The 134,617-nt window shown below is 46.0% G+C and overlaps 4 protein-coding genes and 4 pseudogenes across 4 annotated transcripts; 1 reads left to right on the plus strand and 7 right to left on the minus strand.

Annotated features, from left to right (window-relative positions):
• Positions 1–29,108: 29,108 nt before the first annotated feature.
• LOC136549195 (aspartic proteinase nepenthesin-1-like) lies at positions 29,109–30,663 on the minus strand (annotated as a pseudogene).
• Positions 30,664–42,152: 11,489 nt separating this feature from the next.
• Positions 42,153–53,160, minus strand: LOC136550504 (uncharacterized). Its single transcript, XM_066542103.1, has 9 exons — positions 52,570–53,160; positions 51,393–51,454; positions 51,014–51,068; positions 50,810–50,908; positions 50,377–50,463; positions 50,114–50,230; positions 49,550–49,642; positions 43,310–43,340; positions 42,153–42,560 (listed from the first exon to the last, which is right to left on the minus strand). The coding sequence occupies exons 1-9, from the start codon at positions 52,663–52,665 to the stop codon at positions 42,385–42,387; spliced, it is 816 nt and encodes a 271-aa protein (XP_066398200.1). The 5' UTR covers positions 52,666–53,160; the 3' UTR covers positions 42,153–42,384.
• On the plus strand, positions 52,664–59,108 carry LOC136549196 (uncharacterized). The gene is made up of 9 exons (XM_066540461.1): positions 52,664–52,959; positions 54,693–54,738; positions 54,820–54,873; positions 55,183–55,236; positions 55,358–55,388; positions 55,515–56,252; positions 56,376–56,903; positions 57,054–57,814; positions 58,266–59,108. The coding sequence occupies exons 1-9, from the start codon at positions 52,664–52,666 to the stop codon at positions 59,106–59,108; spliced, it is 3,351 nt and encodes a 1,116-aa protein (XP_066396558.1).
• An 8,973-nt stretch (positions 59,109–68,081) lies between these two features.
• On the minus strand, positions 68,082–68,901 carry LOC136552848 (uncharacterized; annotated as a pseudogene).
• Positions 68,902–77,436: 8,535 nt separating this feature from the next.
• Positions 77,437–89,128, minus strand: LOC136550505 (protein HUA2-LIKE 3-like; annotated as a pseudogene).
• Positions 89,129–89,695: 567 nt separating this feature from the next.
• On the minus strand, positions 89,696–93,493 carry LOC136549197 (rhomboid-like protein 19). The gene is made up of 7 exons (XM_066540462.1): positions 93,489–93,493; positions 92,292–92,352; positions 91,526–91,692; positions 91,321–91,432; positions 91,028–91,230; positions 90,676–90,810; positions 89,696–90,295 (listed from the first exon to the last, which is right to left on the minus strand). The coding sequence occupies exons 1-7, from the start codon at positions 93,491–93,493 to the stop codon at positions 90,196–90,198; spliced, it is 783 nt and encodes a 260-aa protein (XP_066396559.1). The 3' UTR covers positions 89,696–90,195.
• Positions 93,494–94,450: 957 nt separating this feature from the next.
• LOC136550506 (BTB/POZ and MATH domain-containing protein 1-like) lies at positions 94,451–99,559 on the minus strand. The gene is made up of 4 exons (XM_066542105.1): positions 98,832–99,559; positions 97,139–97,487; positions 95,934–96,210; positions 94,451–95,060 (listed from the first exon to the last, which is right to left on the minus strand). The coding sequence occupies exons 1-4, from the start codon at positions 99,308–99,310 to the stop codon at positions 94,885–94,887; spliced, it is 1,281 nt and encodes a 426-aa protein (XP_066398202.1). The 5' UTR covers positions 99,311–99,559; the 3' UTR covers positions 94,451–94,884.
• Positions 99,560–114,786: 15,227 nt separating this feature from the next.
• Positions 114,787–118,920, minus strand: LOC136552849 (uncharacterized; annotated as a pseudogene).
• Between the last annotated feature and the right edge of the window lie 15,697 nt (positions 118,921–134,617).

Consider the following 134,617-nt stretch of genomic DNA (forward strand, 5'->3'; position numbering starts at 1 on the left):
ATCGGGCGTGGCCAAGGGGTCGGGCGAGACGGAGCGCCAAACCAGGTGTCGGGCGTGGCTAAGGGGTAGGGCGAGATGGAGCGCCAACCTAGGTGTCGGGCGCGACCGAGGGGTCGAACGAGATGGAGCACCAACCCAAGTGTCGAGCACGGCCGAGGGGTCTATCTAGTTTCGTGCGTTACCCCGTCTGTGGTTTCCGCAACCGAAGGGGTTGAGCTAACGTCGTTTGTCTCGATAGCTCGAGTGACGCGCTCGGTGACCTTAATAATGGGTATGTCCGAGTGGAATCCGGGTCCATCATTCATAACAGGGTCGGCATAGCCCTCATGTGGCATTTCACTGCTTCTTAACCCGCCTCCTGGTAGATGCCCGATCCATTCCGGAGACTGACTTAGGTTTCCCGCTGGCCTCCCCTCGATGGAGATTATGTGGGCATGGCTCGAGGTTAGGATCGAACGAGAAGGTCGAGATTATCCTGTCCGCTTCTGAGCAGATCAGGCGAGGGCAGCTGGGGCTCATCTGCATTTTTCTCCCCTGGCTCTGTTTGACATGAGGTGGCCTCGAGCCCTTTGTGGGTCGGTCTTTGAACCTCGGTCGGTCGTCGCTCATATCGAATGAGGCGACTACCGCTTTGCGACGCAACACGAAGCGTTATGATGCAACAACTGCATATGCAATGCTTGGATGTATGGGATGAATGTATGAATACATGCATGAGAATGGATGAATGAATGAATGTGTACTAGAAAACAAAAAAAGGGTTTGGTAAGGTTACCTCGATGGCTCGAGTGACGGGTCTGGGGAGCTCCTATCGGATATGTCCGAATGGGATCCATGTCCGTTGTTCGTGATGGGGTTGGCATAACCTGCATGAGGCATCCCGCTGCTCCTTACCTGTCTCTCGGCAGCCACCCAAGTCATTCGATCGACTCAGGTGACCCATTGGTCTCTCCTCAATGGAGATTCTATTGGTGGGCCCTTCCAAATACCGCCTGGGAAGGCGGAGGATCATTTGCGTGTAGTTGCGCCTTATTTCTCATGCTCGGGTTGTGGTAGTGGTGGGTCCTACCTAGGCCACGTCCTGCTAACTGGGTGATGTTTCATCGGGCAAGGCATATCCCATCAGCCAGGGCCACGTCTCGCCGCACTCTTTCCCACATTAAATAGGGGGAAGGAAGATGATTTTCCTCCTGTTCTTTCACCTTCCTTCAATCACTGTCATTCCTCCTTCCTCCCTTTCGCCAAGTCTGTTCATGTGCCGCTGCGGTTTCTAGGAGAGAGGAGGGTAGAGCAAGGGAGAGAAGAGCTCACAGATCCGTTCATGAATCCAAGGCACGATGTCGAATTAGAGGCCTTCCAATGTGGATGAGGAGGTGCTGGCCACCTTCGTCGAGAAGGGGCTACTCCTGTCGAAGGAGGTGGTGCATTGGAGAGCTCCTATGCCGAGGGAAGTTGTTCCACAACCCTGGGCTGACGAGGTCATCTCCTTCCTCACCTTCCATGAGCGTGGGCTCAGGTATCCTACGCACTGGTTCTTGCGTGGGGTTCTCAATGAGTGGGGCATAGAGCTACAACACCTCAACCCGACTAGGGTACTACATATTGCCGACTTTGTCACTGTCTGCGAGGCCTTCCTTAGGATGGAGCCGCACGTGGACCTCTTCCAACAGATCTTCAGTGGGCGAGCCCTGTGCAAGGGAAAGCTACCCAGAATCACGCCTGTTGGGGGATTCACCTTGCAGAAGAAACCAAAGCCATCGGTCCCCTACCCTACGTACTCCCCCTGTGACTCCAATTGGGGGTGGCATAGTGATTGGTTCTACATCAAGAACCCAGCGGAAGCGCCATTCTCGATGTTCACTGGAAAAATGCCGAAGAGGAGAGAAAGCTGGTCGTGGGGTCCCACCGGTCGGCAAAACAAGTTGGAGGTTATTGAGACAGAGCTTCAGAGGCTTGTGCAGCATGGCCTCGATGGGTTGTGGGTCTTCCATACCTTCTTCCACCGTCATGTCACCCTATTGGTGGAAAGAACCAGGCCGATGTGGGAATACTCTGGCCTGATGGATCTCGACCGCGCTTCACCAGAGGAGCTACCAAAGGATGAAGTCTGGTGTTGTCTCGATCGGGTGCTACAGTTGAGGGATAAAGACTCCCTTGAAGGGACGCCTGGTCCCCTTCATGCCACGAAGCTGTCCAATTTGGTATGCCCCCCTTTTTGTGATCTTTTTCTTCTTGTTTTGATGTTTTGATTGATTTTGAGTTTCCCATTTTGAAGGGACTCACAGGCTATAAATCCTAGCCACATCTTCTGAGAGGGTCGGAAGGCGCGGCTCAGCAAGCTGCCCAAAGGGAGGCGACGCTTGCCAAGAGGAAGAAGAAAGCCGAAAAGGCCTGAGGAGGTTTGATAAGGAGAAGGAGATCAACTGGCGGGGCCAGGGGGGTGAGAGCCGGAGTGACGTGGAGGTGGATCTCGAGTTGGAGGAGCCCAAGGAGATGGGTGACGACACAAGTGCCTCAGAGGATGAGGAAGTTAGGGGCACTGTTGTGACCTCGGTGGAGCACCGTGAGCCCACGGCTGCGTCCGTCGGTGGTGGGTGCGATGTGGAGATGTGTGGCGACGTTCCTAAGTCAAGGAAGCACGCTGCGAATGAAGACAGCGCCCTCGAATGAGAGACAAAGCAGGCGCAGGCGCCGTGCCTTTTGGAGGCGTCGTCTGCTTCGTGCCCCCCTGCTCCGGGTGAGGCGGAGCACGCCGGTCGGTCAGGGGAACATGATCATTCCCCTACATCTTTGGGGTCAGCGTGTGTGCACGACCCCTAATAGGGGATGCCCCGCCAGTTGCTCCGGTGGTTTCACCATGATCTGGCGGTCACGTCCGTTCGTGGGCCGATCGGGGACCGGCCGGGTCGGCCCCTCCCTTGGCCGATGCGAGGGGGCGCGGGTCGTGACCCGCGAGTGGTCCTCGTCTAGTTGGCTCGTTGTCAACCGATTAGGGCTTCAAGGCTCTATCGCTTTTGTCTAGGTATGTATTCATGCTTCTTTTTGTTCTCATAGTTGAGTTTTTTTAGTGTGACTAACCTGCGCTTGTTTGACAGCGGCCAGGGGCTGGCGGTACTGGGAATCTCCTTGCCTCCTATGCGAGAAGAGTGGAGAGCTAGCCTATAGTGGGTCACGGTGAGCGGTAGGGGAAGCAGGTTGGTGGTGGTGTGACCTTCCCCACTGGGGATTGCGTCTTCCCGGTCTATCGCGAGAATGGTGGTAGCGGTGGTGGCTGTGATAGCGGTGATCCCTGTGGTGACGGTGGAGGTTGGGTCAGAGGTGACTCTCATGGTCCCTCGCCCAATAGTTGCGGAGGAGGGGAGGAAGGAAACTAGGCTCCCTGACTCGCCTAGCGGAGGAGCCCTTGGTTCACGCGCCTAGTCAGAGCTGGAGGGGTTGGGGGGAACGTCGGCTAGGCCAGAGGTAGTGCATCCGCCGGTGAGCCATGGAGTCCTGGCGGTGGACATCCCCTTCTCCAGCGAGGAAGATACCAGGGTGGAGCTGACGGCCATCCCATCGTCCTAGGAGCTAGTGATGATCTGGTCATCACATGATACTATGATGGCTGGAACTTCCAGCAGGTCAGGGGCGACCAGCAAGCTGGTGTGGCTTTGCCCCGCTGAGCTAGGAAAGGCCTGGTTCATCCTTCGTGACGAGGAGGAAGTGAAGCTCTAGCATCTTCTCAGGCAGAGAGGACTATCAATGGAGTCTGCTCTCGCCCTTACCAAGGCGAGTCTCAAGGAGGCCTTGGAGAGGGTTGAGCTAGTCCATCAGGCGGTGACAGTCGACCTGCCACACGTTGGAAAGGTAAATTCTTTATGTTTTTAGGGTTGTGCTTGACTCCTTGGCCTTTCAATAGTTGTCTCAGCATGCCTGCTTCTTGTCTCACATGATTTGGAGATGATGTCAATCCACAAGTCTTGATTTTTTTGGGAGGAGCACAGTCAGATGGAGCTGGAAGCGACGCATCACAATGGGTTGACAAGCTCAGGCACCAGCTGGAGTCTTCCCACCGTGAATCCCAAGACCGGGCGGCCAAGGCAATGGGAGCACGGGCGGTAGAGCTGCGAATGGGGCGACTGCTGCTAAGCGGGAACTTGATGCGGTGAAGGTCCACTTGGCGAAGATCGAGGCGGCATTTTAGGAGGCTATGGAGGTGGAGCGAAAGGCCCGGTCGAACACCAAACAAGAAGTGGTTGTGCTCTGGGGGTAGATGCTCAGGGTAGAGGAGTCGAACGCTCGACTGCTCGAGAGGGTGACCCAGTAAGAGGAAGGGCTCTCCATTCTCGAAAGCGCCCGCCTTGGTACGTATCTGTTCCACCCTCGGTTGATGCCTTGATTTTTTTCTTTCCTTTGCTTCTGAATTTGTTGTCTTTTACTAGAACTAGGTGGAAAGATCAGCTTTCTAGAACAAGAGCTGGAGACGGTCAAAGCGGCGGTCGGTCGAGGCACGGAGGCGCTAGCCCAGTTCCTTGAGGAGCGACGCGCTCTCGAGGGGGAGCTCGATCAGATTCGCAACATCACGTAGGTGGTTGTCTCCAAGGTGTTCGGGTTAGGACCGAACACCAGTATGCCCATCATCCAGCTGGTGGAGGTCCCAAATGAATTCGGGCACTCATCTTCGACGGCATGTTCTATGGAACGATGGGGGTGCTGACCTCAGTGGTGACCCATCACCCTAATATGGACTTCATAGCCATCTACAATGGATACGCCGATGGGTGGAGCATAGACAAAATCCATGCGCTGGGGGAGAGTTTGGTGCTACATGCACAGATGGTTGCCGAGCAGGTCACCGCACAGTGGGTGATGGAGGCTCACCGTTCGTCCATGGCTGAAGACGTGCGTCGAGAAGATGTCATCCAACCTATGGTGGGAGTGGAGATTAGGTCAAAGGCGAGCATCGTCCTTCCCCCAACAGAGCCGAATGTCTTCCCAACTGGAAGTGAGCTGCCTTCGTCCTTGTCGACCGTACCGACAACCGATGCCGCCGGGAGGCCATAATAGAGTTTAGAGTAGAAATAGTTAGTTTATGTAAGAGATGAGTTCATGGGGGAGCCCCCATGTGAACAGCTTTACATTTGTGAATATTCTAAGTTTGTTTTGTGAATGAAATCACTTGTGAGGGGAAGCTTGTCCCATCTGCCCTTGTTCTTTACCCTAGCGTAGCTTTCTTTTTTGTCCTTTCTTTTTCGCACCTGCCCGTTGACCCATAGGCTACAACCTTAAGAACTTAGGCATGGCCCATGAGGCTTAGCTACTCATAACCGTACGTCATGGCAGGGTGTGATCGGTCAGTAGGTTAAAATGCAAGTTACATAGGGTAATCAAAGGAATGGAATGCCCTTTCGTTTGGGCGATGCCCTTTCGTTTGGGCAAAAATTATTACTATATGATAGTAAAAGAGGAGGGTGGTATCACACCCCTGTGGAGCCCCCAAGCAACCTAGGCCGAGAGTGCTTGGGCTAGGGTGCTGTAGGAGCAAACGTTGAATGGAAACAGAATGATAAGACTGAGTTTTAAGGGAAGAAACAACATAACTGTTCGACGTTCCATGTGTTGGTGAGACTGTTACTGTTGTCATCCTTTAGCCAGTAGGTGCTCGGCTAGATCACCTCGGTCACCATGTAGGGTCCTTCCCATGGTGGAGAGAGTATATGTTTCTCTTTGGTTGACTGGGTCCTTCGGAGTACAAGGTCACCGACCTCGAGGATCCTCCCCCTAATTTTTCTTTCATCGTACCTACGAAAAGTTTGCTGGTAACGAGCAGAGTGGATGATAGCCACCTCACGAGCCTCCTCGAGTAGGTCGACCACATCCTGCTGAGCCTCCGTGGCTCAGTCTTGGTCGAAGGCCTTTACTCTTGAGGGGTCGTGATTAAGGTTAGAGGGCAATACTGCTCTAGATTCGTATGCGAGGAAGAAAGGGGTGAACTCTGTGGACCAGTTTGGTGTTGTTCTTAGGCTCCAGAGGATCACTGGAACCTCTACAACCCATTGCCCGGCATACTTCTTGAGTCGGTCGAAGATGCGGAGCTGAGTCCTTGGAGGACCATGCCGTTGGACCGCTCGACCTGACCATTGGTACGTGGGTGCCCGACCGAGGCCCAATCGATCCTGATGCCGTATCCATCACAGAAGTCTAGGAATTTTTTCTCGGTGAAGTTTGTTTCATGGTCGGTGATAATACAGTTTGGAACACCAAACCAATAGATGATGTCGAGGAAGAACTTGACCACCTCTTCCGAGCGGATATTGGTGATGGGCTTCACCTCTATCCACTTGGTGAATTTGTCCACCGCTATGAGCAGGTGAGTGAAGCCGCTCGGGGCCTTTTTGAGGGGTCTGACCATATCGAGGCCCTAGACCATGAATGGCCTAGTGATGGGGATGGTCTAAAGCTCTTGTGCTGGCAGATGAGTTTGCCGAGCATAGAACTAGCATCCTTCACACCTACGGACAACTTCCTCTGCATCTCACAAATCAGTGGGCCAGTAAAAACCTTGGCGAAAGGCTTTCCTGATCAGCGTCCTCGAGGCCACATGATGTCCATAGATTTCAGCATGGACCTCAAGGAGAAGCTATTTCCCTTGGTCGATCAGGATGCACTTCATGAGTACTCTCGATGGACTTCGCTTGTAAAGTTCATCACCGATGGCGACAAATGTCTTGACATGTCGAGTGATTCATCTCGCTTTAGTCCTTTCTGGTGGGAGAACCTTCTCAAGGAGGTAGGCAAGTAGTGGTGCTCTCCAGTTAGCCTGATCGAGTGCCACCACAGCGACGTCGATAGGCAACGTCGTCATGGAGGCGCCAAGGTTGTAGCCTCCGAGCACTTGGTCAGGGTCAGGGCATGTCAGGAAGTCAGAGCCCCCAAGTGCTACATTGGTGTTAGAGCATGTCTGCATTGGATCCTCCAGAATGCGGGCAGACGGCTCATGGAGATCGTTGTTGAAGACCCCATCTGGAGATAGAACCCACCTGGCAGCCAATTTCATGAGAAAATTGGCGACATCATTGTCCTTTCGGAGGACATGATGCAGTTCGATCCCTCGAAACTTGTCCTTAAGCTTGTGCACCTCCTGGCAGTATACTGCCATGAATGGTTCTTGTAGGAGGACTCCTTCATGACTTGGTCGATGACCAACTCTGAGTCACCATGGACGTATAGCCACGTAGCGCCGAGCTCGATGGTGATGCATAGTCCGTTGATGAGGGCCTCATATTCTGCGGCATTCTTGGAGGCCAAAAAATGGAGATAGATCGTGTAGTAGAGCCTGCTCCCATCCGGGGAGATCAGAACCACTCTAGCCCCCAAGCCGGGCACCATAATCGACCCATCAAAGTACATTGTCCAGTACTCATGGGTGATGTCTGGGGTCAGGAGCTGGACTTCCATCCACTCGATGATGAAGTCAGTGAGAGCCTAAGACTTTATAGCGGTGTGAGGGACATACCTAATGTCGTGACCCATGAGCTCGAGAGCCCACTTGGAGATTCGTCCCATGGCATTGTGGTTGTGGATGATGTCTCCCAGTGGGTATGAGGTGATGACCATGACCTCATGGTCGGTGAAGTAGTGCAGGAGCTTCCAAGTTGCCATCAGAATAGCATACAGAAGCTTCAAGGGGCATCCCGGCTCCTCCCTTTTGATGACGAGGGCGACACTCACAACGTGGTTGTTTGCCGCGATGTAGAGGAGGAGGGGTACTCCCCATTCAGGAGCGAAGAGGACTGGGGCCGACGTCAATGATGCTTTGAGGCTTTCCAAAGCCTGTTGTGCCTCCTTTGACTAGACGAATGCATCTATCCTCTTAAGAAGTTTATAGAGAGGCATCCCCCGTTCCCCTAGTCGGGAGATAAACTAGCTTAGGGCGGCCAAATAGCTGGTGAACCTCTGTACACCCTTAACGTTGCGTATAGGGCCCATGTTGGAGATGGCCATGATTTTTTTGGGGTTAGCTTCGATGTCGTGCTCAAACATGATGTATCCAAGGAGCTTCCCCTTTGGAACTCCAAAAACACATTTTTTGAGATTCAATTTGATATTGAACCTTTGGAGGTTTGTGAATGTTGCGGTCAAATTTGTGATCAGGTCGCTAGCTTGAGCTGTTTTGACCACTACATCATCTACATAGACGATGATTGTTGGTTTTGACCGCTCTACTTGGTTAGGCTGATCGGGTGGGTCGATTTGGTCAGCAAAGCATCACTGCATGCACCATTGATAGGTGGCGCTGGTGTTCTTTAGACTGAAGGCATGGTTACGTAGCAGTATGAACCGTACGGGGTGATGAATGAAGTCATGAGCTGGTCGGACTCTTTCATCGTGATCTGGTGGTAGCCTAAGTAGGCGTCCAGAAAGAAGGATTTCGCATCCTGAGGTGGAGTCGACTATCTGGTCTATGCGTGACAAAAGAAAATGGTCCTTTGGACACGCCTTGTTGAGGCTAGTATAATCAACACACATTCTCTATTTCTCGGTCTTCTTTTTCACAAGAATAGGATTAGCTAGCTAGTTGGAGTGGTATACCTCTTTGATGAACCCGTCTGCTAGGAGTTTGGCGATCTCCTCGCCTATGGCCCTGCACCTCTTGTCGTCAAAGCGACGTAAGCATTGCTTAGCGGGCTTCGAGCCCGGGACAAGGCGTAATGCATGCTCGGTGACCACCCTTGGTATGCTCGACATGTTAGAAGGTTTCCATGTGAAGACATCATGATTGGCACGTAGAAAGTTAGCGAGCTCACTTTCCAATTTAGCTGGGAGCTTGGTCTTGATCTGCACCGTCTTGGTCGGGTCGACGAGGTCGATCCCCACCTCCTTGGTTTCCTTGGTCAGGTGGAGGGCACTCAAGGAGATTAGCTCGTTGCAGTCTGGGACTACTAGAGTCAATGAATTCCCAAGCTTCGGGAGCTCGGTGGAGTTGATGATGGTCGTGGTGAGCTCGTAATGCTCGTGGTCACACGTGTAGGCGTGCGAAAAGGTGCTACCCATGGTGATGATGCCGTTTGGTCCTAACATCTTTGACTTGAGGTAGGTGTAGTTGGGGATGGCCATAAACTTGGCGTAGCATGGCTGCCCCAAGATGGTGTGGTAGGACCCTAGAAAGTCCACCACCACGAAAGTGAGGACCTCCGAGCAAAAGTTGGCTCGATCACCAAACATGACAGAAAGGTTGATCTACCCGAGTGGGTACGCCTACATCCCTAGGATCATGCCATGGAAGGGAGAGCTCATTGGGCGAAGCTCTGACCAGGGGATACGCATGGCGTCGAGGGTGTTGACATAGAGAATGTTGAGGCCGTTGCCTCTATCCATTAGCACCTTGGTGAGGCACTTCTTGCAGATGATGGGGTCGACGACTGAAAGGTCCTTGTGTGGTTTTGGTAATTGAGTGAAAACCCTAGGTGGACTAATTGTGTTTATGTAAGATACATAGGTGATTAGTCAACAAGTACATGTGTATGAGCAACATATGCCGTGAAGGTGAAAATGGTTTGGCGATGTTGCAAAGCTCACACATGTGATGATGAAGGAGCTTATTGCACATGAGACATGACATTGAGTCATGTGATCAAGGTGAAGAAGATCAAGACAAGACTTGGCTTGATGGACCGGTTGCAAGCGTGAAGGATAAGTCAGAGGCTTTGGAGCGATGGACCACACGGCGATGAAGCTTGAGCAAGGCTTGGCGCCGATGGACAAAGGCAACGGTGAAAAGCAAGTGAAGTCAAGATCGATGAACCAATATGATCATGTGATGATATGAAGTGGATCATATCATTGTTGATCGTGTTGGTGCATGTGTTGCATCGACATAGGAGGAGATGGAATGGAATGCGCAAGGCAAAGGTATAACCTAGGGCATTTTATTTCACCGGTCATAGGTGTGTAGAGAAGTTTATGACCAGGTTTAGGATAGATGGCCATACTATCAAGAGGGGCAAACTTGTTTGCATATCTGTCATCTAGTGCCACTCGAGTGATCTAACTTTGCATCGTCGCTAGGATTGAGTGGCGTGACAAGTTGAGTGGCTAATCCTTTGAAAAATGATTGTGAAAATGCTAACACATATACACATAGTGGTGTAGACTTGGTGGTGTTGGCACATTTATAAAGGAGATGAAGTTGGAGTTGATGTGGATCAACTCAGCGATGGAACGAAGGTGAGAAGGGTTCGAAACTCCACCAGCGGAGTGTCCGATGGTGCCACCGGCGTCCTGTACAGAAAAGATAGGGTCTCATAGAGTGCACCGGATGCTGGTCACACAGTGACCGAACGCTAGGGTCCTACGTCCGGTCAGTGGCAGCAGAGCATGCATAGGCATCAGTCTTCGACCGGACGCTGGCGCTGAAAGTGATTGGACACTGGCAGGGTGCGTTCGGTTAGGCAGACATACGGTGACATAGACAACGAAGAAAAGTTGGAGAAGGACCAGACGCTGATGTTGCGTCCGATCATGACCGATCGGACACGTCCGATCGCAACTGGAACCTTATTGGAAACGACCGGATGGCTTGGTGGTGGTCTCCGTCGAAGCCCGCAAGAAGCTTGTGCGGTGCTCCAGTGAAGAGCCTTGTGAGGGGCTTTGTGCTCGCCATGCGGGAGCCACGAAGAGTAACTCTAGTAAAGCGTGTCATTGAGCTACCATCACTTTTGGGGTAGGTTCTTGTGGTGCCCGATGTGTGGGCTTGGCGGGTGATGCCAATTAGCCACCGAACCACCAAGTGAGCGGTCGACACAATGGGGACTAGCGTGTTGGCAAGCACGTGAACCTCAGGAGAAAAATCACCGTGTCAACCTTGTTCTTCCTGTTGGTTTGCAATCCTCTTTCACAAGCTTGTATTTATATTTCATATACATTGTGCTTGTGTAGTTGCTCTTGTAATTAGTTAGCTTGTGTAGCTTACTAGTTACCTTCTTGCTTGTGTAGCATAGAACTAGCTCCCTTGCGTGGCTAATTTGGTTTGTGTAACCTTGTTAGTCACATTACTTAGTTTGTGTAGCTAAGTAATTGCGCTCTCTAATTTGGCATTGGTTGCCTTGTTATTGAGCATTGCTAGTGAGCTTAGGCAGCTTTGGGCTTTTACTTACTAGCTTGTGTAGGAGCTCCCTTGTTGCTTGAAGTACTAGTGGCATAGGTTTGTGTGACCTTGCTTCTAGAATTGGTTAGGTGAGCTCTAGCTAGCCCGGCACCTTTGTTGCTTAATTAGTATGTTTGGAAGGTGCTAGAGAACATAAATAAAGGGGTGTAGTCTTGGCTAGACCGATAGTTTTAATTCCGTACTTGTTTCGGTTAGCCGACGCGATTAATTTTAGAAAGGACTATTCACCCCCCTCTAGTCCGTCATCTCGACCTCACAATGACGAGCGGGTAGCGACCTAGCCGGATGATGTGGGAAGATGGTCTCTCTGATCAAAAGTGATCGGGGAGTCCGACCAGCTAAGGAAAGAGGGGACGGCTATCTCGGCAGCACATGCCTCTCTATAGCGTATCTTGTGCTGGCGCTTGGAGTGGATGGTATCGGATCCCCCAAAGATCATGAGGCATTCCTCAGGGTCAGGGAAGCCATCATCATCTTTGTGGTGATAGATGACAAAGGGGGAGAGAGACTGATTAAAGCTTTAGGATATTTGTCATTTTTTGGCTTTTCTTTGCACCTGAAGATATGTACTACAGGCTGTAGTTTGTGAGCTTCATTGATGTATATCTTGAGTTTGAAATAGATTGTATCATGTGAGAGATAAGACTCACTTATGCTTTATCTATGTATCTCTTGAGACATAATATTTATTTATATTATATTAGTGGCTTGTGGACTTGAGAAAATGTGTAATGAGTGCTATATGTGACTTACATGTGTTATATTTATTTTCATAAGGACTATGCATGCTAGAATGAAAATATTTGATGTGATGTCTTTATATTTATTCTTGTGTGATATATCTTGACATATGCATCATGGTTTTACTTTATCACACACACATGCACTCCACGGATGCAATGATTTAGGGAGAGTCTCCTATATATTTTAGTATGTGCAATTGACATTTGAGGTCATTTCATAAATTCTAATCACAAGCACATATTAAGGGGGAGCCTCTCATAAATCATTAAACCCAAAAGTTTAAATGTTTATATTCTTTTGTAAGCTTTAATCAAGTTGTCATCAATCATCAAAAAGGGGGAGATTGAAAGTGCATCTAGCCCTTTAGTGGGTTTTGGATGGCTGAATGACAACGTGATTAAAGGTCTAACCCATTTGCTAAGTGTGGACAGGTAATAGGATATCTCACAGGTATTTAATGAAAGCCAAAATGATGCGTTGTTGTATAAAATAATCTAGTTCAAGCACAAGACAACAATACAGATGGAATTCATGCTAAGGCTTATTTATTGTAGGATTTCTATGTACTATGTAAAAGCAAGCTCGTAAGAATTAATTAATGAGACATGAGGGTTTGCATATGGAATGGTCTCATATTTGAAGCTTGCTAAATTGAAATGAAAAAGATAACAATACAAATGAATGGTTGATTCAACACAAGATGTGACTTGATGGCTTGAGATATGAAGATAGCAAGGAAAGGCTTTAAGGTACTAAGCAAGGGTGAAGGGCAAGCGATGGCTTGGCGGCTGAAGAACCTAGCTAGGGTGAAGAAGGGAGTACTTGTATTTAGTTGAGGTACTAATCAAGCTACGATGGTCATATTGATGTGGAGGATCAAATTTATATTGGACAAAGTGTTTGAAGTGACTTGATGCATTTAGAGTTATTCATATTTGATGAATGGAATCAAGTCATGTGCTCAAGATGGCTATGCTCAAGTGACAAGATCAATATCAACATGTTGGCACCCTTACTTGATGAAGATTGAAAGAGATAGCATTAATTTAAAAGAGGTCAACTCAAGCGGTATAAATTCATTTTTCCTTTAATATTGAGTTTAATAGGTATGTCATACTATTAAGAGGGATGCATCATGTTGATAGATAATGTTTCATAAGTGCTCAAGCCAACCCATGTGAGTTTTGAGTATTTGAGAGACAAAAGAGCTAACTGATTTCTTGCTGGTCTGGCAATAACGGACGTGTTCGATATTTACCCAGCAATGGTAAAATTGTTGTTCTCGGGTTGGTTCATCGGGAGTTCTGACATAAGTTAGGAGTTTTGACGATCAGGAGTTCTGATGTCTCGTGCTTTAACTAGCTTGGAGAGTTCACTATGGTATTCATACCGGACGTGTCAGGTATGGATGATCAGTGGCCAACGACTAGTTTTCAAATGCCTTGAGAGTCAGGAGTTTCGACATAAGTCAGGAGTTCCGACATAAGTTGGGAGTTCCGACGGTTAGAAGTTCCGGCATGAGTAGGGAGTTCCGACAACTCACAAACTTCAACTCAGTTACTTAGTTTTCAAATATACTGAGGGTCGGGAGTTCTGACGTGAGTCGAGAGTTCTGACTGTCGGGAGTTCCGGCATTCATCATGAGTTCTGACGCCTCACATTGACACTGTAACTTAGTTACCGTTGGCGTAGTGTAAGTCATACCGGACGTGTTCGGTATGTCCGGTTTGGTAATGGCTATAAAACGGCTAGTTTTTCCATGGGGGTTATAAATACCCCCAAGCCTCTACCTTTGGAGGCTGCTGATTCTGCTAGTTTCTATCCACGTTTTTTTAGCCTTGCCAACTCTCCCAAACCCTCTCTTTGTGAGTGTGTGATCCAAATAGCAGAATCCATTTGTGGGTTAAGAGAGAATTTGAAAAAGAGAGCAAGCCACCACTTGAGCACTTGTGCATATTGTCTATTTCATGATTCGTATTTGTTACTCTTAGACTCTTTGGTCCTAGACGGTTAGGCGTCGCTAGAGAGCACCTGAGAGATTGTGATGTGCCTCGAAAAGTTTGTAACAGTTGATTCCGTGGCCTCGGAATCAACTAGTGGAAGGAGAAAAAGGAGTTGGAAAAGACTCCGGCTAGAGTGACCTTCGTGGTATCCTCTAGGGCTGACCTTCGCTGGGTCGCTCGCAACCCCCTCAACGGAGAGTAGGATTCGAACGAGTTCAAACTTTGGTAAAACAAATATCGTGTCTCAATTCATATTTCATTCAATATTTGTGTTGCTCTTGCTCTTGTACAGGTTATCTGTGTATATTATCATATCTAGTAGGTACCTACAATTTGATTTAAAGTTAGAAATCGAAAGAAGCAAGTTTAGGGCTGTTCCACTGAAACCGTGTATACCAGACATGTCCGGTATAGCTACCAGACACGTCCGGTATTGATCACTGTGACACGCTATTCTGCAGAACACATGCATACCGGACACGTCTGGTATACCTACCGGACACGTCCGGTATTTCCTGCCTATGCTGAATATATTCATTCTCTGTTCTAACTTTGTATTGCAGGGTTGTAACTTCTATATATATTCTTTATACTTTGTTTACTCTGTGGCAAACTTATGAGGGGTGGTACTACACTTAATTTGAAGTTTCCATTTTGGAAACTCTCTTTACTAATCATTTCCGCATTTAAAGGTGTTAATTTTTAGAAATGCCTATTCACCCTCCCTCTAGGCGGCATCCTAGGTCCTTTCAATTGGTATCAGTGCAAGGTTCTCACCTAAAGCTTTACCGCCGTGAGAAAAATATGTCGACACCTATCGAGTTGGAGTCGGTGCTTCTCCAAAATGATGGTTCAAACTTTCTACCTTGGTCAATTCATGTACTCAATGCTTTTAGGGATATTAGTCCTCTTGTTGAGCATATTGTGGATGCAAGCATAACTCTTCCTATAGTTGATTAGAGCAACTACAAAAATTTGTCAAAAGAGAAAGAGATATGTGTGCAACTCAATGCTCAAGCTATTAATGTCATTTTGAGTACATTAAGTGTAGAGGTTCAAGATGAGGCAATCTTCAATGGACAACCACCTTCAGAGAGTGCTCATCTCATTTGGACTAGACTTTTTTATTTATATGGAAAATCCAAATGTGATGATGCATTTGAGATTGAGTCAATGGAAAGTATGTCCATTGTGTCTTCATGCAGCAAGGAAGCCTCACAAGACCTCAAGAGCACCGAGCCAGAGCAAAAAGTGCAAGCAGTGCATGACTTGTTGTCTGCCTGCACATACCGGACGTGTCTGGTATGTCTACCAGATGTGTTCGGTATGGCCGAGGCAGCAGAATAACAAACAGCTGTTTGCAATGATGCTCAAGCCCAGTGGCGACCAAGTGATGAGTCAACCTCAGTATCTCATGATACTCATCACTTGTGTCTCATGGCCAAGAAAAGCAAGAAAAAGAGTAATAAGAAAGATCAAGAAAAGGAGAAAGCACAAGTAGATGATTAAGATGAGAGTGATGTTGAAGTTGAAGACAACTACAACCTTGATCATCTCAACCACAAAGACAAGTTCATCATCATGAAGATAGTTGAAAAGAATAATAAGCTTGAAGAAGAGATTGAGAAGTAAGAGCAATCACTTCAAAAGCAAGAATTGTTTCTCATCTCCAAGATGGAACAACTAAAGGCTCTAAGTGAAAGGTATGAAAAATTATCAATTGAACATGCTTTAGTTACTAACTCCTCTTCTAGTGTTTCACAACTAGAGAAGGAAAACTTTGAGCTCAAGGCAAGGCTAGATGAACTATCAAGCAAGTATAATGTGCTACAAGCAAACTATGTTCATCTAAAGTACTCTCATGATGAAGTAGTAGAATCAAGCATCATGCTTGAGGTAGCTCATGAGGTTGTGATCACATCGGTAAAATTTTCTCAACCTCTTACACATTCACTCACTAGTACACCATCTCAATTAAATATTTCTTGTATTAATGAGTGTGCTCATCAAGCAAGCCAATCTTCAATTGAGCTAAATCTTATAGAAAACATAGAGCTCAAAGAAGAGGTGAAAAGGTTAAAGAAAGATAAGATTCGGTTGAAGGGTAGGGAGAAAGCACAACCTTCTCAAGATAACCGTGATACCATGGTGAAGAAGCTTGAGAAGGGTTCAAACCTTGCTTCCTCCAAAGCCCAACAAAAGAATCACATTTTAAGTAAGGCCAACACAACCAAGAGCAAGAAACGTGGAAAAAGGTTATGCTATGGTTGTGGATTATATGGACATGAGTGGGCAATGTGTCCACATAAAAGTTGGTCTGACAAGTGTGAAGTGGCTGAACAAAAGGCCTCAAACAAGTTGGCCAACCAAAAGAAAAGTGATGAACAAAGCGCTTGTCTCATGAGCAAGAAATTGGGGCATCCTACCAAGAAATGTCCAATGTACAAAGAGGCAAGAAAGGGAGCCCAAGTTGCAACAAGAAGATGCTATGGATGCAATGAGATGGGCCACAAGGTTTATAGATGTCCATACAAGCAAAACAAGCAGAGAGCAAACAAAGGCCGCATATGATATGCTTGTAGAAGAAAGGGGCATCTAAGCTATGAATGCCCAAATGGTAACGCTCCTAAGCCGAACACATTTGTTTATAATGATAAGCTTAGGAAGACCACAAATGAAGTTAGCACTAGCAAGGTGATGTGTTCACCACAAACTAGTGCTAAAGCCATTTGGGTGCCTAAGCACTTGTTGACTAACCGAAAAGGACCCAACAAGAGTTGGGTACCAAAGTGTGCTTAGGTTAATGATGTAGGTACTTGGTGATGAGATGAAGGCTTTGGGGTGGTTGAGCAAGTAAATTAAAAATATTCACTCAATCTATCAATCAATTCTCATCATAATCTTCTATATGGTTGACCTAAATATAATTTAATGAATATATCATTTACTTTATCTTCACCATTGGTAACAATTACCTAAACCTTATAGGATAGCCACTTTATTTGTTTTGTGCTCAATGACTCACAAATAGGCATATTCGTGGAAAATTGAAAGTGGCTAATTAGTTTTACTTAACAATTATTATGATTGCAATATGATGCTTTTAATAGCTCTCTAGTAGAGCAATTCATTTGTTGAGATGTAGGTATACAATAAATAATAGAGCTAGACGAAGAATCACAAGCAGCGAATTAATTATTTCTGTCCTGCACCTATCGGACGTGTTCGGCATGGCCAGGGACAGAAAGAAAGTTTTTCTGTTCTGCGTATTCCGGACGTGTCCAGTATACCTACCGGATGTGTCCGATATTGCAGGAAACAGAGCACTGATGGAATTGCAACTGAGTCTTTGATCCATATATTTTCATATATCCTCAATTTACTTCGAAGCTTGTGGTTTACCAAATCTAAGTGAATTGTGAGCATCTCTTGAACTCAAATCTTGAATATGGTAAATTATTTGGTTGTGGTTCAAAATAGAAAATTGACTTTCAAATTCTTAATAGAATAAAGTGCTAATTGAAAGTCATTCAAATTACTTAAAGCACTTATTTAGGGGGAGCTCAGTTTCTATTTTGTACCTTGTGGACTAACAAATTTATCTAGCATTCTTTATAGCCCTTAGGATGAAAAATTGATTTCATATCTAGCATGATTATTTAGCAATCAAGGTCAACATAAAAATTATCATGCTATGTATCTTCTTAGTGGTATTCTTGTGGGCGCGAGGCAAATGTATGTTTTTACATACATGCATTGTAAGTGCATCTAAGGCCCTTTATATGTTAGAATGTGCATTTGTGTGACATAGGAGAGATGCTTTTCAAAACTCATTACTAGCATGTGTAGGTGGTGTAAATTTGAAAAATTATTTGAATCTTGGTCTTTGTGACCTAGCCTTGTCATGTGATAATTATAGCTCTCCTTAATTGTTTGATTGGCTAATTACACATGACATGGCTTTCTTAAGTCCACAATCTACTATGTCTCACAATCTCTCTCTCAAGTAATCAAAATCTATATATGCCAAATATTTGGAAAAGAGAAGTGATACTCATGGCATTTGGATAAGAAAAGTATTTACACCTTGTTTGGATGAAGGACATACATGTTTTTGGATCAAGAAATGAAAGAGAAGGGGATTGGAATTAAGTGAATGAAATTTGGAAAAAGATTAGCCAGCCCGCAAATACCAGATGTGTTCGGTATGAGTGGGGTTATAAAACAACCGGTACCCCTTCGGCCAAGATAGTTTCTCCTCCTTCCAGCCAACCCAGCCGCCTCTCCTCGACCTCCATTAGCAATTTCGAGTTTCCACCATGAAAAGAAAGAGAGGGAGATTGGATCGGAGGAGATTTGCATCAAGATCGAAGACTCCGGGACTTGGATTTCCAATCGTATCTTCATTCACTCTCTTAAGGTACCCTAATGTCGGACCTCATCCAATCTAAACAGTTAGGGCATGATTTTAGAATTACCTGTCTAGAAGCAATGCCCAAAGTTTGGATTGTATTGGTTGAAGATTGGGTGAAGGACCCCGGTTAGGGTTGCTGTCCGCTCATACTGGAACTGAACGTGTTCGGTATGGAACAGCAGAGAAGATTTTGCTCCCTTATTTCAATCTTCTCAGTGGTTGATTCTTAGAACTAAGTTTAGTTGTCTATTGTGTTTTGTGAACCTTGTTGACCTAGTTTGGTTGAGGTGATTACAAAGCATAGGATAATTACTCTTATTTCTATGTTTCAACTAAAATAAGCTATCGTTTGGGCATGTATATAAAATTCCTTGCAAATCTTTGGATACAGGACAGTAGCTATGAGCGGAAGACAGGAGCCTAGGTTCAAGCATAGGCATGATCCAGCACTAGAAAAACACAAGAAGGCAAGACATGAAATGCATCCTAGATATAGTCAGCAGGACCAAGGGACTCTCCAGGGCTACTAGGGGTGATCCACAGTACAAAGAGGAAGACAATAGTTCTTCCTCTAACATAGATACAGAGGAGTATAGAGTGGAGCCCAGTATTAGAAAGAGGAAGATCACTGACATAGATTCAGATGGTGGCAGCTCAAATGATGAGCAAGAGATTGAGGAGGAGCAGGCTGTACCTCCAGCTCAGCACCAGCCAGGTTAGGGTATGCACTATGGTTTACTTGAGCCACATCCACCTAGTGTACCCTCTTATGTCGCCAGAGTTGACTATCAAGGGAAAGGCATGACCAGAAGGGTCAGAGATGAAAGAAGAATTGATCCAAGGGGCTTGTCTAGGATTCAGTTTGATCATCGATTTCAGACAGCCTTTCATATGGACTTCTACACCAGTGTGATCCTAGCCAGGAACCTAGTGATTGCTAGGTCTTAGTGGATTGACTAGTAGTACGTCAGAGATTTGCATAAGGCCTCCATTGATCATGCTATTGCCATTTGTGAGCATACAGGGGTTTATGAGATTATGGAGTTCTAGCATGACTGGAACATAGAGGTGGTAGCTCAGTTCTACGCCACCCTATATGTTGAAAAGGATGAGAGGCATATGCACTGGATGCTTGAGGGTCAGTGGTATAGTGTTGATTATGATGCTTTTGCAGCTCTACTTGGCTTCTCAGATGATGATCTTTAGAAAGATAGGATCCACACAGAGCAAGTGTTGACTCCAGAGCAGCTTGCCTACATGTACCCACTAAGGGGTGAGAGAGGAGCAGTGGGGAAGGTTCTAGGTCTTCACCCTACTAACAGATACCTGGACAGGATGTTTAGGAAGACCATTGATTGCAAGGGTGGAGATAAGGGAAACATTACATATTACTCTAGGAACCTGCTCCATAGGATGTCACCTGATGCATGACCTTTTAGTGTCTTTGACTTCATATGGTGTGAGATCAGGAGTGTCGGCGAGAGGCCCCTCAAGGGCTGTGGTTTTGCTCCCTACATCATGCACATGATTGAGTAGGTCATAGGGCATACTTTTGAGTATGACAAGGTACATAAGGCCCTGAAGATTGTTGCAGACTTGCCTGAGGTTGGGGTACCTCCAGTAGGACTAGGAGGAGGAGCAGCAGCACCAGAGGCAGATGCACCTACAGGTGGTGTAGCAGCAGGATGAGCTTCCCCTCTACCACATGCTCCTTCATGTTCTTCTTCACATCACTATAGTCCCCCTTCTCCTATTCACAAGATGTTTAGTGCTATCTTTGGGATGTGCAAGGACATACAGACCTATCAGCAGAAGGAGAGAGAGGCTAGGAGGAAGGATACTTAGGCTTTGAAGCAGATTGCTTCTAGACTTAAGCTTGATCCTCCTAGGTCTCCACTATTAGATGAGGCAGCTAGTGAGCCTAAGACTGAGGAGCAGCAGCAGGGCAGGTATGACGTAGAGTTTGTTGAGTTCCTTCAGCGACAGCAGCAGCAGGCACCAGAGCACCCTGACACTTTACCACTACAGGCTCATGTGCCTACTCACTCTCAGCCATGTCCTAGTGCAACAGATGAGTATGTTTCAGACTAGTGGAGTGACCTCATGGGTAGTTTCTATGACCCGTCTGGTGTGGGTGGTTCTCATCCAGTCGGTGCTACACGCTCAGATGATGAGAATGTTGGTAGAGATGAAGATGATGATGAGTGGTGATAGCTGTCAGAGATAGCTTGCAGCCCCTTTGTCCTTAGTATGTCATTGTTGGACCTTTGTGGTGATAGATAACAAAGGGGGAGAGAGACTGATTAAAGCTTTAGGATATTTGTCTTTTTTTGGCTTTTCTTTGCACCTGAAGTTATGTACTGCAGGCTGTAGTTTGTGAGCTTCATTGATGTATATCTTGAGTTTGAAATAGATTGTATCGTGTGAGAGATAAGACTAACTTATGCTTTATCTATGTATCTCTTGAGACAAGATCATTATTTATATTATATTAGTGGCTTGTGGACTTGAGAAAATGTGTAATGAGTGCTATGTGTGACTTACATGTGTTATATTTATTTTCATAAGGACTATGCATGCTAAAATGAAAATATTTGATGTGATGTCTTTATATCTATTCTTGTGTGATATATCTTGACATATGCATCACGGTTTTACACTTTTTCTTTGTCACACACACATGCACTCCACGGATGCCATGATTTAGGGGGAGTCTCCTATATGTTTTAGTATGTGCAATTAACATTTGAGGTCATTTCATGAATTCTAATCACAAGCACATATTAAGGGGGAGCCTCTCATAAATCATTGAACCCAAAAGTTTAAATGTTTATATTCTTTTGTAAGCTTTAATCAAGTTGTCATTAATCACCAAAAAGGGGGAGATTGAAAGTACATCTAGCCCTTTAGTGGGTTTTGGATGGTTGAATGACAACGTGATTAAAGGTCTAACCCGTTTGCTAAGTGTGGACAGGTAATAGGATATCTCACGGGTACTTAATGAAAGCCAAAATGATATGTTGTTGTATAAAATAATCTAGTTCAAGCACAAGACAACAATATAAATGGAATTCATGCTAAGGCTTATTTATTGTGGGATTTCCATGTACTATGTGAAAGCAAGCTCGTAAGAATTAATTAATGAGGCATGAGGGTTTGCATATGGAATGGTCTCATATTTGAAGCTTGCTAAATTGAAATGAAAAAGATAACAATACAAATAAATGGTTGATTCAACACAAGATGTGACTTGATTGCTTGAGATGATGAAGATAGCAAGGAAAGGCTTCGAGGTACTAAGCAAGGGTGAAGCGCAAGCGATGGCTTGGCGGCCGAAGAACCTAGCTAGGGTGAAGAAGGGAGTACTTGCATTTAGTTGAGGTACTAATCAAGCTACGATGGTCATATTGATGTGGAGGATCAAATCTATATTGGACAAAGTGTTTGAAGTGACTTGATGCATTTGGAGTTATTCATATTTGATGAATGGAATCAAGTCATGTGCTCAAGATAGCTATGCTCAAGTGACAAGATCAATATCAACATGTTGGCACCCTTACTTGATGAAGATTGAAAGAGACGGCATTAATTCAAAAGAGGTCAACTCAAGCAGTATAAATTCGTTTTTCCTTTAATCTTGAGTTTAATAGGTATGCCATACTATTAAGAGGGATGCGTCATGTTGATAGATAATGTTTCATAAGTGCTCAAGCCAACCCATGTGAGTTTTGAGTATTTGAGAGACAAAAGAGCTAACTGATTTCTTGTTGGTCTGGCAATACCAGACGTGTCCGGTATTCATACCAAGCGTGTCTGGTATTTGCCCAGCAATGGTAAAATTGTTGTTCTCGGGTTGGTTCATCGGGATTTCTGACATAAGTCGGGAGTTTCGACGGTTGGGAGTTTCGGCAATGGTCAGGAGTTCTGACATCTCATGCTTTAACTGACTTGGAGAGTTCACTGTGGTATTTTTATACCGGACGTGTCTGGTATGGACGACCAGAGGCCAACAGCTAGTTTTCAAATGCCTTGAGAGTCAGGAGTTCTGATGTAAGTTAGGAGTTCCAATGGTCGGAAGTTCTAGCATGAGTCAGGAGTTCCGACAACTCACAAACTTCAACTCAGTTACTTAGTTTTCAAATATGCTGAGGGTCAGGAGTTTCGACGTGAGTCGGGGGTTCCGACTATCGGGAGTTTTAGCATTCATCGGGAGTTCTGACGCCTCACATTGACACTATAACTTAGTTACCATTGGCACAGTGTAAGTCATACCGGTATGGCAACGGCTATAAAATGGCTAGTTTTCCAATGGGGTTATAAATACCCCTAAGCCTCCACCTTTGGAGGCTGCTAATTCTGCTGGTTTCTATACATGTTTTTTAGCATTGCCAACTCTCCCAAACCCTCTCTTAGTGAGTGTGTGATCTAAATAGCAAAATCCATTTGTGGGTTAAGAGAGAATTTGAAAAAGAGAGCAAGCCACCACTTGAGCACTTGTGCATATTGTCTATTTTGTGATTCGCATTTGTTACTCTTGGACTCTTTGGTCCTAGATGGTTAGGCATCTAAAAGGTCCTTGTGTGGTTTTGGTAATTGAGTGATAACCTAGGTGGACTAATTATGTTTATGTGAGATACACAGGTGATTAGTCCACAGGTACATATGTGTGAGCAACATATGCCATGAAGGTGAAAATGGCTTCGAGATGTTGCAAAGCTCACACATGTGATGATGAAGGAGCTCATTGCACATGAGACATGACATTGAGTCATGTGATCAAGGTGGAGAAGACCAAGACAAGACTTGGCTTAATGGACCGGTTGCAAGCGTGAAGGGCAAGTCGGAGGCTTTGGAGCGATGGACCGCGTGGCGGTGAAGCTTAAGCAAAACTTGGCGCCGATGGACGAAGGCAATAGTGAAAAGCAAATGATGTCAAGATCGATGAACCAATATGATCACGTGATGATATGAAGTGGATCATATCATTGTTGATCATGTTGGTGCATGTGTTGCATCAACATTGGAGGAGATGGAATGGAATGCGCAAGGCAAAGGTATAACCTAGGGCATTTCATTTCACCGTTCATAGGTGTGTAGAGAAGTTGATGACCGGGTTTAGGATAGATGGCCGTACTATCAAGAGGGGCAAACTTGTTTGCATATCGGTCATCTAAGTGCCACTCGAGTGATCTGACTTTGCATCATTGCTAGGATTGAGTGGCGTGGCAAGTTGAGTGGCTAATCCTTTGAAAAATGATTGTAAAAATGCTAACACATATACACATGGTGGTATACACTTGGTGGTGTTGGCACATTTATAAAGAAGATGAAGTTGGAGTTGATGTGAATCAACTCGACGATGGAACGGAGGTGAGAAGGGTTTGAAACTCCACCGACGAAGTGTCCGCCCGTAGAGTGTGGACACTCTGCCAGTGCACTAGACAAAAAAGATAGGGTCTCATAGAGTGCACCGGACGCTGGTCATGTGGTGATCGGACGCTGGGTTCTAGCGTCCGGTCAGTGATGGCAGACAGCGTGCAGGCATCGGTCTTCGACCGGACGCTAGCGCTGGAAGTGATCGGACGCTGACAGGGTGCATCTGGTCAGGGTGACGTGTGATGATGCAGGCAGAGCAGAGAAGCTAGAAGTGACCAGACGCTGGTGCTACGTCCGATCGTGACCGACTGGACGCGTCCGGTCGTGTCCGGTACCTTACTGGAAACGACCGGACGCTAGGGTTGCTGCGTCCGGTCAGTTCAAGCTAGGGCGTCCGGTTGTCAGATGACCGTTGAGATCGGATGAATAGCATTTGAAGGGGACATGTGGCTGCATCACATGACCGAACGCTGAGGTCCAGCGTCCGATCGATCAGACCAGAGCGTCCGGTCGTCTTGACTTTTGCCCAGTGAAGGGGTAACGGCTCTATTTGTTCATGGGGTTATAAATAGAAGCCATGGTCGGCCTTGGGCCACAAGCTGAGCACACTAGAGCCTTGGTGGCTTGTGTGGTAGTACTTGGGAGCCCTTCATCTCATATATACTTGATAGTGATCATTCGGTTGTGTGAGAGAGCGATTCTAGTGCGATTGCATCGTGAGGTTGCATAGAGTGGCACTAGGTGATCGAGTTGCAAACCGGTGGTGCTTGTTACTCTTGGAGGTTGCCATTTCCTAGATGGCTTGGTGGTGGTCTCTGTTGAAGCCCGCAAGAAGCTTGTGCGGTGCTCCAGAGAAGAGCTTTGTGAGGGGCATTGTGCTCACCCCGCGGGAGCTGCGAAGAGCAACTCTTGTTGAGCGTGTCATTGAGCTACCCTCACTTTCGGGGTAGGTTCTTGCGGTGCCCGACGTGCGGGCTTGGCGGGTGATGCCAATTAGCCACCGAACCACCAAGTGAGCGGTCGACACAACGGGGACTAGCGTGTTGGCAAGCACGTGAACCTTGGGAGAAAAATCACCGTGTCAACCTTGTTCTTCCTGTTGGCTTGCATCCTCGTTACACAAGCTTGTAATTACTTTCATATACATTGTGCTTGTGTAGTTGCTCTTGTAATTAGTTAGCTTGTGTAGCTTACTAGTTACCTTCTTGCTTGTGTAGCATAGAAGTAGCTCCCTTGGGTGGCTAATTTGGTTTGTGTAACCTTGTTAGTCACTTTGCTTAGTTTGTGTAGCTAAGTATTTGCGCTCTCTAATTTGGCATTGGTTGCCTTGTTATTGAGCATTGCTAGTGAGCATTAGGTGGCTTTGTGCTTTTGCTTACTAGCATATGTAGGAGCTCCCTTGTTGCTTAAAGTACTAGTGGCATAGGTTTGTATGACCTTACTCCTAGAATTGGTTACGTGAGCTCTAGCTAGCCCGGCACCTTTGTTGCTTGATTAGTATCTTTGGAAGGTGCTAGAGAACATAGATAGAGGGGTGTAGTCTTGGCTAGACCGATCATTTTAATTCCATACTTATTTCAGTTAGCCGACACGATTAATTTTAGAAAAGACTATTCACCCCCCTCTAGTCCACCATCTCGACCCTACAAGTGGTATCAGAGCCCGGTCTCTCATTTGTGGTCTTCACCGACCCGAGAGGATGGCGTCTAATGGGCTAGATGTTTGTGAGGCACACATTTTTTATGGCACAAACTTTGCACTTTGGAAAAATCACATGCTTGATCATTTTCATGCAAAGGGACCTAAATTTTGGTGGGTTGTCACAAGTGGTCTCACCCATGTCTTGGATCATAGAAATCTCACCAAAGCTCAAAGAGTTCTCTACGAATTTGATGCACATGCTTGTTGTTTTCTAATGGATGCTTTAAGCTTTGATTTGATGAAACAAGTAAACATCAAGGGAACCACTCGTGAGATATGGGAGTCCATCAAGGAAACCTTCGGTGATTCCTCCACATGGGATGATGGCAAATTCAAGAAGGAGGATGAGCCCAAGAAGGAGGTGCATGAGTGTGTTGAGCATAACCACAATTTGGTGATTGTGGAAGATTGCTCCACCTCATGGTCAAGTTATGATGATGATCGATCTACAACAAGTTCACTTGACAAGGTTGATGATGATGCCACAAGTGTTGCAAGTGATGATGCTACCCCATGCACACTTGATGGTGATGATGGTTCATGCTCAAGCCATGATGAAGATGCTACTACAAGCTCTCCAACTACATCACCACATTGCTTCATGTCACAAGGTGACACCAAGGTAACAAATGATAATGTGGTTGATCATGTTGATTCATATGATGAGCTTGTTAGTAGACTTACTAGCATGACCATGTCTTTAGAAAATGAGAAAGCTAAAACATTGAAATTGGAAAATGAAAACTCGTTTCTAAAGAACTCTTGTGAAGAACATAAGAAATTACTTGATGCTTTTAAATCTTCACATGATGAGCTAAACTTGAATCATGAGACACTACTTGTATCTCATGATGAATCATTAGAACAACATGCTTCTCTCATTAAAATGTTTACAAAGAAACTTAAAAATAATGAGAGCTCATCACATGGGTCAATTAATCAATCATATATTGTTGCTAACCCTTGTGATGTAGGCAAGAAGCATGTATCCACCTCTTATGATGATTTACTAGAAATGCCATGCTCTTCACATATAGATGCTTGTTCTACTTCTATGTCTTGTGAGACTAACCTTTTGAAGGAGAACAATGAGCTCAATGAACAAGTGAAGAAATTGAGCAACAAGTTAGGGAGGTGCTACAACTCTCAAGTCACCTTTGAGCATATGTTGAAGACTCAAAGAAACTTTGGTGACAAGAGTGGAGTTGGCTTCAAGACTAGCAAAGTCAATCATCAAGAAAGCCGCAATGACACAAGTGGCATTAGCTTCAACAAGAGCAAGATCAAGGGCAAAAGATGGGGCAAGAGAAGATATGAAAGAGAAATGAAGAAGCAAGAACAAGAGAAGCTCTCTCATTTCATGTGCTTCAAGTGCCATGAAGTGGGACATCTTGCAAATGGTTGCCCCAATGAAGAAAAGCTCAAGTTAAAGAAAGAAGAAGAGAGGCTAAGACATGTAAGGTGCTTCAAGTGCCGCACTTGGGGTCACCTTACCTCAATGTGCCCAACCAAGCAATTGGTGAAGCAACTAAAAGAGCCTCATCCAAAGAGCCAATCAAGATCAATCATGAAGATGGTGGAGACTTGATGATGAAGAAGAAGAAAACAAGAAGGGGTGGAAAGGCAAGGCATCCAATGCAAACTCAAGATGCCAAGATGATGAGCAAGAATGAAGATGAGAAGAAAGATTATGCTCACATCAAGTGTTTCAAGTGTGGAAGTATGGGATACTTTGCCTCTAAGTGTTCTACCAAGCTTGAGAAGAAGGCTCAAGCAATCCATGAGAGGCAAGGCAATGAGAAACACCACATGAGCAAAGAAGAGAAGGCTCAAGCAAAGAGAAAGTGCTACTCATGCCGGGAAAGGGGACACATGGCACATTCATGTCCCCTAAGTGACATTTCTAAGCCTATTTCAATTGTTGATAATAATGTGCTTAGAAAGGATGGTAATGGTACCTCTATGGTTGCTATTGCAAAACATCCCGCTACTCATACTAAGGCGTTGCCTAAGTATATTACTTCTAACTTGAGAGGACCCAAACTTGTTTGGGTACCATCAAAAAGTGGATGATTGATTGTAGGTACCATCGGCATTGGAAACTTGATTCAATTGATTTCATATTGATCATCATATATTGAGTTAAGATATGAAGCCTAGTGCACATCCAAACCCAATGCCAAGTGAAAATTGAGTAAAGTCTAAGTGCTATCAACATACAAGTGCTATAATTCAAGTTGTTGGTAATTCATTGGATATATTTGATGACTTGCAAATAATTGAGTTGAAGCTTTCTAGTTGGATGATCATGAGCTAACCAAGATATATCTCTTGTTGATCATTTTATTTGGATGCATATGAGTTGATTGAATTGGATAAATATGCAATGTTGCTTGCTATGAGATGTTTGAATGGATAAATTGATTAGTAGTCAAGTTTGGATTGACTTGTGTTGGATAAATTCATGAGATGACTTTTAGTAAGTGGTTTGAATAGATTTATGTCTTGTAAAAGTATTCAATCGAGTTAGTTTCAAGTTTGATTCATATTTGATGAAGTATAGCTCAAGTGATTGAAATCTGTCCTATATTGAAAATCTGAGTGAGCTGTGATCTTAGCCATGTTTGAGTAATCAACACTTATTGGATTGGCATAAAAATTGGTGTACATGCTCTAGACTTATGGTATAATATGCTGTACAATTTTCATGAGAATTGGATAAGAAATGCTTCGGTTTTGGAGTGGATCTTGTCAGCTATAGTGCAGCTGTTTTCAGCATGTAGCAGTGGTGGAAGAATTGAAATCTGGTAGCAATCTAGAAGTCAAATGAAGCTAAAATTTTTACAGCTGCTAGGTAACTTAGTAATGCACACCTCCACCAAATTTCATGGTATTTGGATTAGTACTTTGGGAGATATGCTTATTTCTTTGAAGGGTACAAAATCTATCAGAAAAGTGACAAATATTGGATTGATCTAGAATCACTTTGATTGAAAGGTCCTCAAGTTGGAAATATGTTTACAAGTGTTTGAGGTACCTAAGTTTGGTTTTGAGATGATCTAGAAGCATGACAAGCAAAGAGTACAAGGCTATTTTATTATGGAGTGTACTTTGAACATATTCGGTACTCAAATTGAAAGATCAAGATCAAACTCAAGATGAAGTTGAAGCTTAAGTTCTAGTGACTATTGGAAATCATTTGGTAGAAAGAAAAGGACTTAAACAAGAAGAAAGAAAAGGACTTAAAGAAGGAATTAAGGTTACTCACCAAGTTAAGTCCATCACTTAGATCAATCAATCAAGTCATTTCAAGTGAGTATCAAGAATGGTTCTTGGAGAGAGGTCACTTCTCCCTAGTGTAGGGGCTTGCCGCCTTTGTGTAGGTGAACCAAGTGTGGTACTTGGAAGGCTAATATGGAAGTGGTGATCCGAGGAACATTTGAGATGCTTAGTTGAAGCAATCAAAAGGGTTGATCAAGAAAAGCAAGCAACACCTAAAAGAGAGCTACTCATGATATTTTAAGTAGTATTCTCAAATTGATGCTCTCATGCAAGCATTGATCAAAGGGGAAATTAGTTCTATAGCACCGAAAGATTGCGGTATCTGAAAAATACCATCGAAAATCTATCCATGCATGAAATAGCATCGAAAGAATGAACCGTTTCTGAAAAATACCATTCCGTCACATTTTGAGATAGCTCCGTGAACTCTGCGTCACGGTGGTCACAACTCTAGGCAACCTCGCATTTGCGCTGCGTCGCCGTCGAAGTGCAGCACCAGCGGCGGTGCCTGCACCTTTTCCATGGACGTGCCACGCGGCAGCTCGAAACACACTGGGTAGTCGTCGACACTCCGGTTCGCCACTGACAGCTTGATGCTTTCCATCACGGCCTTCTTCAGCTCCTTGAACGCCGGCTCCACGAGGTACGCCAGCGTGGTCGCCGAGTCAAGGACCATGCCGCCGGTGCCGTCAGGCTTTATCGCAAGGGCGTCCTCCGGCACATCCAGCCGCTTGCTCCTGAACGAGATCCCCACCATGGGCACATAGTAGTAGATGTCCTCCACAGGGTTCTTCAGCGGCGGGATCGTCTGCACCTTCCCCATGGTCTTGTACTTGCCCAGGTCGTCCATGGCACCGAACATCACCGGGCTAGTCTTGCGGTCGGCGAAGGGGGTGAGGCAGTAGGAGAACTTGGTGATGGCCAGCTGCTTCAGCATGGACAGGGGGCCCGGAGACAGGCCCAGGATGCCGGATGCTTCGGCTATGGTGCCATTGGCGAGCTTGCCGCAGCCAAAGGTGAGGTTGGCGGAGACGTTGTGGTGCGTCCCGAAGGTGAAGGTCTCGGTTGCGAGCACGCCGGTGGCCGTCATGATACTGTAGTAGTTCTCGTACGCGCACTTGCGGTCGGTGCAGGTCTTGTTGGTGAACATGCCCTCCTCGCACGGCATGCTGTTGCAGGGCAGGACTGAGAAGGAGGACGACCTGGCGGCATCGAACACGGGCTCCAGCTGCTTCGCAGTGGGGCCAACCAGGCTACACTGCGTCTAGAGGAGGTCGCTGCCTAGGTCCAGGATCACCTTGCTGGGTTGCGGCGGCGTGCCCATGCCCACGGTCAGGCAGTGGCCCTGGTGGGTGTACGGGGAGATGGTCACGTCGGCCGCCGCGATGTCGGTGGTGGCGGTGGCGGCGGCGGCGGCCTCGCTCAGCTTGCCGAGGGCCTTGGTGAGCCTCCTCGCCTATCGGGCGTTGCTCTCATGCTGTTGTCCGCCTTCTCCCTAGCGCTCTACTTCTCCCTCACGACCTACAGGCCGCCCCCCACCGAGAGCATCCAGGATGGCGCCCCCTTCCGCGTCCTAGGGTTCTCGGAGAGCATCACGCTCACCGTGGATGAGGTCCCGGTGACAGAGACACGGTTCTTGTTCGACGACCTCGAGTCATTCTACCTCTCTGCGCCTGGCTAGTTGGCCTGCTGTTCCTCGCCACCGGCGAGTCGCTGAAAGGCAGCGACGATAAGGACGAGGACCCCGAAGGGTGCCTCGCGTGGCTCGACGAGCGGCGGTTCGGGTCAATGGTGTAGTCACCGTGGCACATCTCGAGGAGCTCACGCATGGGCTGGTGGACTTCGGCGGCCTTGGCGAGCGGTGCCTCCATCTCCTCGACGCAGCCGATGCGCGTGTCGGCCTCATCACGGAGCCTGCACACACCGCCGATGACGTGTGCGGGAGCGTGGTGCTCTAGCCAGCGCGTGATATTGATGCCGTAGTCGACCGGCTCCATCCGGCACGACAGCTGCACAGCACGGTGATGTTCCAGCGTGGGGACGCGTCGATGTGGCAGGCCAGGTCGAGCGCCTCCCTGACCCGCGCCACAGCGCGAGCTCGCCGAGCTCCCATACTGAGCATTGGGTGTGCGGGCCGAGGCCCTAGAAGAGCGACAGCGATGGCTTGATGCTCCGAGCGGTGGAGCGGTACTGCACCGTGTGCAGCAGCTGCCGCAGCATGCCAAGGAGATTGGTGAGAGGGTGGGAAGAGGATGACGAGTGGGACCATCCTCTTTCAGTGAAGTGTAGTGAGCGTGAGGTGGACGCCGTTGACAACCCGTTAACAGAATGCTAGATTTCGGAATGGATTATTACTTTCAATGGTATTTTACGTAACGGCAAACTTTCGATGGTATTTTCCGAATGTCGTGATCTTTTGATGGTATAGAACCAATTTTTCCTTGATCAAAAGATGAAGCAAGCCAACCACAACAAGAAAGTGCACTTGATCATAAGTGGTATTCATTTCATATGGGTGAAAAATGAAATTCAACATGGTATCTATTGGTCTTCACCAAGCTTATAATTGGACTTCACATTGCTATTGGAGTAATGAATTGGAATCTATGTGACTATCCTCTACTCCAACATAGCAAAGGTATCATTGTAATGTACATGATCATTTCATCCCTTACTAGTATGCGGTTAGTGCATATAGTACATGCTTAATAGGATCATGCATAACAAATGAAATGCTTAAATTCATAGGCTACCACTATTGTTTGAATGATTACTTGATCTAGTGGTTAGTTCATGAATTTGTTCATGAGCTAGTGAACCCAAGTACTTGACTCAATTTGGATTGCTAACAAGTAACAAGTACAATATTGGCAAGATAACCCTTGCAAGAGGTGTGAAGAAGCTTGTCATTGGTTCAAACCAGACTTGGAAGCTTAGGTAAATCAATTTAGTTCAAGTCAATCATAGAAGCTCATGATAGTGATAAGAGTACAAGCATAAGACAACAATGCAAATGGATATCTAGTTTGTTTGTTTCAAATGGTATCTAGACTCAAGTATTTTATCAATAATCTATAAATGATGTCTAGATCAACTCACAAGTGATATCCTATAAGTGGTACTCTTGAAGATAGCAAATATTCAAGAAATGGTTTTTATTGAAAAATCCAACAAGTGGTTCCATACTAGAAGATTCTTTCAAGTGATATCACATCTACACATAATATCAATCATGCAAGAACATGGTTCCACAAGTGATCCTCAACTTTAAGTGACCATCAAATGAAGAATGCATCCCTCACCTACAAGAGCTCAAGTGTATCAAATGGATGACCCATGCTATCACATAGGGGAGGTGTCACACAAATTGGTATCAAGATCAAAGATCTTATATGTGGTATCTCAAGAAGCCTTACACAAGATACAAGTGGTGTCATTCCAACAATCAAGTGATGTCCATAAAAAATGCAAGATTCAAGCCTCAACCATCTACCCCAAACGTATACCTTTGCATCAATGAGAAGCTCACCTTTTATAGAAATTGATGACAAAGGGGGAGAGATTGTACAAAGATATGAAAGCTTTGAGATTGAAATTGTACAAGAGGGAGAGATAAGATATAAAAGCTCAAAGAAGTAGAGGTTGGACATAGACATGGACAAAGAGGGAGCAACATTAAAGAAAAGAGATGGATCAAAATTTTTGGACAAGAGAAGCACACAAGTAGGGGGAGCAAGCTCATGAACTTTGATTGATTGCATTTGATATGTGCATATTCATGTGCTTGCTTGCATTGCATAAGCTTTAAAATTCAATATGCATACTTGTGTGGTGTATGCTAGTTGTAGAACTTGAATGGTGATTTGATAACTAGCATGCATAGGATGATAGCTAGACACTTGATATGCTTTTCAAAGTAATGCTAGTACCTTGCTTTTAATGTTGATCTCATGAGATATCTAGTGCTTTTATGTCCAAGTGATATCTAGCTAACCATGGTGCTAAGGATGAACTTAAAGGTGCAACTCCGATTGGTACACGCTTCAAAGGTTTATTCTATACACCTTAGCATCATTTTGTAGTAATTACTCTCCCACAATTTTAATCTATGCATATGTGCGACCTTCAAATCAAACACTCTAGCACATATGTAGGGGGAGCTAATACTACCATCTCGGGTTTGTGGTACTTGTCCAAAATCATTTTCACATGGTAAAATTGCTTGGGCAAGCAATATGAATCCAAAAGAGCTTAATTTCCATATCTTTGTAGAGTTGTCATCAATTACCAAAAAGGGGGAGATTGAAAGATCCTTGTGTGGTTTTAGTAATTGAGTGACAACCTAGGTGGACTAATTGTGTTTATGTGAGATACACAGGTGATTAGTCCATAGGTACATATGTGTGAGCAACATATGCCATGAAGGTGAAAATGGCTTCGAGATGTTGCAAAGCTCACACATGTGATGATGAAGGAGCTCATTGCACATGAGACAAGACATTGAGTCATGTGATCAAGGTGGAGAAGACCAAGACAAGACTTGGCTTAATGGACCGGTTGCAAGCGTGAAGGGCAAGTCGGAGGCTTTGGAGCGATGGACCGCGTGGCGGTGAAGCTTAAGCAAAACTTGGCGCTGATGGACGAAGGCAATGGTGAAAAGCAAGTGATGTCAAGATCGATGAACCAATATGATCACGTGATGATATGAAGTGGATCATATCATTGTTGATCATGTTGGTGCATGTGTTGCATCAACATTGGAGGAGATGGAATGGAATGCGCAAGGCAAAGGTATAACCTAGGGCATTTCATTTCACCGGTCATAGGTGTGTAGAGAAGTTGATGACCGGGTTTAGGATAGATGGCCGTACTATCAAGAGGGGCAAACTTGTTTGCATATCAGTCATCTATGTGCCACTCGAGTGATCTAACTTTGCATCATCGCTAGGATTGAGTGGCGTGGCAAGTTGAGTGGCTAATCCTTTGAAAAATGATTGTGAAAATGCTAACACACATACACATGGTGGTATACACTTGGTGGTGTTGGCACATTTATAAAGAAGATGAAGTTGGAGTTGATGTGAATCAACTCGACGATGGAACGGAGGTGAGAAGGGTTTAAAACTCCACCGGCGCACTAGACAAAAAAGATAGGGTCTCATAGAGTGCACCGGACGCTGGTCACGTGGTGATCGGACGCTGGGTTCTAGCGTCCGGTCAGTGATGGCAGACAGCATGCAGGCATCGGTCTTCGACCGGACGCTAACAGGGTGCATCCGGTTAGGGTGACGTGTGATGATGCAGGCAGAGCAGAGAAGCTAGAAGTGACCGGACGCTGGTGCTGCGTCCGATCATGACCGACCGGACGCGTCCGGTCGTGTCTGGTACCTTACTAGAAACGACCGGACGCTAGGGTTGCTGCGTCCTGTCAGTTCAAGCTAGAGCGTCCGGTCGTCAGATGACCGTTGAGATCGGATAAACAGCATTTGAAGAAGGGGACATGTGGCTGCATCACATGACCGGACACTGAGGTCCAGCGTCCGGTCGATCAGACCGGAGCGTCCAGTCGTCCTAACTTTTGCCCAGTGAAGGGGTAACGGCTCTATTTGTTCGTGGGGTTATAAATAGAAGCCATGGTCGGCCTTGGGCCACAAGCTGAGCACACTAGAGCCTTGGTGGCTTGTGTGGTAGTACTTGGGAGCCCTCCATCTCATATATACTTGATAGTGATCATTCGGTTGTGTGAGAGAGCGATTCTAGTGCGATTGCATCGTGAGGTTGCATAGAGTGGCACTAGGTGATCGAGTTGCAAGCCGGTGGTGCTTGTTACTCTTGGAGGTTGTCATTTCCTAGACGGCTTGGTGGTGGTCTCCGTTGAAGCCCGTAAGAAGCTTGTGCGGTGCTCCAGAGAAGAGCTTTGTGAGGGGCATTGTGCTCACCCCGCGGGAGCCGCGAAGAGCAACTCTTGTTGAGCGTGTCATTGAGCTACCCTCACTTTCGGGGTAGGTTCTTGCGGTGCCCGACGTGCGGGCTTGGCGGGTGATGCCAATTAGCCGCCGAACCACCAAGTGAGCGGTCGACACAATGGGGACTAGCGTGTTGGCAAGCACGTGAACCTCGGGAGAAAAATCACCGTGTCAACCTTGTTCTTCCCGTTGGCTTGCATCCTCATTACACAAGCTTGTAATTACTTTCATATACATTGTGCTTGTGTAGTTGTTCTTGTAATTAGTTAGCTTGTGTAGCTTACTAGTTACCTTCTTGCTTGTGTAGCATAGAAGTAGCTCCCTTGGGTGGCTAATTTGGTTTGTGTAACCTTGTTAGTTACTTTGCTTAGTTTGTGTAGCTAAGTATTTGCGCTCTCTAATTTGGCATTGGTTGCCTTGTTATTGAGCATTGCTAGTGAGCATTAGGTGGCTTTGTGCTTTTGCTTACTAGCATGTGTAGGAGCTCCCTTGTTGCTTAAAGTACTAGTGGCATAGGTTTGTGTGACCTTGCTCCTAGAATTAGTTACGTGAGCTCTAGCTAGCCTGGTACCTCTGTTGCTTGATTAGTATCTTTGGAAGGTGCTAGAGAACAAAGACAGAGGGGTGTAGTCTTGGCTAGACCGATCGTTTTAATTCCGCACTTGTTTCGGTTAGGTGACGCGATTAATTTTAGAAAAGACTATTCACCCCCCCCTCTAGTCCACCATCTCGACCCTACAGCGTCGCCGGAGAGCACCCGAGAGATTGTGGTGTGCCTCAGAAAGTTTGTAACGGTCGATTCCACTGCCTCGGAATCCACTAGTAGAAGGAGGAAAAGGAGTTGGACTGATCTTCGTGGTATCCTCTAGGGCTGATCTTCGCTGGGTCGCCCACAGCCCCCTCAACGGAGAGTAGGACTCGAACGAGTTCGAACTTCGGTAAAACAAATATCGTGTCTCAATTCGTATTTCTTTTGATTTTTGTGTTGCTCTTGCTCTTGTGTAGGTTATCTGTGTATATTATTATATCTAGTAGGTACTTGCAATTTGATTTGAAGTTAGAAATCGAAAGAAGCAAGTTTAGGGATGTTCCACTGAAACCGTGTATATCGGACACGTCCGGTATTGATCACTGTGACACGCTGTTCTGCAGAACACGTGCATACCGGACACGTCCAGTATACCTACCGGACACGTCCGGTATTTTTCTGCCTGTGCTGAATATATTCATTCTCTGTTCTAACTTTGTATTGCAGGGTTGTAACTTCTATATATATTCTTTATACCTTGTTTACTCTGTGGCAAACTTGTGAGGGGTGGTACTACACTTAATTTAGAGTTTCCATTTTGAAAACTCTCTTTACTAATCGTTTCCGCATTTAAAGGTGTTAATTTTTAGAAACGCCTATTCACCCCCCCCTCTAGGCGGCATCCTAGGTCCTTTCACCTTCCCTTCCTTCGGCTTGCCGACCTATCGCAGAAAGCGCTTGAGGAGCTCATAGTCCTTGTAGAGGTGTTTGATAGGGTAAGCATGGTTGGTGCATGGACTCTCCATGAGCTTGTCAAAGTGGTTGGGCTAGCCCTGCTAGGGCTGCTTGGCCGCATGATCGGCTACGGCGACCAAAGTTGGGTTAGCCGGTCGACGCTAATCCTTCTTGTTCTTTTTGCCCCTTTGCGTGGAGGGGCCCTCGCGCTTGGACTTGCCCTTATCCCGACCACCACTGAAGACCACTCTGATCGCCTCCTCGCTGGAGGCATGGTTCATGGCGATGTCGAGTAGGTCGCAGGTAGTACCAGGCTTCAGACAACTGAGCTTGTGGATCAAGGACTCACAGGTTGTCCTAGAGAGGAATGTGATGATGATGTCCGCGTCAATGACATCAGGAAAGGAGTTGCACCGCTTGGAGAACCTATGGATGTAATCCCGTAGGGACTCATTGGGCTCCTGCTGGTAGCTCTTGAGGTCCCAAGAATTGCTAGGATGAACATATGTCTCCTAGAAATTCCCAACAAAGACCCTCTTGAGATCCGCCCAGTCGCGAATGCTGTTAGGCGGGAGGAATTTGAGCCATGCTCGAACATGCTCCCCCACGTAGATGGGGAGATACTAAATGATGAACTAGTCATCATCCACTCCTCTGGCTCGATAGGCGAGCCGGAAGTCTTCGAGCCATATACCGGGGTTCGTTTCCTCGGTGTATTTGGTGATGTTCGTGGGTGGTTGGAAGCGCTGTGGGAACGACACTCTCTGGATGCGACAACCAAAGACCCATGGCCCAAGGCCATCCGGGCTAGGGCTCTGGTCATTTGGTCGGCCACCATGCTTGGGATGCGTGTCCCCGCACTCCTCGATGGTCAGACCGGGGCCCGTGCCGCCTACTATCGCCGCCACTTGATGGATGTCATCATCGCGCCAAGCATGGCGCCGATTGTTGATGACGCTGCGAGCGTCATGATTTGTCCCGAGCCATTCGCGCATAGGTGGTTGGTGTGGAGCGAGCGCCAGGTCGGGCTATGGTGTAGCCACGGCCTCCTGCCCCACGCTCAGCAACTGTAGTGATGAGTGGATGGAGCGATTCAACTGGTGCGGCTCCATTCCCCTGATGGGGCAAGAGGCCACGAGCTAGTGTCACGACGTAGAGCTCTCTGCCTGTTGAACGGCGATAGTTTCCACCAGCGCCCGGAGGTTCTGGTGGTTTACCTGTTCCTAGGGGTCGGTAGGCTTGGAAAGGCCGCGCAGAAGCATCACCACGGCAGCGATGTTCTGGCCAGCTCGAGCAAACTATGGAGGATCATTCCCTCCATCTAGGATGTTACACTGGACCTGGCGGACATGACCCCGAGCGCCGCTCGTCGGGTTACACACACGTGGTGCAGCATGCTACATCGAGCATGTCAGCGTAGGTGGCGGCTGACTCTGCTGCATTTGTCGTAACTCGCCGTGCTCCTATGCACGCGCGAGGGCCTTCGCACAAGGGTCTAGAGGGGTATGGGTCTGTAGAGATTCCGCTACCATCGGTGGCTATCCTGGAGCGTCTGCCATAGCGCACTCCTAGAACAGAGGGTGGCCAGATGCCACGACGTCGTCGATGCTAGAGCCATCGCTTTTGACCTCATCATCTACGAGGTCATGAAAAGAGGTGGGGGTGTAGCCCACCATCCCCATGAATTCGGATGTGAGAGGGGGCGGCATTAGCATCCTTTGGAGCCCCCTCGCATACGCGTCCCCGGGGGACGTGAAGCCGTAGGGGAACCGATCGCATGGCGGTCGCAATGGGGACAACGGGGTCCCTTTAGAGAGTCGGCGGAAGGTGTTAAATAGTGAACAAAGAACAATATGTATGATACCCACCGTGGAGTTTGAGCCCAGCATGGGCTCGAGGCGAAGCGTAGGTGTTTTGACGTTGAGGTCGTCGAGTGGCCCAGGGACTGCGGAGGGCGCTCCTCCTCTAGTGGGCGCCGGGACAAGTGCTTCCTCACGGAGGCAGAGTATGCCAAGCCAGTTAGCAACGAAGTCCAGACTTCCGAAGAGGAAGGTCTAGAGCGGCTCGAAGACGGGAGGAACCCACATCCCAATAGGTGAGAACATGGGAAACTCTTATGAGCTAAAGCGAATCGTATCACTTGAGTCCACTATGCCAAAGATGGTGGAAAGATGGGCCATCTGATGACCAAAAGCGTGAACGCATGGCGTCCTCCCCATGGACGGCGCTAACTATCGGTGCGAAAAGTGACCACCAAGTAAATATTTGTAGTTTTGCCGTGCGTTGTGGTCGGATGTGGCCTAGCACTCGATGACACATGATTTATACTGATTTAGGCAACGTGCCCTACGTCCAGTTTCAGTCGGTCGGAGACTATTCTTGAGCCTAGGTGCTCGAAGTTTGCTATGGGGTTACAAACAAGTAGGAATAAGAAGAGGGTGTTAAAGGCCCGGTCGGACTCTGAACCAGAGGGCTGAGAGTGACAGGGGCTCTAACGTGTGCTAAGTATTGGAACGTATGCTCTGTGTAGCTTTAAAGTTCTAGAGTTATTTTGCTATTCAAGTTCTTAGATCCTCGAGTGCTTGAATCGTCTAGTTTCTCTTTTTGAGGAGAGCCGGAGAGCCCATCCTTTAATAGCTAGAGAGCTCATCCCCTTTTATAGTCGAAGGGGATGGGCTCTTACAAATCAGAGAAAGAGAGAGAATGTATACGTGTGCTACCTAGTCTTGTTGCCCACACTATCAGGTACGAGACGGTTGTCGGTGCCCACAATATTGTTTATGTCCAGATGTATATGGCAGGCTCTACCGTGTTCGCCTGGTATGGCAAATGTTGGCACCCATAATACTATTTGGGTTCTAACACGCCTGGAAGGTTGCATAGTGCCTATCTGGCATGGCCTGGTGGCACCGTCCTATAGGTGCGCAGGGTATGACAGGGTGCGGTCCTTGGTATTGCGGTTTGACTTGAGCGCCTTACCTTATCTGCTCCGCCTAATCCCCGGGCCCTTACCGAACGCGCGTCCCTAGTCGACCCCGACCATGTCGGTCGGGGAAGAGCTGCAAGCAGAGGTTTGGCGTATCCCTGGTCGAAAAAGGAGGTCGGAGTCAGACTATGTCCCCTCCTTAGCTAGGCCTTCCGGTCGCGGACTGGATCGTTCTCCTGGCCTGTCATTAGGTATCTAGGCCGGCCTGGGAGGAGCGCGTTGTCGCTACGCCGTCTGTTGGGCTGAGTTTTTGCTGGAAAGCGGGCCTATTGGGGACCCTAGGTTTATGAACCCGACACTTGCATTGCATGTACGAAGTATATATATTATTATATTTCTCAAAATACGTAATGGAGCTCAAACTCATTTAAGAAAGAGAGCCCACCAAACAGGCGGCCACTATACATGGTGTCGTCTATATTTATCTACAGGGGTTGTTGATCACAGACTTACAATACAAGAAGCTAGCTAGTAACCAGAATGTATAAGCATTCACGTATTTGCCTTATAAAGAAAAGAGGCAGGATGCATGAACTAATCGCCCACGTAAGTGAGGTGTGCCAGAAGAAACAGGCTAGCAAGTTGCATGTGTTTATCATGTACATATATATATAGGTATGCGACAAGCTAATAGAAGTATGTACATGTATATGCAAGTAGCAGCAGTAAGCTTCTTCAGTCACTAGGAAGGCGTATGTGCACCTATGCAAGCCGGCCGGCCGGCCGCGTTCGTCAACTTCTTCATCATCAATGCAACAGCTCCTTAAATTCAAAAAAAATGCAACTGCTCCTTCGCCCATAATGCCCAAAGTGTCCATGGATCATCGAACGCGTCGCGTTATGTGACGAAAAGGATGCCGAGTCTACGACGACCGAAGCCGCATCTGGAGAGCAGCTAGCGCTGCACAGCCCAATGAGAAGGGGCAGCTGACCGGCACCGCACCGCCCTGCTACAGAGAAGGTGCCCACTGCGAGTGTCGAGTACGTGAAACTAGCATCCATATGGCGCCGAGATCGAAGTCGCTGGCCAAAAGCAGCACCATCAGCGGCATGTATGCTGCCGTGGCGGTGAAGCAGCCGAGGCTGTGCAACGTGCAGAAGCGACCGTGGGGCTCCCGCTCTCCACATCCTTGAAGATGGCAGCGCCGCCTCTTCAGCGACTCCAGCATCAGTGCATCACCACCCTCGACGAACGCGATCCAAGCCTTGGACAGACGCCTACTCGATGACGACGCCGACGGCGGAGGCTGACGATGGGGGTAGGGAAGGGTGTCCACAGCGAATCGTCACCGAGGCGTCGCACATCCCACCGGAGCGCCCGCAGAATTACTGCGACTGCACCATGAAGCCGCATCCGCGCGTGCGCCAGGTGCTGTCATCGCGGACGCAGACGTCGGGGCCGATCCTCTCGGCAAAGGCACCGGCAGGGCCACGGAGGTCCTACGGCACCACGGTAAAGGCGTTCTACGAACAGGAGCCCGAGCAGAGCACGGCGTCGGAGCCGAGGACGACGCAGGTGCGGGCGCCTCCCCGCAGCGAGGTACGGTGCGGTCATGGGAGCCGGTGTCGACACGGGAGCTACTATCCGGTGAAGCCATGGAAGAAGACGACCTTGAAGCCACGCGCCCGCACCGCCCTACGCGACTCGGCTGCCCGCCGCCCGCTGCAGAGGAGCCGCCGAGCTCTGTAGCTGCCGCTCCCGATGAGGGCCTGCAGAGGATAGGGTTGCCGGCTAGAAACAAGATGGGGGCATTCTGGACATTTTAACTAGCCGGACCCACATGTCAGGATGGTCAAACCGTTAAAAACTAACAGAATATGACGGGAATGACATCGAGGGTAAAAAAATTCCGACCAGTGGCACTTATGACAGCTAAAACTTTTTTATGGCTTATGAGTAATTACAAATTTTTATAATGGCACATTGGTAAATGCCTCTATAATGAATAAGGTGGTGATAGATCAACTTATTGCATTCCACAAATCAAATAAAAAAGTGAGTGAGAACAAGATGGATCACCTCATTTCTCAAAACCAAACATAGCCCAGGTCAAGGGCGTCGTTGTTTTGAGTTGAGACCCAGAGATACCGGCCCGGCCCGGCCCATATTCGTAAGTGAAAATAATTATACTCCTCCAGACCTATCTGGCTATCTCTGTCATGGAGCTACTTTTTGCTAGCAAAAAAAGAAAGAAAAACTACCCCAAAAGTGCCCAATCATTTGCCTCGTATAAAATTTGTAGCTTGTCACACTTCGGACAAAAAGATCTATATAGTTCGATTTGGCCACAAATTCACCAAAAGCAGAGGCTGTTTTGCCATTTTATGCCTATCTAGCGGACACGACCAGCGGCTCACCTTTGTATGAATAACAGAAGCGATGACAATGTAGCACACATCCGTAAAACATTGCTGATTGTACCAAAGAGCGTACCTGTTCAGATAGAAGCGTATGTTTAACCAATCCTGCTACTCCCACCATCCACTTTAATTTTATCTAATAGCTTTAACGACGCTTTTAGATAAATATGTGCATCAACATTTATATACAAGTTCAAGAATACATTGTCAAACATATTTCATCAGAAATCCAATTAATAATCTCACTTGAACTTGTAGATGTTTATGTATTTTTCCATAAACTAGATTAAAGTTGACTACGAACAAAAGCGACAAATCATAGACTAATACATACTACATCCGTCCACAAACAAATCAATTTTTAGAATTGTCTTAAGTCAACCATTTTAAGTTTGACTAAATTTATAGAAAAGAAAGAAAAAATTTATAACACCAAATTAGTATCATTAAATCTATCATAAAAATATATTTCCATAATATGCTCATTTAGTTTCATAAACATTTATGCTATTTTCTATATATTCGGTCAAACATAAAAAGTTTAACTTAAGACGATACTAGAATTAATTTATTCAAGTAAGTAGTTGAAGAAATGGGTGGGGTGTTAGGGGGAATGTGGGTTATGTTTATAACCATGTAAAGAACGTATGTATGCTTGTAGGCCTATATGAAGCTCGAAACTTGGGCACGTCAGAAAACTAAATACTACATTTGCATTTTCACCAAAGATATGGTAGCACGTGGAGTGAAACAGAGCGCATAGCGTATTACTATTACCTATCAGTCAAACTCACCCTCATTTTCTCTCTTTTTGGGTTTGTTTTTTACCCTTTTACCGGCCTCACCAGAGCTATGGGTATATATATAGTCTACAGACTCAACAGCCAAAGAATGTACATCAGGGATTGTAAACACAACACTTTTACTTCTCATGATCTTCATTTGATGTGTCAATCTTGATTACAAGAGGTTGTTGCAGATCCGAGGGAGAGGCTACCACAGGAAGCTGCGATGTTCCTACATCGAGCTCTCCATTCTCGGCCAATGCCTTCTCCAGAGATGATTTTGCAATTTTTGTGACGCAGATAATCAAGACCACTGCAGGACCACAGTGAAAACAGCCAGTATATACATGAGCAAGAAGAGACTTGTTAAGATAATTGAACAGGAATAATTTAACATGTCATTTTAAGATAAATTCTTCAAATTTTCTATAGAGAAGGGATTGCCCACTCAATGTTGCAAATCCACTGAGCTGAATTGAAGGCCTACAGTTGAATGCATTTCTGTTTGCTTTCTGGATATCCATTAATAAGAATGCTGGTTTGCCAAAGTGCGCAAATTTATTTCTCCCAAGTCCCATAGACCTTAAAGTGTGCAAATTTATTTCTCCCAGGTCCCATAGACCTTCTAGAATTGCAATTAAATTTCAGTTGAATCAGTTTTATCTGCTCCTCATTTCCTCAAGGCCTAAGCTGTGCCAAGATGAAATTTCATTAGTCATCTATAACCAGGGCATGCAAAACCTTCAAGGGGATCCCCATGTCTCGGCTATCAGCATGCACTGCTGTTCTTTAATAAGTAGATTCAGAAACCAAAAGCAAGGATGTTTAAAATCTCCTAGGACTTGTGTATAAATCCGGACATGAAATAAGGAGAATGGCCCAATTTACAAGATCCTGATGTATTAAAAAGATAAGGTAAGAAACACATGACTTTAAGTCAACTGGCTTGGTATTTTTAAGACATTAAGATTTTGGATAAAATTAGAGTGAATTATACCTGTAACTAAGTACCAAAAAAGACAGATGCTATCAGAACTATAAAGGGAGGATAATGGCACATACCAGATAATACAAAGCCAGATATTATCAAAATCTGAAAGAAAAAAGAAACAAGCATAGGTATCAGCTGAAGTTACAAGAACCAATGTATTAAATCAAAATCTACTTCTGAGTGTTGGCTGCCAGAGGGCAGCTTGGCCAACAGGCCGCTTGGATTGTATTGCAAAAATGACTTAGGGATACAAAGATGCTAACCACTGCATATATAGGCAAGTGGTGTACCTACTTCTTAGCATATTCTAACTGCATAAAGCAGATGCTATGATTCCTACTTGGTTGCCAAGGCACCATGATCAACTTGGTTGCCAAGGAAACACATTACAGAGAATAGTAAATATCTTATAGCAGGTAACATGAAAAACAAGAACACTAGGCTAACTACTGACAATTCTCCCCTTTAGCCTTGTGGTCCTTGGAAGTGATATGCTTGAGCCCAATTCTTCCCCTCATCTCTTCAAATTTTGATCTTCCAAGAGACTTGGTTAGAATGTCAGCCAGCTGATTAGTGGTGGATATGTGATCAGCCTTGATACTTCCATCTTCCAAGCAGTTTCTAATGAAATGGTACTTGATTCTGATGTGTTTACTGCGCTCATGAAAGACTGGATTCTTGGCTAGAGCAAGTGCAGACTTACTGTCAACCTTCAGTTCAACCACTTCCACATTCCTTCCAAGGAGGTCTGCTAGCAACCTGGATAGCCAAATAGCTTGTTTTGCAGCTGTGGTAGTGGCAATGTACTCAGCTTCACAACTAGATAGAGCTACCACCTTCTGCTTCACAGACTGCCAGCATACAAGATTGCTTCCCAGGAAGAACAGAGTGCCACTAGTGCTTTTGCTGGTGTCAATGTCCCCAGCCAAGTCACTGTCGCAGTATCCAACAAACCTTGCTCTCCCTGGAGCTTTAGTGTAGTGAAGTCCGAATTCCAGAGTACCAGCCACATATCTCAGGATGCGCTTGATGGCAGCTTGGTGCTCTGCTGTTGGTCTTTCCATGAACCGACTGACAAAGCCAACTGAGAAGGCTAAGTCAGGTCTTGTGTGGACCAAGTATCGCAGGCTGCCCACCAATCTTCTGTATTGGGTAGGATCAACTTCTTCAGCCGTGCTCTGCCTGCTCAACCTCAGCCGTTCCTCCATTGGTGTATGGGCAGGGTTGCAGGCATCCATGCCTCCTAGCTCAAGGATCCTCTTGGCATAATGGGTCTGCCTCAGAGTGATCCCAGCTGAATCTTGATGTACTTCGACTCCCAGGTAGAAAGACAGAAGGCCGAGGTCGCTCATGTCGAAGACCTTCTTCATCTGAGCCTTGAAACCTTCTATGGCTTGAGTGCTGGCACCGGTGATGATCAAATCATCAACATAGACACCGATCAGCAGCAGCTCCTCCCCTGTTCCTCGCCTGTACATCGCAGCTTCATGGTCGCTTTGCTGGAAACCCATCTCCTTGAGGGTGGCATCCAGCTTGGCGTTCCAAGCTCGAGGAGCCTGCCGCAGGCCATACAGAGCCTTGCGCAGACGGTACACCATCTTCTCCTTCCCGGCGACGGTGAAGCCAGACGGCTGCTTCACATACACCTCCTCCTTGAGGTCGCCGTTGAGGAAAGCAGATTTGACGTCCATGTGGTGGACGCGCCATCCTTCTTGGGCTGCCAGCGCGAGGAGAACTCGGACGGATTCCATGCGCGCCACGGGAGCAAACGCGTCGTCGAAGTCGATCCCTTCCTGCTGGACGAAGCCCCGCGCCACCAAACGCGCCTTGTACTTGGTCACCGCGCCCCGCTCGTCCTTCTTGAGCTTGTAGACCCACTTCAGAGTGATGGGCCGATGACCGGGAGGAAGCTCCACAAGTTCCCAAGTGCAGTTCTGCTCAACTGCCTTGATCTCCTGCTCCATGGCGGCCTGCCAGGCAGGATCGCCTTCAGCCTCCGTGAAGTTGGCTGGCTCGCCGGCGTGCGTGAGATGAAGCTCGGCGAAGAGACGTGAAGCCGGCAGCGGTGTGGGTGCGTCCCCGATGATGTTGGGCATGGTACGGTACCGCAGCTGCTCGCCACCGTAGGAGGCATCAAGGCGATCGTCGTCGTCCTCGAGCGGTGACGCGAACTCAACTGGGTCCGCCTGCTCTGTTTCTGCTGCTGGTGAAGCAGAGGAAGCTGGTGAAGCAGAGGAAGCTTGTGGATCATGCTCCCCTGGAGCTGGTGACGGCGTGTGCGGCGGGGCTCCGTCTGTGTCGACTCCCCAGAACTCGATGTCGAAGTCACTGGAGGCGGAAGCAGACGTCCCGGCGGCCGAATTGGACCAATCCCAGCCGCGCCCTTCATCAAACACCACGTCGCGGCTCACCTTCACGCGTCCCGTCACCGGATCGAGGACCCGATAGGCCTTGGCGCCCTCGGCGTAGCCGATGAAGACCCCAGCCTTGCCGCGGTCGTCGAGCTTGCGCAGGTGTCCGAGCTCCCTTGTGTAGGCGACGCAGCCGAATGTACGCAGGTAGCTCACCGCCGGCGCTCGTCCATGCCAGGCTTCATGGGGGGTCTTGCCTTGCAAGCTTCTTGTTGGCGCGCGGTTGAGCAGATGCACCGCCGTCATTACCGCCTCCCCCCAGAATTTGGCCGGCATGGACCTCTGCTTCAGAAGCGCGCGCGCGGTCGCCACGACCGTCTGATTGCGCCGTTCCACAACACCGTTTTGCTGCGGTGAGTGTGGTGCAGAGTAGTGCCGCTTGACTCCTTCGGCGGCGAAGTACTGCGCTAGCTCGCCGACGGTGAACTCTCCTCCATTGTCGGTCCGCAGTACCTTGAGCTCACGGCCGGTCTCCTTCTCTGCTTCGGCCTTCACCCGCTTCACGGCATCCGCAGCAGCATCCTTGGTCGGCAGAAGCACCGCCCACATGAAGCGGGTGGCGTCGTCCACCATCAGCAAGAAGTAGCGGCGCCCTCCTGGCGTCGCCGGCGTCACCGGCCCACATAGGTCGCCGTGGACGAGGTCCAAGGGCGCCTGCGCGCGGTACTGCGCCTGCTGCGGAAATGGCTTGCGGCGGAGCTTGGTAGTGACGCAGGTGTCGCAGACTTGCTCCGCATGCTTGATCACCGGCATCCCCCTCACCATCTCCTTCTTGCCGAGCTGGTGCAGTGCCTCGAAGCTGAGATGCCCGTAGCGCTCATGCCACCTCCATGACTCGTCCTCTTTCGTGGCGGCAAGACATACCGGCCGCGCGGCCTCCAAGTGCAGGACGTACAACCGACTGGGCCCGCGATGTACCTTGGCGAGAAGACGACTACGCCGGTCCCAGATGCGGAGCACTCCATGATCAATCTCCACCCTGGAGCCTCCTTCGTCGAGCTGCCCCAAACTCATGATCGAGTTCCGGAGCGCTGGGATGTAGAAGACGCCGTGGAGGACGCGCTGATCTCCGTTTTTGGCCTGGAAGACGATGGAGCCGGTCCCCTTGATTTCCACTCGAGACGAGTCGCCGAACCGCACCGTGCCGCGCGCCGTGGTGTCGAGCTCGGCGAAGAGCTCCCGGCGGCCGGTCATGTGATGCGTGGCCCCGCTGTCGAGGTACCATCCGTCGAGCGCCTCCTCGTTGGCGCTGGTGTTGAGGAAGACTCGCGCGCGCGGCTCGTTGATGTCGAGGGAGACCGTGGCCTTGGAGCAGACGGCTTCGTCCTTCTCGTCAAGCTTGAGGAAGCCGTGGGCGAAAAACAGAGCACCATCATCGTCCTCTGCTTCTGCGACGTGAGCAGCTCCGCCACGCCCTCCACCGCGCCTTCCTCCTCGATCACCTCCAACACGGTAGCCTCCTCCGCGTTGGTTGCCACCGCCACCACCGCGGTCACCACCACCACGGCGCGGCTGGCGGCAGTCGCGCGCCCAGTGGCCGCGATCACCACAGTTGAGGCAGGTGTCGTCGTTTACCCCGCGATCGTCGCCACCGCGATTTCCCTTCCCGCGCTGCTTCTTGCCGCCGCGTGGACGACGTCGTGGTTCCTTGCCCGACGCGGAAACGGCAGCCTCCTCCTTCTCCTTGGCACGCCACTGCTCCCTTGTCAGCAGCAGTCCACCGATGGCGGCCGGTTCCGCGTCCAACGCCTCCATGTCGTCCACCGTCTTCAAGCGTCCAGACACCTCCTCGATGGTGAGGTCCTGGAAGTCCAGAAGCGTCTCGATGGCGATCCGGAGCTGAGCGTACTTTGGCGGCACGGCGCGCAGGAGTCTCTCCACCGCGCGCTCTTCATCGATGTCGTTGTCGCCGTGGAGAAGAAGCTGCTGCTTCAGGGCCATCAAGCGAAGGGTGAAGTCCTCGATCTGCTCTCCTGGACGAAAGGCGAGCTTCTCCCAGTCGCTGCGGAGTCGCTGGAGCGTGGCGCGGCGCACTCGATCGACTCCGATTCGCGCGGCGGCGATGGAGTCCCAGGCCTCCTTGGCCGATCCCTTCTCGGACAGCGGCATCTGCATCTCCTGTGGCACGGCGGCGATGATCGCCTCCACCGTGCGCCTGTCCTCATGGTATGGCAGGTCCTGGTACTCGATCGCATCCCAGAGTTGCCGCGCCTGGAGCTTCAGCTTCATGATCGAGGCCCACTCATGGTAATTTGTCTTGTTGAGCATCGGCCAGGTGGAACTTGCGCCAGAGTCCTTGTACACGGTCTGGATCACCGGCGAGCGGCCCCTGGCCCGTCCGCGGCGGCGATCCTGATCCCGATCGGGCGACCGCGTCTGCCTGCGCTCGCGCTCCGGACTCCTCCGCGGAAACGGGCGGCGATCACGCGGCGGATCCTCCTCCACCAACTCTCGACGCAGAGCCGCGGCCGTGGCGGCTGCGTTCCGAGCTGCTGCTGCTGCGGCCTCCGCGGCCTGCTGCGCCTGCGCGGCTGCGGCCTCTGCCGCGGCCAGACGCTGCGCCCGGTGCTCGGCGGCGGCGGCTGCTGCTGCTGCTCTCTCTGCGGAGGTGGCCATGCTCTTCCCTATCTCTCAACCGGCTCTAGATACCAATTGTTGGCTGCCAGAGGGCAGCTTGGCCAACAGGCCGCTTGGATTGTATTGCAAAAATGACTTAGGGATACAAAGATGCTAACCACTGCATATATAGGCAAGTGGTGTACCTACTTCTTAGCATATTCTAACTGCATAAAGCAGATGCTATGATTCCTACTTGGTTGCCAAGGCACCATGATCAACTTGGTTGCCAAGGAAACACATTACAGAGAATAGTAAATATCTTATAGCAGGTAACATGAAAAACAAGAACACTAGGCTAACTACTGACACTGAGATACAAATGAGGAACAACTTCTCCTGCGTCCTTCGAGAAAAAAAATGAGGAACAACTTAACAGAAACATTTGATTCACTGGTGATGAGGTACCAAAAAGAAAGAGGTTTTCTTTGCTGTAGCATTTGTTATCTACTCCCTCCATCCCAAAAAGAGTCAAACAATTTTAAGTTTGACTAAATTTATACAAAAAAGTACTAAAAACTATGATACTGAATAAATATCATTAGATCAATTATGGAATATATTTCATAGTAAACATATTTGGAGACATAAATGTTGAGATTATTTTCTATGGTCAAATTTTAGAAAGTTCGACTTGTCACCTAGATTTTGCATTCTTTTTTGGGATGGAAGGAGCTTGTCGATATAGGATGTTCAATGTTTTCCTTGCACGTCTCCGCTAAAACTAAGACATAACTTGCAACTGTTCCATCTACTTCCAAGTGCTACCCCACCAAAATCAAACACGGCCTAATCAATACACTGATATACCACCACACATGTAAGAATTGTGGCAGTGATCAAAATTTTGCCCTCAAGCTCAAATCAAATATCCCAAGATTAAATCACTCATTCAAGTACAAGTGCAAAAGAAAAAGATAACTGCAAAGTTTTCTAGGTTTTGCAGAGGTTCGTTGATGACACAACTTATTACTTTATTAGTAACACGGATGTACTGGGAGCGCAAATGGACAAATTTTATCAGATCCCAATCATCTTAATTCTGTATGATAAACAAATCGTTTATGCAAACAGACATATTTAATAACTTGTGTTCATGTAGGAACCAAAGATAAATGCAAAAAAAAAGAACCTAATGATACATTTTTTCTTTCTTTATGAAAAAAGTTATTTACTCTGTATTCAAAAATTTTATATGAACTGATAGCTACAAAACACAAGCCAATACATGACATCACAAGCACAATGCAGCAATTGAGATAATGCATCATTAGTATTACTCACCCATCGAGTAGTCGAGATCTCGCTCCACCCATGTGTCACATCTGATAGATCTTTCAGTGTTGTTCCAACGTACACCAAGGCAAGAGTGATTGGCTGTAAAACAAGGATGATTAGCAACAATGAAATGTAGCATTGCCTTGATGGGCTAAGAACAGTTCATAAATGAAAAGGGTAATATAAAGCTGAGTTAGCTAATGACATGAGTATGCTGTTAATAGTCACAACTCACAAAGTTTTCTGTGTAAATATATTATCAATAAAATAGATTTAGTATCAAACAAGTACCAAAGGAAAACAGCACATTTACTTATAAAGCATAGTCTAACACAGCAAATTATGCAAACAAACAAATGGTTGCAATTATGCAAACAATGTAGCAGATAGTTACAAAGCAAAGTTTCAATGAGACAGATATAGTATGTGCCAGTAGCCTGGTGCCGTCATACAGCAACAGAGCCTTTTTTTTTTCCTCCCCAACCATTTGGGGTAGTCTAGACATGAAGCCCAAAGAAGCCATCAACAAAGATGACATAAAATGTAAAAAGGTAACAAGTGGAAGCATACCATCATTCCCAACCAAGAAGCCAGCATGTACTCTCCAACACCAACAGGAGTGACAGATAACAGGTAGTTCAACATGTTGAACGGAAGTAAAGGTACAAGCCTTAGTAGCAACACGATCTGCACATATTATGTTAGAAGCCTTAGTGAAACCACGTAAATGAATCAGACAAATTCATAATATGGTTAGAGTTGGGCAATCCCATATCAGTCCAATGTTATTTTCAGCCAATTGTGTCTAAAACCTCCAGACTGCAAAAAATTACCTTGAAGCCAGATCTTTGGATAGCAATGGCTACTGCTTGAAACTTAGGGTAATCTTTGCATTTCGAGAGAACATAAGGCCTCCCAATCTGCAACAATATTATAGAACTCTTACGATATCACAAAAGTAATAATACTTGAAAATAATTGAAACTTATAGTACTTGGAAATCTACTCAGCGGACATAATTATCCACAGGAACAAGGTGCATAAGGTGTAACCAATTATCTTTAATGTAGTTGCAGTCGAAACACAAGATAAAAAAAAAGGCATGCACCACAGAATACACAGTTTGTAACATGAAAGATAGCAATAACTGGGCAACCAACCAGATGCAATGAACTGATTTAGCACTTAGCATTTACCCTACAGCACTATTCGATTCGCAACATATAATTTTTTTAATACAGAAAAAGGAACATTTACTATACATACCGTCCTGCCAAGCAGAAATGCAGCAGTTGCACCAATTGTTGCTCCAATGGAATCAGCAACAAACCCTACTGGCAATCCAAATAAATAGCCCCCTCCAAGCTGGTAAAAGAATTGCAGCAACATAAAAAGGTGATCTAACACGAGGGCTCTTAAAAGAGGAAAAGGGCAAGGCTTGTAAAAAGGGGAAATAGCAATCTAACGTACTGTAAGAATTGATGCTGGAACAGCTAAGACTGTCAGAGGGATGTAAGCGAGGGCCCTGTAATATTACACAACATGAATATAATTAAGTTGGAAATGAAAAAGATGGTAAGGTCATATAACATAATATAGAACAACGAATCAACGATACTCCACTACACAGCTTTATGGCATGTCACTGCAAGTGCAAGCCAAATACGAGTACCAGGCATAACAAAGCAAGGCTTACATATATCTTGTAGGTGGGTTTGGGTTTTATTTAAGGGGCAGGACATATGTTTTCTATGAAAAGCTGTGTAGTGGAGTACAGCAGTAAGTGTGCTCCAAAAGTGTGGCTGCAAGTGAGAAACTACCACTTATGTGCAGAGAGTTCAATACTTACAACACCAAAGGACCCCATGGACCCAAGTTCTCCTTGATCCAAACCAGAAAGTCCTTTAAAATCTGTCAATGTAAACTTAAACCAATAAGTACCTGATGTGGAGGTTAAATTAATCTACATTTTAAGCTCCATAATCTTAAGATTTATAGGCAACAAGAAAGCGAGGAGAAGGGAAGTAAGAACTTCTCAAACTCTGGATTATCCTAGTAAATTAAAATATCACAGCATTATGATGTAGGGAGTACCCAGTGCAGAGAACTCCCGCTCTGTGCAGGGTCTGGGGAAGGGTGTCAGTGGCAAGCCTTACCCTCGCCTGGGCAATGCGAGGAGACCGCGACTCGAACCCGGGACCTTCCGGTCACAGGCGGTAAGACTCTACCGCTTGCACCAGGCCTGCCCTTCCACAGCATTATGATGTAAACTAGGTAAAAAGAATAAAACTAATTGACAAAAATTCTCTCAATCAAGATGAAAAAAAGCAGAGCAGGTAATGCCGTGAGCTGGACAGCTGAGAAAGGTAAACTTCAGGTATTAAGTTATGACCATCTTGAGGCAAATTAAAACGGAAAGCAGTATAACAGCTACTAAAGACAGAACTAGATAATACCACAAGGACATATCCATAATTGAACAAGGCATGAACGGATGACAAATTAAGCACTAGAATGGTCAGATGACAAAAATGATTCCAACAACTAATCCCCCTGATTCATGCATCCTGACCTACTATGGCACGCAACAGTGGATGTGAGAAGCAATAGAGTACCCTTTGGAAGTTTCCTGCTAGACAGGAAAAGTCTTTCAATTTGGGAATACATGTATTCATGATATGTGTTACTTACAACCATGTCATGTCATAACGCATTGACCCAGTCTACTCAAAACGATACTACATTTCTGATGACTGAAACATTCGAATGCACATTTGACACGGCCCATCATTAGCTCCACTCGAACAGGAATTTCCGGCCATATAGATAGCAACACGAAGTATAACCATGGCAGATTTGGGTACCGAGGGGAGGAAGGGGGAGCTGAACCAATCACGAGAGCAAACGAACCTACATTTCAACAACCAGGACGACTGTTTCCATGCCTAACCACACTCATCCTCCCAACATGGAATCGCGAACGGGCCCAATTTAGATAGCGGGGTGGAGATTGGAGAAACCCGAACCTTCTCGACGGGGAGCGTGAAGAGTGCGACGCCGACGGCGACGAGCAGGACGGCGGCTACGGCGAGGCGGACGGCCGAGGGCCACGAGAGCGCCATGGACGCGAGCAGCCTCCTGCGCCAGGGCCTGAGCCTGCCGCAGTCCTCCCCGCCCTCCGCGCCGTCCGCCCAGCCCCCCGCCCTCCCCCGCGCCCGCAGCCCCACCGCGGCGCCTGCCAGATTGGCCGCCCCCCGGATCCGCCCACCCGCCTCCGCCTCCTCCGCCCTCGCGCACCGCTCGCTGCTACCGCTAGCACGCCCGCCCGCCGAGGCAGCTCATCGCGCGCGAGCGAGAGAGAGAGAGAGAGCTGCGGGCGGCTGGATCTGGACACAGGCGAGCGGGTGGGGGTGGAGGTGGAGGTGGAGGTGGAGGCGTCGCGTACTCGCGTTGCGTGCGGGTTCGATTTCTCGTTGCCCCTTCCCGGGTACAGGCGAGCACGGGAGGAAACAGGGAGGGGGGAGGCTTTCGCTTCGCGGGGTTCGCTTCGCTTGCTCGCACGCCTTGCTTCCGCTTCCACCTACCGTCCGTGTCCGTCCCCGGCGGGGAGCGCCCAGCACCGACAGACGTGACGCGCGTGATCCGGTCGCCTCTGGCTGACGGGCGGTGGAGACTAGAGACTGAAGGGTGGGCCCCGCATCAGACACGCGGATGATGTGTTTAGGTCGTGAATTTGGAGAATTTGGCTATCGTAGCACTTTCGTTTTTATTTGATAATTATTGTTTAATCATGAACTAATTAGGCTCGAAACGTTCGTCTCGTAATTTTCAACCAAACTGTGCAATTAATTTTTTTTATCTACATTTAATGCTCCATGCAAGTATCGTAAGATTCGATGTGATGGATATTGTAGCACTTTTTGAAAAAAGTTTTTGGGAACTAAACAAGCACTTATTATTGTCCATTGTCGTACCGGATAAATAAAAAGTGCACTCTCATAGACTATAATAATAAACATAAAAAAAGCTAAAAACTTTGACTATCACTTTCAACATGTCTATAAAATGCTCCTTACGATTCAACAGCATGTTCGGTTAGGGCTCAAACGAGGTTAGGGCTCAAACGATCATATACGATCGTAGATTATTACTGTTGACTGATTTGGTGTGAGAGAAAAATACTATTCTGACTGTAAATTTACGATCGTTTACGACCAACCGAACAGGCTGCAAATACATGTCTATTTGACTTGGGCATGAGACAAAAAAAAACTATATATATTGTCCATCTAATATTGCTTGAATAAGATGATTAATGGGTGGTACATGTAAGATCATGCGAGTTGCGAGCATCTATATCGCTACTGTGTTAAAAAAAAGAGTAAAACATGTGGAACCTAGAGTAAAACGGAGGCACATTTTTGGAGCGAAGGCTGGATATAATCTTGCTTCGGTACTCGTACTCCTATCTGAAAGATAGATTATTTTAGAATTTCTGTTGATAAAACTTTTTCAGCTATTTATGGACAAAATAGGTGGCCAAGGTGTCGGGAGAGTATATGACTGTATTACCCAGTTTTTTTTTTGTACGGTGCACATGATGACTGCATGCTTTGTTTTAGTTTCTTTGCATATGTGTTTTTTCTGTTCTTACGTGCTTCGACCACCCTTTGTCTATAACAACCTGCCTGGGTCTATCAACTGCTGCCTCACCGTGTCGGTTCTTTGGTTCTAAAAAAAACAAGCAAAAAATATTTCTGGTTCTTTGTTCGCTATGATTATCTGCGCAATGCTCGCCGTGAATGGAGTCGTCTGTTCCATGTGGTGGCGACCTGCACAGTATGTTCTTTTTATTCTATTTTACCTGCTTTCTATATGCTGTTTGCTCCGGTTGTTGCACACGTTCCTATTTGTTGCACTAACTTACCGGTTGCCCTGGCAGTGGACGGCTCGGTGCGCCTGCGCGCCTCTGCTGCCGCCTCCTCGGCTCCCCGCACTAGGCAACGTATGTACCTAGCGCTATTGCGCATCTCCTCTTCCTTCTACTACATTATTAATAGGTTGTGTGATGTTTCTTAACTCATGCCGTGCTTCGTCCCATCCTGCTGATACGTCTGGTCTGTTCTTGCTATGCCGCAATTCCTTACAGCCAGATTCCTCGCTTCCATTACCGCTGGCCCATCGCGCGCCGCAACGTATGTGCTGACTTCCTTCTTGTTGCTTATCTTAGTGGGCATGCGCTACCGGACTTTGTTAATATCTGTCCTTTCTATTAGGTACTGCACCCTCTGATGAGCCAGGCGGCTCTTGTCCTCCTGTTCAGCCGGACCGTTTGTTACGGTTAGGCCCTTCTACTACAGCTCCACCAAGATCTCGTGCGTGGCGCCGCCTTTTCCACCAACAGCCTGCCTCGCCGACGCATGTCCAGTCGTCGGACCCTTCTTCTCGTGTGGGTGGTTCATTGCGGTCAGGGTCTTCGCCTCAGCAGAATGCAGCAAGTCGCGTCAGACGCCGTGCGTTCTGCTTGCCATTCCATGGTTTGTGGTCCTCTTGTCAGATTACGAGTGCTATCTCTAAAATTCCGAGCTCCTACGTAGGTACCAGCACACCCTATGTTATTCGAAGTTCTGATCCCGCAGCTTCCAGGCAAAAGAGGAGGCGCCTTCTACAGCAGCACCGGCTGGTTTGGGGAGGTAACAGCCGCGCTTGCCTTCTATATATTATCCGCATCTTACTCGCCGAGCCGTCCCTTCATGGTTTCTTTCCTCTTCAAGAGCCGCTGCTGTTCGTAGTGCAGACCTTGTCTGTGGCCAGTTTGATCCGGAGTTTGTTAATGCACTCAAAGGTACAGACTCAGCCTATGCTCCGCGGCCTATGCCATCCTTTGCCTTCATATAGCAACGTGTTGCTTCTGTCATTCCATCGATCGTGCCATTGTTGTTCATTCCTTTTCTCCTTCTTGGTTCTGCAGTATCCTATCATGAACAGTCTTACTATGGAGGACCTTCGCATGAATGTTCTAGCTGCCAGGCTGTTTTCTGGCATGCTGAAAGAGTTGCAAAAGAGTCATGCCAGGGTTCACAGGATATCATCTATAACAAATGCTGTAGAGGAGGCAAGGTTATCATACCTCCGTTCCCACCTCGGCCAGAACCTTTGGCTTCGCTTGCCAGGTTCGATGGTGGCACTCCTTCTAACAAGTTTATGCGGACCATCAGGCAGTACAATTGCCTTTTTGCTTTCACGTCTATGGGTGCAAACATAGACCGATCCATCAACAATGGTGGAGGCCCTCCTGTCTTCAAAATCTGCGATCAGATTCATCACTGCATAGGTTCCTTGCTGCCCCCAGAAGACACTCCTCCCAAGTTTATCCAACTCTATGTTTATGACACATCGAACGAGGTTCACAACAGAATAAGTGCGCTCAGCCGTGATGACAGGCGAGGCACATATTTCGATCCCACTGTTGTTCAGGCTCTGGCTGATATGCTTGATGAGCACAACCCTTTAGTGCAACAATTCAGGATGGCCAGAGATAGGCTATCTGAGGAAGACACTGAGGAGTTTGTCATTCGGATTGTGGGGCCTCGTGATGGAGACCCACCGCAATACAGCCTGCCAGCCACTGAAGAGCTTGCCATGCTTGTTGTGGGAGACTTTGGTCCTGAGGCGTTCGAACGAGATATTGTTGTACAGACACGGGCAGGTGAATTGAAGCAGATTTCATCTCTTCATCCAGCCTTCATGGCACTGTAGTATCCTTTGCTCTTCCCATATGCTGAGCGTGGGTTCCAGATTGGAGTTCTATATGCTGGTTTTACGGCAACAGAAGAGAATACGTACAACAAAGTCACAATGCAGGATTATTTCTGCTACATGTTTCATTATAGAAGGAACCAGCCGAATCCGTACCTTTGTTTTGGTGCATTATCTAGCCAAGCTAAAGTTGATGCAAGAGCTTGTGTTGATGAAAATAAGGTTAATTACTTAATCAAGAACCAAGCAGATATTCGCATGGAAAGTATCCAAGGCATCTGTGATGCTATTAGTAAAGGGTCTACGCACGGTGATGAAATGGGTAAAATGACAGTGTTACCAACTTCGTTCACTGGTGGCAGGCGCTATATGATTCAAAATTACCATGATGGAATAGCTATCTGCCGAGAGTATGGCCCCCCAAATTTCTTTGTTACTTTTACATGCAATCCTAAATGGTTGGAGGTCGCAGAAGGTATATTTGATCCTGGTCAAAAACCGACCGACAGATCCGATATCATCGTAAGAGTGTTCAATATGAAACTAGAGGAGCTTCTACATGATATCAGACCTAGGACTGTTTTTGGAGTATGCACTGCAGGTAATGTGTTTCTACGTTGCCTGCTCATAGTCCCTAGCGTTCCTACTAGGTGCATGCTTCCACTAAAGTTCCCATCTTGCCTTTCGCTCTCCCTTACCTCATGTGCCTGTGTTTCTAGATTCTAAACATCATGTCTGCTTCTCCATGCAGTCCTACACACCGTCGAGTTTCAGAAATGTGGTCTCCCGCATGCGCATATTATCTTGTGGACCGCATCAGACACATCAAATCCCACTCCTGGGATGATCTATACTTACATATCTGCTGAGATACCGGATCCGAGCATTGATCCGTTAGGGTATGCTCTTGTTGCCGAACACATGATCCATGGGCCGTGTGGTGCTGACAATCCTAGGTGCCCCTGCATGAAGGATGACAAGTGCTCCAAGCGTTTCCCCAAGCCGTATCAGCCAGAGACCTCTGTCAGTTCTGATGGATTTGCTGTGTACAGAAGAAGGCAGAATGATTTTTTTGTCGAGAAGAGTGGTTTCAAAATGGATAATAGATGGGTCGTTCCACACAACATGTCTTTGCTAAAAAGATATCAGGCTCATATTAATGTTGAGTGGTGCAATAAAACCACTTTCATTAAGTACCTATTCAAGTATGTGACAAAGGGTGCTGATTGCAGCAAAGTTTATTTAGAAAGAGTCAGTCGTGGTGTCGTTGTGCCATATGACAGGCAGACAGAGACGGTTAATGAGATAAAGGAGTATTTGGACTGCCGATACATTTGCGACCAAGATGCGTGCTGGCGGATGTTTGGCTACGACATCCATAGACACCATCCAGCTATTGAAAGAATGCCTGTGCACCTTCCTAATGAAAATTTTGTCACTTTCAGTGCAAGACAGAGGATGGACAGGCTGCTGTCTGTAGAATTCCTCAAAAAAAACAATGCTAACAGAATGGTTCGTGTGCAACGAGTTCAATCCTGACGCTCGAACCTTGATGTACCCTCAGTTTCCTTCTGAGTGGAGGTGGGAGCACAAGGAAAGAAAGTGGAAAAAAAGGAAAACTCACCAAGGTAAGATAGGTCGTATGCACTATGTTCATCCTTCAGTGGGTGAAAGATATTATCTACGGCTCTTATTACTGACAACTAAAGGATGTACAAGTTTTGAGGATGTGAGGTTCCATAACCGGTTATACTATAGAACGTTCAAGGAAGCATGTAGATCGAGAGGCCTACTTGGCGATGATCAAGAATGGTACGACGCCTTTGACGAGGCTGCTGCCTGGGCCACCTCTAGCCAATTGCGCAGCCTTTTTGTAACAATGGTGCTTTTTTGTGAGGTTGGAGACGAAAACATTTTCTTTGAAAAGGTTTGGAGACATTTATGCGACGATATCCAATATCAGTATAGAGAGACTATTGGTGATCCCAACTACCAGTTGCCTGATGACATTACTAAAGACTACCTGCTAGATGAACTAGCAAGATTGTTTGCACAAGGTGGCAGGGACATAAGGAAGTTCAATCTCCCTTCTAAAAATCATGCTGTGTATCCTGAATCTTATAACCGTCTCATTGAAGAGGAACTTTCCCATCCTATTGACCCTCTCCTCGACACGGACAATCCCACAGCCTCTCTGAACGCTGACCAGACACATGCATTCACTACAATTGTGCAGAGGGTATTAGATGAAGAACCTGGACTCTTCTTTGTATCAGGATATGGAGGAACTGGGAAGACCTTCCTGTGGAATCGCATTGTTTCTTATGTAAGAGCTAAGCAAAGAATAGTGTTAACTATCGCTTCGTCTGGTGTAGCCGCGCTGCTTCTTCCAGGAGGGCGGGCAGCTCATTCAAGATTTAAAATACCATGTGATCTAGACGATGACACAATATGTGACATCAGTAGAGCCAATATGTTGGCTGAGCTTATTGAGATGGCAAGCTTGGTTATTTGGGATGAAGCTTTTATGACAAATCGAAGAGCGTTTGAGGCTCTTGATCGAACCTTTAGAGACATTGAGAAAGTCATAAATCCTGTTGCAGGCGCTATCCCATTCGGTGGAAAGGTGGTGGTTCTTGGTGGCAATCTTAGGCAGATTCTTCCTATTGTTGAAGGACAAAGCAAACTGGAGGTCCTCGATGCAGCTATAACCAGGTCAAGGTTATGGTCGCATGTTGAGATGCTTACCCTCAAACAGAATATGTGTCTGCTTTGTCCATCGTCCCAGCCTGACCATCAGCAATAGGTGGCAGAGTTCAGTCAGTGGATACTATAGGTCGGTGAAGGTAGGTTGCCTTTCGTTGCCAAAGACGGTGAATCTGAACCAACATGGATCAAGATCCCCAGAGACCTTCTCCTTCACACTAACGGCGATAAACTACAGTGCATTGTCCAGTCCACGTACCCAGAATTAAATACAAGATATTCTGACTCAACTTACCTTGGTCAGAGAGCGATCTTAACGCCCACAAATGAGCTTGCTGACACGGTCAATGATTATGTCGTCTCCTTGATTCCAGGAAACCACAAGGAATATTTAAGCTCCGACAACATTGCCAAATCAATAGGCCCACATGAAGCTTATGATCTCATGTATCCTGTTGAGTTCCTTAACTCCCTAACTGGTAACAATTTCCCACATCATCGCATAGTACTTAAAAAAGGAGTACCCATCATGCTGCTACGTAATCTTAATCAGACAGACGGCCTATGCAATGGAACTAGATTAATCGTGACTGCTCTTGGAGACTAGAGTATTGAGGCATAGATTATGAACGGACGCCACAAGGGCCGCTCTTTTGCTATATTGCGTATCACTTTGTTGCTCAAGAGCAACAAGTGGCCCTTTGTTCTACAAAGGCGTCAATATCCAATAAGAATTTGCTATGGAATGACTATTAACAAGAGTCAAGGGCAGACCCTATCAGCTGTCGGTATCTACCTTAAACGGCCAGTTTTTAGTCACGAGCAGCTTTATGTTGCTGTTTCTCGTGTGACAACAAAACAAGGCCTCAAACTACTCATAGAAGACGATGAAGGCAACTGTACTGATGAAACCAGAAATGTAGTATTCAAGGAAATTCTGCAGTTTCTGCCTACCCAGTGACTACACCGTCGCCTGCCCAGTGACAGCAACATCAGCTTTTGTTCGAGTCCAGCACCTAGGCTGGAACCTTCCATAGTCTAGGGGTTTAGCAAGTTTCCCTTTTTATTAGCCTATGAGTTTAGCGCCAGTAGTGCCTTGTATACGTTGTGCACAGCGAATTTTGTTGCTCTATGTACAAAACAATTTTTCCTTTCGCCACTTTTGGGTGCCTTTTCTTTTGTAAACAATTGTAGGTCCCCCGCAGCGGCCACAAAGTGCCAGCAAATACTTAGTTTCCAGCCTGTCTCGCTGCCAGCTACAGACTTACTCTTTAATATTTTAGATGCCACCTCATGCGCTACCCTTAATACAGTTTACGCGGTTTCCTACATTCGCGTCCCTGTTTTCCGTACTGTTGCAGCCTATAGCGGTTGCCCTACTATCATGCACTCATTTGCCTATGCCGGTTTGCAGCATCCACGCCATCATGAACCAGACAACTGACCTCAGGAACCTGACGAAAGGCCATGAAACAAGAGCCATCACGGTCAGGGTTATCAGGAAGTGGACTGTTAGAGAAGATGGAGACGACGGACCTCCACGGTTTATTGGGATGGTTTTAGCAGATGCAAAGGTAACGCGTGGACAAACCCACACCTATATTTACTGCCTGCTGTTACGAAAAAGGGACCTATTATTACCATAGGTTACCCTGCATAGACGGTCTAATACAATTTCTGTTGAACCAGGCAAATTGTTTATATGCTGAGATTCCTCGAGCGGTGATGCCTAACAAGGAGTACCTGGTAGATATAGGAAAAGTTTACATCATCAAGAAGGTCATTGTTAACAATGCTAAGGACACTTATAGACCATTCCAGAATATGTATACAATTTAACACATTTTTCCTCCATCGTGCCCGCTGGCAAAGACTGTTTTCAAGTACACAGGTACATAACTCTATCACCAATTTGATACAAGTTCTCAGTTATTCCTGCTGTTTTTTGCCTGCAATACATCTATTTGCCTGCACTAACACTGGTCTACAGATGTCATAGGCTACATCACTGGGTTTACGGCGCTGGAAACCTTTGTCCCCAAAAATAAAGAAAAGGTCACGAACCTTAGAAAGGTCTACATAAAAAACCTAAGGTACGTGCCCCCTCTATGTTTGTTACACTCCATGCAGCCATGGAACGCCACCTAACTACAGTTGTATTCGATTTCAGTGATGCCATGCTTATAGTGACGCTGTGGGGTGACCATGCAATCGACTTCAGCATCGACCATGTCTATGATGAAAAAGCTGGGAGTGTGCTTGTCACTTTATTTGTCGGCTGTATACCACGCAGAGATTACAAAGACTATGGTTTGTGCTTTCCTATTTCTTGCTTTAAAGGTTCCACCTAGACCATACTTACAAATACATTCTTTGTTCCAGACAAAATATATCTTAGTGGCAGCTCCGTGCTCTTCTACTATTTCAATCCCAACATCCTAGAAGCGGCGCCCTTTCATGCGAGGTGCTTAGCACACACACAGCCTTCTTTGTCATTCATGTTCTTCGTCCGCCTTACATCTTCGTCGGCATTCGTTGCAGGTTCAGCAAGAAGCATGTTTACATAGACCGTCCTGTACAGACACAGCAGCTAGAGCTTCCACTGGTGCTCAAGCCAACACTCAAATTCATGACTGTGGCTGATCTAGATGCTATTGAAGATCCATTCGAGTTCGAGGTATGGCACCGGCATATTCTCATACAGCTCATCACACCTCACCATAGCTACAGATACACTAATAATCATACTTATTCATCTTAGCACCACCATCCTTCCAATACATATAGAGGATTAGCAGACTAATACACCTGCCACTGTGGTAACAGGCTAGGAACCTACAAATGCTCAGTCACTGTGACTTCCATACTAGAGAACAACACCTGGTGGTATATGTCCTGTAAACGCCACAAGAACAAAGCTATTCAGCAGACTGATCGTACATACAAATGCCCAGTGTGTAATGCCTCAGATACTATACCCAGGTACGACCCAATCCAAAAAAATACACTCACCCTTACCGCAATAGCTATTCCCTACGTTATTATCATACTGCCAATGTAAACCCTGTGCAACACACAGGTACCTCCTCTCTTTCATGGGCATGGATGATACTGGTGAGGCAAGGTTCTTTGCATATGACGACGAGGCGACACAGATAATAGGCAGGGAGTGCCAATCAATTATGAATCCATTAGCACAAACTAGCGGCATACCTCAGCAGCTACGGAATATAGTCAACAGAAAATATGTGTTTTCTATTGACTTAAGCAACTCTACACTGAGACAATATGTGGTCAAGGCTATTCTACAGCGTGTATCTAGGCGGCCTGATCAGCCTGGTTCATCCACAGCCACGCTACAGATTGAATCAGGAACAGCCCCACAGGGTCTGCCAGCATCCCCCGAAGCACTCGATGCACCGCTGTCCGACAACGCCACCCTCCAGGCTGAAACAACTACCACCGCAGTTAGTGCTTCTTACCCACATTTCATTCATTCCTTTTAATACATTTTCTCATACATCTAACGATCTTCTTTTCTGCTGGTAGACTCCAGTCCCATCGACTGAAACCCAAGACACCTCGAAAGCAAAAGATCAGTCAAGGTAATTCGATACAGATATAGTTACCTCCGGATCTGCTATAACCATCCACGGATCAGTGGCTAAATCTGTGCTCTATACGAATTCAAATTAGTTCACAGCCCAAGTCAACCAAGGTCCGCAGGAATCTGTTTCCAGCTCCATCGACTGCAGACGAGGCAAGTATACAGAACAATGCACCTCTCCACTAAACTATTTTACACTTCATCTAATATTCCCATTTGCATCCTGTTAGCAGACCGTCGTCCATGATACTGTAGCGCTTCTCACCGCCTCTGTGCCAGACGCCGCCCTCTTGATACCTGATGATCCATTAGAACCCGCTTTAAAAAGGCAAGTTCCAGCACTAGCTGAATCATTCCACCAGATTTGTATTGATTACACCGTACACAGGTTGGTAGTATAATTCTTGGACCTATAGCAGGGCTAAATCTACTGATGGTCAGAGCGACACAGACGATGCCTACAACACGTCCTCTGCTTCGCTTGAGTAGCTCCAAGTACCGCTCCACATCTCACATCGCACATATACAGCCGTCCTCATTTTCCAAAGCCATTTGGGCCAAATAGCAGACACTCCAGCTGATTCCTGCTCTCCAACTGCAGGTTACAGATAAGCAACAGTATGCCAGACATGAACTTTTGGATGGTCCACTCTACAACAGCCTGTAAACACCAATCGGCAGCTTTGTTTGCGGGATCATCTTTGTAAATATTTGGCCACACTGGTCATCCATCTAGACTGTACCTGTGTGTACTAAACCTGATGGCTACAGACTTTATTCGCAGCAAACTGTTCCTCTACTTACTGTCATCCCCATGTACCAGACTATTTTTAAGAACCACCGCCTAATCTATGTACCGCTAATGCTGAATGACCATGGCTTAAGCCCTCAGGGCGCATGATCCTCCCTTTAGATAATCGTGTTACCTTTCACTGCAAACTTTCTATTTTTGGCACCTAGGTTTATACAACGCCTTACGAATACCTATCATGTAGGAGTGCTACTTAACAATATATATGCAAACCGAGCCACCAGCTTCCAATCTTGGTCGATGAATTCCAGTTGATAGAGCACCTTAGCCTTAAAGTCACAGCAGCAGACAGTAAACATTTAGTTTGTGTTATTAAATCAAAATAAGCTCTATATGTCACCAGATAATTTCGGCACGTTTCCTGTGTTGGTAACTAAGAACTGGTTTCGCATGTAAACAGGATGTTATTTCTTATTGAAGCACCAGTTTTTACTATACGGTTTACACCTGCACCTACACACCCTGCACAACACAGCAACAAACCCCAACGCCGCTTATACCGACGACGAATCAGGCCAACTGCGCACATGGGCCTCATTTGCACGTACAGCCTACGCAGACCAACAGAAGCCTGTATAGGGCCCCAACGCATTCCACCAATTACCAGCCCAACAAGACCAACCCAAGGCCATCACCATCCTACACAGCAACTTTCATCGTTGACCTTCACAAGGAACAAAGCATAGTCTACCTTTTTTGCCATCTTTCTTTACCACCCTCCCCTACCAGCGCCAACCACGTCGCCCCTCCGGAAACCGCCACCAGTGCAACCGGCCAGCCAGCACCATTCCCGCTCCATTCCCTATCCTCCTGCATAGCATGGCCGTTCCTTCACCAGGACTGCCACTGGTTGGCACCAACGCCTCAACATTCGCTAATGTATTGCCTACAAACCCTACCACTCCGCTCAGCATCGGTGACCATGCACAGGTCAGTAGCCTTGGTTCATGTTTGTAACCACGTCGCCTCCAGCCCTGCCCCTGTGAGTGCATTTTTGGCCGGCAAAACTCACCCAAGATTTCTCTGCCTATATCGATTTGCCCAGGAAGAGATACTTCGCCTTCAGCAACCCTCGTTCCCCACGCTACAGTTCCCAGCGGCATCATAATGCCTAATTGCATGTAAGCTTTACGCTTAGCCTTCCCATGCTGCCACTTTAGTGACCATGGTTACATATCTGTGCTCATCCTCTGTACGCATGTGCACCTAAAACTATTCTATATACAGCGGGTCACCTGATTCAGCACGACAGCACACCCACATGGATGCAGGAACCAACTCGCGAGGTAAACATGATATACAAGCAGACCAAGTATTAAGTTCATATTTTTCCCAACACTAAATCGACTACACCTGCTCTTATTACTTCAGAAATACAGATGCGTTATTCTATTATAGCCAGAGACAGGGAGCCACAGACAAATAGAGCTAGAGCCAACCTAATTCTAACAGAGCTAAAGCACACCCTGATTCCCTATGTTACAAACCCCCATATCCAGTTCCAAAAACCCAACTTTTTAATCTACCTGCAAGATCCTAGCCTACAACATCGCCTCCTTTCCAAACAAATGCTACAGACTCACACTTTTACACTGGATTTGGTGGCTTGGTCGACAGAAAATGAAATGGCACAAATACCATGGATGACAGGTACAAACTACAACCAACTTTCTAATCATTTTCTACCAACAAAGTACAACCACACAATGGCCACAAAAAAAATTCCAACATCTCTATCGTCTCCTGTACCCAGGCCCACCCATGGCAAAGTCGTCGATACCAGTTGATCCATTGGCAATTCTGCCATTACCGTCAACAACCACGTGAAGAAAAGGTAACTTACCTTTGTCCACACAAATCATAACGATAGTATATCCCAGACAAAACACTGAAACCCTTCATGCAATCAGGTAAACAAGCACTCAAAGATACCTACGCTGAAGCTCTAGGCAGCGCGTATGACTTCAGAGCACCTGATTTCAGTTACCTAATCATAAATGACATCAAGGACTTTTACAGCACAATGGCACATTACCTATGCTGTTGCAGAAACATATCTGTGCACATGGACACTCTTCTTCAACAATTCTCACACAGATTGAACGCAGCGGCAGATAACCTATGCTATGCCATACACAAGTTTGATTACAGGGACCACGAAAACGACAGTGCCTACTTCTACAGCGTGGCTCAGTGGCTCCACCAACTCTTGTTAGACGTAGACGGACGGGCAAAAATTATCCACGACATTATCGACCTAGCACAGCGTCAACAACATCCATCTGTCAACATCAAAGCATTCCAGAAAATACCCGATCCTCTAAAGGTACGCCCAATCGCTTTCGTAACCCAAGTATGTCCATCATGTTTTCCCACATTTACAAACTTTAAAATCTGCAAATACACCACAAATGCAGACAGCGGTACCACCGGCATTTGCTTCGCGCCTCAAAACCATCCATGCTGCCGCAACTGAGAAGGTATATGGTCAGCAGGCTGTTGTGACTGCTCACGAAACAGTTCCAACTAAATTCAAAGCATTCATCACCATGGGGAATCTGACGGCACGCTACAATGAAGTCCCCTGCACTAATGCTGCAACAGCTAAAACATTGGCAGTCTACCATTCTCTAAGATACATTACAAACGTCCTCAGCTACCGAATCATTGATCTCAACTACCCATCCTTGTCCACCCTCATACACACAGTCAACCAACAAAATGCTGACATGACCAGGTTCGACCACTGTGTTTCAGGCATCAAAACTAATGCCGACCTCACACACCAGTTAATCTCATCTCTTCCAACCGAGTTTAGACAGGCAGCAGCTCATATACCACAGTCACAGGAACTATGCGATCCACTGGACGAACTAACGCTTACCATAGACTACTACCACAAAAATGTGCAAAAGCTGCATGGATACTACGAAACCAACAAGGTATGCTTCTAACATCCAGCTAAGTGTCTCATCTACTACCGCTACCTCACATATTCAGAAACAATGGATGCCTATGCTTTCAGCAAAAATACATCTCAACCAGACTGCAGACAGAAACGCCGAGCCTAGCAGGCAACCGCTGGGATTGGATGAATGCAACAGAAGAATGATGTACATCAGCATCATCATGCATCGCCTATCACCAGGACCTTCACCAGCACCACCACACATCGACAGCGCTACTACCACCGAAGACAACTATTTAGTGTACGCCGGCTTAGAGATCAGCTACCGTGTATAGCTTTTCCACTATAAAATACTTATCCCTATAATATATTTCAATAGACATGTATAACCTCTGAACGTTCTACCGCGCGAGCGCGCGGAATCGCGCGCCAATCGACTAGTGTATATATATATATATATATATGGATTATATGTTCTATCTAAGAGAGTGGTTTTTGCATTGGGGCATTTGTGTGAAGCTAAATTAGATAACAAGTCACGCAAATCCTTGTGTACCATGATCATGGTTTTTCTTGATCTGTACTTGGTTGGAATGCAACGGGCTCGTTGTTTGAGCCAGCAACACTTTTTTTGAGTTTTTTTTGGGAAATTGTTGACATAATTATAAGTTATAGTCTCTTGAATTGTTTGAGATGCACTTCAAATCGAACTTAATGAGTCGAGCTAAAGTCGAAAGTCATTGAAAACCAATTTATTTAATTTTTTTCAAAAAAAAATGATTGAAGCGGAGTAATTTTAAAACTGAGCCACCAAGCCAGCTCAAGCCACCTTTTTGTCGAGACCAATGTCAAACACATACACTCCGGTGATGATGCCACCGCCGGAACAGAGACTTGGAGCGGATGCGGGGGAGGGATGTGGACTCCACTGCGGTGAGACAATGCCGAGACGACGCAGCGATGGGGCTCGGCGCAGGGGTGGGATCGAACGAGCAGCTCGGAGGAAAGAAGAAACGCGAGGAGAGGAGGACCTAACAAGTGGGCCCCACATGTCAAGTTGACTTCAATGCGCCGTCGGCGTGCCACGTCGGCGTACAAAGCAGTTTAAGACCCGTTTGAACCCGAGGGACCGGCCACTGAATTTTTCTCCAAATCGAACTTAATGAGTCGAGCTAAAGTCAAAAGTTATCGAAAATCAACTTATTTTTTTTCAAAAAAAATGATTGAAGCGGAGTAATTTTAAAACGAGCCACCAAGCCAGCTCAATGATCTTTTTGTCGAGACTAATGTCAAACACATACACATATCTAACACATCATCATCTCTTAGCATTTGGAACAACAACAAATTACTAGCTAGTGACACACGACAGACACCGACATATATAACCCGTACTACAATACTACTATTACAAATTTTTGGCTACCTATATATAGTGATCATCAGTTTTACATATATATAAGCCAAACTCGATCTCTAATTGGTTCCCAAACGATTTTTTTTTCTCACCTGATAAACACAAACTTGATGGTTGACACAGCTGGATGGATATACTTACGGCCGGTAATAACGTCGCTTTTTCGAATGTCGATCACGTAGCACGCAGTAATATACTGTATAATATGAGTATGCATGTATGGACACGGCTCGCACGTACGTAGAAGAGAACTAGCACAAGCTAGCCTTATACGTACGCTCTCGCGCCATGCATGCATATGCGTGCCCGACCACGGCCTTCAGCTCATCATCAGACGCCGCCGCACCTATAGGTGAACTTGCAGGAGTGGCCCACCTTAACGGTGTACTTGTGCTGCGGCTTGACAAGGAAGGGCGGCAGGCGGAGCAGCGCCTCGCACACGCAGTCCGGCTCCACCTCCTTCAGCCACCGGCAGCAGTCCCTGTACGCGCGGTGGTCGTCCTCGTCGTCGTCATCGTCGTCCTCGTCCTCGTCTTCATCCTCGTCCTCATCCTCGTCCTCATCCTCGTCGGCGTCCTCATCTTCGTCTTCGTCCTCGCCCTCGGCGTCGTCTCCGTCACGCAGACGGCCACGGGCGGTGGCGGCGGCGGCGGCGCCTGCTTCTGGAGCCGTGGCGGCGTCGTGCGCTGCCACTGCCGCCGCCGCCTCCGCTGCGGGTGTGGTTTCCGTCTCCCACCACGGAGTGGCTGGTGCCGTTGCGTTCGTCGTCATCGGTAGAGGCGTCCACCTCCGCCTCGACGGTGATCATGGAGGACGCGACGGGTTTACTGGCGGACGCGGCGGGTTTACTGACGCCGCCGCTAGCGCTCTTCTTGTCCTGGTCACGGTGGCGGCGGTCGCCGCCGCCGCCGTCGTCTTCGTCGTTGTCCTCGTCCTCGTCTTCGTCTTCGTCCTCATCCTCGTCGTCGTCGTCGTGATTGTGGTGGTGGTGCTCGGGGCTGGTGGGCGGCAGAATGGCGCAGGCCTGGCTGGCGATGGCGAACTGCGTGAGGCAGAACTTCTTGGTCTGCGCCTCGGCGCCCGGCACGCTGAGGAACGGGAGCAGCAGGACCGCGGCGAGGATCGCCACGCGGAGCGCCGGGGCAGCCATGCCGAACCGAAACCCCGCCCGGCCGGCAGCTCGCTCTCGGCCGGTGGAGGTGGTAGAGGGAGGGGTATTAATCCCTTCAAGATATGTTCGATGCATGGTAGATGAGTGCCGCGGCTTTATATATATATATATATATATATATATGCATATGCTTATGGATGGACCGATCTCATCGATGTGTGTGTGAGATAGATCGAGCTGTGTATTCCATGATGCATGGCATCAGATGCATGTTTCTCTTTGCATGGTTGCTGGATTCGCGCTGGAATGGGAGTAGTAGGCGGGGAGAAGGTGATGAATTGTAGGTGCCTCATGCTCGCCGTGTGATATGCTTCCAACTTCCACTTCCATTGGCAATTGTCCAGTTTGTTTAGTCCACTCGTGGTGTGAGGACGATGACTTCTTCTTCAATTCTTCTTGGGTTATTTGGATAGAACTTTGAGATGTACCATTAAAATTCACCTATTTTGAGATTTACTATTATAATTCAATGTTTCACTGAGTTTTGCTATTTTATACGTCTTCTAGCTGCTTGGGCCCACTGGCAGACGTATGCGTACTGTTCGCTTTTCTGTATGGACGTATTTGCCCCCCGTCCCGAAGTTGAAAGAGCCCTGCGCCCGTGGCCCCATCTCTCAGTCTGTTCTTTCTCCTCGCGCTCACTCTGTCTCTCACTCTCTCGTCCTCCCGACGCGGCGACGGCGGTGGAACCCTAACCCTAGCCGCCGGCGTCCTAGAGCCCGCGCCCGCGCCCGAGTCAACTGTCGCCGCCGCCCAACTCCACTGCCGCCCGCGCCCGAGCTGTCCTCCCGGATCCCGGACGATTGGAGCCTCTCCAGCAACCTCACGATGGTGTTCCATTGAGCGCAATGACTGACCCTGCGGACATGGAGCACGGCGAGGAGAGGTATGGATCTCCAAGCTTTAATCTCTTGAGTCTGAGTAGCGATGCAAGTAGGTCGAGGAATTGCGCTGACCCTAGTGTATTTTTTGTGACTTGTTTGTTTGCTGCTAGGGTTCGGTTGTTCTCCTTAGAGATTAAAGTTGAAGGTTTCTGTACTACAGAATGTAATGATAGGAAAGCTTACACGAAGGGTAGTGTAATTAAATGGGATGTGGAGGTAGGATCGTACACTTTTGAGTTGCTGATGCAAAGCTTGACCAATCAGTTCAAATGGTCCCCTACCTAGAGTACTTGTGTGTGGTTCTTTGACAAAAGGATGTGTGAAGACGTCAGACTAGTTAATGACTTCTAGCTGAATGATGTGTTTGAAATGTATAAGGATCAGATGCATTGCCAAGTTGTTGTAGGAGTTTTTGAAAGAAAAGTTGCAGATATTGATGAGTTTGCTACCCTAGAGCCTTTTTGTGTGATTCCTTTTGTTGAGCATGAGAATCCTATTCCATATCCTAATAGGAATGAGAATCCTATTTCAGATCCTGCCGAGCATCCTAATCCTTCTGTTAGCCCTTCTACCAAGCCTACTGCTGAACCAAATGAAGGACCAGAGTATCCTTTAGAGCCTGACAGGGAGCCAGACATGTTTGATAATGAGGAGGAGTATGTGGGTGTCGATGATGAGGGAATGTACATGCCAGTACCTCCTCATCAGTACACTAACAATGGACAAGCTGCTAATAGTTCTCACCCACAACCATATGCTAATGCTGATGCAAATGATTCTGGTGCTGCTGAAGGGGGTGTTTCTCTTGAGGCAGAGATTGATGATGCAGATCCACGGGAGGTCCATGTGATTCATGATCTAGAAAACCCCAAGATTGTGAAAGGAGAGCTCTTTCCTGATATTGTTGCATTAAGGAAGGCAATTAGGCATCATGCAGTGAAGACAGGCTTTGAGTTTGCTGATCTGCAAACTGACCAGACTAGATTTATTGCCAAGTGTAAAGCAGAGGGATGTCCTTGGCGTATACATGCTTCTAGAAATTCTTATGGCAAGACAATAGAGGTAAATTTGTAATTTATGCAACTAATGTCCTATTGCATTTGTTTGTGTAGATCAAAAGGCTACCTTTTGAACACAACTGTCCTACCACAAAACTCAGAGAAGGGAAAATGGCCACCCAAGGTTGGTGTGCATATAGGTTGGCAGACTGGCTGAAGAAGAATCCAACCAAAGGTGCAACTGACTGCAGGGACAAATTGAAGGGTGACTATGGCATTAAGTTGAAATACTCCAAGGCATGGTCAGGTATGAAGGTAGCTTTAGAGCAGATCCATGGTAAATATGAGGAGAGTTTTCAGTTGCTTTTTAATTGGGCTGCTCAAATTGAGAAAGTATCCCCTGGTAGCTTAGTAGAGATAGAGATAGAGAAGATTGGCACCAAAAACATATTTAAGAGGATGTTTGTTGCTCTTAGACCATGTGTGGATGGATTCTTATCTGGTTGCAGACCTTTTATTGGGGTAGATGCTTCCTATTTGCATGGTAACACACATAGGGTCAGTTAGCTTCAGCTACTGGTGTGGATGGACACAATTGGTTATACCATATAGCTTATGCAATTTTCGAGTCAGAAACTGAAGATAATTGAAAATGGTTCCTGCAGCAAGCTGCATAAGGTTATAGGAGATATTCCAAATCTGGTTATATGTACAGATGCATGTAAAGGACTAGAGACTGCAATGGGGTATGTCTTCCCACAAGCTGAAAATAGGGAGTGCATGAGGCATTTGTATCAGAATTTTTTGAAGAAGTATTCTCGTGAGGTGTTCACTAATCACTTGTACCCTGCAGCTAGAAGCCACACACAAGGGTTGTTTCAGTGGCACATGAAGAAAATTTTTGAGTTTTCACCTGAATCCATTAAGTACCTTGAGGAGCACCGCAACAGGATCTGGTACAGGTGTGCATTTTTAGAAAATAGCAAGTGTGACTACTTGACAAATAATGTTTCAGAGAGCTTCAATGCACAAATAAAGAAGTTCAAAGGTCTGCTACTACATGAATCAGCTGATAGAATCAGAGAGCTGATCATGGAGAAGAGATACACTAGGAAGATGCTTGCTAGGCAGTGGACAGATGGAATACTCCCAAATGTGATGAAGGAGCTCAACTGGATCAACAATAACCTCAAAGTGGTCAAGGTATCAGTTAGTGATGTTGATATTGCAGAAGTGGCCATCTTGGATGAGTGGAACAATCAGAAAAGACAAACAGTTGACTTGCAGAACCATAAATGCTCCTGCAGGGAGTGGCAGTTGACAGGGAAGCCCTGCGAACATGCTTTGGCATGGATCCTGTCCAACAAAGGGGTGAAAATTGAAGATTTTGTCCATGAGTATTACTCAGTGGCTAGGTTCAAGGCAACCTATGAGGACAGAATTGAACCTATCCTAGATAGGTCACAATGGCCTGTTGTGGAACTTGGATTCAAAGTGTATCCACCGTTGCTAGGCAGAGGAGCAAGAAGACCAAAGGTTCAAAGACAAAGAGGTTGCTTGGAGAAAAGGGCATCCAAAAAGGTCAAATGTAGGAGATGTGGAGATTTTGGCCACTTTTCAAAAACTTGCAAACTGGCAGAGATTGGAGAAGATGGTGAGAGAGCTCCACCAAGGAACAAGGCTAACAAAAGGTATGTTTCTGTGCACTAAATCTGTCTCATTGTTTTCATTTCACAATATGTAATGTCACCTTTAAAATGTAGGAAAGAAGCTCCAATAGATGCAGCTGGTCCCTCCCAAGCCAAGAAACAAAAAGTTTAGAAGGAGAAGAAGAAGGGCACACCAAAGAAGAAGAAGACACCCATCAAGAAGAAGCTCAAGAAGGCTATAGCCGACCCACCTACTACTATTGTTAGTAGCCTTAGGAGGCTAGTCTATGAAGACTAGAGCTTGTCAGTAGATTATGATATGCTTTTGTAATAAAAAGAGAACTTGTATGCTGCTACTGGTATGCTTTTGTAAGATCAGCAGTTGAACCTTGTTGTTTGTGTAACATTGTAGTTGGATTCCTGGAACCTTGTAGTTAGAATGTTGGAACCTTGTATGGTTGTGAACCTGGTATGTTGTTATGTTGATTTAAGTGGTTGTGAACCTGATATGCTGGTACACTATGCTCAGTTATGTATAAGTGGTGGCCAATATGGCATGCTCAGTTCTGTATAAGTGGTGGCCAATATGGCATGCTCAGTTTTGTATACGCTGGTTTTGAATTCTAGAAAGAAAAGAAGATATCTGGTATTCAGAACACGAGATGTTAGTTGATTCAATAGAACACATTTCATTTCAATTCAATTCCAGGATAACATACATACACACAGTCACACATTAGCTAACCCACACTTACATTAGCTGACTAACACACATTCTAGCTGTTTACTTCCACATAACAGCAACAACAAATGCACCAATCAGGACACCTACAAAGCCAAAAAACTGGTGATACAACTAAACAATCAAGCACAATATGGTATTTCTTCGTGTCCAGCTCAGGCTTCGGCTCAGCAGGTTGGACCTTCAATTTCCACAGATCAGCTACAACACTATCCATAGTTTGCTTCAACTCTTGCAATTCTTCCTTCAACTCGACATAACAGTTAGCTGACGTCTCTTTACCAGTCTACAACCGGCGTTCCTATGCTTCTAAGGCCTCAATCTGCAACTCAGAGTAGGTGAAGCCGTAGGTAGTATGATCACCCTGCACACAAAAACGCATCAATCAGATTAGCATCAAGAGACACAGTAAGGTCAACAATGTCAAGAATCCTAACCTTAATGTTGTACGGGAACTTGAGAAACCACTGATCCTTTGTCGCTGGCTGCTTGCTCTTGATCCGGACCAAAGGAACATGGCAATAAGGGCACTCCCTTCCGTCGCTGGTCATTGCGCTTGAGCCCGTCAGAGGTACCTTCATCGGGCTTCTAGTCCATTGCCCGCCCATGGCTTCAAAAGCTCGGCGCAGCCACGGAGCAAAGCCTACAGACCAAGAGATGGGGCCATGGGAGGATAGCTCAGGCGCGGGCGGCAGTGGAGTTGGGTGGTGGTGGCAGTTGACTCGGGCGCGGGCGCGGGCTCTAGGACACCGGCAGCTAGGGTTAGGGTTCTGCCGTCGTCGCCGCGTCGGGAGGACGAGAGAGTGAGAGACAGAGTGAGCGCGAGGAGTAAGAACAAACTGAGAGATGGGGCCACGGGTGCAGGGCTCTTTCAACTTCGGGACGGGGGCAAATACGTCCATACAGAAAAGCAAATAGTATGCATACGCCTACCAATGGGCCCAAGCAGCCGGAAGACGTATAAAATGGCATAACTCAGTGAAACATTGAATTATAATGGTAAATCTCAAAATAGGTGAATTTTAATGGTACATCTCAAAGTTTTGAGAATTGTAATGGTACCAATTCAAATAACCCATTCTTCTTTGCTACTTTTATTATGGATGGATGGTCTTTGTGTGACTTGCTTAGTTTATTGCACACCTAGCTATCTTTGTGTGACATTGTCGTGTGTGTGTGTGTTGCGAGGTGGGGCGTTGTCAGCTCGTGGTGTGGTTATATGACTCGCTCAAATTTTAGTTCTATTTGTATATCTTTTTTTTCACCGGATTACAGCCTCCTGAGGCCATGATCTTATGTTTTTTCTTTGCTAGCTATATCAATAGTATTGTTTGTTCAAATAAATTTAAACTTCCTTGCTAATGGACATTTTCTTCCTAGGTATTGTTTGTTCAAATAAAATAAAAATAAGAGTGTGATTCTTCCATATGTCATCCCTCCCGGCTCAAAGGCATTTCTGAACCTATCCTATGGTTGACTAGAATTCCCCTGACACCGTTAGATTTTATGATAATCCAATGACCTATATTAGTTTAAATAGCCCATAACAGATATTGCAGAGCCTTTCTTTTGTCTAATAATAACGACGCTTCCACCAATAATGACTTTTCTTTTGTCTAATAATAACATCGCTTCCACCAATAAGGGCTTGTTTGGATCCCCTCTTTTAAACTTTAGAGCTCTAAAAACTTTACATCATTTTAGCTTAGTTTAAGATTTAAAGCTCTAATATGAGGTGAGCTAAAGTTTAGAGATATTTTTAGATCACTTATTTAGAGACTCTATATCTAAAGTTTAGAGCTCTAAAGTTTAGAGAAGAGGATCCAAAAAGGCCCCAACTGGTTGGTGGTGGGCCCAAGTCACTCATGTGCCTAGTGGCTTAGATTAATTAACTCAAAAATAGTCCATAGCACATACAAAAGAGTCCTCTATGTCCCCAACATGTGGCTCCTTCGGTCTTTATACATTGGGTCCTTCAATTCCAGATTAGTGTGATCTTGATCTTGCTAAAGGTTCCTTTAAATTGAATTTGGTACGTGCTCTTTGTTATATTTTACGGTGTAGTAGGGTCAAGTGAACTTTAATTTGAAAATAGCTTTTTGCTGTCAGTTTGTCTTCCAATTTTTTTTTTTAAAAAAATAGCCTCTTTATATGTTTAAAATGAACTTAACATACTGCACCCACCACGGCATTATAACTCTTTAGTTTGTATATCTTTTGTACTATATTAATCAGCGGCCAAACTAGTATTTTGTGCGATCGTGTGCCTGTTCTACTACTTCGGTCGGCTAAGCTTCTTGTCATTCAGACGAGAGGCTACAAATTTTTCTCATTTATGGGTTGGAAAACGATATGTTCTCAGTTTTCCCGATAATGACGTTTAGAACAGCGACACATTGAACCTACAATGCGATTTTGTAGTAGGTGGGTCTTAACTCTTTAAATTTTTTAAATAATATTTTTTAATGATTAATTGCAAACATAGCATTTGTTTAGGAAAAATTGTAAATGTAGTATCTAGCCGGCTACCGAAGGGCCGATAGCAGCCTTGCGGAGGGCCATCGAGCATCCATCGGCCGTCCAACAACCGACAAGGCTTGTAACAGTTCTGGATACGACAACCCAGTCAGCCATACCAGGCCGATAGGTGTATCAGCTGCCCAGAGGGCGAAAGAGTTCTGTCGGCACTCCGGTGGCCGACAACCCAGTGGGCCATACCAGGCCGATAGGTGTACCAGGTGCCCAGAGGCCGAAACAGTCCTGTCGGCACTCCGGTGGCCGACAACTCATGGACCATACCAGCCCGATAGGTGTATCCGCCGCCCAGACCAGCCCGATAGGTGTATCCGCCGCCCAGACCAGCCCGATAGGTGTATCCGCTGCCCAGAGGCAGAAAGAGTTTTGTCGGCCAAAGAGTTTTGTCGGCCCTCCGGTGGCCGACAGACCCAACTCACAACTCACAACTCACAACTCACATCAGCCTTTTTGCTCGTTTGCAACGCAGAAGATGATTAATTAATTAATTTCAGTTCCTGCGGAGTAGCAGCTAGCTAATAATAATCTCTGTGGACTATGGCTGGTTTGACAGCCAGCCATCGTCGATGAATCTGATGCCCACGAATCTTTGCACCTCCTCCTCGGTCAAACGCTTCTCCCAGCCAACTCTTCTGCTCATCTCCCACCCTGGTCCCGTGCACTCAAAACGCGCATTGCTGACGTATGTAAGAGTTTTTCTTTTACGAGTCTTCACTTCCTTAGATACATAATAGTAAACTTATTTGAAGATACAAATATTATTAATATTTTTTGCAAATCTAGTTAAACTTAACCGGCACTCTTTTTAGGATGGAGAAAGTATATATATATATCAGTCTACCTATTATTACATTTATTAAACAAATATGCATAAGAAGACCTATCCACGATACCAAGAGCACCTTTGCATCCTATTAAAACATTGATTCGATCTCTAATACGATAATTTGACTAAAGGAAAGATCAATAATACATTTTGGAAACGTTTTTTTTTAATAATTCTAGTAATGATTTTTTGAAACAATTATAATTCTAGTAATGATGATCTCGTATTATATTTCAGTGTAAATAAAAAATGAGATATTAAAATGCACGTCAAATGAGAGATCTCTATTTTTGTATGAGTACATAATTTTATATCATATAAAAATAGTGATGATATCTCATATTTATTGTAGTGTGATCTCACATTGATTTTAAGTATCTCATCTCAAGTTCTAAAGCACTTAACTGTAGTCCCTGCATGCTCCTGTGCGATGACGCCATGTTGACAATGCCTAGCTAGAGAGAGTTATTAGTTTTTCCAAAAACCGACCAATTTTGGTTCGGTTTTTTAATTCGGTTTTTTGGTTAAAACCGAATAAACCGAATATCAGACAGGACTTAGAACTGACAGCACAACACAGTACAAACTTGCACAGCACAGTATATTATTTGAAGACTCAAGACTGTTACAAACTTAACAATTCAATGCTCAAATCAAATATTACAAATTTACAGTTCATTCTTGATAATAAACCACAGTACTCCATCAGTTTTGATAAACAACAAGGAAAAAAACAGGTTTCTCAGTATTTTGATTTTTCGGTTCGGTATGACATAGAAAACCAAAACCGAACCGAAAAACCGAACTACGACTATTCGATTCGGTTTCGGTTCGGTCGGTGTTCGGTAAAAAAGTGCCCAGGCTGATTCAGATGGCCATGTGCACAAACGACAAAGTCGGAGCTGAAGCACGGTCATGGCCTCGTATATGTATGATGACTCAGCACACGGGACGTGTGCATATGCTTGTCTTGGCACGCCAAAGTGGCATGCCAAAAAGGAAGGCTAAAAGATTCAAATGACCAGCAGTTTAATATAATAGTTGAGGGACGAAACCAAGCACCGATCGAGATAAATCTGAACGACAAGAAAGGTTATTTTATGCTAAAATATCCCACCATGGTTTCCTTCCTAGATTGAATTTGAGTCGTCGACGAGCGAGACTAAATTTGGGCAGTTGCAATTAAATCGTAGTAGAAACTAGTTGTACATTGCCAAACCCAGACCTCAGAAGAGCCAGACAGCCTCGCAGTGTGTGGCGACTCGGCTGCATTCGCCGCAAGAATATATTGAGCCATATTTACGTCATCAAAAGATGCCCAATAAAGTCTACAAGTGCAAAAAAAAAAAATCATTTGAATTTTGGCCATGTGCTCCACTGTCAAACTACAAACTAAATGGTCATTAAAAAAATGATTGTTCGATGCAACAGTGTTACAGGAACGAAATACACAGCGATGTCGACAAGATGGTGGAATGCTAAGGTTAACAACATGCCTCACACCCTTCAGACGACTGGCCTGGCTCCCGTTTCTGCATTTGCAGAACACTGCTACAGCTACATATGTACAGTGGTGGGTTGCGTCTCTTATTTTCAAGAGACTTAACACTAAGCACATCAGTGAACGGAGACATTGAAGAATGCTTCACAATTCACCAATGACAAGGAAAACCTAGAAAAAATAATCAGAAAAAAAAATGTGTCAGATCAATAAAGAAAACGACAACAGGTGCGCCAAGAAATAATATAACAAGTATAGTTTATAAAGGACGAAATGTGTACCATAAACATTGCCACAACACCACCCAGCCCTGGCAACCAAGCGCTACAAATCAGCCATGATCAGAGTTGAGTCGCAGAGTCCGATATCATTCTGAAATAATGCAAAAGAGAAATAGTATGTAGGAAACTTAGTGGGGAATGCTCTTATTCCACACTTAACGAGTACCTTATCCCAAGTAAATCATGCATCTCAGAAGTTAAATTTGTAAAGGGGCTAACGTGTAAGCACAGTAGTTCCAACATAAAACTTCTGATACCAGTCATCAATGGTATGTATCATAATCACGTCTTCCATGCCTCCTCCAACCTGATTTCACAACAGAGACTAGCATTCAGCTTCAAGTGAAAAAAAAGTGACTATTAAAACATTCGGAGTTTGTGATGATGGAAAATAATGATGAGAGCCTAGAGGGCTGCCATCAGAAGGAAAAATGAAATAGAATACCTCCTCCATTGCAAACTGGAGGTTCCATTGAGTGTCTAGAATCAGGAGGGTGCTTGGATCTCCTATGAGGCATAGGCCACCCAGAACATGGACCTGGTGGAGGATCCAATGGTCGTCCACAGTGAAATTGGTTGGGTGGCACTTTGAAGTGATCTGGACATGGGGGACCTGAATGATTGTAGAAGATAGTGCAATGAGTGATAAATAACATGAACTGCACGTTGCTTGAAAAGGAATAGGATCAACTGGATACTGATAAGAACAAAACTGGCTAAACATAAAAGTTTAATTCATGAAAAACACAAGTAAATCCGGTATTTCAGCAAAATTGTTCATAAATAAACAGGACCAGTTGGATGCAAAACTTAAATGATGCATAGGCAGAAAGAGGAGGGGGGAATACCTGGTGGAAAGAACGAGGGAAACCTTCCACCATCCATAACTTCATGGTGCATTTGCCCCCTATCATGAAAGTGGCGCCATCTATCATCGAAGTGATGCATTCCATCATCAAAGTAATGCCCTCCACCATCAAAGCGATGCCCCCTATCATCAAAGTGATGTCCTCTATCATCAAAGTAAGGTCTTCTATCATATCCATGGTGTCCTCTATCATACTGATATCTCTCGGGATAGGAAGGGGCCGGAGGGCCACAATTCCAAGGCTGTGCTCTCTGCTCTGGTTCAGGTGGACATGGGAACTGATTCAGGACCTGGTGGGTGTGGCGGTGGCTGTAAATGGTATCCACTATTCGGCAGTGGTGCTGGTGGTGGATGGTGATAGTTATTTCCATGATGTGGCACTGAGGGCCCACATAAGCTGCCATGGGGCCCAGAAGGGAATGTTGCAATAGGCTGTGGTGGCGGCGGCGGCGGCGGTTGATATATCTGATTAGTATGCCCTGCATATCCAGAATTGTATGGTACTGGAGGCTGTGAAGAAGCTATACATGCATCCACGTTGCCTCGATTGTTTGCAGCAGAATAAGGATGTTGGCCTTCAACATTCTGCAAAGAACATCACGGAGTAACTATACTCACCACAAATCAAATTCCAGAGCAGTTTTCCTGCAGAAACAAAATAAGAGCTACATACATAGTTGGCTCCTGGATGGTGTTGCTCAACACAATTGGCTGCCACAGGCAATGCGCCTTGCACCTGAGAATCTTGAGAGACAAGACATGATGGACGTGGTAATGGTGGCGGTGATGATGGCAATGGGGGAGGGGATGAAGCTTTATCATCAGGTAGTGGCGGAACGGAACTGAGATGCTGAGCAGTTCCTATAGAAGTATCGTTATTAGTCAGATCTTCTTGACATCCAGTACTGGCTTCAGCTCCAGATGACGGGGCTGCATCCTCCATCTCAAGTTCACCATCCACTTCTTCCAATAGGAGTTGATGCTTTGTCACATGCAATTGACATGCCTCTTGTTCATTAGCACCAGTAACTTCATGTTCAGGAGTAAGACCTTCAAAGCTCCTCTCCTCAGAGGACCTCCCATCCTCATCTTCAAGTAGTTTCGTGCAAATTAAATTTTGAAGATGAAGACCAGCGTTGCTGTGAAGAATAATCAATCATATAAACGTGGGGCATGGTGAACAGATAGTTTTTAGTACAAAACGATGGTACAGCAGTTCAGCATGCATAAACGCAGTTTGTTACATATGCTAAGTGAGACCACGCTCAAATACAGATCCAATTTTTTGTTTGAAAATTAGACATTTCATATTTTTGTTCAGTAGTATAAGCAACAACACTAGTCAGCAGTCATTCAGATAACCTTGAAGTGTCATCATGAGTCATGACTATTATTTATGTCCTTTAAACTTTTTCAACATTTCTTGAAAGATTTTCTAGTATTGATAATACTTTCACTCATTTGCTACAATCTGACAGCTCCCAAACATACAAGCACTGAAATTGTATAGCAGACAGTTCCAACAATGCCAATCTGGATTGAAGGAAAACAGAAACAATTTACCTACTGGCTACGATGATGATATGCTATCAGCACCAAACTCATGTACTAATGTTTTTTTTTTCCTTTTGCAAATTATGTAAGATTACCAAAACCAACCCAAAATGTAAATATGCAGAATATTTTGTGTGCAATAGCAATAAACAGCATAAACAAGCCTCAGCAGTACACTCATTTTAACCTCAGAAACGGGTTCTTATTCAAAAAGTAGAGGCCTACCTTCCATACTCATCAACAAAAAATGCCTCATCATCCCGCAAAGGGTCATTCAGAGCTCTCTCTCTACCTGAAGGACGGTGGGAGCTTCCAAATGATGCGTCATTAAGAGCTTCAAGCTCTTTAATATGGTGGCGAATGATGTATTCTGAAAGGGTTTTTCTCTCAAGCCAGAGCCTCAAAACCTAACCACCAAGAAACAAAGTGTGTGAAAGAAATGTGAAAGAGCGTTAAACTTATCGTATTCTTTAATCAGGTACTGAATTCACTTGCCTTAAGACACTGCCTCCGATTCTCCCAAGCAGAATTTCCAGGTGGTGCAGAAGCATATATAATTCGTGGCAAGACTGCTTGGATGAGAGAAGGATAGGCACCACCAGGTCCACCTACATGATTCATGGCAGTAGCTTAGTAGATTTAAATCTGTCCATTCCCATGAAACAAACTTAAAAACATTATGCACATACCTTTCTGATTGCGACAGTATCTGATTATGGAATCGACAAGGAAGAACAGATCGACCCTTTTATATAAATCACTTTCCTTTTCCAGGTGTTCAATAATAATATCCATTACCTAGATTATTTTGTTAAAAAAAGAACAGAATCAAATCACATCTGCATCACACAACTTAAAACTGATTGATTGGTCCAATGGCTATAAAAGGGCATACTTTTAAGATTCAATGCAGCAAAACCTGTTACTGTGCTCAAACAAAAAACCTGAAAATTTTTAATCTAGTGAAGATTGTGCCATAGTGGTTAACATAACATACCCACTAATTTCTAGCTTGTAAATAGCATGCTATGTCATATATACAAAGGCTACGAATTGATATACAGGAAACTATGGTGAACAAAACAGCTATGGTGACCATATTTCTATGATGAGCAAAATCAGCCTTTGGCATGAAAGTTAATCTGTAAATGCGAACCTAGGCATGAGTTGATATCATCACAATCAGGGGCTTCAGATGAATAACTTAGCCTTATCAAGCTACCAGATGTACAAATACAAGCAAGTTAACGGTAATAATAAAACCATGAGAAATTAATCTAAGATAAACCACAGTGAAACCGCATGCCTTTAAAATTAAGGTGAAGAGTTTGCAAGGCCTAACCTCCCCAGCAATGCCATGCTTAGCACAGTCCAGTGCAAGACGTGTTGCAGCGAGATATACTTTCTTTTGTTCGTGTAGTGTACCAACGCAAGCTTCAAACGCCCTCCGTGATGAATGGGCTTCATTACAACCTGCTAACAAGCCTTCCGGTAGCAGATTATCAAAAGGAATCTCACCACTATCTTGTTCAGTATGAACCCTATCTGATGCAGACCTTATCGAATGATTTGAAGGTGAACCCCAGCTACTTGATCCTTCTTTGAGTGAAGGGATATTCACCAAAGGTTCTGAAGCAAATTTTGAATCTAGAGAACTGTCCATGAATGAATTTGATTGAGAGAATATATGAGCATGTCCATCAGCAACTAGTTCTTCTGTAGGCATTGAATCTGAAGATAAGCTCTTATCCTTTAGGTTTATTCTGTGATCAAGGTCTTCCGGTGCAATAACTGAAGAACTATGCCTACAAGATTAAACATCGAAACTATTATTAACCATGTCAACATGATTATGAACATAAGACTTGAGAAGAAGTGAAGAACTCAGTAAGTTACAAGCATATGGCTCCTAAGATTTGCAGTAAATCAATTAATGCAAGAACATGTAATGCCAGTAGACAAACATGCCTACATAACAAATTGAAGGTTCGTTTTTTCACATTAAAGAGAAGACTTACATTTCAAATGCTCTGGTGCTGGTGTCAAAATGAATACATGGAACTTTAGAAACCAAAGAAGAGGCACTTGTTCTGTCACGCACACTAACTACTGATTTATCTAAAACAGTGCCAACATGCGGCACAGGATCACAGCTGCCGCTAGTATACGAGACAGTAGCATTTGCTCGGCTAATTGGCTCAGAAGATACATCTATAGTTTTGCCAAAACCATTAGTAGAGACTTCGATGGATTCCGTAGGCTTATTTCCACTTGCGTTACATGAAGGTAGTCGATCAAACTTCGCAAAGCCAGGCTCTTCCAATTTCATGGAACAGGCTGTACCTTTTACACAACCATTGCTATCAATCCCAGTATGTACAACCAAATCAGGTACATTTTCACTGTCTATGCAAGTTTTTTCAGAAACTTTGTCCTTTGGTACACTGTCACTGACATCAGTTCTCAAATTTTCACTGTCTATGCAGGTTTCTTCAGAAACTTTGTCCTTTGGTAAACTGTCACTGACATCAGTTCTTAAATCCAAAGAAACAGGAGGGAGGGCATCCTTGTTCAACATGACAGCTTCTGTGATATGCTTTTGGTCAGTTGGGGCATCTAAAGGAAGCACAGTCAAAGATACCTTAGGGCTTTTAGCCATTGCAGATTTGGGACTTTCAACAAGTGCATCTGCAGAGATTTTAGGAGGGGACCTCTCTGTTGAAGCGGTGCAGCCTTCCAGGGTAACCTGCTTTGACTTTGTAACTTCAGGCAAAGTACTCTCAGTCTCAGATGCATTAACAGACATAGCTTCTAAGAGACGATGAAGGCGTTTTGATGGAGGCAAAAGCAGCTTCTATATCCAATGTCATAACCATTGGTTGCTCTTCATTGTTATTCATACAAGAATTCTGAACTTCTCCTGGCAGGTCAGAGTAATTTGTTTTGGGTGAAGCATCTATGCCAGGAGGTACATCATCAGCTGATTGATCCTTCCCAGATATTGCAGACGTTGCATGCTTAATACATGGATCCAGTTTAGCTGGCGCTGTTTGGTCAGAAGAATGGCCAGGTTCATCAACCGTGGCATTCTCCAGTGGAGACCTTTCCATTCGGACTCTTGCCCTTTTGACCAATGGCAAGTGCTCATCTCCATCTGATCTGTTAATTTCATTCCTTAAATTTGGAGAATATACAAGATCTCCAAATGACTTAGGCTGCAATGCCCTATCCATATTTTTTAGCTCACTACTGACAGGATTATTAGCACGACAAGTGTTTGCCCTTCTTTTTCTTTTAAAAGTTCGGGTGGTGGTCATGGGAAGATCAACCATTCCATTTAGGTTGACTTCTTTATCCCTGACTCCAGTTTTAGACACTTCATTACTAAAAGTGCATTGTACACTATGTATGACAGTACATGGGCCTTTATCATCATTACTGGTCCCAGAGGCCACAAGTTGACTGCACGTTCCTCGACTTGGATGTGACAAGACTGCTTCCTTTGAAGCAGAAACAGAACACGGGCTTGGTTTATCATCCTCAATGCACTTACGGTGAGCAGAATCTTCTTGCTTGTCACCAGGAATCAAATCAACAGAAGGCAGATTAGTACCATTCATCAGACCACCAGAATCCCGGCTTGTTCTTAATTCAGCGCCTAATGAACTTCTTGATCTCCATGATGATGCAAAATTACCATGTGTGCAAGCATTTTGTTTCTGTGAATCTTTTTGTCTTTTCTTTGAGCATGAACTAGCATGCAAAGGAGAATGCTTACTCTCATGAAGGATAGATGACTTTTCAATAGGGTCGCCATCTGCAGAATCCACAACACAATGCTCACCCTCCATTGTGTTGATAATAGACTGAGTACCTACCATGCTGTGATCCATGCAAGAGGAGGGACAATCCTCCATTTTCTTGTCATTGCCTGGATCAGAACCATCATCAGGACCTTCTGTATCCAAACTGCTGCTGTCATTGACATGATTCTCGACATCTATCTTCAAATTATTTTCAGTAAAGCCACTCTTATTATTATCATTATTAATGTCTTTCTTGTCTTCCTTTAAAGAATCATAAATCTCAACTATTTCCTTAACTGCTCGGACAAAATCTGCTCCTTTCCCATGTCGCTTAACAAGTAGAGATTTTTTCTTCTCTTCGGTAAATGCCTCAAGGTCAGCATAGTTGCACAAAGCACTAGAATATAATTGAAAAGATTAATGTCAGAAAAAGCATTGCATATTGTGGGATAGGGATTTAATGAATTAAGTAATATATATATCCAAGCTAATAGCTGCCACGACGTAGAACTCCTGCAAGTTACCAATGTCTTTAGGCTAACCCACTTCAATGTCAGAAATTGTTAGTGATGCTAGTATAGAACTGGACATTAAGTAAGAAAAGAGATCACAGAATTAAGCTTCATAAATCATAATTAACTAATACAAGATTCCTAAAACTAGACATATCTTTCACTGGTTCTGAATTTATCAGCACATGAAGTTTATTCTTCTATATTCTTAGAGTTGCCAGGAAATAAGATACTCTAAATAAAAATCATCTTGATTCATGGTATGAAATGAAACCATGCCAACACCACCACACTACAAATGGCACTCCACAAAAATTGGACGAACAAACCCATTCAATACGGTGTCCATCTAGCATGGCGAACCAGATAGATACTTAATTCCCCACTTGTTGACTACGAAACTAGCGTTGAGTGTACTAACATTACATTGCATGAATAATTTTGTCTAATTACCTCTTCACAGACTGTTGTCCACTTTTGTCATCTATAGCTCCTTTCATAAACAATCATCATCTAGGATACTGACTTGGAATGTGATCATCATGTAGTCCTTTTTATATGCATTCTTAAATTTGTACAATTGTACGAACATTTAGCAAAATGTGTCAATTTGTAAGATCACATTAGGATTTTTTTCTCAGAAATCCAAATAAAACTTAGAATTTTACAAAGGGTAAACTGTCTTACTAGGATCCTACTGACATGTAAGGCTAAAAATAAATAAATCCTAAAAGTCTAATGATATTATATGTTCCTTATCTCAACTAAAAATAAAAATCCAAATAAAATCTTAGAAAAGGTTAAACTAATTTACTAGGATCCTACCAACATGTAAAGCTATAAATAAATAAATCCTAAAAGTTTGTAATTTACTAGGATCCTACCAATTTCATGTGACGACATGGCGAAGAGTTCAAATTATTTCTGAATAATATACATCTTAAGAAAAGAGCTATCTGGTCCAAGCAAACAATGTATATGGGATGAAGAGGAACATATATAGAATATCAATCGAAAAGGAAGATCTTAAATTCAAAAGATCTTAAATTAAAAGTGATACTCACATCTCTTTAGTTCCATAAAAGTAGACCAGCAACTTCTTTTTAGCTACAATAAACTTCTTTTTAGCTGCAGGAAGGTCCCATTGCTCTGGTTCAGTTATCTGTAACAGTATGGGAATTCAGGGACTGAGATCCTCAACATGGATATTTTCAGTTTCAACTCTACAACCACGCACATCTCCAAGAGTAAAAAAAAGGCTACGAGTGCATGAATAAGGTGGAGATTATTAGAGGCAGCTTTGCCCAGGAAATCTCAGCTTAATGGCATGGTTATGTGAAGTAAGACTTATAAACATGCCATACAGATGAAAAACAAAATGGTTTCCTGAAATAGCCCAAAGAACTTCTGAGAGACTAGAGACATTATTAAAAGAAACCTTTGCCGGCAGAGCCAAAGAAATACTCTCTCCGTCCATCCTTGATCAGCGCCTAACTGTGTTTGTCTCGGGTGGATGTGCTTGGCTCTTCGGATGGGTCGCTAGTGAATTTCTATCTTCACTGCACCACTCCTATTTCTCCTGCACGCTAGTGTCCGTGGGCAGTGCAGTTTTAATGCATCCCATTCCGCCAACAACATCATGCCTCCTACGACGCGGAGTTAATAGACTAGGTACTTGTGTGTGTGTGTGTGTGGGGGGGGGGGGGGGGTATTCTCTGGTTGGTCACGGTGGCAAAACCAAATGTGGTCGCCGAATTTGGATGGCTGGAGTACACCGTAGATGAAGAGCTCGAAAAGAAAGTAATTGTCTATCACTTATAACCATGAAAATCTCAACAGCAAATCTAGGACTATAGGTTAGTATCAAAGTTCATGGTGATCGAGAATGTTATCCTATGCATATTAACACCTACGTAATACCACATAACACGCAAAAGTAAGAAAGCCATAAAAGTATAACTGCAAGAAAATGAGAAATGAGTATATGACAGAGAAGAAAATATCTAGAGAAATCCGTGTTCACAGCAGACACCCCAATTTAAGTGTGGAACAAACTGCATAAAATTCTAGAGACATGTGCTGAACTTTAGAGATCTATATGTATCATTTCACTATTGATAGAGCTCATTTCCTCGTCGTTTATGAAATTTCCGAAACAAAAATAAACGAAGAAGCAATATTAAGATCCTGCCCCTCAATGCTCAGAATATTAATCGATTAGTAACTGAACCTATTTATGTTGCCCTTAAATACCACAGGTTAAAACTCATCCGAAAGGAGCTTACCCGTATCACCTAGACCACAACTATGCCTTGAGATCTATAAATGTTGACGTGGACTGAGTATTTGATGAACTGTTATAGAAAATGAACAAAAACAAACCAGAAAGTACTTCAATTGGTGGTTATCAAAAAATTTCCAAATCCCACACTCATGACTCATGAGAAAGAAAACAAGAATTATATCAACCAAATTCATGGTGCCCACCAACCTTAAGAGCCAAAATCACCAGGGCTTTAAATCATGCTCTGAGAAACTTCATCATAAACCAAGTGAGAGTGGTGCAAGGTTGGCTTCAAATGCAGAGAGAGTATAAGGATTGACAGATCCTCTTTAAAGGATATCGTGTTTCCATTAATGAAAACATCAATGGCTGCTTCCAAATCTTCACCAGTTCAAGTACAATATATAATCCTTAGAGGACCGAACTGCCGAGGAATATAAAACAGTATGCAAGCATCAGAAATAACGAAGCCAAGTAGCCAAGTATCAAAGAACCATTTGAAACTTCACAGTTCCATATGCCCAAGCTAATTGCACATTGGCACTGTGGCCAACCGTGACCAACCAGGGAATACCCAAGGTGAGGAAAGACAAGCATGGGACAGGGATTCTAAAGAGAATCATAGTGAATGGAACCAAACAACAGCCTGAGAGACACCAGTTGGTTCTCCAAAAGCTGGCACAGTTCTTCCACAACCAGAAAATCATCATGTTGCATCCAAGTACCTAAACCGTCCAGAAACCACTGAAACAAACACGTTGGCACTAACAAGCAAAACACTTAGCACCTCTGATTGGCCTAAAGGATCAGGATTTAGTTGAAATATAGACTATAACCCTTGGTCACAAGCTTATGGATGGGGAACCAACATTTGCTCCAACAAACGTTTTTTATCTAGCACATCTTCATCAATATCAAAGGTAAACAAGCTCCCATATACCAGTCGATTAAACTCTACAACCCCGATTAGCAGAAGGAAGAGATCTCAATTGCAGTAATCATTCACTTATCAAGGCAATCAATATTTGAGAAACAATATGACATTGCAGTGAGAAATTATACTTAGAGCATGGAACTAGTGGAAACTTGCGAACTGGTCAGAACAGATTCACGGCAAGTTGGTCACCACTGATCTCATATACCGAGAAGCCCCTGAACATGCCAAGCCTCAATAAAGGCAGCACAAAAACTAGAACATTATTGTAAAGGTCTGCCAAATCAAAATGAGCAGCCATAGAAACCTCAACTTTTAGCAGGGATTACCGTCCGTAGTAGCACCGTAAAAAAAAAGACTGCTCTCGTCAAACGACGAACCTAGGCAAGCTCTCCAACTATAGCTAGAATCCCCAAACTGCGTGATGCCTAAACTAGTGCCGGGGGCGCCGGATCAGAGAGAACAAGTGGCCAGTGCTACTCACCATGGCCGGCCACGCCGGGAAGCCCTTCATCTTAGCGAGAACGAGGTCGCCCACCTTCCACTGCGCCGCCGCGGCTGCTGCGGCGGCGGCGGCCGCCGCCCCGCGCTTCTTACGGGCCGGCGGCATCGCTGACCCTCCCGCCCACCCGCCACCGGCGCTCAGAAGGAAGCTCCGTTGCGGCTAGCACCAGAAGCGGCAGCGCCGCCGGATGCTGAACGGGTGGAAGCAGGTCCAGACTTCGTGGTGGCGGCGGCGGCGGCGGCGGCGAGGGAGACAGGAGGCATGTGGCGCCGGAGTGGGACGCCAGAGTCCCGGTTAGGCTTCGAGAATTCTCCCTTTCCGATTTGATTTTACTGGCGCTCTTTTCCAACTTTTTTATTTCTATAGTTTTTTTTTTTTTTGCTGTTGCTTTTTGAGTTTTTGTTATGTGTTTTTAGGAGTTTCTTTTGGCAAGAAAGATGTTATTTTTTAATTTATTTTATTTTATTTTATTTATTTTTGCCGCTGGCTAGCAAAAATCCTAAAAGGCCAATCACGCTCATGAACTTGAGGTATCTTGAAGGATAGGTGCTTATAGCCACGTAAGCACTAGTGTAAATCGTACGTTAGCCACTTGTAATAAAGCTTTTATATTTCTGTAGAACGATGAGATGTATGATTGTGATAATGGTTCCAAATTAGCTAACCAAAAACCTTATTGAGAAAACCGTGATTTAAAATTCTTGGTCGTGACAAGCACTCGAGCGCATCGAGTGTAGAGTCTAAATTTAGACCAAAGGAACACCAAAAATTAAAATTGGGAAAATGAAACAGAAAGAGACAAAGCCGGTACTCAGCAAAAGTGATTGTTATTATGATAACTATTACGCTACTAACCTTGGCGATTCCATCGCGTCATAACAAGCGGGCAAGGTCAATGGACCGAGTGTGCTGGGTTCATCTTCCTTGGCTACCGAAGTGGAAATGACGACAGGTAAATATTAGAGTTACCTTGAGCTTAGAAGTGGGGTGCAAAGCTCTAAAAGGTTACAAAACTAATTTTGTTCCTTGTCAACTACCCCGTACTATCAAGTATCAACCTCACCATTTGAAACAAACAGAAAACTAAACATAGATGAATTCTTGTCCTATACTCCTATGGAGTATCGCATTGTACACTGCTTAGTACTTGATCACTTCACTAGTTGACTACAGAGAAACCATGGGAAAAATGAAGCGCAACGCTTCATTAGTTGGTTCCCGATGATAACTACGAAAAACCATCAAAAAATGAAGCACTCGGCAGTGGGGCTGGGGCTGGGGCTGCTGAAGGTACATGAAACATTCGCATTCGATCAATCCTTCAGGAAATCACAAAGAAACGAACCGCCAGGAATTCACAAACTGCACAGCTCGTTGTTCGTTGCATAGAAGACTCAAACTTTGTCAGCGGCATCCAGTGATGTGCCCTCTGAACTTCTGACTGCAGCCAGCTTCTCGGCTAATCTTTGCTCCAGCGCCCGTTGACCCCTCTCTCTACAATGAAGCAAACAAACATTATGCCTGACAGAATAGAACCACGGTTGCACACGCAACTAGCAACTGGCAAGTGCCAACAGAGTCATGTGCTATGAAACCACCAAATGGAGCTACAAGCTACGGCAATAGTTGAACAAAGACAGAAAACATGACAGTCACAGGAACAATGTGTGACTCCACTAGCTCATGGACTTGACAACAGAAAACATGACGGTCTACAACCCATGAGGAAGAATCCAGTATCATTTGTTTGTCAAAAAGCAGGGCAACAGAAGTAATATTGCTTGGACCGAAGGATTGCTTATTAGGAACAAAATGTTACAAGCAGGAAAAAGTAATGCACTGATAAAACTGAAGACAAAACCACGAAAGCTAACCTCCTCCTGTTTGCCTCAATCGAATCTGAACCAGGCAGTGGTGAGGTATCTAATGTTTGTCCCCTGGCATCAGATCTTTCGGATCTTCCACAAAGTAGCCTATGGAATACAGATGCTATTGGGTCGAGAATTGGTCTGCATGTTTTGACAAATTTGTCAGAATCATGTGACCGGAAGGTCCCAGGTTCAAGTCGTGGTCTCCTCGTATTGCACAGGCGTGGGTAAGGCTTGCCACTGACACCCTTCCCCAGAACCCGCACAGAGCGGGAGCTCTCTGCACTAGGTACACCCTTTTTATACTTCAGCGAACTGCAGAATAGTCTAGAGCTTCTATATAGGGAAAATGAACTACCTTACAAATTCAGGGAAGAAGCTTGAGAAAGAGAACTCCTCACTTGGATCTCCTTTCAGGCCAGTCTCAAGTCTCTTTTGAAAGTAACGGAGGTAGATCCAACTCATATAAATGCCAAACAACAGAACTGGGAGGTAAGACATCAAGTCATTTACGAAGAAGCTTACAACAATGGAGATCAATGCAACAAGAGATGGAATCCACTGTGTAACCAGAAAAAATAAGATCGTTAGCAAACATTAATGGTAGCATGAAAATTAAGGTTACTTTTATTGATATTCGAAGAGACCGACCTTTGCCTTGATCTTTAGCACAAAAAGATTAAGCTCTTGATCAGGTAAAACCTGTTTAATGCCCACCAACAATCCTGATAGAACCCCATAAAATCCAGAAAGAGGAGTATAGCTGAAAAAACAGATTGTAAGAACACCAAGGCTGGACCTAATATGAAATGTCAAACTACTAATTTTGTAGAGATAAGAGAAATACAGTACTTACAGGTAGATCTCTTGCTGAGTTATATAGTACAGCACAATAGCAGTCATGAAGACACAAGCAGAAGTTGAAAAGTTGACAATAAAGATGAACTTTGATAACTTTTTTGAACCCCATAGAGGTTCTAACAACTTCCCAAATAAAAGAAGACCAATGATGCTGACAACCACCTGCACAAATATCGGTCATGTGAGTTGAAGGAGCTCTGATATGTTAATAAGCATGACATATTTGTAATACTCAAAAGGACCAGTAAGCAGATGCATTAACAAATGTGATGCAATATGCTATTTAGCATAAAAACAGCAAACAGCAGATCAAACACTCCAGGGAAAAACATCTATAAAACAGAACGCTAGTATTTTTCATTGCCTAAGGTGACATTCAAGTGTACAACAAACATCTAGAAGAACTCTTAAGTAATAATTAGCAAGAACCATGCTATACCACCACTGTAATAAGAGAAAGCTAGAAGCTAAATTAAGTTAGTATTTATTTGAATGCGATTGATTCCATGACACAAGTTACATCCAAACAAGCAGAAACCAACACACTGTACTATACTCTACCCCCTACCTGAATTTCAACCAGTTCATTACCTGTTTTGAGTTAGCTGCTTCTTTCGATAGCTAATTACATATAAGCATCATTAGGTTTTTGTCTTGATTTGGAAGTACTTTTTCTTTCACATGAAAGTGAAAGGATAATAAACATGCATATATGAGGAAGGTGGTCTGAATAAATTAAATGATGGGATGGAAAAATTTACCCCTGGAATTGTTTGCTCGACATAGCCAGCAGTTATCAGGTTCCAAGCAAAAGGGGTCGTCCTGCAGATAAAAATCAAATAGCTGAATATTCAAGACACGCATTTGGTTCAGTGGTTTTTCCTTTAGAGAATATCTGGTAAATTAATTTCATAGGCCAAAACAAACCAGATGCAATGCTGAATGCAGCCTAGACATCTAGTGGTGAAACCGTGAAACCAACTAACCGACATGTCATTAATTTAACACACTGACTAATTATTATAATTACAATAACTCAGCACTCAGCAGCTTAAACTTTCATTTCAAATGGATTGTGAGGGGTACGACCCCGGATACCCACGGCAGACCACATGGGCTGCGCCCCTAGGGGCGGGCCAGCCCACAAGACGAAGCCTTGCGGGGCACGACGCTGCTCGACGCGTCCCGCAAAACACCGGAAAGATATCCTGAAGATACTACGAGATCTGTTAGGATACGTATAATCCCATGATTCCTGTAATCTGTTATTACTTTCCGGTTATCTCCTGCATCTAACCGACTTGTAACCCTGCCCCCCGGACTATATAAGACGGGCAGAGGCCCCCTCCAAACACACGCAATATCATACGATAGCCAATACAATCCAACAGACCACAGGAGTAGGGTATTACGTCGTGCTGACGGACCTAACCTGTCTAACTCGTGTGTCTCTGTTGCCTTCTTGTTCTCGATTACACGCATCGTTGCCGATCAATCTACCTTCGTGGGATACCCCTCGGAGGACTGCCGACGATATTCTGTCGGCAGTTGGCTTGCCAGGTAGGGGTGTGCGTGCTGTTTCTATGTCGAACAAGATGGTACGTTTTGCAGGCTCTTCGTCCCTCCCACAGCCCGACCAGATCTTCACTGGTCGGATCGATCTCCCGGATCATCAACGCTGACGGAGTCGGAGAGCTCATCGAGCCGGTGCAGATCAATACTGCACCGATCACCCTAGCACCTGCGACTGCAGATCCGATATCGGAACCGCCTCCGAGGTCGCCTTCGCCGCAATTTGTTACTGCTCACCAAATATTCGCTGACTTCTCCGCAATCCATTAAGGCTCAGTAACTCCTACTATACAGCTGTTACTTCGGTTTTTCTCCATAATTTGTTTTCTCCAAGATTTCCACTTGTGGCTCGGGGACTGCGTCATCAATACAACTTGGTTCCTCACCGCATGGGGGACTTTCTTCTGTTGACTGTTGTTTCTGACCTTGGCACCACATGACAACGTCACCTACTGTCAGGCTCGGGGACTAAGTGGGCACACTTCACCTTGCGGTGAATGTGTTTTTCTCATCTCAGGGCAACGCTCGGGGACTGGCTGCCTGCTCGGCTGGTTTTCTGCTTTTCTTCTACTTTGGACCCTGGCACCACGTGACTACGTCACCTACTGTCAGGCTCGGGGACTAAGTGGGCACACTTCACCTCGCGGTGAGTGTGTTTGCTTTAATCTGAAAGACTTTGCGCCTCCTGAAGTTGAAGAAGACTATCTCCATTTCTCATGATCGGACTCTAAGTGGGCACACTTGGTCCACTGCGAGGAAATTTTCGATTTTGAACTTAGAGCTCCTTACATCCTTATGGCAAGCCTTACTTGGGATACGCTGCTCGGCAACGGTTCACAACTGCTCGGGGAGTCAGGGTTTGGAGAGAGCAGCTGAGCAGGTTTCCTCTCCTGAGTCCTGTCTCCTCTGTCTCTGCTAGCTAGCTTAACTGCATATTGCTGAATCCTCTTTCCTCTGCTAGCTTAACTGAATTTTGTTTTTTTTTTTATTGCATCGTTAAGGAGGGGTACAAAACAAATCTAAGTATCCAGCTACCTAAACTGCATACTGCTGAATCCTCTCCCCGGCTAGCTTAACTGAATTTTGTTTTTTGATTGCATCGTTAAGATAAGGAGGGGGTACTAATCAAGTATCCAGTGGCTAATCTCTTCTAAAATGACTAGTCCAAAGAGAGGAAACCACGAAAGGTACAAATCCTTCTGCCACCTGCCGTTTCATCATATATAATAATTTCCTGTCACGAATCAAATGGGGATATTTCACAAAGGTGAAAGATAACCAAACGGGTATTTCAAAAAGGTGAAAAGTACTCCAGAATTTCATGGTAGGAAAGATGAACGGATCAGTATGGAAGTGAATGTCCAGGATACATTTCATTGCATTTCACCATTTCAATTGAATACAGTCAAATACAGACGACCATGAATCGACAAATCTGGCCTAGCAAAAGGTAAAACTTCTGCAAAACACATTCTGCACCATTATTTCCCCTTGATCAAACCTTTGCACCAGACCATCCTTGCCATATGCCACCTGTGTGCACTTATGATGACAGGCTGCTTTGCAGCAGCAATGCAATACACTAGTCAGTAGGATATATATTAGCCACAACTCCCTCCACAATAGGGCTGGGGAGAGGGATGGAAGTCACAACACACACACACAAACCCACACGCTACAACAAGCATGATATGGCACCACAGAAGCACCCATCATTGGAAACACTTTACAACGAAAAAAAAGACACGAGGAACTCCTCTTCTAGGCTCATCTGGGCAGCCGTTAGATCCTTGGTTTCACACGTCGTCCATTGGCATCGCCACCATCAAGGACTTCAGTTGAATACAAGCAGGGGCTCACGGAGTGCTCTCCTACCTTGGCCACATATTCAAGAAGCTCGGTTAGGAGGGATGGGCAGCTTTGCTGCAAATAATCAAACCCATCGGTTTGCATGACAGCTGCAAAGAAACAAAAAACATGGTCAAGCAGATGTTGATATATGAAAGCATGTGCTCCATCTATTTATGTTCGAGCATAAAGGTGATATATGCCAGTAAACAGTACATTACATAATAATGATACTGAAACACATGATACAGGATGAACAGTTCTAAGTATCGTATTTTGCAGCAAGCATTCCACATAACAAATGATATGATCAGTTACTACCCAGCCAAAATTAGCAATAAACAGTTACAACTAAAGAAATGTTTTTGACAAGCTCTTCACTCATTCCTCAAATTGTCTCAAGACAAACTGTCCACAGTTTTCAATTCAAAAGAACCCACATGTTTCACATTTAAAAAAAAACAACATGAAATTTAGAAAGAATCACCATGTCGACCCCCACCCATCCACCCACAAAAAGAAGGAAAGATCCGGTGAACAAAGTTATAGAGCTAACAAGAACATTTAACCAGAAATGGTTGGCAGAATTTAAACCCTTAACAAATTATAATCAGAACTTCTACTCATGACAACTGTGATGCACGCTCATCATATCTTTGCATTCATCAGCATCAAATTAAGAGAAATTGGAAGTGTCCCCGTATAACTTAAGCTACAGTGCACAGAATTAAATCAGGCAATTATGCGTCATAGGCCTAAGCCTTACAATAGTGTTCAAAGACCATAGACCAGTGCAGACAAGTAATGCTACACTTGCAGATTTTCAGCAAAATGTGAGCCTAGAATAAGCCTGGCTATTGACATGATCATAAAACTAAATAGCAACTAGAGCAGATACATACTCAATTTGACCTTCTAGAGCAAACAACTTCCATGAGCAATCAATATAAAATCAAGTTAACATAGAGAAATGCTGCACTTGCCTTTCAAATTCTCAGGCAGAGCCACAAATTTCAAGCAAACAGTTTTTAGCTGATAACAGTGGTGCTGTTCAGCCAGTGCCAAAGTATTTGCCACTGTGTTTATTGCAACATCTTCACACAGCTTAAGTTCACAGAGCAATTTTAATCTCTCCAATGCATAACGGTCTGCAGCAGCAAGTAAATGCTGAGCCATCAAGGTGGATACCCAAGTTGTATTTACACCAGTAAGCTCTTCAATATCTGGCAACTCATCCCAGTACATGAAATGGAGCAAGGCCTGCAAAATTCAACGTGTATAAACTCAGAATGAATAAATAAATGCTAGACGTTGACAAGCAAGAAATTGAATGTGACATGCTTCTGACAGCAAATGGAATGCAAAAGCAAAACTTAGCAAACATACATCTCACCAATTAACAATTAACTTAACTTTGGCCTGTAATTTCTTTTATGATATGATCTTTGTAGCAACAAAATCATAACCATAGACTATGGTACTTTCAAATATGAAATTATGAATCTAACGATATCACTTTAAATCTACATCCTGTAATGTTAGTTATTGGTTGAAAATTACAAGGTTTGAATCTTGAAATGTGTGCATGCCTTATATAAAGAAATGGAGGGAGTACCAAACTACCATACGATGAAGCAAGTAATAGTAGATGAACTTGACTGCTTAGCTATAGGTACTAAGTGAAACTCAGAAATGATGCTAGCAGCACATTGAATCACTGAAATATCCTAAATATGGTGCACACCATGGAACATTAGTTAGTACTGTACCAACCATCAAACAGAAAACCAGCAGAGTTCTGCTTTATTTGCTTCCAGACACTCTAAATGCAATCAAAGGAAAGATCTTAATGCTTGAGTACAGATTTTTCCATTTTTTTTGCAAGTTGGGGGCTTGGGGCATAATTGAACCATGTCTATGTTCTGGGTGTTGAAACTACCTACAGTAAATTAGGTATGATGTTTCAGACAATATAAATGATCTGTCTTCTACCTATCTTGTGTCTGAAACGCCATATTTGAGTGATGGGAGGTAGTATATGCAGTTGATGTCAATATGCATGAACTGTATTTTATTTTTAATTAAATATAACAGAGATAGTAGTAGCACGGGAGAGATTGCCCCAAGACATGACAGTACCAAAACCAAAGAAGACATATAACCAAGTAAAACCGGGAGCCAGGGTCACCTTGAATACTGGAGCCTCCATGTCTTCAATCTTTATACACTTCATGCCCTTATCCTTCATCGGACCAAAAAGTTGTGCCCTAAAAACAGGAGACCGGGCTGAAAGAATCACTTTGTGAGCAGGAAACATCTCTCCATCAACTTCGAATGCAATGTCTGTCCTCTTTCCACTTGTCAATAGCTGACCAATATGTAGAGCCATGTTGGACCGCGGTACTGGAATTGTGTATATCTTTGGTCCTTCAGTATGTGCTTGAACAACGCCAACAGTGCAGTTCACTAAAAGGCAATCATCTTTAATATAGTCTGATGTTTCCAGGGCAGTTCGTTTGAAAAAACGCTTGTAGCCCCTGCATGCACAGAAAGATAAGTTACTCCCCAAAACCAGTGAACGGAAAAAGTAGTCAAGGATCAAATCATGCAGCTATATCCAAGAAGCAACTACACAGCCAGTCAAACTGGATACTGGATAGTAGATGAAATAATGTGTAATAACGGAAGCACAGTGGGAACAAAGATGAATCAACACATACATCAAATAAAAGTAATATTGACAGGGTTCTTTTTCAATCCAGAGTCATCAAAACCAAATTATATGGCCCAATCAATAATAACAATACGATAACCAGTTAATATTGACAGGGTAAGGCATAAATAAATCTATAGCACTATTCACCTCATTGATTCACAAACTAATGAGGCAAAAACAGACAATTAAGCTCTGCTTCTAAACCACATGACACTTACTGCACATCCTGAAAGTAAGGTGTAACAGAAACAAGCTCCGTCATAGAGCAATCAATGAACTCACGACATGAAGCCAACTAGCCAAGTTCACATGTATAATGTATAACAAATCGAATTCCAGATCACATAAAAGATCAAGGCACGCAGAATAATCTCAAGTAACCTGAATTCATCACAATTTTTACAGCAAACCACACAACCAAACCAGCAAACGTTCAGCATTAGCTAATGGCAATAACAGGAACCAACTCAGTTTTGAACTTTATGACATTAACGATAAGAGGAATGCAACTAAGGGCCTATTTGGGTAAACATGGCTAGTTACTAGTGGGGGCTAAATATTAGCCCAAATTAGGTGTGGTTGGTTAGCTAGTTGGCTAACTAGTTGAAGACTTGGCAAAAAAAAAAAAAAAATAGCCCACCTATTAGCCCTCCTGTTTGGATGCACTTGAGCTAATTTTTAGCTAGCTAGCAATTAGCCCTTTTCTAGCCTACCCCAACTTGTTTGGGACTTAAAGGCTTTGTTGTTGTTGTTGTTGTTGTAGCAATTAGCCCTTTTATCCAAACAGGCCCTAAGAATATCAAAAACTTAATGTACTTCACCTCAAAACAGTAGTACTTGTGAATACAAAATGGCTAATGAACCTGAAGGGGCAACCAGCCTAACATGCACACCAACATCTCAGTTTCACATCATACAAAACTAAAGTTTCACCAACATAGCCATGTATCTTAGAGGGCATACATCACTTCCTACTCAAGATAATGATCAATTAGCAAATTCTCATTGGGCAGGTCAGTTCAATTTGGCAGGTACGCCTATCTAACACATGCACAGGCTGAGAGAGACTCAGCCCATGCTGCCACGGTACTTGAGGGATTGGGCAGGTCAGCTCAATTTGGCAGGCACGCCTATCTAACACATGCACAGGCTGAGGGAGACTCACCACATGCTGCCGCGGTACTTGAGGGTGTATGGGCCGCTCTCGAGCGACCTCCCAAAGTGGGTATGCACCTTGTCCTGGCCCTTGCCGCTCTGGTCGACGAGCGTGAGCTCGAACAGCGCGCGCACATCGGTGCCCTCGCTGGCAAGGGCTATGAAGAGCGAGACGTAGGCAGCGCCATCCTCGCCGCTCTTCCCGTCGGGGTAGAAGTAGATCGCCCAGTCGAATCCCCCCACGTTGAAGGACTCGGAGGCGATGAACTTCCCCACCCCGATCCCCTTGGAGAGGGAGTAGCCCGCGATCTTGAAGTGGTGGGAGCCGTTCACCGTCTTGGTGACCGACGTGGACGCCGTCTCGGAGGGGGCCGAGGAAGGGGAGGCGGAGGAGGACGAGGCGAGGGGCGGGAACGGCCGCCCCGCGGCGGCGCCGGCGGCGGGGTGGGCGGAGGAGGTGCCGCCGCGGCAGACACGGCCGGTGCCCATCGCGGGGAAACGGGTCGAGATCGGGCTAGGGTTCCGCCCCGAGCGGCGGCGATTCGGCGCGGATCGGACGGATCGGGGCGGGGGGCGCCGGATTCAGACGCGGGGGCGTGGGGATTCGAAGGTCCGGGGGAGATCGATTTTGGGGAATTTGGGGAGGATGAAATGGAGACTCGATGAAATGATGGCGATGACGAGCCGACGAGCAGGTGGTGTGTGGTTTTCTTTGGTGGCTCGCCGTCGCGGACTTGCCGACTCGGCCCGAGACGAGAGAAACACCTGGACTCACGGACTCGTGCACCGCGGTCCGTGGACCGTGGGCGACGTTCGCGTTGCATGCAGCTTGTCAACCTGGCAGGCAAACCAGATTGCGAAGTTGCGCTAGGACCTGTTTGAGGAATTTTTTCCCTATATATTATTATTATTATAGAAATGTTTACATAACATTTTTTATGAAATTAATAAATATGTCATGGGTTTTGTAAAAAAAACTATTAATTGATCTTACCGGCTTACCACATTGTGGTTTGTGGCTCCATTTCTAGTATACGGAGTACGTACGTGTGCCTATATATATACCTGTCCGCCGCATCAGAACCAACTAATCCGTTCCAATACCTCCAACCCATCCCAATACCCCCACAATTTCTTGCACAAGAGTTTAGAGTTTTCAGAGAAATGGGGAAAGGGCGACGATCCCTCGCCGCCGGTGTGCGCACAGCGCACTCCGGATGCTCGCGCCACCGTGGCACCGCCTCGGCAGATGTTCGAGCGATTTTCCCGGAGCGACTTCTCTCACACGAACCTCTACATTGAGGTCGCGGAGAGGAAGTTGTTAAGATCGAAAGGATCATCTAGGATTAGGTCTAGCGGGTTCTCTTTACTATGAATGCGATATCAAGAGTAGAGGGACAGAGAGAAATAGAAGAAGAACCTATCAAACCTGACACCGTAGAGGGAGATGGTCCAGAAGCCGCTATCTCGTTCGTCGGTGAAGTCTGCGCACGGGCAAGCGACGTTCGGGGAAGAGGTTAATGAAGTCGTCGACGTCGGTGGAGCGGGGCGGCGCGGCTGGTGGCTTCCCGTCACTGGCTGCGCCCCTCTCTGATCGTGATTAGGGTTTAGGTTTCGATGGAGAGCTCGGCTCAGGCGAACCTCGTACTCAGAGTCGTCGGCCCCACCTCTATATATAGCGCAGTGTGACAGGGGCCCTCCAGCCATAGTGGATTGGGCGCCCCCGATCAGGGCGCGGATCAAAGGCCCAGCTAGGCCGTTGGATCCAGTTTAGGATTAGAGATCAATCTAACAATCTCTCCTTAATCTCCTACCATCTTTCAATTTCATATCATTTACTTTTGTTCATTCCATTACATATTAGTGCATAGAGCATGTTTCATCATCACGGTCAATTGCCGATAGATTTAACAACTACAACACACCACTCTGTTCTGAAATAGATACTTAACTTTGGGTCTTCTTTTGTCCAGGAATTATAGGCTTTCTCTTAAACCCATGCCGGCTACAAGTTCTCTGAACACGTTAGGTGGTAAGTCTTTTATAAGCGGATTCGTGAGCATCTTTTTTGGTACTTATATGCACAAGACTTATGACATGATCCCAAACTTTATCTTTCACAACATAATACTTTATGTCAATGTGTTTGGCAGCTTCACTTGACTTATTGTTGTGAGCATACTATACTGCCGGATTATTATCGCAGTATAACTTAAGTGGTCTATAGATGTCGTCAACCACCTTCAAACTGGGTATGAACTTCTTTATCCAGTATACCTGCCCCGTTGTCTAATAACACGCTACAAACTCGGCATACGCTGTGGACGATGTAGTGACGGTTTGCTTTGAGCTTTTCTATGAAATAGTTCCCCCTGCAAGAGTGAATACATATCTAGACGTGGATTTTCTATCATCTCCCGCATAATTAGAATCTGAATATCCCACTATACGGAGTGAATCTGATCTTCTATACGTCATTATGAGGCCTTTTATTCCTTGCAAATAACGTAAAACTTTCTTTACAAATTTCAGTGTTCTATTCTAGAATTGCTCTGGAATCTGCCAAGTAACCCGGTAACAAATGCCAAGTCAGGGCGCATGCATACTTGAGCATATTGTAAGCTTTCGACAGCTGAAGCATATTGAACCGTTTTTATTTGATCGATCTCATACTAATTCCTGGGGCATTGAAAATCTCCATATCTGTCGTCCTTGACTATAGGAGCAGGTGAGGGACTACATTTATGCATATTGAATTTCTTTAAGATCTTTTCTATGTATATCTTTTATGACAGTCATAATACCCCTTTACTTCTATCTCGGCGAATCTCGATCCCTAAAACGAACGAAGCTTCATCAAGATCTTTCATATCAAATTCTGAGAACAAAAACTTCTTTGTCTCTAGTAATAGACTGACATCACTAGTAGCAAGTAAGATATCATCCATATATAGGACAAGGAAGATAAACTTCTTATTCTTAAACTTTGCATAGACACAATTATCCTCTACATTCTCTTTAAATCTAAAATTCCTTATTATCTGATCAAACTTCAAGTACCACTGTCTTGAAGCTTGTTTTAATTCATAAATAGATTTCTTTAGGCGACATCTCATTCGTTCTTTTCCTTCCATGATAAAACCTTTCGGTTGTGCCAAGTAAACATTTTTCACCAAGTCTCCGTTGAGAAATGTCATCTTTATATCCATCTGATGTAATTCTAAATCATAATATGCCACTAATGTCATTATGATTCTGAAGGATTCCTTACATGAGACTAGAGAAAAGGTTTCATTGTAATCAATCCATTCTCTTTACGTAAAGTCTTTTGTCACAAGTTGCGCTTTATATCTCTCTATATTCCCTTAAGAGTCAAGTTTTATTTTGTAGACCTATTTACAACCTACTGTTTTGGCTCCTTTAGGAATTATTTTCAAGTCCCAAACTTTATTGCATTCGTAGATTTTATTTCATCTTCCATAGCCTCAAGCCACTTTGATGAATGATCACTTCTTATGGCTTCTTCAAATAAGGTGGGATCATCCTCCATTTGAAATTCCTTAGTGTTGTATACTTCATAGTCAGCAGGAATAACTGATTTTCTCTTTGAGACCTTCTAGGGGCCTCCATATTTGGCATATCTTCTATTTGAGGCTGTTGTTTCTCCCCCTCATGTGTGGCAATCGGTTCTACAGGATCCTAAAAGAACAGGTTCTTCATCGTCATTCATTGTTGCCACAGGCGGAATGACAATAGGTGCTGGCACCACAGTATCTTGCACTGTCGGTGCAGCGACAACAGGTAATGAAAAAAATGGCTCATGAATCATTAGAGTGGACGTATATACCTGCTTCTCTTCAAGGTCAATTTCTCGAGCTACCATGCTCCCCTTCATTATTTCATCCTCTAGGAAGACAACGTGTCTCGTTTTCACAAACTTTGTATGTCTGTCTGGATAGTAGAAATGAAAATATTTTGACTTTTCTGGGTAGCCAATGAAATGGCAACTTACTGTTTTGGGATCTAGCTTTCTAATGTTTGGGTTAAATACTTTAGCCTCAGCAGGACTTCCTAATACACGTAAGTGATTTAGTAAGGGTACTCTTCCTGTCCACAACTCATACGGTGTTTTTGGCACCGACTTACTTGGTACTCTATTGAGAATATGAATGGTGGTTTTTAACGCCTCTATCCACTGGCTCAACGGTAAGGTGGAGTAACTTATCATACTACGCACCATATCTATCAGGGTACGATTACGTCTTTCAGCTACTCCATTCTGTTGAGGTTCGCCCGGTATAGAATACTGGGCTACTATGATATTCTCCTGTAAGAACCTTACAAAAGGTCCAAGAACTTGGCCATATGAGGTATGCCGACCGTAGTACCCCCCCCCCCACGGTCAGACCTGACTATCTTAATCTTTAAATTGTGTTGGTTTTCAACTTCTACCTTAAATATCATAAATTTATCCAATATTGTTGTTCTTTCTTTAATTAGATAAATGTAGCCATAACGGGAGTAATCATCTGTTAATGTTATGAACAAATCATAACCATCTGCACTCTTTACAGGAAACAGACCACAGATGTCTGTGTGAATAATCTATAAAATTCCTGCACTTCGTTTGGTATCTTTCTTAATTTTCTTTACATACTTTCCTTTTATGCATTCTCTACATTGTTCTAAATCTGAGAACTCTAATGGAGGAAGAATATCATTCTTAACTAGTCTTTCTATTCTCCCCCTCGAAATATGGCATAAACGACAGTGCTATAATTTCGACGACGCATCGTGAGCTCTCTTTCATTTTCTGTTTACATCCGCAGACGAGTATACATTCTCATTGTTGCACACAACGTTCTCATCATCGTATACAACATTTACATCATCACGTAGTGATAACAAATAAAGCTCATTTTGTAAGATAGCAAGACCAACACATGCATTATTAAATGTTATCTTACATTTGCCATTTCCAAAATGACAATCATATCCATCATTGTCTAAGCATGAAAACACTAATCAAGTTTCTCTGTAAAGAGGGAACATAAAGTATATGTCTAAGTAAAAGTGTGAAGCCATCAGTAAGCTCTAGAGAAAGATCACCAATGGCTTCAACATCTGCTCTAACTCCATTTGCAACTTTAACGTGGCTTTCTCTTCTTTGCGTAGTCCTCGTCGAATGGAATCCCTGTAAGAAATTAGCAACATAAACAGTTGCACCTGAGTCAATTCATCAAGTAGATTTCGAATACTATATATACAAGGATTCATTTATGAACGTAATAATGTTCTCACCTTTCTTTGCCATGATCATCTTTAAGTAATCGGGACAATCTTTCTTATAATGTCTTGTCTTCTTACAATAGAGACACTGGTCTTTTTCTATTATGAACTTATTTTGCTAAGGCTGATGCAGCATGGGACCATTTCCCTTTGACTTTGAGGAGGAGTTAGCATTATTATTCTTTTTCTTGTTGTCTTTCACATAATTGATAGTGCCACCATTGGCAACTTTTATTCTCTCTTCCTCTTGTACACACATAGCCATGAGCCTCTCTAAGTTCCACTTCTTTGGGAAGGAAGTAAAAATCAGATGGATAAGAACTCTTCCTTGAGAGCCAGATTCATTGATTTTAGCTTGGATGCCAAATTACTCATCCTTGGTATGTGCTCTCTTATGCCACCATTTCTAGAGTAGCTCTCTGTCACCAGCTGCTTTATCAGCTGGGTAGCTTATGTCTTTGAAGAGCCAGTGAACTGACTATTTATTTTATCGAGGTACTCGGTGATCGTATCACACTCTGGGATTGAGCTCACAATTGCAGGCTCAATCGTATTCTTTATCACAGCTAAACATTTCTTGTTGGCTTTGACCCACTTCCTAAGCTCAAGGTCATATGATATCTTTTGGGATTCAAAATCCCTCTCTCTAGTTGCCCAAGCGGCATCAGCCTTGTTTGTCTCCCTCACCGGTGCCACAGGCTCAGTGGGATATGGTGAGGTGACTACCCAGTCTACCTTAGCCAAGATGAAGGCTAGATCAATCTTTTTCTTTCACTCTATGTAGTTGTCACCTTTGAGAGTGGGGATCTCTTTGATATAACCCATTAAGTTATATCCACCTGAAAACACAATTAATATAGTGTGAGAACATAAATAATAACAAACAATTGCATGCCTTGATTTCAACATTGGTCAAAATTAAAACATATAATTGTTTATACATTAAATCTACATCACCGTTGGGCAGAAATAAAAATAATGCATAAAATTATGATATTGTTATTAACAACGTTGGTCAGAAAACAACAACATCATAATCATGTCAAAATCTATTTTTCTCCAATAAAATATCACGCTGGTTTAAAATAACTGGAGAATAAACTATTTCTTTAGCAGCGGAAAACGTGAAAAAATCCATTATCTATTTTTTCAGAAGCATTGAACTTTTCTCAACTATTCTCTAAAAATTATCTCGTTGGTTCAAATTTTAACAGAGATATTAAACTAGATAAATATCAACAAAAATTGCTTCTAAAAAAAGAAAAATGAAGCTTGTAATAACACTGTTCATGTGGCCCAAACGAGTTGAAACAGTGAATTCCAGCCCGACCTATTTCTTTTCTCATGCGCGCTGTGCTTCCTAGGCCGCAACCTGGGCCTAGGCCGGCAAAGACGGCAGTCGCGCGCCCCCGCCTGGGCCGAAACCTCGGTCCAGTGAATCTCATCCATTCATCTAGATCCGACGGTCGCGCGCGTAGTTCGCTTGATATAAAAGCTGACGTCGCAGCGACCCCAAGGAAACCCTAACCCATTCTCTACCGCTCTCTCTCTCTTTGCCTTGCTTCGTTCTCTCCTCAGCGCAACAGCCGCGAGCACCAAAGCGAAAGCAAGCGCAAAGATGGCGCCGTCGCCGATCCCCTCGCTGGCGTGCGCGCTCCCCAGCGTGTGAGCACGCCACCGTCGAGCGGTCTGGGTGACGGTGCCCTAAACCCCTCCAAAACCCTAGATCTGACCCGACCACTTCTCCTCCTTCTCTGTCTCGGTCCCACGACGGCATGGAGTGAGACGATGACGGTGTCGTCGTCGGCCCTCTCGCCGGCGCGCGCTCCCCAGCGGGTGAGCGCGCCACTGTTGAGCTGGCCTGGTCGCTGGCGCCCTTGGCCTAAGAAGCCACCCACTGCACCGACGAGGCGGCAACATAGTGCGGCGGCGAGGTAGGCCTCTTCCCCTTCCGCTTTTCTTTTCTTTGATTTTTCTTTCTTCTCTTCTCGAATCTATTCGATTTAGGGTTGGGTATGGGGTTAGGATCGAGATTAGGGTTTGGTTAGGGATAGGGTTTCACTCACTGTTCTTCTTCCCCGAGTCTAATTCATGGGTTAGGGTTCGGCTTCGCGTGTTGAGACCCCTTTCTTTTCTCTATGCTTCACCCGATTAGGGTTATGGTTCGGTGACCCTCTTCTCTTCTCAGATCCGGACGGATCTGATCTCTTTCTTACCCCTGCCATGATCTATATCTAGACAGAGGGTTTTAATAGGCTAGATCTACACCTAGTTTGGCTCTGGTACCATTGTTAAGATCAAAAGGATCATCTAGGGTTAGGTCTAGCGGGTTCTCTTTACTGTGAATGTGATATCGAGAGTAGAGGGACAGAGAGAAATAGAAGAAGAACATGTCAAAACTGACATCATAGAGGGAGATGGTCCAGAAGCTTGCCATCCCGTTCGTCGGTGAAGTCTACGCACGGGCAGCGACATTCGGGGAAGAGGTCAATGAAGTCATCGACGTCGGTGGAGCGGGGCAGCACGACTGGTGGTTTCCCGTCACTGGCTACGCCCCCTTTGATTGGGATTAGGTTTTAGGTTTTCGGTGGGGAGCTCGGCTCAGGCGAACCTCGTACTCAGAGCCACCGGCCCTCACCTCTATATATAGCGCAGTGTGACAAGGGCCCTCCAGCCATAATGGGCTGAGCGTCCCCAATCAAGACGCGGATCAAAGGCCCAACTGGGCCGTTGGGCCCAATATGGGATTAGAGATCAATCTAACAGAAGTTGCTGGACCTCACCCGCGCCGACCACGAGCCGTTGGAGGCCATGTTGGAGGGCGTCGAGGGCGGTCCCGATGAGGAGCCGCTTCTGGAGCACGACGACTGATGGCGGCGATGGCGAGGCGCTCTTAGAGCTCCACGATGACGAGGAGGAGGCGCTCCCGGGGCACCACCACCACCACGACTTGGAGGAGGAGGTGCTCTCGGGGCTCCATGGCTGACGGCGACGTGCTCCTGGAGTACCAGGGCAACGCCGACGACGAGGGCGTCATGCTACATGAGGGTGCCATGTGAAAGGTCCTAATGGCTAGAGGGGGGGTGAATAGCCTAATAAAAATTTCTACAACAACACTTAATAAAATAGTTAGACAATTATGAGGCGAAGCAAGTGTTGCGTTAGCCTACTCAAAATGTAAGCCACCTACCATAATTCTAGTTTAGATAGTATCTATTCACACAATAGCTATGACACTACCCTATGTTAATGTGCTCTCAAATGCTAACTAAAGAGCTACACCAAGCAAGCAAGCAAGCTCTCACAACTAGCTACACTAAAGAGCTTGACAACTAGTTTGCGGTAATATAAAGAGAGTGATCAAGAGGGTTATACCGCCATGTAGATGAAGGAACTAATCAATCACAAGGATAAATAACAATGAAGACCAATCACCTCGGAATCAATGATGAACACAATGATTTTTTACCGAGGTTCACTTGCTTGTCGACAAGCTACTCCTCGTTGTGGCGATTCACTCACTTAGAGGTTCACGTGCTAATTGGCATCACATGCTAAACCCTCAATAGGGTGCCGCACAACCAACACAAGACGAGGATCACACAAGCCACGAGCAATCCACTAGAGTACCTTTTGGCGCTCCGCCGAGGAAAGGTCAAGAACCCCTCACAATCACCACGATCAGAGCCGGAGACAATCATCACCCTCTGCTCAACGATCCTCGCTGTTCCAAGCTGTCTAGGTGGCAGCAACCACTAAGAGTAACAAGCAAAATCCGCAGTGAAACACAAACACCAAGTGCCTCTAGATACAATCACTCAAGCAATGCACTTGGATTCTCTCCAAATCTCACTATGATGATGAATCAATGATGGAAATGAGTGGGAGGGCTTTGGCTAAGCTCACAAAGTTGCTATGTCAATGAAAATGGCCAAAGATATGAGCCATAGCTGGCCATGGGGCTTAAATAGAAGCCCCCACGAAATAGAGCCGTTATACCTCTTCACTAGGTACTGATCGGGGTGATCGGACGCTCCGATCCTACTGACCGAATGCTGCTCCTCAGCGTCCAGTCGCCCGATGGCGGCCACGTGTCTCCTGCATTGAACGGTGATCGTTTGATCTCAACGGTCGAAATGTTGACCGGACGCTCCGACAGAGCTGACCGGACGCTAGACCATCAGCGTTTGGTCGTTTACAGTAATGGTCCAAAACATGTTTTACCGACCGGACCCTGCCAGCGTTCGGTCAGATGATGTCTCCTCTGTACGCCTTACGTCAGCGTACATCGGCACTGACCGGACGCACCTTGCCAGCGTCCGGTCACAGAGCGACCCAGCGTCCGGTCATTTGACCAACGCTAGTGTTTTCGCTGTTACACCTGATCGAACGCGCCGGTCCAACTGTGGCCAGCGTCTGGTCACTCCCAGTGACCTCCTTCTTTTTGTCTAGGGCGCCGGTGGAGTATGTGCCAACCACCAAGTGTATAATCTTATGCACATGTGTTAGCATATTTTCACAAATATTTTTCAAATGTGTTAGCACTCTACTAGATCCTAAATGCATATGCAATGAGTTAGAGCATCTAGTGGCACTTTGATAACCGCATTCCGATACGAGTTTCACCCCTCTTAATAGTACGACTATCAATCCTAAATGTGATCACACTCTCTAAGTGTCTTGATCACCAAAACAAAATAGCTCCTATGGTTTATACCTTTGCCTTGAGCTTTTTGTTTTTCTCTTTCTTCTTTCCAAGTCCAAGCACTTGATCATCACCATGGCATCATCATCATCATGCTATGATCTTCATTTGCTTCATCACTTGGGGTGTGCTACCTATCTCATAATCACTTGATAAACTAGGTTAGCACTTAGGGTTTCATCAATTCACCAAAACCAAACTAGAGCTTTCACCACGGTAGCAGGGGCGGAGCCAAAATGGACCCAGTGCGAGAGCAGTACGGCGCCGTGGGAGGTCATTGAGGATCACCGCGGGAGGTTGAGGGTTGACCGCGATTGCATCGGAGTCCGGGTATTCTAGTACTTAGACCATGGTGTTGGTGTTCTTCGATAGTCGATAACTACTGTTCTGTTTGGTTGATGTGCTGAGACCTCGGTGGTGAATGATCTTCTCTGGTATAGCTACTGTTTTGCTTAGATCGATTTTGCTGACACCTTGTTGGTGAATGAATCTTGCCTGATTCTTATACTTCACGTCTCTGTTTGCATTGAATGTTTGTCGTTTGAAACCAATTTCTCACGTCGCGATAATTCTGTTCTTGTATGATGAGAATGGTGATGCGATTTTTTTTGGTTATATGAGAATAGGAAAGGTGGTGATGCAGCACAGTTTTGTTTTTTTTACTTAGTTACTATGTTTTGAATTCTTTCTCTCTCCATCGATTGTTTCCCGTGGAGATGGCCTGATGCGCCTGTAGTCTGTGAAGCCATTTTACTTTTGTCAATGCTTTTATGCTTGGCATATTTGATTCACTAAATCTCCTATACAACTAAAAAGAAGAAAGTGTGGATATCTTTTGGTGTGACGTTTATTTTGGTTCGTTCGTCTGTCCACCCCGTGCGATACCTGGCACGATAGAAAAAGAAACTGTCATCCCAGCGATCCCCGCGTGCATTGAAGGAAACAAATCGATCACCTGAGGCCACATATATGGAAGAAAACAATCATGCATGGAAGAAAACAATAATCATACATGGAAGGAAACAATAATCATGTATGGAAGGAAACAATCATGCATGGAAAGAAACAATAATCATGCATGGAAGGAAACAATAATCATTTACTCTTTTTCAAATAGTGGTCTTAATTGGGTTGCGAGCTAGGGATGTAGCACTTCAATGTGTGTCTTAGTTGAGTTCTACAATTGCCAAAAATTGATGGTGCTGATAAAATTGACAATCCTGTAACTCTGCAGTACATTTCTTTTTTTTTTCAAAAAAGGAGGACAAATGCTACTTATGGTCGAATCCATGTTCTTTTTGTTATTTTAATTTGATGCCCACAGCTCACATGTTAACTTTCAGATGTGTTTGTAAAGAATCAAAAGGAGTTGGCATAATACCAATCTTTCTTGTCATCTTTTTCTTTCTTTATATTTATACTAGGTAGCATGCCCGTGCGTTGCTATAGGATAATACTAAAAACACACGGATCACACGATAAGATAACAATACTGTAAAAATTAAACACCAATGTTAAAGTGACGTTTAATACAAAAAGCAAAGTTTATGAATTTAATACAGTCATGGAGTGCGCGGCGTCGCAGGCTCACAAACTCTACTTTATAGACCTTTCCGTGATGCGGCTAAGATAATATTTTATATTGGTATGAAGAAATCTCCGATATCCATTTCTTTTATTATAATCTATTTATCTAGACAATGTTTGAGGTGAGGGCACGATTATAGTTTTTAGTAGCTTTACGATATTGTCCGAAGCTATGAGATGATTGATGTCTTGCAATGATTCCTTTCATTAATTTAGTTTTTTATCTATGTTTAATTGTTTATTCAGTCTATTATATAGGCACGCCGATAAATAATGGATGACAAAATTCAAGCATCCATAATTTATCTCTTTGACTTTGAGCATGAGTTTTGTTTTTAGTTTTTAATTGATATATTGTCCTTTTGTTTTTATCTCAGCGTTAGCACGGGCATGCATGAACACGAAGATGTCTTTACACTGCAGAAATTTTTCAAGAAGATCATGCATAGATTGTTCTTGTATTGAATATTATATATATAGCAATCAACTAAATATTCTAATTAAACTATAAAATTTTGAATTAGGATACGAGGTAAGACATGCAAACAGGTATTTCAAGAAGATCATGCATAGATTGTTCTTGTATTGAATATTATATATATGCAATCACCTAAATATTTTAATTAAACTATAAAATTTTGAATTAGGATACGAGGTAAGACATGCAAACAGGTATTTTAAAACTACCTGTAGAGTCTAAAGAACTTAATAAATAAATCCTTATGAAGGCAATGCAAGTTCTCTCTAATCTTTCATTTGGTGTAGTTAGTGTTATCATAGTACCCGCATGTATTCATGGGAAATAAATCATGAACAAAACGTGGATACTTTTTGGTACGACATTTCAACATGGGTCCATCGTCCTGCCAATATCCTTGAGGCAGATCACATAAAGAATGTGACTCCCTCTATGAGATTGCTCACAAGAGACTCAAACTTATATCTGATCATGGTATTGTTGAATTACTTTGCATCAAAAGCATCGGCAATGATAAATGGGGACATATGTTTTAGTATGCATAGTAGAGAAAAACTCAATCTTGATCTTCTCAGCACCTTTTCTGAGCCTTTACAGTGCTAACTTGTCCTTACCAAGATAGTCAAGAGGTGCACCATAAAATTATGCACCATTAAGAAAAGTATCACCATTGGTTATCTTGACCTGAAAAATGTGTCGAAATTAATAATTACAACACCTAATTCAACATCTTAGAATAGACACTCATGTAGATACCTTATTCTACAATATATGTCTGTGTAGGAATAGTCCTAAAGTCACACATATTTATACGGTGAGTATAACATACTTTGTTTTAAAAATTTATGAGAGATTTCTTAAGACACACAGTATTATCCACTGTGACAGGCACTAATATTTACATATATACTCAAACATGTGTGTACATAATTATATAGAGATACAACGGAGCTTATTCATGGATTTATTGGCGCATGAAAGAAATGGATATCGGAGAATTCTTTCTGCCGATATAAAATATTATCTTAGCCATATCACGAAAATGTCTATACAGTAGAGTTTGTGAGCTTGCGACTGCCGCGCTCTCCTTGACTGTGTTAATTTCATGAATTTTGCTTTTTGAATTAAATGTCACTTTAACGTCGGTATTTAATTTAACAGTATTGTTATCTTATCGTGCGATCCGTGTGTTTTTAGTACAAAAGATTTAGTTGTTCCGTAGCAACGCACGGGGACGCTACCTAGTTTAGATGAGAAGAATGAAAAGATCTGCTGTTATTAGGTACTGAATTTGGGGGCACTGATGGATGTAGCCGTTGGACGGGCGGGGCTTAAGCTTAAGCTCTCCTACCAGACAATAGAATTTTTTTTTTCAAACTTTTTTAGACATGGAAAAGACAAACAAGAATCTAGTATATAGTTAATAAGACTTGAGCCTCTTTTTTCTCTATAGATTCCTAGATGAGCAGCGGATATCGCAACATACGCACACTCACTCCTATGAACATCTTTCAAGATTGAGCAGTAAATTCTCGAGATTGACAAAGTCACCGCAGTCGCCTCACTGTCGAGGGGAACGTCACCTAACACTGAAAGCACAACGCCATTAGCTCCCTGAAATATTCGCTCCCATGAAGAGTCGATCCCTCCAGTACCATTAGGCTACAGTCCAAACCCTATAACAACGGTCAAATCATTGTTGCTAGTGGTTGGGTTTCTTACGTGGGAATCTGCTCATTTGGATTCAAATTGTTAACTTGACGTAGATGCTTGAATTTTTCTAGATATGTCCTATTATAACTTTGTAAATTTCAAGATCTAACGGCTCAATCTAGATATGAAAAAATTGTTGTTGTTATTTTCCGTTTACTTATTTCTTAGTCAGTTCTACTTCTTTCTTAGTGGCTCTTTTGTATTCGTCCCAGTAGTACCGGTGTTTTTATTTGTCCTTTTATTAAAAACAAATGTTTTTGTAAACAAAGCATTGGATTTCAAAATTGTTGTGCCTTCTACGGTCAATCGTTGTGTGAACTATAGGGAATGTCTGCCAGAGGCCAGAGCTGCTGAGTGCTGACCGTCGGTGAAGTTTTAGTTTAGTGTCTCTTTGGTCTTCGCTGGCATTTGGGTTCATATAGGACAATCAACATAAAACATTTTGTTTCCAAAAACTATCTGAACATTGCAGGAGATCATGTCTCCCATAAATTTCTTGAACATCATGTCCTGCTAACTCTTATCCTCTGGGAATGCTTGTTGTGGTGATAGTCTTTCAAAACGAGGCATTGCAGCTACCTCCTCACACACCTACGTCCTCGCAGTCCTCATGCTGCTAATCATGCAGTATAGCTCTTTGTAGGCCGGGAACTCGCTGTATCACAATCCTTAAAAGGGTCATTTCTTGCCCCACCAGACTAAACCACTACCCTGGACCCTCTTTGGTAGCTGTTCCTTGTGGTTTTTGAACTCAGACAACGAGTCCTTGTTTGGAGCGTCGACCGGATTGGGTGGTGGCGACATGGCCGGCATCGAGGCGCCTCTAGCCGAGGCTAGTGGACGAGATTGGGGGCGAGAGGTTAAGTCATCCGATGTGGATCAGGGAGCAACGAGGATGGTGGATTGGATAGATAGGGGTATGGATACAGAGGAAAAAGGAAAAACCATGAATAAACATGGGATGCGAGCATTGCTAACCATATAAGCGATTAAGCGTTAGAAAAGGACTCAGAGTTGACTCCACTCGTTTGGATGTCTTCAGCTCAACTTTGAGCCTGTTTGGATCACCAGGCTAAAGTTTTGTTTGTCGTTGGATAATATGCTAAACATAGTCTAATTAATAATTTATTTTTTCTAATGAGTTCTACTCATCAATTAGCCACTATTAGTTTTTATTAGACCATGATTAGTTAATGTTTAGACCTTTTGTTGGGGATCCAAAACGTTTAGGGCCTGTTTAGATTCCAAAAAATTTTGCGCAGTACTCGTCACATCGAATCTTGCGGCACATGCATGGAGTACTAAATGTAGACGAAAAAAACTAATTGCACAGGTGGGTGAGAAATCGCGAGACGAAACTTTTGAACATAATTAGTCCATAATTAGACACTAATTGCCAAATACAAACGAAAGTGCTACAGTAACCAAAATCCAAATTTTTTTTTGAATCTAAACAGGGGCCTTAGTCCATCCATACTGGCCCTTTAGATAGATCCTGGCCCTATAGATCCTTAGCTAGACTATCATACCGAATGCCAGTTTTTTTTTTCTTTTCTTATGCCAGTTTAGCCTTGGTGCCAACTACCACCAAACCACACCCCATGTAAAACCCAGGAGACCGAGGAGCCTGCAGAGTCAACTCAAGACGTGACATTGTTCCTGACGGACTGCTATCCACCACCCATTGGGCCATTCCATTACTGCACCCAACCAGTCCTGCACAGCACAGAGTTGTTAAATGCTCCCCGACCAGGCTCCTAGGGCTTGTTTAGATTGGAGTTAGCAATCAGTATTTGATATTATAGCATTTTCGTTTGTATTTGATAATTATTATTCAATTATGGCTTAACTAGACTCAAAAGATTCGTCTCGTAATTTACAATCAAACTGTGTAATTAGTTATTTTTTATCTACATTTAATACTCCATGCATGTGTCCAAAGATTTAATGTGATGAAGAGAGAGTGAAAAAACTTGCAATCTAAACAAGGCTCTAGTCCACTTTCTACTCAAGGCCGCGTTTAGTTCGGCCACCGAATTGGCGCCGCCGGATTTGGGGTGGTACTGTAGTGTTTTGTTTTTATTTGGTAATAATTGTCCAATCGTCGACTAATTAGGCTCAAAACATTCGTCTCGTAAAGTACAACCAAACTATGTAATTAATTTTTGACGAAAGTTTGATGTGACGGGAAATCTTCTTTTTACATAGTGCCAAATTCTGAAATTTGGGGCAATTAAACATGGCCCAAGTCTTTCAGATACTCTGTGGCCTCAAACTATGAACTGATCGCGCTCACCATGGTCTCTCAAACCCAGTGATTCTGATTCGGTCAGTTAAAATATTCACAGTTTCACACTAATTAACTCCTATCCTATGCAAGAAAATAGTACTACTATATCTGTCTACATACCCAGAATATCGGGGATTCACCATTTCTACCGGCTAAAAAATGGATAAATAAATTTATACAAAACTAGAAAAAGAAAATTGGATCTCCAGACTCCCAGACGAGCCGTACGAGCCGCCGCCTCATCCGGATCAGCTCGAGCAGCGCATTCCGGTTCCGGCCACGAGTCCGTTTCAGTCCACACCGACGAGCGGCGGCGCACGAGGAAAAAGAACCCCCGCGCCGGGCGGAAGAAGCTCCAGCTCCGTCGTCTCACTCACGCGCCGCCGACGTGCTGGTGCGGGAACCGCGGCGTGGGCACGAGCGGGTCGCGGCCCTCCTGCATCTTGCTCAGCCGGTCCGGTATGGTGCCGTCGAAGAGCCGCGACGTGGGGTTCTCGGCGTAGCAGACGTAGTAGCAGCCGACGCACGCCTGCGGCAGCGCCATGCCGATGCGGGTCATCAGGTACCCGACGTAGAAGGCCAGCAGCGACACGGTGGCCGTGTAGTGCCGGTGCGTCACGAACGCCCACGAACCCGCCAGCGCCGCGCACAGCGCGCCGCTCGTCACGCCCGTCAGGAAGCACACGGAGCTGGTGATGTCCGAGTCCACCAGCGCCGCCATCCCGGGAAGCGCCTCGAACTGGCCCCACGTGCTTCGCGACGCGTGCACGAACTCGCGCCCGTACGCCGCGATCTGAAACATTACACGCAGCTCGTCAGTGCCAAGCACGAGCGTTCGAAGAAGACTCAAGACCAGACCAACAGTGCGCTCGTGCTTACGTGGACGAAGGCCCAGCTGTTGCCGAAGCTGAAAATGGCGTTCATGACGTGGAGGCAGCAGTGCGCGCAGGAGAACATGAACTCGTCCTCGCCCTCCAGGAGGTTGAGCCCGCGCGCCAGGATGCGGAGCGCCTCGATGGTGGGCACAAACAGCGACCCCAGGCAGGCGCTGCCGAGGTTGTACGACAGCGCGCGCTGGAAGCAGAACTGCACGCTCGACTGCATGCCGCGCAGGTAGTAGAGCGCGATCACCCTGCTCGCAGTCAGGTTCGCCACGTTCCGCATCACCTCCGCGGTCCACGCCAGGCTCACCACCAGCCCAAAGATGGTGAGCCCGGGGAAGCGGAAGTTCACCGCGCCGATCACCGCCACGCACCACACGGAGATCCATGCGAAACCCGCCGCCACCATCAGGTACGCGGGCCCGTTCAGCCCACGGAACTTGTCCACTGGCTTCACCGCGCGCTCGAACACCCGCGCCGTGAAGCCCACGCGCCGCGTCACCCAGCACGCGTACAGCCCGGTCCCAATGGAGAACACCACCATCGCGACGCCCAGCCCGACGGTGGCCAACGTGGAGAAGCACATGAGCAGCGCGCCCACGGCCAGGGTCACGGCGAAGCTGGACCAGAGGATGACGCGCACCATGGCGTGTGGCCACGCGCGTACGGCCTTCTGCCACGCGAAGGCCAGGACGATGCTGAGCGCGACCGCGCCCTCCACGGGCAGCAGCCAGTTGCGCAGAAGGCTGCGCGCGCGCCGCGCATTGTGTGACCGTGGGTGCTGGCTGATCTCCTGGGCGGTCTTGAACACGAAGAACCCCATGGCGAATGCCGCGGCGGCGAGGTGGAGCAGGAAGAGGCACAGCGTGATGCCATTGGTGTACTTGCGTGAGTTGAGCGACGGAAGCGGCCCCTGCAATGACAAATAATAAGTTATTCAGATACGATGTCGCTAGCCACTACAGCTTGTCAGCTTCAGGCTTAGATTAGCACGAAGTCATATTCAGATTAAGAGATTCGATCCCATGCAGTGGTACATTCTTGATGATATTTTAGAGGGAATATTAGTGCCTAAGAAACCCATTAGTCACGCTTGTACCTAGCTAACCAGAGCTATGTCGTTAGGCGACATTGATTAATAATTCGTGTCAAACACTACCACCTATGCTCCTTTTTCTATTGTGGGAGGTTGAGCACTTTGAGTTCTTATATAAAATTGCTTATTAGTATGTTGTTCACCTCAAAAGAAAACAAGCACAAATTGCTTGTGGTGTTGGATATTCCATCAAGCATTACCCAGAGATTCAATTCCAAGTAGTGGTGCATTCTTGATGATATTTTGGAGGGGATATTAGATGAAGCACGCATGTAACTAACCAGAGCTATACGTTAAGCGACATTTATTAATACTAAGAGCATCGTATCAAACACTACCGCCTATGCCCCTTTTCTATTGTGGGAGGTAGAGCACTTTGAGTTCTTTATATAAAATTGCTTATTACTTTGTTCACCTCAAAAGAAAACAAGCACAAATGGCTTGTGGTGTTGGATATTCCATCATGCATTATTTGGTCGTTGCCGGTGCAATGTTAGGCAACATTGTTGAAGCACCTAAGCCTAAGATTATTGAAGTACCTAAGCCTAAAATAGACATGAAAAGATCTCCCTTTTTTGTCCTTTTGGCACCGAACATATCTTGGAATATTAACAATGCAGTAGCAGTGTTGCAGGTAAACTAGTCTGCTTTCCGTCCGTTGTAATCAGAATCAAAATCAACTATCGGCATCAGCATATTCTCTAACCCTTTAACTAAGGGCTATCTCTATTGGAGTACTTTCAAATCCGTTCTGTCAATTGCAGCATAGTGATAGAATAATTCAGTGATTCTGTCAATGTGGTGTGGTATGGTAGAATAATTCAGAAAGCAAGCCAGCCTGAACTACCAATTGGGCACCAAACAAAATTATTGTAATATCCTACTTGCCTACCAACCAGCCTAAATTGACACAGTCGGATCGCAATGAAGCACGCCCACATGTCCTAAAAGGGAACTGCTAGCGCCCGGACGTCCGATCCGGGCGCTAGCGTCGGACGCTCGCGCTGCCGCTGTCGTTCTCGTCTCCGGTGAGGGTGCGGGAGCCGGGTCGCAGGGAGAGTGGGGGTGCATGGAGATGGAGGTCACGGAGGGCGAGGGACGGAGGGAGGAAGGGAGCACGGGCGGGCGGGCCCGGCACGTGGTGTCCCCGTCCCGGGGACGGCCCGGAGAGCCGGCAGGAAAGCGGGCGGACGAGCGGCGCCGGAGAGATCGAGTGTGGAGGAGTGGGCGGAGTGAGTACGGGAGAGAGCGAGTGGAGGCAGCGAGCAGAGCGGGGGAAGTAAAGTGCGAGTACAGACTGTGGAACGGTGCGTCCCGCCGTCCCGGACGCCCTGTCTATAGCATTACCGGTCCTAAAAAGACTGAGCCAATCCCACTATCCAAACCGAAAATCCTAATCAATTCAGGCGATCGAGATTTTATATACATACGTAGTACATACAATTACAAAAGGAAATCAAGCAATTGGGCGTGGACGTTTCCCCCCTACCTGCTGCGGAGGCTGCATGACAGGCTGGTACGCCGCCACCTGCGGCGGCGGCTCGACGGAGCCGGACGCCACCGACATGGGCGGCGGCGGCGCCTTGCGTGGTGACCTGCAGCGGCGGCCAGCGGCCGCTGCGCCTGCAGCCTCGCCGCCGCTTCCGGGGGCGGCGCCTGGTCCACGACGACCACCTTCTCCACCGCCTCCGAAGCCGGAGCCGGCGCCGCTCCCCTGACTGGCGCAGCCTCCTGCCGCGGCGGCGCCTGCACGCGTCGCACAGCGAGGACAAGAAACCCATGAGCAGTTGAGCACACGGCGGCCGCAAGACCGCAAGAAGCAGCGAGCAGAGCAGCCCGCGCGTTACTCGAGAAAGGGGACAATCTTTCGGGGAGCGAAAGGAAGAAAGAAACCGTACGGGGTTCTCGGCGGCGCCCATGACGCGCGTCCCGCAGAGAGCAGCCGCCTTCCTGACGCCTGGCTGCTCTTGGCGGAATGGAGAAGTAGGGCGGGCGAGGGCCGGAGGAATGGAGCGGTGGACTCGACTGGTGGCGTGGACCGTGGAGGAAGGGATGGGAAAGCGAGGCGAGCGAGCGAGGATTTGGGTGGGGAAACTTGGGGACGGCGTGTGTGTCTGCGTTGGGCGTTGGCGAGAGGAGGGAGAACGGGAGACTGCGAGAGCCCAATCTGTGACCGTTGGTGTGGCCTTTACGCAAGGCAGTGGGGGCGTGGTGGGTCCGGCGTGGCAGTGGGCGGCGGGGAGGGTGTGCCCCGTTCCTCCTGTGGGTGGCCCTGTGGCGTGCACGTTTTGTTTGGTGGGGAGTTTTGGTTTTGGCCCTTTTTAAAACTCTTTTCTCTCACTCCTCGTCAGCTTGGGAGAGTGGCTGACGGCGTCGTGTGCTGTACCTGTACAGTAAGCTGTCATTCTTTTACATAAATTATTTCTTTTCTTGCATTAGAGCTTGGAGTTTTGGATTTGCATTGCAGAAGTCTTGCCTAAAGCCGAGTGCTTTTACTCCTCACAACCTAATTTCGTAACCATGTAGTTTGCATCCACAGTTCGCACGGCAAATTAATTAAGGAGAAACATATCATCTCCGTCTTGAAAGGAAGTTCTCATTTTTTTTCATAGTCAATGGATCTCGGATTTGATTACATATATAAAAAACTATTAATATTTATAATAAGTGATAAGTATTATTAGATAAATCATGAAATATATATTTATAATAAAAAATATAGAGACATAAGCATTGACAATTTTGTATAAACCTAGGTTTAATTCAAATTTAGGCCTCCTCTGGAATGGAGGATTTTTAATAGAAAAAATACAAGATTCGGCAATCCTAAGGATTTTGTACCGTAGATATCTTTGGTTCATAGAAAAGCACCTCGAGAAAACCAAGGGAATAATGTTGACATCCTATGATTTCATAGGAGTTTTGGAAAGAAAAAACATCTACTTGAACCTCTTTCTTCCTCTACGACGATGCAAAATAGTAAAAGGATTGCCGAGTTTCTGTGAATTTCCTATGTCGATCCAAAGACCCATATCGTACAACTTTGTTGTTGTAATCTTGTAAATTTTCTATTTCTATGTTTTCATTCCTGTGTTTCTAAAGAGGGTCTTAAAATGGTTTTTTTTAGGAACGGATGTGGTAGTCGTCTAGATCAGGGTTTTCGTTTTCTTTGGTCCTTTGGGCTGGACACACGTTGAGGACGCATGGGAATGGATTTGTCCAGTTTAATTTAGCCCTTGTTTAGTCCGTGAAAAGTTAGGAATTTGGCTACTGTAGCACTTTCGTTTTTATTTGACAATTAGTGTTCAATCATAGGACTAATTAGGATCAAAACGTTCGTCTCGCAATTTTCAACTAAACTGTGCAATTAGTTTTTTTCGTCTACATTTAATACTTCATATACATATCAAAAGATTCAATGTAATAGGTACTGTATCACTTTTTGAGAAAACTTTTCGCGAACTACGAGGCCTTACTCCCGTTAGACCCTCCGCCAACAGTCCGACTTGACGACTTGCCTGCATGTGTCGCCTGGTCCACGTGGGCCTCGGTCTGCCTGCCACCCGGGCCGCCGGGGGCCACGTGGTCACGGTGGTCCTACTCGTACGCTACCGCCCGCCTACCCCTGGCATGGCATATTGGCATCTGACTCACCGTTTCGGCCATTTTTACTTTTAGGCTGTGTTTAGTCGTAGAAACTTGGATTTTAGGGTTATTGTAGCATATTTGTTTTTATTTAGCAAATAGTGTTTAAACATGGACTAATTAGGCTCAAAATGTTCGTCTCGTAATTTCCCATCAAACTGTGCAATTAGTTTTTCTTTTCGTCTACATTTAATATTTCATGCACGGGCCGTAAACATTTAATGTGACAGATACTGTAGCAACTTTTTAGAAGTTAAGGATGAAACTAAATAAGGGCTTACCAATGAGGGGGACGAGATGATGCGAGATCCAGTGTGACAGGATGCATCATCTTTTACCTTCTTTTTACCACCTCGCCGGCAGTAGTGAGAAGTGATAAGCCTAACTAGTGCTGATTTGTTCGTTGATTGGTTTTTAAGTTAATAAGTCTGATAGATACTGATTTGTTATGAGAGAAAAACTACTACATCATGACTGATAAGTTGGCTGAAACCAAACTGACGAACAGACTGCCGACAGAAAGGCGGTGAACTCGCCACCATCATGTCCTCAGTCGTGCGGGGCGCTGTCTGTCTGCCATCAAAAAGCACCGTATGTCTTCATCGCTCTTATGGGGATGGATTTGCTTCTGATTCGGTGATCATCAGACATTAGTACCCTTGTCATTATTTCTTCAACCTCAGGGCTTATTTAGTTGACGATTTTTTTAGGAAATGATACTGTAGCACTTTCGTTGTTATTTAACAATTAGTGTCCAATCATAGTCTAATTAGGCTTAAAAGATTCGTCTCGTGAATTTCGTCTAAACTGTGTAATTAGTTTTATTTTTTATTTATATTTAATACTTCATACATACGTCCAAAGATTCGATACAAGGGGGAATCTTAAGAAAAATTTTAGTAACTAAACACTACCTCAACCGCGTGCTCTGCGCACTAGTAACAGTAAAAAAAGGACTGCAGGATGAGCAGGGTGCAGTAAAGAAAAGAGAACGCGGCCTGCCACGAGGTCCCTTCAGTGTCAGCGGCCAACCACACGTGCAAAACGACGCAGTCACGCAGGCTGAGGCACGTGCCCGCGGCATCTTGAAATCAAGCGTTTAGTTCTCTGAATTTATGAATTTGGACTACTGTAGTGTTTTCGTTTTTATTTGATAAATAGTGTTTAATCATGGACTAATTAGGCTCAAAACGTTCGTCTCGTAATTTCCAACCAAACTATGTAATTAGTTTTTTTTTCATCTATATTTAGTGCTCTATGCACGTATCGCAAAATTCGATGTAATAGGTACTGTAGCATTTTTTTTTTTTTGGAATTTGGATGTGAACTAAACACGCGCCAAGACGTCCACTGTCATGTTCCACAAGAAAAAGAAGAGAGAAGAAACAGCTTGGCGTCTGGGGAGAACGCAACGCAACCGGCGTCGGCGTCGCCGTCTGGCCGCAGCCTGCAGAGGCGGCTGTACGTACGTGCGGTGCGCCCCCAGATCGCGCACCGATCACGCGCGGACGGGACGGACATGTGGATGCGGACGCGCGATGCCGAGGCCCCGAAAAAAGCCCGTGGGCGTACGGGGCGTCTGGTGAGGTCGGTCATCGTCGTCGGCTCGTTGCGGGCACGCTGGGCATCCCGGTCATCGGCGGACCGGAGGAAGCATCGGCAGCGACGGGCGGCGCCCCTGTTGTTGGTTGCGCTGGATCGAGCGCCCAATACGACGGCGGCGGCGGGCCGGGCCGGGGGTGAAGTGAAGCAAGACTTTTTGTTCGGTGACCCTGGAATGGATTCCTTCCTGACCATCGTGCATTCCCAAGTCCTGACCGCACACGTAACCCGTGCCTATGCCCTAGGAAGAAAGCATCTGTGAAGTTTCTGACTTTTCTGTGCTGCTGCGACGAATCTCGGCCGTACGAGGGATGCTTGGAGGATGGACATGCATGCATGCTCGCAACCCGCTCTGGGAGGGAGTGGTTCATGGTCATAGACTCGTAGAGCCGTGATCCTTCACCGTCACGAGGAGCCAGCCGTGATCACCATTCACCGGACGTGAGGTCGGGGGCGTGGACCGTGGACTCTGCTCCGTCCGTCCGTCCGTCCGAGTCACCCCTCACCCGCGGATTAGTGGCCGACGATGGCGGCCGCCGTTTCCTGGGCTGGGCCGCCCGCCCGTAGGGTGAGTCGTGCTTCACCTGGGCCTTGGCCGTTCCTGGACGGAGCATAGGATGGGCCAGAAACATCACATGTCGAAATAGCAAGCTGCCTTGAATTTCTCTCTCTTTTTTGTTTGTTATATTAGTTAGTTTTTTTTTGCTGTATTTTGGCCAGCGAGGATAAAATGACCGGATAGAGTATATATAGAGGTATTTATCTCCAAACAAAAATGTCCATCTAATTTACTACGTACTAGACATGATCGTAGGTCAGCTGACCCGATCAGCCTGGCGGTCTGAGTCGCTCCAAAATAAAGCCTTACCTTGCCTGACCCGACTAGTTCATTATATTGGTGGATGACCTCGGGCAATAACTTTTGACCCATATAATTCGATCCAATCTGCACAAGATCTGAAACGTATAGCTCGCCCAGACCCGACGGTCACGTCGAATTGGCACGATCCAGATTTTTTTTTACCCGGCGTTTTTTTCTTGGTCCGATCCAACCCAATCAGAGGCCTAGTTTTCCATCCTTCACAAACGTAGAATAATCAAAGTTGCTTCTGTTTTTGGAGAAGAAGCTAGGAGCAGTAGTAGTATCAACCAGTAGGGAAGAGGAAGGCCGGCTGATTTCGGCTGATCGAGTGCGCGGTGGATTTTGACTGATTTGGCAATAGCGTTATGTGAGGAAGAATAAGCTCAGATGAGCTGAGAGTAGATCAGCCGATCACGAGGTCCCTTGTCCCTGTTCTATACAGTACACTGTTGTTGGCACGTGGACCTGTCCCTTGTCCCTTGTCCCTTGTCGTAGCATCGGCCTCGGCCGTGTCCTCCGCTCCTCCCGCTGTCCAAACTCGACTCGCTTGTCATCCGCCGAGCCGAGAGTCCACAGCCGCCGCACTGCACCAACCAAAGCAGCGCGTCCACCACATTACCACAACGCAAGCGGCCGGATAGCTAGCGTAACGGCAGTTTGGCGACGCAACACCTCGTGCTGCCGTTGCACGCCAAGACAGACGTCGCCGGACCCGGACGCCGGTCGCAGGTCGGCGAGAGGGGGTAGCCGGCCGCCCTCCCCAAACGAAGTTTGCACGCGTACGCGAGCGCGTCGAAGGGGAAGAAGGGTCCAGCCTCGGTGATGTGCACGAGAACCGTTTCTTGTTGCGGGCGCCCATCGCGACCCGATTTTGCCTTGCCAGACTTTATCCAATTCTTACTTATCTCGACAATTGTTCTATAGGAGCACAGTGTGATAGTTTAGTATCCTATGTTTGATTAATTATAAATAAAAAATATTAATATTTATGATATTAAATAAATATCATTATATTAATTACGAAATATATTTTTATAATAATTATTTTATAGCTATAAATGTGAATAATATTCATTAGAAATTTGTTCAAACATGAACCACTTTTGCAGGCACGTAGTGAGTAGTTACCTTCTTTTCTGGACATACGGAATACGAACATTATCTAAAAAATAAATGTTCTGTAGCACGCTAACACGTGTACGGATATGTTTGTTCCTGACACGGTAGCTATGTTCAAGCGAGTCGTGTTTCAGTCCTACGGTATCACGGAGCCCCGTACGGTGATCCAGTCCTCCTTTCCCTGCAGTTACTGCTGACGAGGTCAGCTTGTCCGTTCAAATGAAACGCGTCATGCTTCATATTTGCAGTTTGGGTCAGTCCAGATCAGTTAACGTTTGGAGCAAGGACCGGTGGAAAGCAGTTTATATATGATTTGTCTGGTTTAGCTTTGAGTCGTGAAAAAACTACTGTGACTGTGAGCTACAATATGAGTTATGAAAAACCTGTCGTGAGCTACGTGCGATAAAAGGTTGTAACTTGTATGCTCCCACTAATGGGTAAAAGCAAAAGGTTAAAAGCTAAAAGTAGGGCACAATATGTTATGAAAAAACTACTACAAAGTAGTTGTTTCTAGAAAACAACTTCTAGTTCTACCCATTTAGGCCCTGATCGTTTGAAGAAATTTGGAGGAATTTGGATGAATCTAAAAAAAATTGTGAGAGTGTAAACAATGAATTTCAGCTGGCTATAGTGAATTTCGGCTGTTTTTTCAACCAGCCGAACGGCGCCTTAGTTGATGTTATGCTTTTAACGGGACAAGTATTTTCTATAGCTGAACCAAACACAACTATAGACGAAGTGATGCGCAGATAGTCTCTTCTTAGCTTTCGTAAGTTGAATTGATGAGGTTGTTTAGTAGCAATTAAATTTATTATTATTTAAAGAAATTCATTATATTTGTTTATTATGAATATAGCATGAACAATATCGTTCTATCCTCATTTCAAAATGTAAGACAGATTTAGTTTTATCCTAAGTCAAAGTACATCTAAGGAATATTGCTTGATGGTCTAAAGATTTATGTATTTTTAAATAAATTTAGGTTAAATCTAGAGAAAACAAACAACATACAACTTACTCTCTCCGTCCTAAATAAATCAATTCCAAGATCATCAAAAGCTAACTATTTTAAGTTTGCCCTAATTTATTGAAAAAGATAACAATATCTATGACACTAAATGAGTAGATTATGTAATAAAATATATAAAGATACTAAATTGATGTCATAAATGTTGGAGCTATTTTTCTATAAATTAAGTCAATTTTAGAATAATTTGACTAGGAACAACAACTCTAGAAGTCGATTTTATTTGGGGAGGGGGAGTATATCTGTCGGGTTCATAAACCCGGGGTCCCTCACGGACCGGTTTCCCAACAAAGGCTCGGCCCAAAGCAGACAACAAGCAACTCATGGGTCCGGCCCGAGTATCCGAACAACAGGCCAGAAGGGCGATCCAGTCACCGACCGGAAGGTCTGACCGAGGCAGGAACAGCGCCCGCTTGTCGACTCCGTCCCACCTCTCCGACCCGAGCGCTCACTTCAGTTTCCATCCGCCTCCGGACGTTCTCTCCGACCGGAAGGCCTGGCCAAAGTACCGCTTCCTGACTCTGACCCCACGTCTTCGATCAGGGGTACATAAAAACCCTGCTCACTGTTCTCCTCCGACTGGCGCAATCAGAGCCGACTAGGACCAACCGATCGAGGACGCACGCTCGGAAGGGACCTAGGGAACGAACAGGAGAAAGCAAGGCAGGGCGCACAAGTCAAACCGCGATACCAGGGATCGTACCCTGTACGTCCTACAGAAACAGTACTCTGCAGCCTCCATGACACAAACAGTGTTGTAGATGTCGATATTTTTCCCCTACAGTATTGTGGACGCCATTAACTCCCGTACGGTAAGGCACCACCCATATGCCTCTGTGCATCGACAGTGTTGTGGGAGTCGGGATTTATCCGTACCAGGGTGAACCTGGTAAAACCCCTCACATGCCTCTGGGCATCAACAGCATATGCAAGGTACCGATGTCTGCCATACCCGAAGAAGACAACACCACCTCCCACATTCATCTGACACTCAAACAGTAGCATCAACAGTGTTGTGGACGCCTACCATTATCTCGTACCCGATCGGCGTGGGTAACAAGGCTCAGTAGCATACGTACCCTCTTTCTCTCACTTGTAAAGCCATCCCCTTCATCTATAAAAGGGGATGCGTTCCCTCCAACACAGAGAGTTCGAAGGTCAATCCAAGCTCTCTAAGTCATCCTAGATTCATTAGATCAACCAAGTTCACTAGCTCACAACCATAGAATCAGTCAGGTTCAGACATCAAGTACACACTTGAACACTTAATTCTGTCGCTCTCGGCCCTTCCGACCGGACCTCTCGTACACCCAATCTTTCTCCTTCTCGTTTGTAACCCCACTGCAAACTTCGAGCACTTGGGCTTAGGAATAAAGTCACCGACCTACTCAAAGTGGCCGTAGGGCATGTTGCCTGAACCATTATAAACTCTAGTGTCATTGAGTGCTTAGGCCACCTCTGATCACAACGTATGGCAAAGCTACTAAATATTTACGTGTTAGTCACTTTCTGCACCAACTAGTTGGCGCCGTCCTGTGGGAAGGACGCTGTACGTTCAACACTTTTTGGTCATCGGATGGCTCACTTTTTCTGCCACTTTCGCCATGGTGGGCTCAGGCGATACGATTCGCTAAGACTCACTGGAGTTTTCCATGCACTCCCACCTATTGGGATGTAGGTTCCACCCATCTTCAATCCTGTCCTAGACCTTCCTCCTTGGAAGCCTGGACTTTCTCGCCATCTGGCTTAGGCGTACTACACCTCCGCAAGGAGGCACTCGTTCTAGCACCCATCGGAGGGGCACCCTCCATCGACTCCGGGACGCATGACTTCAACGGCGCGACACCCATGCTTCATTCTAAGCAAACTCTCTGCTCAAACCCCGCTGTGAGTAATGTATATGCTGTTATTTACTTGCTATTTTCTATCTTTCGCCAATTACCTGGAGGGATGCCGTTGCCCCATCGTGGTTGTCATACGGCTAGTTCCCCTATGGCCTCGTGTCTCCCATGGAAGCATACGCCTGGGGCTCCAAAAGATGTCGGCACTGCCTCCTCTCATGTCTGAATTCGTAGGGATGGCGAGCTACACTCCCACCTGTTTCCTCGACCTCATGGATGACGATGTCGAGAGTGATAGCTCCAGCATCAGTGATGTGGCACTTAGCCACCGTCCATCTTGGAAGTGCGTTATGGCGGACGCTCTGGGACAGCCAATGGGGGTAATGGAGTCCTTGAAGACTCACGCCCCTCTGGACCCTCATGCGGAGACCCCCGAGCTCACACGTGAGCACGGGGAGGAACTACGGCAACAGTGGCTACATCAACCACTGACTGTGCCTGCGCGTTTGGCGCACCCCCCTGTGCTCTATGTGCGTAGACCAGCGAGCAGCGCCCGGGGTCACGCCTGTCAGGTCCAGCACAACACCATGGACAGGGGGAACGATCTCCCATAGTTTGCTCGGGCCAATTAGAACATTGCCGTGTCGGCAATGCTTCTGTGTGGCCTGTCTGAGCTGAACGACCCTCATGAACAGGCAATCCACCGAAAACCTCCAGGCACTAGTGGAGACCGTCGCCATTCAATAAGCAAAGAGCTCCGTATCGCAGCGCCGACTTGCGGCCTCGCTCCTCACCAGGGGAATGGGGGCATAGCAGATGGGTCGCTCCACCCGATCACCTCTACAACCACCGAGCGTGGCACAGGAGGCCGCATTGGCACCTTATCTTGACTTGACGACCGCTTCGCACCGATGGCCTATATATGCATGGCTCGAACTGAACCAAGACACACGCGCCAGCGACTGGAGTCCTAGTCCTGACAGCCCGGGACCACGGACCTTTGTACAACACCTCTAGCAAGCACCACTCCCACCACGCTCCAACAGAGGCCAAGGTAAAGGCAAGGCCAAGCGCTAGGATCAACACGAGGGCCCCTCCACATAGAGGGGGAAAAAGAACAGAAGAGATCAGTCGCCGACCGACTAGCTCCGCATTGGTCGCCACGGCTGATCACATGGGCAAGCCAGCCCCAGCAGGACCCTCTAGGGCCACTTCTATGAGCTCATGGAGAGCCCATGCACCAACCACGACTATCCCCATCAAACACCTCTACATGGACTGCTAGCTCCTCAAGCGCCTTCTGCGGCAGGCCGATGGGCCAAAGGAAGAAAAAGGAGAAGAAGAAGCGACCGAGAAAGGGGGCGTATCAGGGCAAGGAACCAGGACCACTGAAGGTTGAAATGATCTGACCAGACACCTACCAACTCAAGGACAACAACGACGACACTCTCACCGAACGCTTGGAACAACTATGTCATTTTTTCCCTCCCCTAAATTTCAGTCTTACCATTGTTTACTTAGCGTTTGCTCCTATGAGAGCACCCTGACCTGAACACTTTTCGGCTCAAGTCGCTCGGGGGCTCCATGAGCATGCATTACTACCTTCTTTGTTTTGTTTACTATCATATGGTGAAATTCCTTCCTACCCGATCAAAAGGGTAGTTCATTCCTTTAATTTGCCTTACGTAGCTTTGCTTTAAAACATTCCGATCGATAGTCACACACTGCCTTCACCTATGGTTACGAGCAACTGAGCCCCACGGGCCATGCCCCGGGCTCCTAAGGTTGTAGCCCATGGGACAAGCGGGTAGGTATGAGAAAGAAAGAACAAAAAATAAAATTATGCTAAGGAAAAAACTAAGGAACAAAAGGATCAAGCTTCCCCAATCGGAGTGACTCCATCACAAAAAAATGAAAACCGACTGTAGTCATTAAGTACACGAGAACGTTTATATGGGGGCTCCCCCATGAACTTAAACTTTTTATTTTTACTAAACTACTCATACTTTACAAGCTATTGGGCTGGGTCGGCGGCATCTCCTATCGGTGCGGCTGGCGAAGACACGGGCGGCTCACTCCCAGGCGGGACGACGTTCGACTCGGTCGAAAGGCCGGGGCAATGTCCACCTCCGACCTAGGCTCTGTGCCATCCTATAGGCTGGGCAACGTCCTCTCGATGCATGCTTCTGGCCATATCTTCATGGCGGACATCCATCACCCACTGAGCAGTGACTTGCTCTGCCACAAGACTTTGCAGTGCAGGCAGCAAGTTCTCCCCGATCAATTGGATATCCTCCGTGCTCAAGCCGTCAGCGTACCCACTACAAATTGTGGTGAAGACTAGGTTCGAATGATGCGTCACCACCGAAGTCAACACCCCCTGATGCCCCATAGAACAGTCCAGCTTGTGATAAGGTCCCAGACCTGCATCCGGGACCTCCGACAGCTAGACTGGTGGGCACGCTAGTGCTTAGCGCTGACCTGAAGACCTCCGAGATAACAAGCTGGGCAACGTTGCGGATCTGGTCAAGTTCCCCCTCGAGAGCACATCACTCTTCATAGGACTTGGCCTAGCTCCTCTACATCCTGCTAAAAGTCACCTTGACCAGTCTCCAGGTCCCGCTTCAGTGACTTCACCTTTCCACCCTAGCTATGAAAGGCGGAGCGATAAGCTCAGAAACAGACTGAAGGAACCGACACGATGAAACATAGAAAAGGTATGTACCAACATAGAAGTTCTCAAGGGTGGAGAGATCCCTCGCCTGCCGAGCCACCTACTCACGTAGCCGAGCGCTCACCTCCTCTGTCCCCATCACCCGGCCCCAAAGCACAAGCACCTCCTGGTCTGCCTCCGACCGCGCCTTTCGCTTCGACTCCAGGGCCTCCCGCGCCAACTCTAGGGCATTCTGCTCTGACACCAAGGTGCTCTGCTCCGACTCAAGGGCCACTAAGGACTCTTGGAGCATCGCCTCGGTGTTCGCTAGGGATGTTCGCAACCCTGCCTCGGTCTTTGCCTAGCGGGCCTTTGCCGCCATGAGCCCTTGCTCGACGACGGTCGCCCGCTCTGTTGCACGCTGCCCCTCCACCCGCACCACGGTTGCCTCAGCCACTTGGTCCTCGGACTCGCGGTGAGCAAACTCTAGTTGACGCTCAAGCTCAGCCATCCAGGCATGCTCCATTCGAAGGAATCGAGACTTACAAAATGACATCCCCTTCAGACTCTACGAAAAACAAGCATGCTAAGGCAACCAACAAAAGATTCAGAGGTCAAGGACAAGTATGGGAAACTCACCTCCATGGCAAGCTGTAGGTCGATCTCAACTAACTACTGAGTGGACTTAACCCACTCCTAGGTGTCTCCGAGCTTCATGGATAGGTTGGCGAGTTTGGACACCGTGGCATGTCCTTGCTCCCTAAGGATGTCCTAGAGCTGACTCTCCTACGAATCCCGAAGGATGAACCGTACCTTTGTCGGGTCCTTGAGGCAGGGCCACTCCAGGTCACCCTTTGGCAGCCCACCAGAGGGACCAGCCTCCGACTAAACCACCGCTAGCTCCTGCGACGATGCCGGTGGCTTCGCCATGACTCCCGCCTTGTCGTCAGATAGGATATCCACCACCTTGAGTGCATAGGCCGCCATCGGGCGTTCCGACTCCATCCTGGCCACGTCTCCCTCCGGCGCTTTCGGCTCCAACCACAAGGGTGAGCCGTGTAGCTCCCCGACCGGTGAGGCAGGAAGCTCGACCTCCCTCTCCTCTTCTGCCGTGGCTGGTGGAGGAGGGACCATGAGAGTTACCTCCGACGTGACCTTCGCCGTCAGCACCGGGATCACCACCAATGCCACCACCGCTGCCACCGTACCAACAACCAACCCAGGGGGAACCACCCTCGGAAGGGAAGGACTCACCGCCGTTGCCCTGTTCCCCTCCCCGCTCGCCACGACATGCTACAGGGTGGGCCTCCAAGCCTCCTGCACGGGAGTGGGGCGATGCTCAAACCCATCATCGCCCAGTCACTAACAAAAAGGGAAGGTAGGTCAGACTCCAAAAAGACTTGATAGCAAAAGATCGAAAAGAAACAAAGGAAAACGTACCAGGAGGTGAGCGGTATGACTCTAAAGGTAAGACCCAATGTCGATGGGCCTGTGGGACAAAGGCCGCTATCGGGCTGTGACCCACGCCCCTCACTTCCGTCGAGGGTGGAGTCACCCCAACTGGCTCCTGCCTAGCCTATCGGTTGCCACGACCCTCGGGTCAGGACTTCTCGACTAGAGCAGTGGGCGAGGCTTCCTCCAGCTCTGAGTCACATGACGCATGGATGCCAGTCCACTCCTCGGACTGCCTAGCTTGCTCGACCACGTCCGCAATAGGTGGGGCTTCCTCCAGCTATGAGTCACGCACCGGCACCGCTCTCGGCGACGCACTGGTGCCCGTCCACCCCTTGGACCGCCCGGCCTACTCGGCCATGTCCATAGCAGGCGGGGACAAGATCAGCGACGCCACCAAGGGGCGCGGTGACCGCGTCCACTTCGCCGACGGTGTCCGTGCTCGCCGCATGCTTCCTTGGCGCGGGAACCACCGCGCGCCTCTCCGCCTCCTTCTCATCACCAGCGGACATCACCGCAGGGTCGCGACGCACTGCCGAGGTCACAATGACCTCCCAGCCTTCCTCCTCCTCAGAGAAAACCATGTCATCCACCTCCGTGGGATCCTCCGAATCGAGTTCCGACTTGACTTCGCTCTTTCTTTCCCCTAGCCTTCACGCGCCGGCGATCTCCTTCTCCTTCTTATACTTCCGCTAGGGCCACCTCGGCTTTCTTCTTCTTCATGGTATCTGTCACCTCCTTCTGGGCGGCCTACCGAGCCACGCCCTTCGGTCCCTTCAGAAGGTGCGACCGAGACTTGTAAGCACCAAGCCCCTATGCACAGGCAACTCAAAATCAAAAAAGCAGGAAAGCAAAAGGGAAAGGAACATGGAGTAAGAAAGGAAGCACACCATTCTAGACACCACCGAGCCATTAAGAGGTATGGGCTTTCCCTTGACCTTCACTTTGGACTTCAGCTGTAGCACTCGGCCGATGAGACTCCAGACCTCGTCGTCCGGTAGCTCCTCCGGCGACACGCGATCAGGGTCCAACGTGCCGCCATACCTCCACATCGGCCGCACCCTCTCCACCAATGGAGCGACTCGGCGGTGGTAGAGGGTGTGGAACACCTGCACCCCATCAAGGCCATGCCGCACGAGCTTCTGTAGCTCCTCCTCAATGATCTCCACCTTCTTCTTCTCCTTACGGGCACAACCCCACGACCAACTATCCTGCTTCTCCGGCCTCTCGCCGGTGAACGCCAGGAACGGCGCCCCCGCCGGATTCTTGATATAAAACCACTCCCCATGCCACCCCCCATTGGAGTCATAGGGGATGTAATGGGATACGAGCCCCCCATGCTCGGTTTCCTCTATAGGGTGAAACCCCCCATCGAGGCGACCTCGGACGGATTCCTCGCCGTCAAAGCTCTCCCGAAGAATAGTCGTCGGAAGAAGTCCGCGTGCGGCTCCATCCTGAGGAAGGCCTCGCAGACGGTGATGAAGCCGACGATATGGAGCACCCTTATCGGATTAAGGTGTTGTAGCTTCAGACCCCACTCATTGAGGAGCCCATGTAGGAACCAATGGGTGAGGTATCCTAACCCGTGCTCATGAAAGGTGAGGAAGGAAACCACCTCATTAGGATGAGGTTGCAGGAACTCCTCCCTCCTAGGAACCCTCCAGTGCGTCACCTCCTTCGACGGCAGAAACCCCTTCGCGACAAAGGCCTTCAACACCGACTCCCTCACGGTGGATGACCTCCAGTCTGATATTTTGCTCCAGGATCGCAAAAGGATTTGTGAGTTTTTCTCTTCTCCCTCACTCTCTCCCTTTTCTTTCCTAGAAACCATCGCGACTCTCAAAAACGCTCTCGGCGAGGAGGAAAAGGAAAGGAGGCAGCAGATGAGGAATAGGCAAAAGAATAGGGCAAAAACCCTCTCCCTTCTCCTATTTAAGAAAAAGGGCGCAGCAATTGGAAAGCGTGGTGATCGGGAGAAGGCAAAATGAGGGGAGCGAAAAACCCTCTCTTTCCCATTTAATGCAGATGAGACGCGCTGTGACCGATGAGACGTGCCCTGCTCGATGGAACAACTCCTGATCAGATAGGATGTGGCCTGGACATGGCCCACCACTACCACACGCCAGCCACTACCACACGATGGGCACAAGAACCAAAGCGCCACCGCACGTAGGCGGCCCTCCGTATCCCCTGGCGGGACCTAGAAAAACCCCCGAAACGAGATCTCCGCTAGAAGAGACCGTCGGGCTTCTTAAGTCGATCAAACGGCTTAGGAAGCACACCAAGAGATTGGTAGGGAGCGAAGGGACACCCCATGTAGGCCACGCCGACTCTATTATGAACGACGAGCATGGGTCCCGGTCGAACATTTCCGATTAGAGCTCTTCAAACCCCATCACTTGGAGTCATCAAGGTAACACTACTGACCCTAGCTATTTCTTTATAAATTATTTTATACATCCATATGCGTATCCATTCCATATGCCCGTGCCCCTCGGACGATTCGGGCCCTAAATCGCCTGGATGGCTTGGGAACTAAGCATCGCACGTGCAACGAAATACATCACAACGCTCCGTGTTGCGTCACCAAGCGATAGTTGCCTTATTCGACATGAGCAACAATAGAGCTAGGGGAGAAAAGTGTAGATGAGCCCCATGCGGCCTCTCGCCCAGTCTGGCAGACAGGGTCATCTCAACCTTCTCGTTCGATCCTAAGCCTTTGCCAAGCCCACAGAATCTCCATCAAAGGGGTGGGCCACTAGGCCAACTGGGTCGATCTTTGAAACGACCCAGGCATCTGTCAAGTTGCAGGTAAAGGAGGAGTGGAATATCAGAAGAGGGCTACGCTGACCCTGTCACAAATGACGGACCCGGATTCCACTCGATCATACCCGTTAGCGAACTCATCGAGCGCGTCACTCGAGTCCGAGCGAGTCACTCGAGTCCGAGCGATTGGGACAAGCGACAAAACTTAGCCCCTCCGGTTATGAGAAACCAGGGACGGGGTAACACACACAACTCAAACCGACCCCTACTAAAGCCCAATAGAGCTCAGGGGCTCAAGACACAAAACACTTGGGTCTATGATCCCGAACTCGCCCCATCCAGATACGCTTTGACTGCACTCCAAAAAACAACCTGGGTCTACGACCCCAAACTCGCCCCATCCGTCTATGCTTCGACTGCACTCCAAAAAACAACCTAGGTCTGTGACCCCGAACTCGCCCCATCTGGCTACGCTTTGACTGTGCTCCGAAAAAGCCTAGGTCTACGACCCTAAACTCGTGCCATTAGGATCCATGACTCCGACTCGCCCGATCCCATGGCACGCAATGACGCTAGGATCATCGAGCTTTGTCACAATCGATCTCTGAACTAAACTAAACTAACTACCTCAGCTGCACAGACTGCACCAAGGCGAGGATCCACGACTCCGACTCGTCCGATCCCACAACGCGCACCGACGCTAGGACCAGCAACTCCGACTCATCTGATCCCTTGACTAAACTACCTCGCCTGATCCCACAGTGTGCATCAATGCCAGAAACCGCGAGCT

Source organism: Miscanthus floridulus, chromosome 4, assembly GCF_019320115.1.
Source record: "Miscanthus floridulus cultivar M001 chromosome 4, ASM1932011v1, whole genome shotgun sequence".
In the NCBI taxonomy this organism is placed as follows: Eukaryota; Viridiplantae; Streptophyta; class Magnoliopsida; order Poales; family Poaceae; genus Miscanthus; species Miscanthus floridulus.

Coding starts and splice junctions, on each gene's coding strand:
- LOC136549196 (XM_066540461.1), top strand. CDS start 52,664: ATGGACGCGAGCAGCCTCCTGCGCCAGGGCCTGAGCCTGCCGCAGTCC. Junction 54,739..54,819: donor GGCCCATCGCGCGCCGCAAC/GTATGTGCTGAC, acceptor CCTTTCTATTAG/GTACTGCACCCTCTGATGAG. Junction 57,815..58,265: donor AAAACAATGCTAACAGAATG/GTTCGTGTGCAA, acceptor ATCCAATATCAG/TATAGAGAGACTATTGGTGA.
- LOC136549197 (XM_066540462.1), bottom strand. Junction 91,231..91,320: donor TGCTAAAGATCAAGGCAAAG/GTCGGTCTCTTC, acceptor CTGGTTACACAG/TGGATTCCATCTCTTGTTGC. Junction 90,296..90,675: donor ATTGAGGCAAACAGGAGGAG/GTTAGCTTTCGT, acceptor GCTTCATTGTAG/AGAGAGGGGTCAACGGGCGC.
- LOC136550506 (XM_066542105.1), bottom strand. CDS start 99,310: ATGGGCACCGGCCGTGTCTGCCGCGGCGGCACCTCCTCCGCCCACCCC. Junction 96,211..97,138: donor TGGAGGCTCCAGTATTCAAG/GTGACCCTGGCT, acceptor TGAATTTTGCAG/GCCTTGCTCCATTTCATGTA. Junction 95,061..95,933: donor TCTGCCTGAGAATTTGAAAG/GCAAGTGCAGCA, acceptor GTTTCTTTGCAG/CTGTCATGCAAACCGATGGG.
- LOC136550504 (XM_066542103.1), bottom strand. CDS start 52,665: ATGGCGCTCTCGTGGCCCTCGGCCGTCCGCCTCGCCGTAGCCGCCGTC. Junction 51,069..51,392: donor CCATGGGGTCCTTTGGTGTT/GTAAGTATTGAA, acceptor GTAATATTACAG/GGCCCTCGCTTACATCCCTC. Junction 50,464..50,809: donor CATTTCTGCTTGGCAGGACG/GTATGTATAGTA, acceptor ATATTGTTGCAG/ATTGGGAGGCCTTATGTTCT.